Raw genomic sequence first — 144,179 nt, forward strand, 5'->3', positions numbered from 1 at the left:
TGTTTCCCTAACTAGTTAAGAGAGCTACTTTCCAATAAAATTCCGTCTACATGTTTTCCCTGATTTGTATGTTTCTTATATAAAACATTTTCCGATGTTCAAATGAGACTACAGTCATTTGTTTATAAATCTTTAAGACATTACAGCTGTGCTTACCAAGAGCTCGTCTTAGTTGGACTTTGCTAGACTTACATCAGTCTTTTGACACTGTAAAACGTAATATGACCTATATTCGCTTACAGCGCACACCTTTAGGAGTTCGCTAGTAACGCTTTCGAATCTTAAGCCATATTACAATCTACAATTTCTTGTGGTCAAACCACAAATACGTACAAATACTACATATCTTTAAAACCGTCCTGAATTGAACCTGTACATGCACCTAAACTCTATTAATATTTCGTCCCTATGCTGGTCAGTAGATTCAAACAGCTCAAGTATATAATAAGCGCCATTACACACTGGCCTCATGAATGATAAGTCATTAACCATCTAGAGGTGTTCAACATTATTAATTAAATCATGAGCAGTATAAGGTATGTTTTGCTTATATATTATAAGAATCACTAAAAGATCAGCAATTATTTTACGGGACTGTAGTCGAAGACAGAGTTAGTTTACTACGAACCTAGTTTTTGTGCATCGCATCATATACGTAGCTGCGAAAGTCTCACGCAAGAACCAACTATGATGACCAGGAATAGGCTGTTCCAAAGAGTAAATGTGAGAGTAGTATGACTAGACATGTCTACATAGTGTGACATAAAGTGGTTAAAACCACCAAATATGATTAAAGTTTTTTTTCGGATTCCGGAAATAGTTTGATTGCGTCGTAGCATAAAACTAGTCACCTATGAAGCTGAAATTGGATTTTAATGGCGCCAAGCTAAAAACTGCATTCGATAACTAATCTTTCACCAAATTAAACTTAAAATTTGCTTATAGCTCATTAAAATTTTTAATGAGCTATAAGCAAATAGCTTCTAACTAATGCGGATATTGCAGATATTTTTATATTCATGATACTTTTATATTACTATTTCCGGAATTCGAAAACGAATTAATATTTAGTAAGTAAGTAAATTATTTATTTCGGGTACAATTTTGCAACAATTCAAGGTGACATAATAGTAGTTTATACCCCGTATTTTAGATCACCAGCCCTTCACCTCCAGAAGATTTGGTCAGCATTTATAAATGTATGGAAACTATTGGAAACAATTATGCATAAAATAAAAAAGTTTTTTTTTATTATTTGGTGGTTTTAACTACTGTCACTACTTGTATCTATACGTAGACGTTTATCTACTCATTTGGAACAGTCTATTCCGACCACTGACGATGACATACACTTACGTAAGTCGCCGATAAACGTGTAACGCCGCTTGCATAAAACAAAGTCTTAAACTGGTATTGGCGTGGTAGCGAACTCTATCTTTGACCGTCCACAACCTGACAACAATGTCGGTAACCTTTCAAAAAGTGCCACAATATTGTCGACCTAGCAACACTTATTCAAGTCCGAACCAATCACAACTCTATGACTGTAGTCTTTAAGAATTACATACGCGTACACATCTAGACGATAATAAATACGAGAATACAATGCGCATGAGTGAGTACAAATCAGCGCAATTGATATCTGCATGTTCGCAGTAGGTCGCTTATTATCTATAATCATGATATTTGCGTCAAATTTATATTTATGGTCAAGCGCATTGTAGTTAAACTACGAACCTATTTAGGTAGTTAAAAATCGCCAGGGCATTATAGCACCTCAGTCATTGGAATACATAACACATCATTAAATTAATATACAAAAATTGAATTACGTCATGATAAGGTTTATTTCACATGACAATGAATAAATTAAGAACCAATGTCAAGAAATTATAGTAAACATTTTAGAAAAATAAATCTTGTGTGCTAATTATTGAACATACATCAAAAATCTCAGATGCATACTCGCATAGTATATAAAATTCGTTCATATCCACAGTTTTCATTTATGTAATAAATAAATGGATTTTTAGTGCCGATCGGCTTTTGTGTGGATGAATTACAAATATCATTTATCTTGAGATAGCTTCGTAGGTTCTGTAACTCTATAGCGTTCGTGATCAATTTAAAATTTGTTTTCTACTACTGCCCGTAAACAAATGACCACACAGCATCTTTACATTTACAACAATAAAACTTAAATAATACCATGAACTCTTATTACGATTCAGTTTAGGACCTAAAGTGAATCGTAGTGAGACAGCGCTACATGAAGTGTATATCACCATCCCGCTTTTTGTCGTTACGAACCTATACTAAACTGTAATAAGAGTTCATGGCAAGGCCCCAGAACCGGGCACTTGCTACTCAGAGTCACCGAGCGGCACAATTGAGAATCCTTGTGTTTAATGTCTGTATTTCATGTCCAAGCATAACAGCTCAATGATCACAATAGTGCATTGTGACATGTCAATGATCAATTATTCCAATACATCTGCGACACATCAGGCCCAACACTTCAACTTAATTTGGATCTCGTGCAGCGCAAAAGATAATTTTAATATTCGACACTTCATAACAAAAAAAAAACTATAATGCAGGGTTTCATCATTTTACATGGCACAATATTTAATTACAGCATGCAAAATTAAATACTGCTAAAGTTAATTACCGCATTATTTCTGCCCACTATTGTGAGTTATAATTGGACAGAGTATAACTAGAATCAGCGAAACGAGACCTACAACCCCCTGTAAGCGGTTGTTTTATATCCTATTTAGTTTCAGTTTCATTGCTAAGCAAAATCAGCGTATTTGATATTTTTCAAATGAAAAAAACTTTGGATGCAAATGCGTTAGTTATGACAAGGATTTGTGGTGAGAATGTGAAATTATTAAGCTGAATTTTGTCCCTATATTTAATTAATACACCACTAAGGTGTGAATATCACGCAGATAGCGATTATTAGCTATGATACTATAATGATATGAACGTATTTTTTCCCTAGATGGCTAGTTTAAGCAAAGATTTATTTTTCTAGAACCTTCTGATATGAAATATAAAGAAAAGACGATCATTAAGAAAAATTCATAATCAACATAGTAAACTAAAAATAAATAATGTCAGTAACATTCCTCTGGTGAGATAACAATCATTTGCGACGCAAACTTAGCTATTTACAATCACTTATATCTACTTATCACGCAATTGGTTATTTTACTTGACCACTTAATAGTGAATACTGAGCGTTTAAGCAAAAAAATACTTGGCAAAATGTGACGTAATCATGACTCGAGTCTTGTAATCTAGTATTGATAATAATTATAGTAAGAGTGATAATATATATACGTCCTATAAATCTACTATGTCTATTACACGAATAATCAATTACTATTGCGAGTACTGCGGAAAAATACGTCATCGAACATCCCTTTTTTGTTTTAATCAAAAAGTAGGAAGTGAAAACATTTTTTCATAGCACTTTTTTGTTTTTATAATGAACTGGAACTAACAGTTCTAATTAAGCAAATATCGTGCACGGTCTTCAAATCTTATATATTAAAAATAAGTATTTATTTTTAAACACTTTCCATTAACATTATAAATGAGAAAACTTGTCTAGGTAGATTAAGGTTTGTTATTAAAACACTTGAATCCACCGAAAAGTTAATTTAAATAGTATATAGCCTGGAATATACGAAGTCATAAGCATTAGCCAGTATATAATATAATATATATGTTAAATGGAAAAAGACAGACTCGGATTTCAGGATTTCATTGAGACTCCACTAAGGTTATATTGCAATTATTATTATGATATTTGTTATTCTTCTACAAACTAGTTGGAATGACAGTTGAGACTCAAAAGAGTGTCAGGTCAGTGGAACGGCAGCGATAGCATTTATTCATTCAATCACTTACGGTCGATGTTATCCTTGAAAGTGCTATGCATATCTTTAATTTGTATTTCTTATATGCCAAATAATGAGTGACTATGTCATCGACGTGGCACCGACTTGTCATTGAAGAATAGAATACCAAACATTGCAATAGCAGTTGAAAGTAGCAACTCAATGGTTGGCAACCAACTTTTTGCTGAATACCAATCGTTGAAAAAGCTGCCATTGACACTCTGTCGCCACGCAACTGAGATGATTTAAAATTAGCAAACTTGGTGCTCTGGAAACATCGAGTACATAACCAGAAATAGAGACGAATCCCTGTCATGCATGCCTGGCAACTCATCAGGCAAATGGGCCGTATATCACTATTAAATTTCAACTCTCGTTTGCACTGAAATTACAAATTAAAAAGCTGAAATAGTATAGCGCCAATAACTGACCTGTGTGTACGTCTCCGTATAGCCGTCTCTAGTCTCGCTCAAGTTAAACTGGTCAATTTGAAGTGAAATAATTGACGACACCCGTCAATTGTTTTGAATTTGGGCTGGCCAATCGGAGCGCAGTTGTCATAGTAATGATTTGGCAGAATAGTTTTCAAACAAATTAAATGACATTTCGTCTCTATTTCTGGTTATATACTCGATGTCTGGAAACAAACCTATTCATATATACATCGAAAAAAGATATATTTACAGAAAGTCGCACATGCAACGTATTTTCTTGTTATGATACGTCGTTTGTCAAGTTTCTACATAACGTTCACTGTTAAATAGTCAAGTAGTTCACTGCATGTAATGACTACCTATTTAATTAAATAACTCACTAACAGCTCACTGTCTGTTGACCACACTCGTTAAAGTCACTTTCTTCTCGATCTTTTGGCTTTGTGATGCTTGTGATATTATGTGAACTCATTGAATTGGGCTAAGGCCGTCTTTACTCTGCGAACAAAACACATGGTAAAAATTCTATTATCAAATGTATTATTAAAAAACAACAACAACAATTTATCACTTCCAAATCGATGAGCTGCAGGTTTATTTACACCTATGGTGGGATGATAATGGCAAAATAGTATTCATTCTACCCGTACTTTATCTGTCAATTATAATTCCCCAAACCATATAAGATAAGTCATTTAAAACAAAATGCGTCTGTTGTCATGGATTGGTAACAAAAAATACATTAAATATTAGTTGTTTCATTATTTTATTTACTCGTAGAAAAAGTGCAATCATTATATAATTAGGTCTTAAAATCTCGTACCTATTACTTAGGGCACCCGGCTAAGCCTCGTGGCCTAAACACGGTACTCCACTTTAAGAACCCTTATTATCCCTTTGAGTGCCAACGAACCAATATCGGCCCATAATAAATACCCCAGATTGCCACGTGCCCATATTGGGTTTTGAGGCCGTAAAATTTAAAATTTTTATTTTATTGAATTTTATTTCTATTTTTCTATTTTCGGCAAAAAAAATTATAGCTTTCCATATCTTTAGCAACAAAAAATAGCTTAAATCGTGATTTTAAATTCGGATGGATTCGCGGGTTATTTTCCCGCCATTTGTTCCTTCGTTTACAATTTTCCTTAGAGGATGGAAAAAATAAAGGAATTTCGGGGTTTCAAATTTCAGGGCGACAACTGAAAGGTTAATTACACAAAATAATAGTACAGACAAGAAAAAAATTGATGAGGTGTAGTAAATTCAGAACGCATCCGAAGACAAACTTTTTCTTTTAATTAAAGAAACTGATTTTTTATAGTTGAACTGTTTTTCATCTACCATTTTCCTCGCTATAGTAAGGTGAAAAGTTGTGTGTTTCGCTCGGCAACAAAGTTGTTTTGCGTCTCGTATCTTGAAACCCTCACTAGGCTCAGGATTCTATTTTTGAACCACAAGCGAAGCGAGTCTAAGGGTATGATCCTTAAGGGTATGACCCTTAGAATCCTTCGCCTGCTCAGCTTTCAATAGAAGCACTCGCGTCAAACAGCTTTTTGCAGCCTTGCATAACAAATAACTATATAAGTAACCTTATCATAATTTATATATTTACTTTATTGATGTGTAGTGTATTTATTTAAAACGCTTTCATTACAAGATATTCTTTCCTTGCCTTTCCAACTCTTAAATTTCTATCCTAAGCTTGCATGGAAGTCAGTTTCGCTCGTAAGCTACTAGCGTACGGCCGTGTCTTATCACCAATACTTATTAAATCGCGTAGTAAATTCCAGTGCTTCTCAAGTTTAAAAAAATGAATAGTTTTCAATGCATCGTTTGTACTGAGAAATTGATGGACGGAGCCCGGTGTACGGCATGCGGTGGTATGGTTCATTATCACTGTGGCGGGATCACGGAACTTGGATATTCAAGACTAGGCGAGAGGAGATCTTCGTGGCGTTGCCCTAAGTGTAAACAGGCCGGAAATCGCACTCCCTCCCCGAGTATCATACCAGCAAGTCGTCAACCTCCTTCTAATACTGACCAATCTACTACACCTGGTGGGGACTCTCTCATACTGAAGGAAATAGCACGATTAGCTGAAAAACTTGCGCCTCTTGAAGCTCTATCGCATGAGCTCAAGTCTCTAAGAGAGGAGATGAGCGGTATAAAGTCATCTGTGCTCGAGTTCACTAACACCATAAAGGAGTTGAACGCTAGGATCGGGGGGGTCGAGACACGATTGGCCAAAGTAGAGCAGTCAGCGGAGCAAATCCCTGATATTAAGCGGCGACTGGATGGGCTCGAGAATGACCTAGCTAGTAAGGAACAATGGTCTCGAATGAACAACGTAGAATTAAAAGGAGTAACCCAAACGAGAAATGAAAACTTAGTCCAATTGATTAGTATGTTGGGATCAAAAATTAACTATCCGGTGTCAAAAGACAAAATAAACTTTGTTACCCGAGTGCCCTCACGAGATCCGAACCAGGTTAAGCCTATCATAGTATGCTTTAATAACCGGTATGTGAAAGAAGATTTTATAGCTGCAGCCAGGATAATATCGAAAGAAACACATATTACACCTGCTGTTCTGGGGCTGCAGGGTAATCACAGGATCTTTGTAAACGATCACCTCACCACACATAACAAAATACTACTCTCAAACGCCAAAAGGGCTGCCAAAGAGAAGGGTTTCCGGTATGTTTGGGTGAAGCACGCCAAGATTTTCGTGCGCCGCGACGACCAATCTCCAATACTGACTATCAAGACCGAACGGGATTTATTGAAAGTTGTCTAACTGATAAGTTTTTAATTTTTAGGTTTTTTATAATATCACAACAAAACGACAGTTTGTGCATCGCTGGTCCAAAACGTGAGGATGTCGTTTTCCAATATCGACTGTGTCAATGCTTTAAAGTAAGTTTAGTCCATTGTTTGTTGCTTAATCACCGCTCGCTTAACAGCTTCACAAATCTATACGCTATTCCTCTACGCATTGAGCGCCTTTCTCCTTGCACGCACCAACTACGTAAATCACTGTTCATATTAATGGCTTTTTTCGCGCTATTGTATTGCATAGTTTTGCTTAACTCGATGGTAGAACGTGTTCTAGCACTGTGTCGAACTTGTTATTTTTGTGTGTATGTTTATTACTACCGCCGCATTGTTGACCAATTTATCAATTATATTATTTCATTGAATTCTATACATTTTAATCAATTAGTATTTACAATAACAATCATTAATGGCTAAACTTAATATATATTACCAAAATGCTCGTGGCCTGCGTACAAAAACTAATACATTCCTTAGGAATATTTGTATGCATAGGTATGACGTTGTACTTATAACTGAGACTTGGTTATTAGACGGTGTACATAACAGTGAGCTGTTTGACGACCGGTATCTGGTCTGGAGGCGTGACCGCAATTACGAGCAAACGTCGCAATCTCTGGGTGGTGGCGTACTCATCGCGGTGCGAAGAGACCTATCCGTGGTAGAAAACTGTCAGTGGCGCAGCTCTGCAGAGGATATTTGGGTGACGTTGACGTTAAAACATAATAGACCTACAGTTTCTTATAGAATACATTTGTGCACGGTATATATATGTAATGAAAAAGGTGGTAATTCATTGAAAACGCAGTTATTAAACTTTTCAAATAAAATATGTAACATTGTTGCGCATCAGCCGACTGATACCTACATTATAGCAGGAGACTTTAACTTGGCAGATAATATCACGTGGACGAAAGCTTGCGGTGAGTTGGAGCTTCGACCTTTAGATATTTCAAGTGACTACGTAAAGAACTTCATTGATACTATTGACACATGTAATTTTTCACAATATAATGGTGAGTATAACCTTAATAAGCGTATACTTGACCTAGTTTTCTCAAATAGCCCATTAAGTATTAATTCATGCCCCGATCCTTTAGTTCCAGAAGACAGTCACCATAAGTCACTAAATATTGTTGCAGAGTTTATTGAAATTCACACTATTATACAACAACCACAAGTGAAATTTTTATATCATCATGGTGATTACCAATCAATTTCATCTACTCTCAATAATATAAAATGGGATTCATACTTGAATGCACATTCTTTAGAAGAAGCAGTCAATCTCTTTTACTGTAAACTGTATGAGTGTCGAGACATGTATATACCTACTAAATTAATTAAAACTGGGTCTCATCCTCCTTGGTTTAATTCGGCCTTATTAAAAATTCTAAAAGAAAAATATAAATTTCACCGTAAATATAAAGTATATGGTAATATCTCGGATTATCACTCATTCACAGTGCTGCGTAGAAGAGCTATTGACTTTGAACAAAAATGTTTTGATAATTACTTGGATAAAATTCAGAAATCAATTGTTGACAACCCTAAACTATTTTGGTCATATGTGAAAAGTTTAAAATGCTCTAATTCCTATCCTGGTGTAATGAAGTATAATAACACTACTGCAGATTCAGGTGAAGCTATTTCCAATATGTTCGCAGACTTTTTCCATTCCACCTTTACAGCGCAAGATCCTTATCTAGGGTTACACAATCTACCTATCAGTGTAACTCATGGTGCCATTTCTATCAGTACAGTTGAGATTGTTCAATCTACAGTGCTTAAACTGCTAAAATCCCTTGATCTCTCTAAATCTGGTGGTCCTGATCACATTCCTCCTGTATTCATAGTAAAGTGTGCTGACAGCCTTGTAGTTCCGCTTTGTTTGCTTTACAAAAGATCTTTAAATGAAGGCATCGTTCCATCAATATGGAAATCTGCATTTATTACGCCTGTATATAAGAAGGGTGATAAATCACATATTGAAAATTATCGTCCGATCTCCAAGTTATGTCTTTTTGCAAAAATATTGGAAAGGCTGGTATTCAGTGATGTTTATGCGGTGTTGAATCGTACATTTAATGAACACCAACATGGCTTTTTAAGAAATAGGTCCACTGTCTCTAACTTAGTCATCGCCAATGAATTCATAACAAGAGGCATGGAGGGCCGTGCACAAGTTGATGCAGTTTACACTGACTACACTAAATGTTTTGACCGCATAGATCACAATGTGCTTCTGAACAAGTTGATGGTAGCAGGCATACATGGAGATTTATTGCGCTGGTTTGCTTCTTACGTAGCTAATAGGAGTCAGGCGGTCGTGTTGCGTGGCTTTATGTCAAGGTGGACATCAGTCCCGTCTGGTGTACCGCAGGGTTCTATCCTTGGACCTCTACTATTCATCATCTTCATCGACGACATTGGATCTTGTTTTATACACTCGAAGATCCTGCTCTTTGCTGATGACATGAAGGTGCTAAAAGTCATACGTGGGCAGACAGATGTTGACGATCTTCAGGCAGACTTAAGCAGATTTGAAGCCTACTGTACCATAAATAGGCTTGAACTTAATGTGTCCAAATGTTTTTACATGACATTCAGCCGTAAAACATCAACCATAGGCACTGGTTACAAATTACATGGCACCAACATATTGAGAGTCAGGGAAATGAGGGACTTGGGTGTACTCCATGACGACAAGCATATTGACTATGTAATAAGTAAGGCATCAAAGGCACTTGGATTCATTATTCGGACATCGGCGACGTTCAGTGATATCAAGTGCATTAAAATTCTTTATTGCTCTTTTGTACGGAGTCACCTTGAGTACGCTTCACAGGTCTGGAATCCATGCTATGAAAGCTATAAGTCTCGGTTGGAGGCAATTCAGCAGAGATTTTTACGTTATCTGGACTACAAAACTAAACAATTTTCATCAGGTTATGAGCATAGGTGTACTAGGTATCATTTTTTGCCGCTTCGTGTCCGTCGAGACATTAGTGACATCAGTTTACTGATGGGGATCGCCAACGGTAAGATTGATTGTCCGGAATTGTTGTCACACATAAACCTGCGCACAAACTTGTTACATTACAGATGTCGACCACCTCTGCAAGTGCCGTTTGCGAGCACTAATTATAGGCAAAATACGTACACGGTGCGTGCTTTGAGACTTTATAACAATGCGACAGTAAATCATTCTGAGTTTGATTTGTTTTGTTCAAGCATAGACACAGTCAGGCGTGAAATGACCAAACGTCACTTTGACACATCACGTGATTGGCGATGAATACACTGGTATGTTCGTTTAATTCTTAGACTCTTTTTCTTTTACCATCCTCTAAGGTTTAATTGTATATTAATAGTAATTTTTATTTTGTTTTTTTTTTTAAATGTATAACTTCGTTCTTTGTATTTTCCTGTAATCTCTTTTTGGCTTGCTAAGCACTGTATATTGTTTCATGTAGGTGGAAATTCGTAAATGGCATTGGATTACTCATATTTAAGTTTACTATAATTGTATTATTTGTCCGTGAATTTTCCTAAAATGTATAAATAAAATAAATAAAAAAATAAAAATAAGAAATGGCTACTTAGCAATAAGACTGCCTGTTATAAATTAGCTTACTCTGTGATTACTGTTCTGTGTTGTCATTGTAATTTTAATATGCCATAAAGAATATATCATTCATTCATTCATTCATTCGCCCATTCATTCAACTACTGTATATGAGAACAAGCAAAAGGCAAGCTGCAGCGGCGATAGGTACCGGTCGTGCAGGTGCGCGGCGCTCTGGCTGGCGCGCAGCAGCTTGAGCGCGCGCAGCACTCCCAGCTCGGCCAGACGCGCCTGTCGCGCCGCGAAGCCCGCCTCGCCGCGTCGCGACAGGTTGCCGCACACGAACAGGGCCGCCTCCTGCAGCTTGCTCTCGGGGTGCGCCTGGCATACACGACTCGTCTTCACTCTTAAGCCCCCATACACGGGACGAATTGTCTACACGGTCCGTCGTTTCAGAGTGATCGAAACGACGAATCGATCGTGTGTTTTTATGTCGACTACGAAATACGGGTAGACGATAGACCGAAACGAGAATTTTTTTGTATATATGGGAGTCTCTAGGCTCAGTTTACATTGCCGATTTTTGTAACGTTGAACTTTATGTTAATAGTAACTAGATACGAACCAAAAACAGGTCGCACGCCTTCCAAAGTTCATCATTTAAAGTTTATTATACTGTGCACAATTTCGTTACAAAAATTCGCGACCTTTCCGTTTCGCGGCAATGTAGATTGAGCCTTAGTCTGACAAGCCAAAAAGATCGCAAGCGCCGTCTTCAAACTAGGGCGAACTTAGTAGTCTTCATTCAACAACGCTTTACGCGTGTGATTCATTCGCGTAATTTTCATTAGACTTGTCCCGAGCTTTATGCTGGACCTAGATAGATTTACTGTTTATTATCTATACCATTGATTTACAATAGTGTATGAGATCAAAGGAACGCATTCCGTCGTAACTCAGAATTATAAAGGAAAAAAGTTATACGTGGAGCCAGCTGTGGAGCTAGGTATTTCTAGCAATACGTTCATGTAACCTAAAGTTGGTAAGTATCAAATCAAAATTACAAAAAATCTTTTTTCAGACAACTTTTCTAATTATTTCTTTTATAACATCAAGTGACGGGGCGAACAAATCGTGCGCCTGATGGTAAGCTACACGCCTGTCAATAAAGAGCCTAAACGGCAAAGTTCTTAGGGGCACTGCCACTGCGCCCGTCACCCTGAGACATAAGTTGAAAAGTCCGATGTGCCTGTAATTTCACCAGCACCCTTGCCCTGCAAAACCGAAACGCAGTAATGCTCACTTTACTGCTTGGCGGCAGATATAGGTAAGGTGGCAGTACTTCCCTTGAAGAACACTTTCACAAGGAGCTCTATGGAAGTAAATGCGCAGTTTTATTTTTCCATAAAAAAAAATTTTTGTTCCTCTACATTTTTTCATTAATATGAATAACTTTAATATTACTTAAAATGATTTAATGATAGACTTACCAAATAATCAACGAGCTTCCGCAGCACGTCTTCGTTAGCCATTATCATATCTTTGGCTTTCTCTCCGTCGCCAATGTTGCCCAATATACACAGCGCTTGCTCCTTAACTTCAGCCGGGTACGAGCCTTCGAGGACCACAATCACAGCCTGTGAATCAATGGAAACAAAGTCATTAGCTAAAAAGTAAAAAAGATTCAGAAAAAATGTTTGTAACCACTGGCTTTTGTACTAAAGTGTACCTCACTAGATTTTTCGTGCGCCTGGTGGTAAACGACACGCCTGTCTAAAGCAGTTACAGTGCCACTCAGAGCTTTAAATAGGAAAGATCTGAGAAGCACTGCACTGCGCTCGTCACCCTGAGAAATAAGGTGACAAGTCCCATGTGCCTGTAATTTCTCCAGCACGCCTACCCTTTAGAACTGAAACGCAGCAATGCTCGTATTACTGCTTGGCAGCAGAGATAGATAAAGTGGCAGTAATTTCCTGGACGAACTGTTCACAAGGAGTTCTACTGCTACGATTATCTTTCCTATGTGCACTTATTTTGCTGTGTGTCATTGTGTGGTAGACTTTTTAGTATACAGGCTATCTCACGACTATGGAACACGGAGGGAATATACTTTAAATATTGTAGATAGGATATTTGGCTTCACGGACACATAATTTTATTTTTAATAATAATACTGCATTCAAAAACTTTTATCTATACTTTAACCTAACATTGACTTTTCGTACCACATCGCGCTTAATGTAAGCTTATTGTATGTTAAAACTATGATGTTTTATTGGCAGCTTTGTGACTATTCATTCACCCAGTTCGTACTATGACGTGACTTTAACATTAAAGTAATATTGCTCTTATGTCAAATTTAGCAATCTTAAAATAGTTACATGTATGCAATGAAAACAATATTATTTTCAGTTTTATTGTCTTAATATTGATTTGTAATGATTAAAAGTTAAGTCGAACTTATTTATTTACATATATCTCTCCAATATTTTGTTTATTTTTTATTTAATAGCACATAATAAATAACTTTTCATTAAATAAAATTACGCGATGTTTATTACGTAAAATTATAACACTGCCATCTATATGCTCCTTGGAACAGTTGATACTAGACTACAGTTCCGAATTCACAACGTGACTATTAAGACTCAGCTTATTTTATTTATTTTTCTTCATGAAAATGCCGAGTAATTATTAAAAACAACGTAATTTTAATAGATTTCATTATTACATACTTTTCTTTTCTCAACAGTCAAAATTCTCTGAATGTAAATAACATTAAGTACTTAAACATTATACTACGACAAGACGATTCGCAAAATCAAAAAAGAAAGAGATGGCATTATATAGTTCCCATTGCGTTATCTCTTTCCTATAGTACGGAATAGACAATATTGGGAAATTATTCGTTCTTTCAGTCACTTTAGCAATAATACATTACTTGGTTGGTAGGTTCGTCATGGTACGAATATGAGTAATATTATAATAAGCTTACTTTAAGCTTTCATCGAATTAAAATTGTTTTTGGAAAGGTTATGGTAGGCCCCCAGGTTCCAGCACGATGTTTTCCTTCATCGAAAAGCTCAGAAATAATTTAAAAATTAAAATATCCTGTCTACAATATTTAAATTACTTTCCCTCCATGTCTCATAGCCATGAGACACTCTGTGTACTAAAATATCGAACACACAGAGTCTACCACTCTGAGGGTCGTATTCTAGAACTCTACTCAATGCTTAAGTCAGGACTTGAGTATGATTCAAAGCACTAGAAATCATACTCAAGTCCCTGCCATTAGGGTCGTATTTCCAGTGCTTGTGTTGCCAGTGCAATCCTGTCTTGAGCATTGAATAGAGTTCTAGAATACGACCTTGAGAGAAGAGTCTCCTGATAACGAAAGCCAAGTTTATTATTTCATTTTTTGTTTATAAAATAAGTTTTTCTACTCTTGTTCTAATCTGTCAATTATAATTTCACAAACCATATCACAAAAGCGCTCTTTTTAGTTCTGAATCTAAATTATATTGTCTATGGTACTGAACTGGTTTCAAAAAAAAGAATGTCGTATAATTAAAATATCAAATATGACGCCACTCAAACATTCTTCTGCGTCCTGATTGGTTAAATTGGTCTAAAGCCGGGTCATAAACCTTTATTAAAAAAAATTCGTTAAAATCTAAGCGGTACTTGGCCACTTATATTCTATCTCTTTGGTTTCTTATTTTGTAGCGTTTGTTTGGCTTTCATTTGAGTTTGTTGTCATGGATTGTTAACAAAATACACATTAAATATTGGTTGTGTTCCATTATTTTACTTACTCGTAGAAAAAGTATTATATATAATCATTACTACATCATTAGGTTTATAAAATCTCGTATTTATTACTTAAACACGGTACTCGACTTTAAGAACCATCACATGCAACGATTGCATAATACACTATTACGTATGCTGGAATAGACATCACCTGCATAACTTGCGAGGAATATTCCCCCATAATCGCATCAATATGCTGTCTGGTGGACAGCAGGTTCCGCAACAGCCCCAACGTCTTCATAATAACTCGAGTGTCACTGTCACCGAGAAGACGAAACATCTGCTCCGTGCCCAGGCAGTTTAGAATGCGTTGCTTTACTTTTTGCTCGGCCTACGAAGAAAAGTATAGTTATAAATTAATATACAATCTTTAATTCAAGTAAATATATACCTTAAAATTATTTCACTAAGGATTCATATTCAATATCATCTTTATGTCATAAGTAAGCCACTTACACTTGAAATTGGTAAATTAATTAAACACTCATTCGTAAGGTAGATTCCCTGAGAATCAAATTAATTGTTTACAACATACATTATTTGAAAAAGCCATAGGTAGAAAGGAGCTGAAAGAACTACACGGAGCATTCTTTTATGTTATCAAAGTATGCAAAAGCGGTGTACCTTTTGTATAAAGTTTGTGTTTCACGATAGTTTTAAACCCCGCATACAAACTTAAATATCAACAGGAAGCTTATTGCAAAAGGTTTTCTTTTATTAAATCGAGATTTATGAACCGTGCTTCCCATTACCCTGCTTGATATTTAAAAAGTGGGTATATTAGACAAATATTTTTTTATATTATTTTCATAAATACATAATTCTTCTCGATTCAACACTACTCAAACCCATAAGATTCAATTTACCTGCTGGTTAATAAAAAATATTAACAGCGTACAAAATTAAATTTCTATATCATCACTTCCTCACGATGTTTCTCTTCGATGTCAGGGTATATAAAGGTCATAGGGCTGTCCAAAGAAGAATGTGTTATGACCACAATAAACTATAATTTGTAGTATGATCGTCTATGCTAATTCACGTCTAAGGCGCCGCGCAAGCTTAAATTATGTCTTCGGTTGGATACAAGCAACTGGCAACTAGAAGCGATAATTTTATTTTCATACAATTGATATGTAATCGACACAGTCGCCGGTTGCCGCAGCCGCAATTTATATGAAAATAGAACATTCGCGTCTAGTTGCTGGTTCCTTAACAAGACACACGCTTGCGCGGCGTATAAAGGCCCGTTTACATGACTATGGTTCACTAGAGACAATCAAGACCAAGAAATCAAGAAATCGCTGTGCAAGATTCGAAAATATGTTTATTATCTTTCACAAAAGAAACCTATATCGACTGTGAACTGGCGACCGGTAATATCTCAATTTTGACAACTTTACAGGATGAAGATATTTTATATAGCATCTGGTTTATTAAATATAAATACGTAGTATACATACACACATGTGTAATAAAAATATTTAAAAACTACGTATTTTTATTTAATAAACCAGATGCTATATAAATGATGCAAACAATTTTTTTCGTCACCTGTAAATTTGTCAAAATTAAGATAGTACCAATTGCCAGTTCACAGTCGATATACCAAAGGACATGATATTGAATATAGTTTCATTTGTGAAAAACACCAGACGGTGTTCATACAAGAATTAACCTGTGTTATAGAGCACCAGACTCTCACCCTTCCACCTCTAAGCATACGTAAGAAAGGTAAGCATAAGACAAAAGCATGCACGGTATTTTGTCACAAAGCACATGCACTCACAAAAGCGTACATGATTCGCGCACGTTTTTAAGCGGGAAAGCACACAGCGTGCAGACGAGTCTTTATGAGATACTAACTTATACAGTTACACAATAATTCACAAGGAGACGCTGCTGCCTGTATCCTGAATTCTATCACAGGAGCTAAATCATAGTAGTTATACTTACTGTCAAATCGCTTCTAAGTGACAGCTACAATTTCAAAACACATCCTGATCAAGGCACCAACTTACAAGCCTTATAATTAAATAGCTAAAACGTGTCTATTATTATAAGAATAGTGTTTTCATTCATAATGTATGGTTTCTATGGCTTTTTTTGCATTGGTAGGGTAAACTAAATAATCATTGGCACTTGCAAGAGAGAGTCCCTGTTTGTATACAAGTAATTTGTATTTTTATTACATGGTTTTGTTAACGGGTATGAAAGGTAGTCAAACAAGGATTATGTTACTAATTAAAACAAGTAACAATACTTGACGATTGTATTCAATAAAATATTACCAATAATTAAAATAGATATATAGATTTTCAGAGCTCTAACGATTAAGTTGGGAATGACTAAAAAAAATGATAATATCATTTGATACAATTTAACCAACTATAATGTTAGGACAATCAAAGTTTATGTCAAGTAAAAAGGACCCTTATGAGTAAGTGATGATAAGTCATAAGAAGCGGCCAACCGCTAAGGTGAAAGGCAGCCTGTAGCAAACATCGCACACGAAACCAAATACTGTCGTTACTCAAAATTGTGGAATTGAGAAAACACGATTTGAAAATTTTAAAAAAATAATTAAACCAATATATAGCACTACTGTTACAATGATGTTGTAACTCAAAATATGTGAAATTCAAGATTATACCATTGCTGAATGTAAAATTTGATCCTCTACACGTGAATAAAACCGTCGTTAGATTATTGTAAGAAACAATTAAAAGACATCTACTAAACTCAACATGAGACAAACTTTTTGTGAGCTAGTTCTGGCCAAAGCAGTCACTAAAAATATGAAATTATATTATCTCTTTTATTTTTAAATATATTTGGCAAATAGGAAATTGTTGAGATGTCTGTAACAAACTTTAACCTACCATAAATTTTAATAATCTTGCACGGGAAGTGAGTAATTTGTTTGTCCGTTCTGAAAAAATACACTTTTGAGTAATACACTTTGGTATTAAAAGTGCCATATTATATACTCGTTTATAAATGGATAATTCAGTGTTATGTATAAATAAAAATAATCTCATCATTAGCTCCATAAGGTTTATTCAGAATTTTTTTAAAGTTGTATTTCCTTAATTCCACAATTTTAAGTTACGACAGTATTTGATTTCATGTGCGACATATTCTGTCTTTCCGGCTCAGTGTAAGCTCAAAAGTTCAAAAGAAACGGTGATTTAAACGCAATACTGTTAAAACTTTTGACATGTAATTAATAGAAATAGCGATTTAAACTGCACCATAAAGCCAAAAAGACATGACATGATGATATCAAATGTGATAGGGCAATTTGTCGTCATGCACGGTAAGCATGCTTGGCTTTATCGTACTAATAAATAGCAAAACAAATAATTACCAGAATATAACAAAAACTCTACTGATGATAATAAACAAGTGTAAGAAAAAAGTTTTAAAATCGTGAAAAATATTGTTCCTCGAGGTTTATGCCCTACTCAGCTTACTACACGATCTATAGAAAATACTTTCGACTTACCTGAAACGCCATGTTCATTAAAGCCCAAATACCGTTCAGTCTCAAAGCCGCTTCTGGCCTTTTCGTTAAATTGCATAGCATTTCTACTGCACCTGGAAGGCAAAACATCAAATAAAGAACAGAACATAATACCGTCTCGTAATCAGAGCCAAATAATAAAAAGAAATTCCATCTTTAAAATATCGGTCTCCGAAACCTTAGTGTAGGGCAGAGGTATAGAGGATCGGAAAAAATAACTCTTATAGCGTTTTAGAGTGCATAAAGTTAACAGAAAATGCGCGCAGGTACGCTGGAATTACCAATTTTTTTTCTTCAGTTACCGATTTCAATGTTTTTATTTAATGCACACACTCTTAGCCCCGCACCATGAAAACCCCGTATCGCGGTTGCCATGGACACACATATAGACAACCACAAATTACACTCAACTCACGAGAGAAATAAATGTAGGCCTTATAAATATTTCTCCCAGCCCGGGATTCGAACCTGGGACCTCTGGGTGGCAATCCAGCGTGGTAACCGTTCGGCCACGGAGGCAGTTATATGTTTAAAAAGATATGTTGTTATACGGTAAGTTTTACGGGTACATTGCAAATTCACCCTTGTATGCATCCATTCTGCGTAAAATTTTCGACTCATGATTGGCAATTAAACTGTATTAATTATAAAATGTATAAGCGCCATTTTAAACAAATATTATTTTTCTGACAACATGTTATTTAGATTACCTATAGTGATTCAAAGTATTCTCAAACCTTGGTCTAACATGGGTTCCTTAGCGGGCGAGAACTCAAGCAGCAAATTGCAGAGTGTCGACGACCCCACGGTCAATAATTCGGCGTCAGGTGAGTCGTTCAAAAGCTGCATTAGGGGACGCCATACTGCATGATCCTGAAAGTTAGTTATTCATTTTAATATACGAAGTTATCGATGAACCCAACATTTTCAATATCGTCCGCAAAATTTGAACACCTCGTAACTCCGGTTTTGAACGAGATCCCTTTTTTACTCTTCAACCGCAATATCGGGCAATTAAAGCTTACAATATAATTTGTACACCTTGTTTTAGTAATAAAATAAAGGTATAATCATAGGTTGTTTGCTATATAATTTTTTCTAGTAATTTTCTTCTTTGTGCCTACTCAAAAGTTCATATTAATGGACGTTGCAAGGTTTTTGAATTTAGCCGACGATATCTAAGTCAGAAACCAACAATAGAAAATAGTGTGAGATCGCAGACAGCTAGTGTGAGATGCGGCCTGTATAGACGCTGGCCCTCTCCTATGTCCACAAAACAAGGGCGCTCATGAGCCCAAATATCCTCACCTCAGAAAGTGCTACACATTTACCTACCAACAAATGGACATCGGGTGAAATACAAAAACCACTAAAAATATCTCCAAAGTTAACCTATACAAACGTAGTGCATCTAACGAAATATAAAAAACTAAAACATGTACTGCCTAATTTTGCTTGCAACAATTTAAGGGCCTAAAAACACCATATTCAGCTTCTACTGGAAACTTAACAAAATGCACCATATTTAGCTTCGACTGAAAAATACTTGAACATTAGAGTAACGGAGTAGCCTTTCTCGTAAATATTAATTAATTTTTAAATATATATTATTATGTCGAATTTTGTACAAATTCACTTAAAGATATAATAAAGAGTTGGGCAGATACATACATACAAATATTACTGCAAATGTGAAAATAAGCTTGTACTATAAGAAATGCACCGATATTACAACTAAACGTAAACTCAAATATCCGTAATTCCGAAAACCGATTTATAATAAAGCTAAATATTTCAATTATAATATTTCAAGTAATTTTGATGCAACAAAACAAAAGCTAATTTTGGCTTTGTGACAACACAAAGTCAAAATTTGTTTTTGTTTTGTAATATTCCTAAAAAAATACATTTGACATTATGAAAATTCGAGCTAACGTTATTTCGGGCAAATGTATTTTCTGATTTCTGATAGGTAATCCCAAGCAATAAAACGAGTACACGACGAGTACGAGACACTTTTTAGCACGAACTCGACGTTCATTTGTTAGTAGGTCAACGGTGCTACAGCTTATATTTTTTGCATTGATTTGATTTTGTGGATTGACTTCTTGCGTTTTGACTTTTCTACTTATTTAAGTATCCGATTTAGGGGGACTAACCATTTTGCCAAATCTTTAGTCGCGGTTTGTATGTGGACCGTCACCCTGAGACATAAGTTGACAGGTGCCTGTAATTTCACCAGCACCCTTACACTTCAAAATCGGAACGCAGTAATGTTCACATTACTGGTTGGCGGCTGAAATAGGTGTGGTGGTAGTACTTCCCTGAACGAACTCTTTCACAATTCTTTTTCACGCTCTACTGCTACTAACAACTTAATAAATTAACTTAGTAAATTTCACAACACTTGTAGATTTATTTGGTTGGTAGAACATAGTCTTTAGACGTACCTTAACAACATTGGCATTGTTATTTTCAAATGTTTTAATTAGTTGCCATAAGTATAATGCGTTAAAAACCACAAAGCGAAATAAGCAAAAATTGTGTGATACAGACTTTACTGTTATTTTACTTTATGTTGTTTTTCATTCTGAAGAACTCGTGTTATAATTACTCCGAAACCACAATTTCAATAAAAAAAATTGTATTTGATATTGATCGTTCATTAGAAAGGAATGAATTATGGAAAGGCAATAATAGAAATATCGTATATTGATTTATAAAATCATAATAGTATATGCGAAGTCGTGGTAGCCTAATGGTTTGACCTACTGCCTCTCAAGCAGCGGGTCGTGGGTTCGAATCCGGGCTTACACCTCTGAGTTTCTATGTGCGAAACTTAATTTTAAATTGACGATGAGCTTTCCTGTGAAGGAAAATATCGTGAAGAAGATTTGAAGAAGATTCAGAAGCGTCGGAAAACGTGTGAAGTCCCCAACCCGCATTGGGCCAGAGTGCCCGACTACGGCCTAAACCCTCGTCTGAAAGGAGACTCGTGCCCAGCAGTAGGACGTATAAATGGGTTGATGATGATCCGATATAATAGACTTAAATGCAAAAAATATATACCAAACCATTTTCAAAATGCAATATATACGGAAACATAGAGACGCATTATGCATTTCTTAAGTTACCCATAGAGGACGTAAGGCTTATTATATTATATATGCATATATTATACATATATGCATTTATAGCACATATAAAAGCTATTCAAATATCTCACAAGCCCCAAACACGAAACTCTTTGTGCGTCTATTTTACAAATGTAACTTAAGTCCCCAGAGGAACGAATATCAAACCTCTGGATTGGTCACACTGTGCATGGGTGAATTTTTTCAAAAAACACTGATTCACCTGTTCAAATCTAACATATATAACGAACCAACCCGATTTTAAGTAAAATGCAATAATTAGGACAATAATAATACAATGCAATAAATAAAAACGTCATTTCATTTGTCTATTTCTCTGGGACTTGAATAAATTAATTAAATTTAAAAACAACGTTTTACTAAGTTTTATATTAATTTTGAATTCAATGTTGCCCAAAATTAAAAATGAAAATGACATAAATCAGTGTAGAATATAATGGCTGTTAGTTTTAATAAAAACTTACAGAAATTACCTGAAACGTCGTCCTCAGCTGTTGCACCGACCGGGAGAGCGAATGAAGACAGCGTACTGCCGCCAACCGTACCTATTAAAATTAAATTCTATTAAAATTATACCATTTAATCTTGCATTACACTATTCCTGTATTATACATATAAGAACATTAATTTGGGTCTGTCCAAATTTTTTTTTTTTATAATATAAGGTGACGGGACTGTCCATAACAGTTGCAGTGCCACTCAAGAGCTTGGAATCACAAAGATTTGAGGGGCACTGCCACCGCGCCTGTCGCCTTAATTCATAAGGTGACAAGTCTCTTATGCCTGTAATTTCACCAGCACCCTTACCCTTCAAAACCGAAACACAGTAATGCTTACATTACTGCTGGGCGGCAGAAATAGTAAAGGTAAGAAAGTCTACTAATACTATTAGAGAAGCAATCTAATAGACAGGCGCACTAATGTCAATTTCGAAAACAATCTATATTTAATATTCAAATTCGTTTATTTACTTCAGACGAAATTGTCCATAATAATACACATTGTTATTACTAATTATACTTTTTTATTATAATACTTAAATATGGCGTTACATAATTTCAATTTAATTCAATAAAGTCCAAACAAATTAAAATTAAATTAAATTAGTTCACATTATTGATATTTGAATTTAAAAAATCCTAAAATTCTGGCTGACCATTGCAGTAAAGCAACACTTTAATAAACACATTGATGTCAATTACATTGATTGCGGTGCAGGGTTCCACTTTACCTAGGCATTTTTTTAAATTTAATTTACTCAGAGGAAATGAAACTATTGTTCCGGATTTAAATCGCGTATATTTGTTTTTTCAAACAGATCGACGTTTCGGGCCCTTTATGGGTCCCATGGTCACGGTTGACTGACGCGGTACAATCTTCAACCAGATAGGTACCAGTTATATAACCTATGTATAACAATCGCGAAAACCTAAGAACTCGATAATTTACTCAGAGTTTCTTTTTCGGGTAATTGTACAGATAATTGGTGTCTGGCACATTACTACTGTTAATTATAATTATAACAACCACACCTTTTTGGAACCTGGTCTCAAACTAGAAAATCCCCTGTACTAAGTACCCAGAACACCCAGACCAGAATCTATATTTGACAATCGACTCATTTACCAAAACGGTAAACATGCAATATCAAATGTTAACTTACGCCAGCCTCCGGGTTATTCATTCCATTGACAATGTGCACCATGAGTCCGTGCGTCTCTATGATGCGTTTCCGAATGTCCTCGTCGTTGGCGCCGAGAGATGCGAAGCACCTGAACGCTCCCTGCTTTGCGGCGGCCGAGGGACAGTTCACGATGTCCGCGAGGGAACTCATCAGATGGTTTGATATGGCTGCAAGCCTTTGCAATGATGTATCCACCTTTGAACATCAAATATTACATTTATACTGTGCATGAGTTGTCCCTATCTACTGACCCGAGAGATAGGGAGTTCCAGGGAGACTACGGGCTTCCCGGAAGATCAAGGTACACCCTGCGTGCTGGCCAAGCCCGCCGCCAGTGATACGCCTGCACGGGCGTCTTCGGCATCACGGGACCCGGAATCGGGTATAGTATCGCCGGGGTTTGTGGTTAGCTGCAGGGATGAATCCGGCAGCATGTAGCCGGGGTGTTCATCCCACGCGCGGCTATCGCGTCCTAGTAGCGGTTTAGACGAGGGCGTAAGGCGAAGGAGTTGGAACTAGACATTCTCCGGTCCCTCCAGTCGCGTAGATTTCTGGGAACTGGAGAGACGCTTCGGCGTCGAGAGGGAGCGTGCCTACAACTCCGCCACCAAAGAGGAGATTTGGTTGTAGACTTTAGAGTCAACGGGAAGTGAGCATGCCTACAGCTCCGGTACCTATCTGGAAAATAGAGAGGGTACTGTACGTGCACCCGAGGCGTCTCACCCGAAGCACTAAAGCCCCTGAAGAACCGACGAAAAGAAAATACATAAAAGTGCAGATATTTTTGAAAATAGAAGTGGCCCGATTGAATTTTGAATTAAGCGTTTTGTATCTATTTTCCTTGAAGAGGTAGTGCATAATCTCAGTATAGAGTACTAAAAAAACCGACCTCAAAAGTTCGTGGAATTACATCTGTTTGTCAGTTTTTTTTAAATCGGTTACCGGAAAGTGCGCAAACCAGTATTCATCCCCTAGTTCGCCACTATATGGAACTTGACACAGGAGATAATAAAAATCGGTTCTCACTACTCAAAATATATTGAGAGAAAAACGCCTTGAATTAGAAAATAGCAAAATCAACCATTAAAATAATTGCTCCTCATAATATTAGGCGCTATTTATAAAAATGAATCTTCATGCGTGAACAGCCACTCTTAGAGGTGGATAATTTTTTTCAAAATTAAATGGGACCACTATGGAGGTACCCTCTTTCCAACAAAAAAGAATCATGAAAATCGGTGCACAAATACCGGAGTTATTGCGTAACATACATACAAAAAAATACAGTCGAAATGAGAACCTCCTCCTTTTTTTGAAGTCGGTGTAGCAATCCTAATGAAAGAAAATTAATTAGGGTTGCCACAGATCGCCGCAGCTAGACGACGCGATATTATATTGTATTAAATTTTTTCAAAGTGCGCGCGACGCGGAGCTGCGGTGCTTGATGCATTCTTTTTCTTCTTTGTATAAAAAAAAATGTAACCTTATGTGGTAAAAGATAAAGTTTGTGTTACATTGCCCGTTTTAATGCATCACAGCGTTGCGTCTCGACTGGATGCGGCAATTTATGGCCACCCTACAGCCCGTAATTCTCAAATACTTCGCTCTTATGTGCTTTCAGCCCGATGAAACAAGCAAGAAAACACGCGACTCGTGCAACACGTTGTTTCCGTAAGCAAGAACAATGTTTTTTACACGAACATATTTGAAAATATGAACAAAGACGACGATATTTTCTTGTTATTCACTCGTTTTGTAAATTTCGAAGTTTGGCTTCTACTTCGTATTCAAACTAAAATTGTATTTTTTATGTTTATTCAAATTCGTACTCAAAATAAACTCACCTCGGCCAAGTAAGCGAGAGTTTCAGCAGCGGCGGATCTTATATCCTCTGGCATTTCTTTGGTACAAAGTCGCGCAAGACACGGCAAAGCTCCGAAGACCACCCTGCAAATCCTCATAATCATCAGTAACACGTCTCACTACATACAAAGTTATCCTCTAAGAAAGTTTGAGCTATAGTCCGCCACATCAGTTGGGGGTTTTCCACGTTTTTCAAGGATTGTAAACCTTCTTGGATTTGCGAGGTTTCATCACGAAAAAAAAGCAACGAATTTTAAATTTTAATGTAAAAATTTTTAATTTGATTTTAAAATTTTTTATGTTAATTCAATTTTAATTAAAAAAAATATATTTCAAATTTAAATTTAAAAATTTAGTGTTAACTTTACGTTAAAAAATTTTGTGTTAATTTTTATTTAAACATTTTCGTCTTTTAATTTTGATTTAGTAATTAAACAAAGTAAGGGAGATATTTTTAAATCCAACTTTAGTATTAAACTCACTCCGTTAGCATATACTGTGGCTTAGTGTTCCATATTACATAGTCAATTGTATTTTTATGACCTATTTAACAAATATGAATAACAGTATTGTCTCATAGATACTCCTACCTGTTCACCCGAGGAGAAAAGTTAGAATTCACCTATTATCGTCGGCGGGTAGCGCTCCAGCTCTGTGTATGAAGGTGAGGCAACGCGCCGCGCCCATGGCCACCGGCAACGGCTTGTCCCGCGACACCAGATATGTTAGCAACTCTGGTATCGTTTTGTCACCATGTCTACAAAATATAAATTAGTAATTAAAAGCTTCGTTTAGGAGAAATTGTTAAGAAGAAGAATGAATAAGTTATTGATAGGAAATGAAACTATTTTTCCAGATCGCGTATATTTGTTTTTCAAATGAACCGATGTTTCGGGCCCTTTACAGGTCCTATGGTCACGGTTGACTGAGGTGGTACAGTCATCAACCAGTTACGTCTAATATTAATGCAAACCACCCTATTTTCACTATAGTTACAAAAGTTATTAATTAAATACCTTATTTTTAATTTTACAAAGAAAACATTCCAATTTGCGCTAATTTATGTTTTACAAATTATTTTATTGAATGAATTTTTATTAAGTTCAATTTATTATTAATTAATAATAGAAATTAGAATAATTTAAAACATATTAATTAGTATTGCAGTCTGATGTCTGTTTGGGATTTTTCATCAGAGGAAATACTTGATCCCAAACTGGTGGTGCGGAGAAACCGTCTTCCCTGTTGAAATTAGGATTTTTTAAATTTCAATGGCCTCTCGCAGCTTCCTGGGGTTAATCTTATTAGCTTATTACAAAATTTTTTCTTTTCTTTTTTTTTGATTCTTTCTGATTTTTTTGATTCTTTTTGATTCTTTTTTTTGAGCGGTAGATGTCGCTCAACGTTAAGAAATTAAGGAACTGACAGTTGTAGATATCAGTCCGGTATACGGAAGAAAGTATTTATGTCTCTGTGGTCCGGTTACATAGTAATTAGTCATTACAGTTTCTTTTAATATGATTTTATTTCCACACTTAGATAGCCCGTTATAATTATAATTTGAAAAACCTAACGAATTTATTTTATTGAACTGTATAATTAAGACATTTGAAGACACTAACGAATTATTTTAAGCACGATTTTGCTATTGTTCTTTATGTATTAAGTGTACAGTCAAGAACACATCAAGCTACTTGGGACCGTTCGTATAGCCAGGAGTGCAGGGTTGAATTTAATCTTAAACGTAAGTTTATTTGTACAGAGTAGTTTTGAATTTATGTGTTAAGTGTACAGTCCAGAGCACATTAAGCTCGAAATTTTGGATTTCGTACAGTTTTTATTCATGCCAAGCTTAATGTACCTTGACCGTGTACGACTTGTAATGAATGTAAACAGATAAAACAAAGATTAAATCTACCTATAATTAAATATCATTATTACTAACCATGCCAAAAATCTGCTACGTTATAGCTATCATTTGGCACTTAGAGCCGATAAAGTATCAAATGTGATATCGAAGATTGCGAAATATCGTATTTTTATACAACACCTTTATTGGAAGCCAATGCTTCTTAATCATTCGTCGAAACAGGTCAATATGAATCATCATCATTACTTCATTTCAAGGATCTGATAAAGACTGTGAGAATCGGATACAAGCACCGGAAGTCTGATCGCACACATATGTGTTTTTTAAATCGGCTCAAATAGCGAATGAAATTATTTACAATCAGCCGTGAGCATGGGTCCTGTAAAAGGCCCGAAATATTGGTTTGTTTGAAAAAATTTAGATCTGGAAAAAATAGTTTCAATTCGAATGTGTAACCTGTTTTTCCAGAGGTGCGTTATGTAAAGTAAAACACACATCTTCAAGATCAAGACCGCAAAATGTTGCTGTGGGTAGAAACTATTAATACTCAATATATTTATTGCATTCATATTGGTACATGTCTTAAAATTAAATAAATGAGCCTTTTATTAGGGATAACAATCAGAGCAGAGGTAAACCGAGGTTTTAATTATTAATTAGATATGTTATTTATCAAATAAGCACAATTATGTCACTTGAAAGTTTAAATTTAATTAGATTACAATAGCATAACTTTATGGTATATAATTAAGACTTATTTATTATAATATTATTCTTTTTATTTGTCATCAAAGTATTCATTTAAATTGTAATAGCATTTATTAATAAGATGTAATTTTAATTTATTTACAAACAGTGAATACTTTTCCTCGTTTTTAACACTGACATCGAGGTGGGGACTTGAGCTGTGTGTGTGTAGCTGAGATCGTGGCAAAAGCAATCTATTGCGTGGTCTAAAAGTGTGGTTGGGGCAGGTCGTCAATGTTGTCGTGATGAATGTGCACCGACCCCACGGCGCCGACTCAACCGGCGAGAGGTAAACCCGGGGGGTTTTAGTGGGGTAGGCCCTCCAGTATAGTATAAAAGTCGGGGTGTTGTTTAATAAATTCACAAATTTCTAAAATATGTATAGAAAACAAAGTAAAAATTTTAAATTGTTTAAAGTGCGGTCTGCAGCTATCGGTACCCATCAAATTATCCCCATATTTTCTGGATTGTAAATATTTCTCATGCATGCACACTATTTCCCCAAAGGATAATTCCGTAAATTAGGTGGGAATGAGAGTACCTAAGCATAATAAGCGGCCATTGCAGTTATTAGGTCATTCGTTTTCTTTATCTCCCTCAGTGTGTACGTGAAACTGGACAACTTTTTCTTAATTTAATCTTAATTTCCAGTTCACATACGTGTCTATATTTAAACCCAGCAAAGTGAAGCTATGTACTGTTTCTACAGGAGTGTTATTATATGTATATACTAAGTGTAGCGGAATTTTTTGCGGTGAGTGAAATTGCATAATTTTTGTTTTATTTAAATTTATATCCAAGTAATGGGTCAGACATCCAGTTTATGACCTCAGTGAAAACTTGGTGAATTTTTGCATTCACGTTGTCGCCGGTACCACATGATGTTAAAAGTGAAACATCGTCGGCAAACATGACACAGTGTTCAGAAACAGATTTAGATTAGGAAAAGTATCCAATCACGGTGCCCTGCGATATTGAACTTGTCATGTAATGCTGGTCAGATCTAACTTTACGTATTGTACATGTACTGTAGTCAAAAAATTCTATGTCAACATACTGAACTCGCTTTTGAAAATAAAATTGCTTATGATATATGTTACGTTCATTATATACCCACATTAAGAATGTTTATGTTACATTGTATTTACTGTAATACCATATAAATTAATCAAATTTTGGCTTATAATATGTTATTTTTGTTTTAAGTGTAGTGCCATCCTATTGTTTTTTTCTGTACGACCCAATGGTAGACTGGTAGAGAATGTCTTAGCCATTAAGTCCGCCATTTGCATTATATTATACTCAGCAAAAGTTAATTATAATAATAATAATAACGCATACACTCATAGCCCCGCACTAGGGAAACCCTGTGTCGCGGGTGCCATGAACACACACATAGACAACCACTAATTACACCCAAACTCACGAGACAAATAAATGTAGGCCATACAAATATTTCTCCCAGCCCGGGAATCGAACCCAACACCTCTGCGTGGCAGTCCAGCACGGTAACCGTTCGACCACGACGGTAGTTTGAAGTTGCAACTTACTATAAAGGAATTGATTTATCCGCTAAGACATCGCTTTAAACTTGTATAACACATACATACAACAACATAACATAATATTTTAATAGATATAGGAAATGAAACTATTTTTCCGGATTTAAATCGCCAGCCAGTAGGGTGGTTTGCATCAATATTAGACATAACTGGTTGAAAACGACTGTACCACCTCAGTCAACCGTGACCATGGGACCTGTAAAGGGCCCGAAACGTCGGTTTATTTGAAAAAACAAATATACGCGATTTAAATCCGGAAAATAGTTTCATTTCCTATGTGTAACAATCGCGAAAACCTAAGAACTCGATATTTTAATAGATAGTTAAGTACACAATGTTTAGAACTTCTCAATTTATCGTATTAACACGTACATATGCGTGCACGTGCACGTACGATAATGTACGTGTTAATACGATAAATTGAGATTTTTAAATCTCACTCACTACCAGTCGGTTGCACCAAGTACCAAGTATCTCACTCACTACGTAACGTTAAGGGAATATTAACCTTATATCTAAACTACTATTAAGATAAACTTTCAGATTGCAGTAGAGAACTGATGAACGAGAAAATCATATTATAAAATTCAATTCAAATTAAATGTTCTGGTATAGGTGACTGGAGGTTTACATAAACCATAGATCTAAAATATGAACATTTTTATCGTAATTCAACCTTTCTTTAGCATTCCTCTAAATAGAAAATAATACATTACTTGCGGATAAGTAAACGCATCGTAAAAAAACACTTCTAAATAATTATAGACCGAATTAAATACACGCAGCTATAAATCCACTAAACATAAGTCACTTTTCCAAATTGCCACGTCAATAACGTTAGGTACTTTTTTTACAAAGAAATTAGTCTTTTAAAACTCTACCAGAGTTTAAATTTATGATGTATTTGCAGTCCCAGGGTCGATAGCTTCTTGACGGTCGCTGGTGTTTATGCGTATGTCCAGGTGTTAAGGGGTTGTCGCGCCGCCCACTCTGGTCTCTCACAGACAGATGAGATGCTAAGATGATTTTCCGTAAAGCTGATTTTCCGTATTGCCGTTGGACAACTGCTACGGTGATATCGCGCCAAAAGCGACCGTTCGCTAGCGCGGCGTAGTTGCAACAGGGCCCGTCAAAACGGAGAATATCCTACCCTCAAATCAGTGCTTTTTTTAGGGTAGGAATATAGAGAAATCTGACACTTCTATACCACGACGCGGAAACGATGCACACTTCTGGCGCCCGGGGTTCGGGCCAACACTAACAGCATCCTGAGCATGATAGCGAACAGGCTCGACCATCCGTACTCGAATCTTTGATTTTGATTCTATGATCCACTAACGTAAAAATAAGTAGTAGTGTAGTTTTTTTTATAATATCCAGGGACGGGACGAACAATTCGTGCGTCTGATGGTAAGCTACACGCCTGTCCATAAAAGTAACAGTGCCACTCGGAGCTTTAAATCACAAAGATCTGAGGGGCACTGCCACTGCGCCTGTAACCCTAAGACATAAGTTAACACGTCGCAAGTGCCTGTAATTCACCAGCATGAAATGTTTTAATCTTTTCTGTAGTTTTGTGTACATGAACCAACATTAGTATTAGGGGTTAAAGTATGAAATTGCCGTTTTATTGCAATAGGTTCTTTGAATTTTCATAGAATCTTCATGGTTTGAGGTTTTCGAATGAAACTTTTTTCAAATGGTTTCTGTGATTTTTTTTTCTTTTTTAATTTGAAACATTTGAATATCGACTTTCAATTGTTTTTGTTATTCAATTTAGACAAGAAAGATGGATACTGCGAAAATTTGAGTGATTTTTGAATACGAGTTCCGACGCGGAACTAACGCGGCAGAAACAGCCCGCAATATCAATGCTGCGTTTGGAGAGGGGTCTACTAATGAACGCACCGTGCGATTTTGGTTTAAACGCTTTCGTGATGGAAATTTCGACTTAAAGAACGAGTCACGAGGAAGACCGCCCACACAGGTGAATAACGATGAATTAAGATAGATAGTGGAAGCCGATCCTAGTCAAACTACCCAGGAATTAGCGGCATGGTTTAACGTTACCTTACCCACAATATTGACTCACTTGCGTCAAATCAATAAAATAAAAAAATACGAAAAATGGGTGCCTCATGATTTGACTGATTTGCAGAAAGAAACGCGTGTTGAAACTTGTGTTGCCTTGTTGAACCGGTACAGAAATGAAGGAATATTGGATCGAATTGTAACATGTGATGAAAAGTGGATTCTTTATGATAACCGGAAAAGAAAAATGCAATGGCTGACCCCAGGTCAAATGCCACAACAGTGTCCTAAAGCAAAACTTACCAATAAAAAGGTAATGGTAACTGTTTGGTGGTCTCAGCATGGTGTTATTCACTATAGTTTTCTCCGATCTGGTCAAGCAATAACGGCAGATGTCTATTGTGCCGAACTCCGAACCATGTTGACAAAACTAGCAGTAAAACAGCCCCGACTCATGAATCGATCTTCACCATTATTGCTCCACGACAACGCGAGACCTCACACAGCACGAGAAACCATTTTGACCCTTCAGGAACTGCAGTTAGAAACCATTCGTCATCCTCCGTATTCACCAGACCTTGCTCCAACGGACTACCATTTTTTTCGTGATTTGGACAATTATCTACGTGACAAGAAGTTTTCTTCCCAGGAGGCAGTACAAAATGCTTTCACACAGTTTGTGCAGTCTAGATCGTCGGAGTTCTATCGCAAAGGCATTAATAACCTTCCCATTAGATGGCAGCAATGTATAGATAATAATGGCAACTATATTGATTAAATAAATTTGTTAAAAATTTAAAAAATAAACAATTTAGATTTTCAGTACAAATCGGCAATTTCATACTTTAACCCCTATTATTTAAGTGTAACTACACCTACACTAAATAGGTCTATATTACCTTAATAAACGAAATGTTATAATTATTGTTTATTATATCAAGTTGACCATTTACATAATATCTAAATTAACTCTTTTTACTAATATGGTCATGTGTGATCTTTGAAGTAACGATGGTTAGTAACAATATTTGAAACAGTGAGAGGGTGGAAATTGCTGAAATCTTTAAATCTTACCTGGTATTTAAAGCAACCTGTGCCACATTAGCGTTTTCAAAGCACATAGCGGCAAGCAGGTCTAAAGCTGGTTGGGCCCTTTGCACCGGTGGCCCGCTGCCTCGTCCGGTTGAGATCAGGGCCGCTACAGCTGTGCATGCTCCTGCGGCACATAGCGCCTCTTGCTCGAGGGGGCCGCCACACCATATAGATAGTATCCTTACTACGCAAGACCGGGCTGTTGGTGAACCTTCACGGGCTATTTCTGTTTAAAAGGAACCATCAGTTAAGCGCACGCCCACTCTTTGTTGCAATACAGGTCCCATCATTGGGTGGCCAGTGACTATTCACGATTTCGCACGATCATCAAGAAATGTTGCCAATGACTGTTAAACAATAGTTGAATATGTATTTGGATTTAGATATAATGAGTACTATTTTTGGCAATGATAATGATAGATTTTCATCTTAATATACTAGACACAATATAAAAACTACTTCATACTTCTCAAGTTTATTATATATAATGGTATTGTCAGTGTACACATTGAAAAAAAATAAAAAAACAAATTTTAAACTGTAAGTGACAACGCAACGCATTTTTGCTCTTTGTAAATCTAATTTCTTAAGATAGTCAACTCATGCACTATTCCATATTATATATGATTATTAATGAAAATTATCAATGATCTTGGCATAACATGGTATTATTAGTGAATGTTGTATAAGATAACAATTATTATTATTATTATGTGTATAACTCCAAGATATCAAAGATATATAAGCCAAACTGATACTTACGTGTTAACCTACTAAGTAGTCTCATATCAGCTGGTAAAGACGAAATAGGTGCTGGCTGGTGCTGGAACACGCTACGTAGTGCGCATAGTCCTGCCTCTGCCAGTTTGGTGCCGATTGGCACAGATTTAAGGAGCTCCACGAGGGATGTGGCTGTGCCTTGCTCTACTAGTGATGCTACATTATCAGTTGTGCCTTTTGCTAGGGAACCTGGTTTTGGAAATAGGAAAAATTATTAATAAATATAAAAACAAATAAATAAATCATTTATTACATAAAATACACTTGGCTACAAATTCAAAGTCCGCCAAACTGCAGAGCAGTTTATTGGAGGAGACACACTCTCATCATAAGCAATAAACCTATTTATGCCTACCTTACCTATATACTATTACCAGCCCGTTGCATCAAGTACCAAGTACTATTACCTATATATGTCATAAAATGCACTCACATAGATATATCAGAATCAACAGTACAATAATAATAATAATCATTTATTTCGGAACTGGTCCATAATTTGTTAGTTAATTACAAAACGCTTAGGTCTAAGGGTTAGTTAATTGTACAGCGACACAAAAACAAAACAACATTTCTATTCTATACGACTGCATGTAGTCGCATCCAATGCGCGAGCATCGGCGAGTCCCAGCGTGCGGACAACGCGCTCAGGATGAGGTTGGGGCTGTCGCGCAGGCGGTGCAGCATCGAGGCGCACCTCTTGCGTATGATGGCTGCAAACCCGTCCGTGTGCGCCTCCGCGAACATACCCGAGGCGGTACAGAAGCGCGACAGCCCCAGCAACACCCGGAACGCGTTGTTGTATTGCATGCGCAGGCCGTTGTATGTCCCCCGCGTATAGTCGACCCACAGACTGCACGTGTAAAAAGATTGACAGTAGGCTTTAAAAAGCGTTATCTTTACTTGTTTTGTACGTCGTGCAAATCTGCGGGCCAACATATTGGCTCGAACAGCCAACGACCTGCGCTCCCTCTCGATGTCGACGTTGTCACAAAGGTCATCCGTGACCCAGTGACCCAAGTACTTAAACCTCGTAACCAAATTCAAACGAGCGCCATTAAGTGTTACATTAGGTACAATAGAGTAAGACTTAGTACTTGCCTTAAAGATCATCAGCTGGCTCTTCGTAACATTGTACTTGAGTCCGTGGGTCACAGCGTATGACTCACAAACTTGCAACATAGACATAAGTCCTCTAATCGAAGGGCTGAGCAGCACCATGTCGTCCGCGTAACTGATGTTATTAACACAAACTCCGTCAATATGACATCCGACATTAGTGCTGCTCAGCTCATCAATGAGTCTATTAATATGTAGGTTGAAAAGTTTGGGCGAGGTGAGCCCCCCCTGCCTCACCCCACATTCCAATCTATAACTGTCCGAAGTAGCACTTCCCCATCTGATACAGTTGCTTTGATTAGTATACCAATACCTAAACAAGGAGATTATTTCACGTGGCAAACTGGTCCCATTATACAATTTGTCCCATAAGACATCATATGACACTAGGTCAAAGGCCTTTGAGAGGTCCAAGTAGCATGCGTAAACTGGTGTCTTTCTCGCAGTGTAATACTGTACAATGCAATACAATGCCTAGTCTACTAGCTTTTTAAAAGTTAATTTAGATAAATTATTTTCATCAACATTCAGAACATTATATGTATATGACAAGTATTAAATAATTTGTAGTTCTTTGACGAAAGTAATTTATAGTTCTAGATACAACATTGTTGGCTTATTGCAAGAAGTCACCAACTGCCATGTATATTATAGACAATTAATGGCTTCTTGCAATAAGTCCACATTACATTCTTTATTGTTAACAGATGTAGTGGTGGTAGAGTCAACCGTGACCATGGGACCTGTAAAGGGCCCGAAACGTCGGTTTGTTTGAAAAAACAAATATACGCGATTTAAATCCGGAAAAATAGTTTCATTTCCTATGTGTAACAATCGCGAAAACCTAAGAACTCGAGATGTAGTGGTATAAGAATGTTCAGCACAATTCTTAAACTCATCCCTTCTGTATTCTTCCAAAGGTAATAATAGTTCAATTTTTTCTTGAACAGGCAATACATTACAAATTGAAAATAATTTCACATAGTTTTTTGTCACATTTTTCCTTTACATTTTTATCCACCAACAATTTTAGTTACCTTATTCATAGAGTCCTATGTGCTTGTAATAAGTTCGTTAATTATTGTTTGTGTAGCTTATTAACTGTGAAGAACTAAGAATAAAAGCTAAGAGAATGAATGAACTATAGCATTTTCTAGGCGTCATTGTCTTAACCTCCTCTGGCTGATGCTTACTCAGAGTCAGCAGATGAGGTAGCAAAAGCTGGATCGAAAAAGCCCTTTAAACCCTTTAGTGGGATTCCATATAGTCTGGCTAAGCTCATCTCAATCGGGACAAATATTTATATGCATCACATCATGTTAGATTTGGTTAGAAGCCTGTGATCTAGTTACCAGATACTAAAGAAAGGCTCAGGCTTTGAGTACAAGCTGACTAGGAATCTCATAGGACCCTGCGATTTGAATAAGCTATGTCTAACCTCGCTTTTTCTAACTGCCTTAATTAGATTTCATGTTGATAAGTGTGGTAATTGCTGGTCACAGTAATGAAGGACATGTGCAGGCGCTGAAATAGGTACCCTGATGATAATAATAATAACAATATGCACATGTTAGAGGGCAATATTGTCTTAATCCCCGGTGCGTCCTACAGACCTATACAGGTTTAGAACCACTAATGTCATATAGACCCATGGTACAGGGTGAGGGCGGTGATTGGAACATTATTTTTGCTAATTTTAGATTTTGTACGCTTGTAAAATTTATTTTAGCAAAAAGTTACTAAACTAATGAGTATTTTCCATGAATACACAAATATACATATACATATATACGTATATAATATTATGGTATTATTTCATAATATGATAGTGTAAGTTTTTAATCATGCATTTAAATTTTTAATTCTGGCACGCTACACACGCTCTCCCTCCCGGTTCAGTTCCGTTCTGCCTCAAAGGTTGTCAGGAAGAGATCGCTCTCAGCAATAAGGCAGCCTTTGCCCACATTAATTCTAATTCTAATTTCTAATTCATTTTTTGTGTGTGTGCAATAAAGTCTATCTATCTAATGAGAATTTTGTTTTCCTTCTTTCAAGGGCAGACATATTACGAGACGTATTAAGGAAGCAGAGGCATCTTTTCTACTCTAAGGCATTCTGTTGAACATAGTTTATTCAAATCACAATGTCCCACAGATCCCTTAGTCAGCATTACCAGTACATAACTCCTTCCCATTGTCTGAGGTTCTCCACAATTTTTAATGCTGTAAACATTTATGTTTTGTTACCTTAGAAACTCTGGTGTAGTGAAATACATGGACTTTGGCCTAGCGTATTTTGTGTGATTTGCTGTCATGTTCATTGGAACATAGTATTTATTTTAATAATACCAATGCTCACATTATTGCTTGGCAGCAGGAATAATAGGTAAGGTGGTACTTCTATTTACTTACATACAATTTATGAGTAAATGTAAAAGAGTTTATGCTGATTATCAAAACTACAGTTTTCTGCACTAAAATAGTAATAATGCACACACTCAATATAAACCCTCACTAGGGAAACCCTGTGTCGTGGGTGCCATGGACACACACATACACAACCACAAATTACACCCAAACTCACAAGAGAAATAAATGTAGGCCATAAAAATATTTCTACTGGCCCGGGTACCGAGCCTGGGACATTCTCAAATGCCACGCGGCAATCGAGAAGATTTAGCTGCGAGAAGATTTCACTAAATATAACTTTGATCACTTCATATCATATTGTATTAATATCAAATAATTATTATTATTTTCTGGACAAAAGTCTGTTTTCATTTTATTGTTGTTGTCTACCCAACTACTTTTTGATTACTTTCATTAAACCCATAAACCCAAAGACTTGGCAATCAAGGGAAATGTAATAAAAAGACTCGAGTAAAATTAATGTCTTACCAATAGTTATAGTAGCTTCCAGTCTGATATTAGGATCGAGCGTGTCGTCGGACATCAACTGCAATAGTCGCGGCACAATGCCTTGTTCTATCACGGAGGTCTTCTGTCGATTACTACCGATTACTGAGTTCTTTAACGTTATCAGTGCTTCCACTACCTTCGCCGTATCCGACGAATACAACTCGTCTACGTAGGACCGTGAACTCTCTATATCCTAACACGAAAAACGACAAAATCATTACCACTAAAACTTTGTAGGTTATCTCCTATGTATGCTCCACAACATTCCTTGTTTTATATCACTATTGGGTCTTCATCAACTCACCATAAATATTGTTAACTGCTGCATGATTTATTTATAAGTTTTACGCAGTATTAATGATAAAAATATAGTAAGGAATCCTCTTCGAGGCCGATTTTTGCTGTCAAAGCATCACCTGTCACTTACTATTATAGTGATGCACGCAGTCGATCAATTCAAGTGAAAAACCGAAAAAATGTTGTATTTATTGGTGAAGACCATAGACTACTCGCTATCGATAGTCCTATCGCACTCACACTTAGAATAAAATTGATAAAGCTATCCTGCTGTCAATCAAACCAAGAAGTGTGCGAGTGACATATTTTTCAACAAACTAGTTTCGGGGTATCTGAATTTCAATTTCTTATATTTGTTGTTGTGATTTGTAATATTGAAATTGGGAACATTTACACGAGTTCCGTGTTTGGTATGTCATTATTTTGATATTCTAATAAACCGTAAGACTATGGCGGATTCCGGAGTCGATACAAGTAATGAAAGCAGCGATAACCCACTGTTCGAGCAGTGCGTGCTTGAGTTCAATCCTCCTGCTATTCCGATAAATGAGAACGGTCAGGCCATGCCCATTGACTTTCTCGAAGAACCTCACGATCATGTGGGAAAAATAAAATGTGCAACAAAGGCGAGACACTGTCGACTGAAGTATCGCTACCGCGGTGTGCTTTGCGCGTCTAGATTTAATCAAAAGTTGCGGTTAGCCGCTTCCACGAATAACACAGAGCTTGTACAGAGACTACTGATGGCGGGTGCTGATCCAAACTCATCAGATGAACATAAACGAAGCCCCTTGCACTTGGCAGCATGCCGTGGCTATGTGGATGTGGTGAGGACTCTCCTCAGACATGGTGCCAATCCAAACATAAAGGATACCCTTGGCAACACTCCACTGCATCTTGCTGCATGTACAAACCATATTCCTGTGGTCATTGAACTTTTAGATGCAGGCACTGACGTCAGTTCACATGACAAAAATGGACGTAACCCCATACAGTTGGCACAGAGTAAATTGAAACTGATTCAGATGCGCCCGAGTGGAGCTGGTCACTTTGAAGAAACGAAGCAGCTGATAACAGAAATATGCTTAGTTGTGGAAATGATGTTGAAGTACATGAAAATACAAAAAGCTGATGCGGGAGAATTGGAGTCCGTCCGCAAAAGGTTAGAAGGCATCAGTACTCGTGAGCAAGTTGACTCAGAAGTACAAAACTTGCTTGATAGTCTCGACTCACTAAAATTAAGATAACTTATTTTTCACATGGAAAATATTTTGAAGACTGTTTATTAAAGAAACTGCCTATGTATAAGAGCTCACAGTTTATAAAAGTATGTAGTGGAATCATTTGTGGTATGCATTTTTCTAAACTTACACTAATTTCTCTGCTCTTATCGGCAACTGTTTCACCATTTTATTATGACACCCTAAAGTTATGCTTGAATAGACTAACTTGTTGCAATAATCTAATAAGTGCAATTAGCATATGGCTGAATACAAGACCACTTCTGTCACCCTAGCTTTTCCAGGTCTAGTTGCAAAAAACTGCCAAAGATCTGACGACAATTTAATATACAAGCCACTCCGCTGTATGTTCATGCTTTGGAATTTCAAAAGTTTTTGAGTAATTATCTCTCTAGCCCTCAAACAGAATATAAATCGTGGCTGGATGTTACTTTAATTTACTATTAGTTGAAATTGAAATGCACAACTCTTTTTACCCATCATGTTATTTTTAAGTTAATAAATTTTGTACTACAATATCTAAAACAATGTTAGGTTAGGGCATGTGCATCTGACAATTGGTGTTTACTATAATTTAAAATTGACAAATCTTTTACTTATTTTTCTTTTAATAAGCATCTCAGATTTGTTTCCCTCTTAGAATTAAGGATAGTTAAATATTTTCTACCATCATTTTAATTGATTTGTAAATCAACACTGACTTTCCATCTATATTGCTTAAATTAGTTTTTTTTTTCAATTTAATCATCTGATAATATTACATAAGATATACCTATACACAAATTAAAAGTAATAATTTACTTTACATTACAATTAATATTATATGTAACTATTTTAGTTAGTTTTTAAATAAATTTAAGTATTATATTTATAATATACCTGTAAATAAACTTTTTTGATTATTAAAAACACTTTTATTTTCATAATAAGACATCCAAAAGAATTTGTACAATAATTTTATTGACAACAGTTTCATAAACTTGACACTTGAATAACTTTTTATTACAAATTAATTTAGATTTAAAATGTATTTAGACATTATTTTTTTATTCTAACTATATGTTTAAAACAGCCGAATTGGCATTACAACCAGGAATGCAAAACTCATCTATTCATGGTTTGATAGAGCAAACCAACTACAATGTTGTGCAAAGAACATGCTAACTTTGCTTCCAATATCGTAATAAATTGTGTGTGTAAAGTAGAAGAATTACAAAAGAGGATTAAAACGTATTCAAAACTTATATTGTTATACTTAATAGCACTAAAATTGGATTTTAATTTTATCATACATAGAATGTAGGTATAATTTCAAATATAATATGATATAAATTGATATTTTGTACAAGTTTATGCTGTACTTATAGGGGTTTTAATATATTACTTTTATTCAACATTTTGGACTTGCATAAAACAATATGGCAGAATTTAATATTATCACAGAAAGATTTAAATTAATAGTTAACATTACCTTAATACTGTAAACTACATTACTTATTAAGTAGTACTATGTAATTCCATGGATAGCCCCAATACCCACTTAAATTATTACATGTTTATTGCAGTCTCACACCAAAATACTAAGCATAAAAATTACTAGTAAAAATTGCATTAGGCAAGTGAATGTTCCATTTATACATAATAAATAATAGCCACATGAGGAACGCGAGCTAACGTTGCGTAAACATAGCAAATTAACTGCAATATTTCACATAACATACCATTACAAACCATAAGAATATAACATTTTTTTCATTTTTCTAGTGGTAGTTTCGTGTTGGGACAACAAGTCTTTTGTTTAGGATGTTAAATAGATAAGTATTTGTATTTGATATTCGATCAAAACTATTAAAAACAGACCAAAGGTGCGTTACTGTAGAGCCGAAGAATTCAAGGAAGAAACGTCAGGACAAGTGAAAGAAATAATCAAATTACCAAAACCGAAAATTACAGTTGAAGGACTTTTAGAATCAACCACCAATCATTTATTACTGTACAAACGATCTTTTGAGCAATATTATCGTAATATTATTCAATTCCTTGACGCAATAGCAGAGGTATGTTTAATCAAATTTAGAGTGCAGCAATCAAATTTTGGCACTTGCTTTTCAGATGTCTGAAAGTTTTGACTAGTAACTACTAAACATACATAAATTTTAGCAAGTAAAAGCTATCTTTATTATTTGCATTTATCACACATTTTAAACAATACGTAAATAAAACCATTATATAAAAAAAACCAGATTAAAATATATAAAACTAAATCACAATATTCTTGGAATGGAATGATTAATAACTTCCGTTTCTATTTTCATGTAAATTTTGGCTAATCTCTCCTTTCTGGCACAACCAACACATATTTCGTTATTGCACTTCTGTCGGCTCAGTTAAGTATCAGGTAACTTAATCAGTCGTTGGAAAACAAACTAATCCTTTCTTAAATTAAGACACAATGTTATTTCGTATCGGGCACTAAAACATTAACTAGGTTAGGGAATATTTCCCCTTGAATAGGCCCGTATTCTACCTGTTCACCATCCACTGTAATGTGCCCATTAGAACCTTCTGGGACTATTCTAAATGCACTCACGGGGATCATTTTCACATATTCGTTATTGGCTTCAGCGTGCAACCCTTCACTGATGCCCAAAAAAAAGGAAAACAATTGAGATCTCGATATTCCCGCTTTGATTATAAGCATCCAAATGATACCGTCTGAGAGCTGTGATCTAGGGGCGAACAAAAAGTCCTCTCCAATGTAAGCCTGATATGCAATATGGACCATAACAAACTCTCCTTCTTCGTGTTCCCAATGCGAGGGTAACTGTGACATGAGTGAGGGTAAATGCGGAGCCGGACCATGCATGCACGCGTGAACCGGGGACCGCATCTCGGAGCCAGCGCTAGTTACGCTGTGGTACTCGGACCCTCGTGTACTGTAAAATGCGCTTCGTCGCGAATTAACTGAGTACCACGAATCGACCCTCTGATGATGTTTACTGTTCGCTGCACTAGTAAATATTTCCGAAGGATCGTCACAGTCAATAAACGCTTCCGCATCGGGGGAGTCGAGTGCGCCGTCATGGCTTACGCTGTGGCTCAGAGTGTACGCTTGTTTTGGCTTGGGAAGATTGCTCACATCCTTAATTTTCACGTAACTCACTACACCTTTGTATTTCCGTAGGCCGACTAACCTTGCCACCGCCCAAAGGGCGAATCTCTGTCCACCAATGGCTCGTAACCTCTCGCTCTCAATATCAATGTCCGATAGTAGACCCCAACCGACTGATAAAAACGAAAACATAATCTGAAAAGAAGAAACAACAAATTGTCAAAAAGAGAAAATATTATTCAACTTATAATGATAAATTGATTAAAATTGTTTTGCAAAAATAACTGGGCATGTTTATATGCCAGCTTATCTAATTAAGTGGATTTGACGCAGTTCATAAAGAGCATTAACAAAAACAATACTATTATTTTTTGTGCTTAGAACATAATGAAGCAATTTAACGAGTATGTTACAGCACTATTCTCATTTTTTTTAAATCTGAGGTAAGTATCAATTCACAACGTGTATCAGTCGTGCTCAGTTTAATTACTTAATTTTACTTGACGTCATGTATTAAAATTATACATCTTATGTCGACATAAGGATGCATCGGTATCATAGTTAACGAGAAGCAAATAAACTTTTCATCATAAACAGGTTGTTATTGTAACAGTATTAGATACTTTGTAATCTGATTTACGTAAGAGAGTTGAATGAAACGCACGTCGCGTAATGATGCCCAACACAATACATGATAAGTGAATCGCTATATAATGCAATCAACAAGTTCCGCGAACCTTGTTTGTAGAGATGGGAAAAGCTGCTTATTTTTTAAACGTTTAAACGTTATGCTTTTTTAAACGCTTTTTAGTTTGAAGCTAACAAAATCGTTTAGAAAACGTTTAAGCGCATAGACTTTTACCTTAAAAAAGCTTGCAACGTTGTGTTGATAGCGAAAAGCAAAAGTAGACCACTAAAGGTTTTATGATAAGTAAGTTTTTTTTGTGAAAAACAAGTTATATTTTTATTTATGACTTAACATTTTTATATTAACATTTTGTTAATTGGCGTTTAAAAGCATTCAAAAGCATAAGTTGTTTAACTTTGTAGTTGTTACCCGTTGAAACGAAAAAAAACTGCTTATTTTTTTAACGTTAAAACTTACGTTTAAAAAGCGTACTTGTAAAACCGCTTTTCACACGCTTTTTAGTTTAACGCTTAAAAAGTCGTTTAGAAAAAAGCGCAACCAACGCTTACGCTTAAAATGAAAAGCGTGCTTATGCGCTCATTTCAAAAAGCAGACTTTTTAAGTGCTTTTCGTTTAAATGCAAACCTCTACTTGTTTGTACGGTCCCAGACAATTGCTCAGTGTTACCATTATCTTTATTGTAGCTTGAGCTTAAAATTAGGTGTTTTGCTTAATTTCAACATTTTTCATTTCCTCTGCTATTTATTTCTCTATATGCATATATGAAAGCAAAGAGTACAAAATTTAAAACAATTGATCAGAATATAACTAAACATTACAGTGTGTTAAGATAAAATAAAGGTTTTCAATACTAGAACTAGGTACAACATGAAAAGGCTGCGTTTCACCTTTATAATATGGCTATACTAATCGTCGGTGATTGTAGCTGCCAGCTGGCCAGCCGACATCATATATTTTTTTATCATTTTCATAAAAACAAAAGGGCATCTCCCTACGTACTTAGGATACGAGTAATTAACCTCAACTCAATCAAGATCCTCGTACACTGGTCAGCTGTGAATGCTAGGTGGGATGGAACGAATACCTATGCTAGTATTTTTCCTACGGTAATGGCTCATGGTACATGTCTTAGAATAATAATAACGTCAACGCAAGCCAATATTTGATTTATGTATTATTGCAACTGTTTTGTGTTTGTAATACGCGTATACATCGTCCCTGACCAACTACCGTAACTGATATTATGCAAATTTTTAAGAGCAAACTATTTTCGTTAGAATATCGTTTTGTCGTGAAGTTATATTCACATATACTTTTGTATTGTACTAAGTGTTGTTTGTATAATACTAAGTGACGGGACGAACAAGTCGTGCACCTGGTGGTACGACACGCCTGTCCATAATAGTTGCAGTACCACTCAAACCTTTAAATCACAATGATTTGAGGGTCACTGCTACTGCGAACGACACCCTGTCAACTTATGTCTCAGGAGACTTAAATTGACAAGTCCAATGTGCCTGAAATTTCACCAGCACCATTACCCTTCGAAACCTTTTTTTTTATAATAGCAAGTGGCGGGACGAAAAACTCGTGCGCTTAGTGGTAAGCGACACACCTATGCCATAACAGTTGCAGTGCCGTTCAGAGCTTTAAATCGCAAAGACCTTATGGACACTGCCAGTGCGTCCGTGACCCTGAGACGCAAGTTGACAAGTTCCATATGCCTGTAATTTCACCAGTATCCTTACTCTTCTAAACCGGAAAGCAGTAATGCTGAAATTACTGTTTGGCGGCAGAAATATGACAAATGTGAAATGTCTGTATACCATAAATTAATTATATCCGTTGAGCGTTATATCAACCAAACACATGTCATTTATTGTTAAAGCTTACGAACCGCACCTCCTAATAATATAGTCCAGCGAGGTTGTTAGTATTTTTTCAATAACCCTATACAAAAAAGAACGTCTTAATGTCACGACTAAAACGTCTGATACGACATTTAATGACGGACGACAGGTGCCACACAATCTCAAAATCCTGAAATTTAGGAGACCAGCTAGACTTTAAACAACTATAATTTCTTATCAACGACAATTGCAATGGTTTTCCATTCGATTACCTATTTTAATTAATTACTTACGCTTGGAAAACTTGGATAAAAACGTAACAAAACAAATGTAATAAAAGTATTTTTGTGAAACATAAATACAAAAAATAAGGAATAGAAATAGCATGATAATTTATGAAATTACTTCTTGGGCAAGAGAATACACTTAAGGACGAAAATTACTGCAATCAAATGATAACGGTTATTATACTTCAAAGGCTATGTTATTAAAACATGTACTCACCTTAGATTTAGTCTCTATTCTGACGACATCAATTGGTGTCGATTTCCCCCTACATAGTGCCATGGTTAATCCAGTCAGGTTTTGTGGGATATATGGTTCACTGAAACAAAAAAACCACTAACATTGGAAGTTGGAAAAGAATACAATAGCAGTCTATGTTTTTATTGACCTCATAGCCTCTTTTTTCACATAGCTTCTAGATTTGATTAATCACAGGTCAAGTTCATTATTAATTCTCGGTAGTTTAGTATTTTCTATCACTTTATCGAGTCCGATAAGTCGATATCGAAATCAATCTATTGCACAAATTAAGTTTTAAATTAAATTACGATTTCACATAATAATACATTCTACGTTGTTTCACAGCATGACAAATACCATTGAAATTAAAAACAAGTATAACTAATAACTTATCAGGTAAACCAAGGCTAACTGATTCGTTTAGCTGCGTTTCCTACGAATAATGCTCATGAGTTGAATGATTTATTTCTTCAATCTTACCGCAATAAAAATACAGAACCTGAAGCGCGTGTTGTTCGCTGTTAGCTTGTTTCGTTCATTTGTATAATTAGCCAGCGAGTTCTCATTGCTATATCGACCTTACCGTCCGTATAAATGCTAAAAACGAAGTCTTTCAACGAGTTGCAAAACAAATATTTGTAATAACTATAACCATTCTTCATTTCTATACAAACATAATAGTTGTACATATATTCAAGTTATAAGTACATAGGTAATTTAATACATTATGTTTTCAAGAGACTGAAACGAAGTTTGACACTTTTGAACGTTCTTAGAGCGGTTACACAAGGCGACTTTTAGCAGCGAAGCAAACGCGCTTTCTTGAAACGCGCAATTGCATCGCTACACTTGCGATTTATAGGCGAGTGCATGGACGCAATCGCCTATAAATCCCAAGTTTAGCAATGCAATCGCGCGTTTGTATCGATGCAGTCGCGCGTTTGCATCGCTGCTTAAAATCTCGCGCGTGTGTAAAGAAGATAAACGATTAGCGACTGCATCGCTACTGCATCGCGTTTGGATCGCTGCTAAACGTCGCCATGTGTAACCGCTCTTACAGTAAGCACACTTGAATTTAAATCATAGGCGTCAAACTTGACGTCCTGTTAACCCTGTACGTAAGTAAACAAAAACTTGTTTTAATAGGTGACAGAATTATCTTGCTAAGTACCTATGATGAGTACAGCTCATTTGATTGAATGTTTTAGAAGTCAGATTTCAAACATAAATAATAATAATAAAACCGAAGCAGATATCGAAGTTAGAATTTTAAATGTATGTACCAAACCACATTTTGTTCTTTTATGTGCAAAATAACTGTAATAAGTACTTTATCAAAGAAAATCTGAACACGACAAATGTTATTATTGGAGCAATAAACTTAATGCACATTTGTTCAACAGGTTGTTGTAAGCAAAATGCTGTTTTGTGTCTTCGAACAAATAAGAAATATAAAAAACGTGCACGTCATATTGACGCGCGTGCCGTAGAAATCCGAGAACAAAAAGCAGTTTGGAAAAACCGACAATTAATAATTTGCAAGATACGGTCTTATACTCCCTTAAAAGGACTGTTACTTATATTTTTCTATTTTCCATCTGAACTTTATTAACCGACTTTAAGAAAAGGAGGAGGTTCTCAATTAGTCTGTATGTTTTTTTTTTTTGTATGTACGTTACGCGATAACTCCGCCGTTTGTGACCCAATTTTGATGATTCTTTTTTTGTTCCATTGTGGTTCCATTTAAATTTCAAGGAAATATTTTACCTCTAAGGGTGGCAAACTAGGGGATGAATAACTTTTGAGGTTGGTTTTTTTAACCGGAGGTAAGGTTATTCAACTATAATTTGTGAGGGGCTGAGTATGATCATGAAGACATGATGTTTCTAGTTTTCTATTCTCATTATCTATTAAATTATTTTATTAACACTGAAGTAAAGTTTTAATGTAAGTACCTATATAAAACAAAATTTTAAGAAACGGCAAGTAATAAAGAAAGACAATCAACTTCTTTTAGTCGGGGACAACTACCTTTAAACTTTTTTATGAGTAATGTTGTTTATTGATCGTAGTCTATAAAATTCACGAATATGGTAGCAATGCCGGAAGTGTGGCTTCGCGAACAGTTTACGTAACGTAAACACAGTACACAAATGGAGTATCGATTTTTAGCGAAAGTGTCCATTATATCCATTTTCTACGGCTTTCATTTACCTTCTTGACATCAGCCAATGACTAGATATTACGATGTTTTTATTTCTAATGCTTTTTATTTAGAATACAATAGAAGACATTTATTTCACATTGTCACAGACATTTTTTATGACAATATTAAGTTTCATATTACAATGTGCTCCGTGAATATGTATAGAAAAGTAAAATGACAATGGGTAAATCAAATGAAATTCAAAAATATAAATACAATGTGACAAAAAATAATTCAACTATGAGTAAGTATATTTAAAATCAAAGGATTTCGCACATGTATTCTTGGTACTTTTACGTAGAGAAGGTTTGTCGGGAGCGTAAGATTAATTTTTCTGCATCTTCAGTTATGTCAATTCTGTAATTTTTTTAAATGAGTGGGTACGTTGCTTGTTATACGAGTGACTATGTCGTACCAATAATGCTCTGATTTTTTTAAGGCAAGTTCGTTTCGGAGCGAAACACATTTATTTAAAGAGTCTATACCACCTATAATGGCTTTGGTTGATTCTGCATAGCATTGAAAGAGTTGAATCAATCACACTGGAAAAAAATAAGTACCTAGTAAAATTGAGGATGTACACAGATTACTATACGGTGTGAAAATAAAATTCCTAAAAATTTTCACGATACAAAAAAACACAAACTTACCTCGAAATTGTACAAGAAAATCCGCTGTATTCAATAGCTACTTTACATATACCAATGTTTTTTATATCAACTGAACTAAAAAGAACACGTATAGGTACTATACGATAATACATTTTTCAAATTGCTTTAACTTCGTTTGTAAAAAAAATAAATTTTGAAATAAAGCGGGTGTTCCTGCCCTCACGAGGCAAGCAAAATGAACCGTATTAGTTCGGAAAAAAATTTAATTCAAGCTGAGGTAGTATAGACTCTTAAGCCTTTCTGCGTTGCGTAGCCGTTGCCCGTGTGACGACTAGAAGTAATGTTTTTACACATATTTAATAACTTCAAACATGTAGTCGAGCAGTGTCTTTAGTTGACGTAAAATTATCTACAACTCTGCCTCGTACAGTATAGGAGTCTGCGGCGCGCTTCGGCACAAAAACCTTGTTGCGAGTCGTTCCAGTTACATCACAGCATTATCCCTTATGAGATAAAGGAATTAGCGACGTATCAGCCTTAATACACAGATAACAATGGCGTTTACTTATGTACCATGAGTACTGTGTTTCATGTTCCTATCGAATACATCATATCGCCTGGTTGCGCTCTGTTATGGTCGCAAAAATACCTTTTGTATTTATCGCTACGCTTGTGAGTATAGTGTTGATTATTTGTTAGTAGCACTTGCTCTTTCCATAGGCTTAATACCTATCAGTGGCTAGGTTGCTAGTTTCGCGATGACTCATTCATAATACTGACCGATATTATTGATTAAATATTTTTACAACATTGGGGACGCTAGTAGTGGGCATGTAAATATCTTTTTAAGACTTATCTCTAAAATGGAAAACACTTGGATTTTGGGCGAACACAAATTATCTTATAAACACAGCGTTAATTCATATAACTAAAATATCTGGTACCATAAGCCAATACGTCGATAGACCATATCGTAGAAAACTAGGGTTTACGTTGTGAGGAGGATGTTACGGCACGCGTAACTGGCAATATGAAATCAGAGGAATAGGGTCATGTGAGTGTTGATTTAACCAACTAATCGCTTTTGTGACATCACTATGTAAAGGTAATTTAGACACTAATGTAAATATCGATTATTGCGACAAAATACACCCCCGCTGTAATTGAGTTATACCTAGTTTCGTCATACGTAATTTTTCGAGAAGAAGATAAAAGTGTGGTGTCAAATAGGCTAAACATAATAATTATGTTTTTAGTTAACATTTTAATTAGCTACATTATATCTTTTTTGGATGCTATATTACTTTAATCATATTTAACCAAGAGCATGTAAAAATGCGTAACTTAGTTTTCACTCTTAAGGCGATGGTACACCTTTATTGGTAATATTTGTTTTAAACCGGTATAGATTATTCCCATAGCCCACATAGATCATTCACTGCGTTTAATAAGAATTTTTTGTGGGTGTTAATCTTCTATGAATGTACGAGACGTCGATTGCAGACGCAACGCGGCTTGATTAAATTAGAAGAACGTTTAAAGCGCGTTTGAATCAATTCAATTTACTGATTTAATTAGTTAGTTTGTCCGTCGACTACGGCGTGCGTTTTACCGTTTTTAAATAGGAAAATGTACCTATATTTAAAAGTGTCAAATGGCAAAATCGGGAAGCGGACAACATTTCAAAGAATATTAAACTTTAACCATAATTGATTTATACAGCCAAGAAAAATACTATTTTAAGTCAATAAATATTTTGAAGTATCTAAAATTATGTTTAAACGTGCTTAAAAATAAATTGCCGCGCAAACGACACTACTTATCAACTCAGAAAGCGTGACGTAATTGGTAGGTAAACAACAATAATATTGGGATATTATTTGATCCTCAAAGAAATTATTATTATTGATCTATTGTAAATGTGTACTTTTTTAAATAAACGATATTTTTAATGTTGATATATATATATATTAATTGTTCCAACTATATTAGTTAATCTACGGATGAATTATAAATGAACTGCATTCAATGTAACATTATTATTAAATTTAAGCATACTAAATTAATACCTAGGGTCGTATTCTAGAACTCTACCCAATGCTCAAGTTAGGACTTGAGTATGATTCAAAGCACTAGAAATCACACTCAAGTCCTTGCCATTAGGGTCGTATTTCCAGTGCTTGAAATCATACTCAAGTCTGCTCAAATCCTGACTTGAGCATTGAGTACAGTTCTGGAATACGACCCTTAGTATTCAAAAATAATATTTGACCCTCTTTTTTTTATCATTGGTCTTTTCTTTTAACGATTGATGACATTTATAACCCGTATATATTTTGATATTGATCTCCTAATAAACCTTGGCTGCTCGGTTGTGTCCTCCATTCAGTAGGTTAGGTTAGATTAGTACATGAAAAAGCACGCACGAGTCGCGCGACCGAGTGACGCGCGCGTACCGCGGCAGCGGCCGGCAATATAATATTAGTATACAAATATAATCAACATTTACTTAGTTTAAAAATAAGTATCTAAATATACATTGTCTTTTTGTAACATTTTTCAATTTGGCTTAGTTTTGCCCATCATAAAACTGTCAAAGTTAATTTATACAAATCAAATATTAGTATTATTTATTTAGTATTAGTAGAAAGCTGAGGGAACATAATATGTCCATTGAATATGCAGAATTATTAGAACACTGCCTAACATCAGGCTATCTATTGTGGAATAATGAATTCTACCTACAAATTGACGGTATAACGATGTGCTCCCCAATATCTCCCGTTATTGCCGATATTTTCATGGAAGACTTCGAGGAGCGAGTTTACCCATGGCCCCAGCTAGGCCGAAGATTTTCAAATGGTACGTTGATGATGTGTGAAACCACCAACAGTCGAGCGAAGACCTGCCATCTTACCTTACGTGAGAGGTGTTACAGACAAGATCGGAAGAGTCCTCAGGCGTGCATCTATCAAGACCTATTTCAAGTCCGTGAGGAAAATTTCTCAGTTCCTGAGACCCGTGAAATGTAACATGCCCTTATAGGATGCAGGAGTTTACAAGCTTGACTGTGAGTGCGGTCTCTCTTATATTGGACAAACAAAGCGAAGTATTTGTACCCGCGTCAAAGAACATATAGCTGATGTCAAACACCGTCGCGTAAACAAGTCTGCAGTCTGCGAGCATCTCATGGATAAACCTACACATTCAATGAAGTTTGACAAACCCCAGGTCCTTGCAAAAGAAGTGCGTCTGAAATCTATCCAGGATGCTGCGAGAGGCCATTGAAATTAAAAAACATCCTAATTTCAACAGGGAAGATGGTTTCTCCGTACCACCAGTTTGGGATCCAGTATTTCCTCTAATGAAAAATCCCAAACAGACATAAGACTGCAGTACTAATTAATATGTTTTAGTTTATTCTAATTTCTATTAATAATTAATAATAAATTGAACTTAATAAAAATTCATTCAATAAAATAATTTGTACAACTTAATGTAGCGTAAATTGGAATGTTTTCTTTGTAAAATTAAAAATAAGTGTTGGAAAACAACTATGTATAACAATCGCGAAAACCTAAGAACTCGATATAAGGTATTTAATTAATAACTATTGTAACTATAGTGAAAAAATAGGGTGGTTTGCATCAATATTAGACATAACTGGTTGAAGACTGTACCACCTCAGTCAACCGTGTCTCCATGGGACCTGTAAAGGGCCCGAAACGTCGGTTTGTTTGAAAAAACAAATATACGCGATTTAAATCCGGAAAAATAGTTTCATTTCCTATGTGTATCAATCGCGAAAACCTAAGAACTCGATAAATCAAACATTTTGCGTTGCTCAGAACCATTGACCTATCAGAACAGATTAAAATATCCACCGATTTAATTTATTTTATGTCAAAGAGGATCATTAAAAAAGATGATCGTTTAAGATTTTTTGCCTACTGCTTTTGCAAATTTAAAATTATCATTGAAGTATATGCCAATAATATTATTTATGCACCTTATCACTTGCGGGACTTTTACATATCGATTGACTACTGTTTTCAGTACAATTTTACTTAATACACGAACAGGGAGGAATGTGACGTTTCTTTGCTTACTTACATATCACGTGGTGAGTGAGTGATTTTAATTTATATATTATACTGATTTAAAATCACTAATCAATTATTTCACAAAATTAGTTATACATATATTCTTATTGTCCGATTGCCTATCGTTGTAACTAATTAGCTAGATATATATATCTCACTCAGGCAGAGACAACGGCTTTGTAATTTCATCTAGGAAGCCTCAAACGGTAATTATTTAATTAATTTATTTAATTTATTTAATTTATTTAACTTGTTAAATAAGCCTCTTAGACACCGACTGAGCTCTCGACTCTCGACTACAATTTGTGAACTTGATGTCTAATATTAATTAAGAGATTGCTCAAAGTAACTCGGTTCGATATTTCTCTCCAAGTAGTTCGTATATCTGTCCTGTTTTTAACCGACTTCAAAAAAGGAGGAGGTTCTCAATTCTTCTGTAGGCTCTTTTTTTCTTTTTTTTGTATGTATGTTACGCGATAACTCCGGTATTTGTGAACCGATTTTCATGATTCTTGTTTTGTTGGAAAGGGGGTATTTCCATAGTGGTCCCATTTCATTTTGAAGAAAATCATCCACCTCAAAGGGTGGCTGTTTACGCATGAAGATTCATTTTTATAAATAGCGCCTAACTTTAATTTAGGAGCAATTACTTTTAGCAATTATTTAGTTGATTTTGCTATTTCTCTAATTCAAGGTGTTTTTCTCTTGAAATACTTTGAGTAGTGTCGTAGTGAGAACCTATTTTTATTATCTCCAGTATCAAGTCCTGTATAGTGGCGAACAAGGGGATATTTCAATGAAACTTAGCAAATAGACGTAATTCCACGTACTTTTGAGGTCGGTTTTTTTAGTAGGTACTCTGTACTGAGATTATGTTGAATAAATAATATAAAATAAAAGTCATGTCAATCGGTCGCTCCGTTTCGAAATGAAAGTAGACACAAACAAACAAATAAAAAGGCAACAGACACAGCTTCGCATTTTAATAGTTATTAGTATTCCTAGATAGGAGATTTTCGTAGATAATAGACCGCTGGCAATCATGTTTTAACAAGTTTTTATTAAATAACCCGATTTGTGCATTCCTGTATCAATCGGCTGGTTCATACAATACTTGTTCTTACTTGTAGGGTCGTATTCCAAAACTGTACTCAATGCTCAAGTCAGGATTTGAGCAGACTTGAGTATGATTTCAAGCACTCGAAATACAACCCCAATGGCAGGGACTTGAGTATGATTTCGAGTGCTTTAAACCATACTCAAACCCTGACTTGAGCATTGAGTAGAGTTCTAGAATACGACCCGTAGAGCACGATTGAGCATCGAATGAGATAAACGAGTTAATGCATGTTTGTCTTATACCTGTCGGTGCGCGCTGCTTATGCATGCACTCTGTGATAGAGTACTTGGAAACTGAAAATACAGAATTGCACAACAAGCTCATTACATCAAAAAATGATATAGCTTACATGACAGACCTGTATAAATTGTTCAACGACATGAATCTCCAACTGCAAGGCGATGAACTAAATTTAATTAAAACAAAAAATGTCGTTGCTGCTTTCGCAGCCAAACTGCTACTGCACAAAAAGAATGTGGGCAGACGTGAGTTTCACAATTTTCCAAATTTCTCAGTATCCTGCAGTAACGACGACTTGTTTGCCTACTGCCAACATTTGGAAAACCTCCACATTGACTTCACCGAACGATACCAGGACATTTTGAACTTGGAAATACCAGACTGGGTGTTGGATCCGTTTTCAAATGTCAACACAGCAATATCACCTCAGCTGGGAGATGAACTTATAGAATTGACAACGAACGAGGAAATAAAAATCAAGAATTTTGGCTACAAAAACCGATCCCGCAATTGTACCCTGGATTGTGGTCAATCGTTCAACGATTCTTGATAGCATTCCCATCATCATATTTGTGTGAACGTCATTTTAGTGCTATGATAACGCTGTTTACTAAAAAGAGAAATCGTTTGCATGTTACCGAACGTGGTGTCTTGCGGCTGTTCTTGAGTAAATTGGAACCTGATACCAACAAACTTATTAAACAGCATCAGGTTCATCCTTCACATTAGCTTTTATATTAGAATCGATTATGTTTGTTTTATTTTGAATAAAAGATACTCTGTCTGAATACTATAAAGTTGTGTTTCAATAATCATTCTCATTGGCAGGTGTAGCCTCTAAGAGTTAACTTGAGACCTGAGCGCCGTTGTGTACTACCTACTGCGCTCAGGTCTCAAGTTAACTCTTGCGGGTTACAGTAAGTCTCGTTTAGAATGAATGTTTAATCTCCGCTAAGATAGCTAATAATAATTAATTTGTTTTGAAGTTATAGTGGTTTTTAAGTAGGTGAAAAAATGGGGGCGCTAAAAATAATTTATTCTCAAAGTGGGCAGAAGACAAAATAAGTTTGGGAACCCCTGCTCTATCCTGACACAACTTTCGAGCCTAAATTCGAAACATAATTATGTTGCTTATGAAATTGCAATAGTATATTCTATTACACCAAATTGAAACAATTTATTGGCCGAGTTGATGTTTACATTTCCTTATGTGTGCTGTAAAATCAACACGCAACTGATCCACAGCTAACTATACTAACTATAGACAATGTACATTTGCCATCTAAAGTACGTACACATACGTACCATTATATGTATACTCGATGATACGTACATAAACATTCCAAGTCAACAATGAACAGAACCGCATTTATCAATGGTCTCTAGTTTACAACAGTACGAGCATATTATAAAATATAACAAATATCATCTGTGGAAATGTAAAAAATGTAAAGTGCCATACAGGGAATCAAACAAAGGTAAAGTTTTAAGTCTCAAAACATTAAGTCAATGTCTCAAAGCGACTTAGAAGATGAAGCGAGACCAAACATAGATTTTTGACGTTAAAAAATACGAATTCAACTTTTTTTATTGATAATAAAAACAGAAGATACCGGTAGTGAACTATGGGGTCCGAAACACGATTGACTACTTTGCGCAAATAAAAAAAATTGCAAATTTTCGCAAAATTTTCATTTTTTCACCTATGGAAATATCAGTTTTATTAGGTTGTTATTAGATTAGAGACATTTTAATGAAATTTCCGCTCCCGTGTTCCGTTATAAATACACCAGTGGACTATGAGCTTCCATTCATTTTCGCTTTAAACAAAACACAACACGAGAAGAGTCGAATTGCAAAGGAATGGAAACTTGTAGGCAGTGGCGGATTTGCCCAGCAGGCCCGGGTCTAGGGCGGCCAGATTTCAGGGGCGGTCAATCGTGACAAAAAATTTATTAGTGATAACAAGAAATAACTCAAAGTACCTAAATAATCTGAACGCTCACACACATTATGGCGGGCCGTACTCCACCGCATCGTACAACAATAATCTTCTTAAATCACTTTCGTACATTTTATGTATAAAATATACACATGTCTACCAGTACATGATGAGTGCTGAGAAAGCTGGTACTGACTACATGGCTTGGGGCCTAGGGCGGTCAAGACTGTCAAAAAAAGTCAAAATCCACCACTGCCTTTAGGGCTACCACGAAAGGGCGCAACTTGCGCGAGAGCGATATAAATCGCGATATTTCTTTGTATATAAGTATCTCCGCTTTATGTCGCTCTCGCGTAAGTCACCTTCCGTCGTGCCAGCCCTACTGGACAGATTGATACAGAAAAATGTAAATCCTAATCAATGCGAAACTGAATCATTACCTTTCCACTGATGTGTTATTAATTATTATATGCCTACCATTGGTATTATTTTCTTATATTGAAAGGTTATTCATGCATTGATATCACTGCTAACATGAAATTGTACCGTTAAACGATTGTACTCTGTTAATCGATTAGCACGAGTTTCACTGTGTAAGAAAAATGAGGTGGTCTGTTTTAATATTAGACATAACTGGTTGATGACCTTACGGTCTCAGTCAGCCGTGACCAATCGTGAAAACCTTGTGAAAACCTAAAAAATATCTATACCATACTATGGATTTGTTTGTTTATTTCAGAGCCGTTAAATTCTCGCTTCGTGTTATGAAAACTATATTTAGTAATTAACCACGAATATCATACAATTTGAATTGTTTTGTTGTTATCACAAGACTTATCTATTCTAATAGCAAAAAGGAGACTAAATAGTATCGAGTAGGATTCCACTCATCCATCAAACATTTAATTCGTATAAATCATAGGCCAAAGTCCTAGGAATTGTCAAAATGATATGCATAAGTAATAGTTGTCGACATGAATTAACGGCTGTGGTTGACGTTTTCATTGTTGTTTATAAGGCTACTTAAACATAATTTAGTTGCCGATGTTATTACTCATTGTTAGTGCTCAAGACAAAAATGTTGTTTTTATAATATCAAGTAACAGGACGAATAAGTCATTCGCCTAGTGGTAAGTGACGAACTCTTTCACAAGAACCTGCACAGCTAATTAATGTCATCATCATTCAAAGCCCGACTTCACCCACTGCTGGGTATTGGCCTCCAGTAGTTTGTGCCATCCACCACGATCCTGTGCTAATCTCACCCATCTACTGCCCGCAACTTTGACAATGTCGTCCACCCATCTCAGTACAGGACGTCTCACGTTTCTATATCCATTTCTTAGCCACCATTCGGTTATCGCCTTACTCCACTAATTAAACGTAGGACTATGTAAATATTATTATGAGATATCAATACAATTCTAAACGTCAAAATCGCCACTACAAAATCTCGACCATGGCAGAAACGTAGCCTGTTTGTCAGTTTTCTATCGGACACATTTCGAGGAGTGTGCGCAGGAACTTTTCAATTTGGTTCCACCCTCACCGTTCCTACTTCAGTCGACTAGAAGGTCCGGAACACTCCATCTAAGGTCGTTAATATACCACCAATTCGCACTAAGCGCTTTCTGATGCGTGCGGCAAGAGAATGGAATACCCTACCGGCTACTCTATCTATGTTTCCCGAAACGTACAATTTGGGGCTATTCAAGGCTAGAGTGAATAGGCATTTTTTAGGCAAACGCGTTCCATTGTCGGTCACATCGTCGCTTAACATCAGGTGAGATTGTGGCCAAGGGTTTGTTTATTACATATTAAAAATTAATATAAACCATTAAAAACCGTTTTTCATCATGTGGATGTCTACGTAGAAACAGTCGACGTGGAACACAATATAAGTAGCACAGGTTTAAATCTTATAACAGCACAGCAGGACTGTGTCTGTTCTTTGAACTTATTTATGTAGTACCGAGATGACATTGAAAAGATCATGGCCCATAATCTGACTCAGTTAATGGTTGTTTGCGTACAAAAACCACAGTTTAGTTTTAAATTATGCAGTTATAAACTACTTTTGAATTTATGTAAAAAAATATTGAAAATCTACGGAATTAACATGTAACAGGGCAAAAAAATTTTATATCAAATACATTTTTAATTATGTGAAAACCCTAATTAGGCTTCAGACGTCAGTTAGCAGTCAAACTTCCTGTAAAAATATCATCATTCTCGTAAGTACGCGAACCCTGCGCTGTCTCAGTTATAGTATAGGAATAAGACCGAAATCGTTCAGTAGGTGATAAACAATAAAATATACAAAACATACAAATATTTTCACTAACATACATTTTGTATATACAAATATTTTTTTATTCCATAATTCCCTGTGTCCACAGTAAAGCGACGCATATCATTGTAAAGTACACATATTTTTCTATAAATCTAGCCATTTTAGAAGCAGTAGAGTTCCTTATGAAAGAGTTCATCCAGGGAAGTACTACTCCCTTACCCATTTCTGCCCCAAGCGGTAACGTGAACATTACTGCGTTCCAGTATTGAAGGGTAAGGGTACTGGTCAAATTACAGGCACATGAGATTTTTCAATTTATGTCTCATCACTAGTATCATATAAAAAAAGTCATTTGTGTAGCCGCGCCGCGGGTATGGTTTCAATACTTTGATGGGCCATGATGTTTGGTAAATTGGTTACAAGATAAATAAGAAATAACATGTTGTTATTTAGTCTTAAATCAGTATTGATAGGACCAATTTGGGCAACAAACTTTCTAAATTATTTCTAATTTGGATATTTCGTTGCTCTGGTACTCATTGTACGGGAAATTCCCTAGTTTGAGACCAAGTAATTGATGTGGTTGTATACTCTTAGTCAACGATTTAAATATAATTTTCTAAATAGGACTTTAATTGTTCCTTTACGACATCCGTAATCCGGTTAATAAAAGGTTACAGCTAATAATAATTACACATACATATGCGATATGCTCAGATAATCAGCATTCTTATCAGTTCAATTAAAAAAACTGTCATGTAGAGCAATTACACAGAATGAAAGAGTTATTAAGAAATCATTTGTATATTATTTGTGTCGAAATCCATAGGACAAAAAAGGCAACGCAAAGGAAAATTCGAAATGCAAATCGTGCTTCTACTGGAGTTGTCTTTTCATGAACAACAACCGCCAAGATGCTGGCTTCTGTGATCCTTATGGAAACGCTGCAGACACAATATGTGTAAATGAGGGTCCAAGGATACTAATCCACCTAATATGACTGCAATGCGCGGTGCTTCAACGCAGTCTACGCAGCACTTGCTGGTATGCCCCTCGTGCCCAAAAAAACACACGCGGAAAGACCTCAATGCAGCCACAGGTAGTGTAATCAAGGTGGCAACATAATACCTACAAAATTTTCGATAATTTTACTTTGATAATGGTTATTAAAGGTAGAAATCCACGTGGTATTCAACTTATTCACATCAATAAATTTACACTTAATAACGCATCAATCGGGTATTATGAAATGTGAGGATAGATAGTCCGAAGAACTTTATACAAGCACGGTGACGTGAAAGTGGACAATCTTTTTCTTTGTTGTTGACGCAATTTTTCACAGAAGTAAACTGTAAACAAATCAATTGATGCTTTGTGGTTGAAAAATGAGTCATGTAAATCGCAACAATTTCTACATAAATCTGGTTGAAAATTAGAAATTATGCTTTTCAACTAAAACAATACTTGAATAGCGCAATGAATTGAAATGCTAGAAAAATATACTCTATTCGAGTTACGATTCGGTCAAATGCATTATGAGCATAAAAATTATGAATTATGAGCATTATTTCCACAAGCCAGGTCAGAATCCGACACAAAGAACGGTTCTGTTTCCTTGATTTAGTTGTAGTCATTATTATTATCATTGATATTTATAGATATTATAATAACACAATATGATGTAGACCATACGATCTATTTAAAAAGGTTCTATGTAGTTTCGAAACGGTTATAGGTCGAAATCAAACTATTTTTAATACCATTTTTGGAAATTACCAAAAATATTCGACCTCTCAATATCTCTCGTACATTTTAGTCTAACGTTTGTATAGTATGAGACACTGACATATTTTATTGCAGCGTAATTGACTCTATAAGGTATTTAGGTTATCATCATTAAGTCGGCTTAATTGAGCTATTTAATTAATGTAAATTATTGCCCAAGACATTATATAAAATTTCAATTAATTGAAATTATATTGTTTACAAAAACATCTAAAACAATGATAAAGTTAAATGATGATAAATAAAAAAAAGATTAAGTACAAAATTTGTTGGCGATACTTTTGCAACGACTGGCAAAAGCCTCACTTCCTCGCCGCCGTCGACGACCTCCGACCTACATCGTAAAGTGGTAATATTATGATAGTATGTTAGAAATGCTGGTAGACCTACTGGAAAGTTGGTGAAGCATTAGATACTATTCTAGTCAGTTATAATCTTATAAAACCTAAATTTTAACTGTTTGTGTAGATGACATGATTCAATATTACTAATCTCGTTAGCAGGCATAATGAAAACGCCTTGAGTGTAAAGGCTTGTTAGTTCATTAAGATAAAAACTGGTTGTGTGACTATCTCTCCTTTCCTGTACTTTATTACCTATATCTCGACTGCAAACTCAATGTCAGGTTGTATTGTATAAAACATTTTCCAATCCTTGGAGTATCCACAACATACGCAACTATACTTGAAATATCTATTTGCTTTAGGTAAAAAGAAATAGATAAAATTTCCTTCTTATTCTTCAGTGCCTGGTACGTTTCAAATGCAGCTACAATATATTCACCTTCAAGTAGGTATAAAGAATCTTGTCAGAATCGCACAGGACAAGGGAGGGAGTCACCACACTTATTAACGTGGAATCGGTTTGAATCGATCAGCAAAAGCTTATGTTCATTTAATAAGAGTGAAAAAGACATAGTGCATTTCGCGTCGGCGACCCGAGCCGAAGCGATTGCCCGAAACGTCATTCTCACTTTTATTGCATGAACATGAAGACTTGTATGATGTGGCTTAATGAGATTCTGTGTCGAGAAAGTAATATAGAATCCCTCGGATAAAAAAATAATTAAAAAATAACTATATAGTTTTCTTCAAACGTCAAACGTGTCATGATTCTTTTTTTGTTGGAAAGACCTCCACAGTGGTTCCATTTAATTTTGAAGAAAATCGTTCACCTCTAAGGGTGGCTGTTCACGCATGAAGATTCATTTTTATAAATAGCGCCTAAATTTCATTACAAGGAGCAATTATTTTAATGGTTGATTTCCTATTCTCCAATTCAAGGTGTTTTCCTCCCTCAAGATACTTTGAGTAGCGAGAACCGATTTTTATTATCTCCTGTGTCAAGTCCCATATAGTGGCGAACTAGGGCATGAATCCGGGTTTGCGCACTTTCCGGTAACCGATTTCAATAAAAGTTAGTAATTATATGTAATTCCACGTACTTTTGAGGTCGGTTTTTTAGTACTCTGTACTGAGATTATGTCTCATATGGTCTCACGGTTCATTGACAGTGAGAATCGAGATGTAAATTATTGGCATGACTTCTATTATTGTGTTAATGTCATAACTCATAACTGTCATAACCAAAGTACTGCCTTTTCACAAAACATATTTTGTTAGAAAAATAAAACAGAATTATAGTTTACGATATGGTCGTAGTGAATCGCAGCAGTCGCTAAGACCAAACACTCACTCCTTTTAATTTTTTGTCATCCAACCATCATAGGTTTAGATGACCATGACCTCATACGCATGGTAGAGTGGGAGAAACCCCTTCATATGGCTCACCACTTTTGGACAAGTGGATCAAGGAGGCACTACCTGTCATTCAAAGGCGACCTCCTGGAACTCCCCAAATACCTCAGAATGTAGGAGATTTGGTAATCATCGCCGATGATACGATACCTAGAAGTGTGTGGCCCGAGGGTAGAGTATTCCAACTCTATCCTGGTAGAGACCGATCCGGTCAGGGTCGCTGACGTGGCGACTCGCGGCAGCACCCTACGTCGGCCTCTAAAGAAATTAATTAAGATGCATCTATATGCATTTTTTGTCATAACAATAGTATAATATAATATGTAAATAAAGTAAATAGTACGGAGCCTATACTCCGTAGGATCTGAGGATCCAATCACCGTATAGGTGGTCCCATCCTTTTCTCCGTCCGGATGATTTAGCGAATCTTTTTTGTATATTTATTTTATATATCGAGTTCTTAGGTTTTCACGATTATTACACATAGGAAATGAAACTATTTTTCCGGATTTAAATCGCGTATATTTGTTTTTTCAAACAAACCGACGTTCGGGCCCTTTACAGGTCCCATGGTCACGGTTGACTGAAAAATCGAAAATGAACGTCGGTTTGTTTGAAAAAACAAATATACGCGATTTAAATCCGGAAAAATAGTTTCATTTCCTATTTATTTTATATATTTTATATAGTCTTTTTAAGTTTCATTTTATATTCAAATTCTTAATTTAAATGTAGTTATTTTTGGCGCCAATACTTAGTATTGTCACCATTGTTTCTGTTTTGATTGATAGCTGTGCGTTGTCGTGAAAATAAACAGTAAGTACGTTTCCTTTGGTCTTGCTCACCCCTCAATAGCACCCACCTGAACCCCATTGATACAGTCCGCTACAGTGGTCATGTAGATATTAAAAAAAACTTTTTATAATTCGTAAGGGCGCGTTCCCACTATGTCGTGACGACAGATTGTCGTGCAGTTTACAGTGTCGTGGCTTGTATGTTTAAATGAAGTTGTTCACATATAGCACGACACGATTAACTGTCGTTCACGATTTTTTATCGTTACAAAAACAAACTGTCGTCACAGTGGGAACAGCTAGAACGACAGTCGTCGGACGATAAAAACGTGACGACAGATTGTCGCAGCTCCTATTGTCGTCACGTTTTATTTATTGCTGTCCGCAGGTATTCTGCTCCCTGCCCTCCCCACTCGTACCCCGCGCCCTCAGCTCGCTTTGCGTTAGCGTTGGGTCGTAGCCAGAGATGGGCAAGCGCCCTGATTTTAACCCGGCGCTGTGTTAACGCCAGGATTAAATCCGATTAAAACCCGAAATCTAGGGCAAAAACTAGTTACGTCTAAATATTTGTTGTGAATTGTGTTTTGTTCAAATTTAATTATACATTGTGTTTTCTTTTGTGATGTGCTCTGTAAGTCGTGTTAATAGACTATTAAATGTGGAAATTGTCATTCTTGAATAGTCCCAAAATTTTCTATCGTCACTTTTCAGTTCATCAATAAACTTTAATTTAAAAAAATATATATTAAAATTTCGTCTTCATCCATTTCGAGCGAACACACACTACCGGCTTCCAAAAGAACATACAAGCGATTGCAGTGCATCAAACGATTCTGTCGTGGAAACGACAAGGAGGCTGTCGTGAAACGATAAATTGTCGTCACGATCTAGTGTGAACAGCTAGTCACGACAGTCGTTCAACGATAAAAAATCGTCCACGACAGATAGTCGTAATATGGGAACAGGCTAGACACGACAGTCGTCCAACGATAATAAAACGTGCCGACATAGTGGGAACGCGCCCTTACAAGTATCCATTATGTGGAAAATTTTACAAAATACCTCTATATTATCATTAAAATTGTTGTCTTAACAGATAACCTACCTACCGGAAGGGGTACTTTGCATTTACGTTGTCACAATTAAAAAAGCAAGATTTTAAAAGACATCTATACATATAAAATGTTGATATTATCAACTACTTGCTTAAAAAGTTAAAACTTAAGCAAGCATACAGGTCAAGGAAATACAAATAATAACCAAAAAGTAAGTTACACTTACTTGTAATGATGGCAAATCGATCTGGCTAGGCCATTACCAGAGCCACAGGGTAATATGGCAAGAGGGATCTCCTGAAAAGCCTGCTGCCAATCCAGCCTCTCAAACATGCCATTGACTACCTCGAAAAGGACTCCATCGCCTCCAATAGCAACTATTGCACGCCAATTGTAAATATTCCTCGTCCGGACAAATTCCCGCGCAAATTCAGCGTACTTCGTTACATGAAGGTCGTAAGGAACCTCACCCTCCTGCAGCATAGACGAGACCTTTGACTGAAACATTTCCCTCGCTTTTCCCGGCCCCGATTTAGGGTTCAATAGTAACAACAGCCTCTTATCGTTTGAAGGCGGCATGTGCGTTATCGGTTGGCCCGTTATCAAACACTTTATCGTCGCCCGCCACTTTTGAGCCTCCTTGTTGTTATCCTCATATTTATCGAAGGACCTGAACCGCAATGTTATTGTTGTCCGCTCTCTTTTCAAGGTGCGTCGACTCCGTTTCAAAATATAAGCATAAATGTATAGGTACGCACTTATATCGTTCTCGTCCAAGTCCCCGCTGTTTTCTTCCACAACTTTGAGCTGGGGCTGGCCCACAAGTGAGCTGCATACACAGGAGCCAGCTCCTGGACGACGTTTTTTGCTTCGCATGCACTTGCTACCGATGATATCGCGCAATACGATTGTTTGTTCCTTTGCCTTTCCGTCCGTTTCTTTTGTTAAAGATAAGCCTTTCGATGTTAATCTGACTCGAAACACCGAATTCTTTTTCGAAAGTATATAAAACGTTTCTTCGAGATATACTTGGTCTTTCGAATCGGCATTTCGAAGGTCAACTCCGTTTGACACGTCCACCCCCAACTCTGGATCCGCCATGACTGATTTTTTTTTTCACACACTGGTTAGTTAAAAAATGTTGCTACTTACCGTTTCGTGATAAGGATTCCATGATATTATTACTTATTTCCCTTTAACCGTTGTCTATGGTTTTGCGATCATGTGGTGCCAATTATTTAGAAAACTTTAAAAAATTCTTTCGTTTTAGGAAAGACAAAATAATAGTACGGTAATGTAGTTTTTTCAGTTGTAAAATAAAAAGAAATTTACCGAAACCGACACAGTTTCTCCGGAACCGCACCTTTACGGTAATAAAAAAAGTCATCGAATTAAATTTTAAATTTTATTTTATTTTATAGAATTGCATTGTAAATATTTTTTAAATTGTATTTATTACCATTTTTTTATTTATAAAAACAAGTAAAATGAAATCGTACTGCATGGTCAAAAGCACATCAAGCTCACTTATTTACTCTGACGCTTACCGAAACACTCCAAAATATCAAACTAGATTTGCTGTTGACTGTAGTTTACTATACATGCCTGCAATACAACAGATTAAATATTTTAATCGTTTGAATTATAATTTGTTAAGTGTAAATGCTTGGCGTAAATACTAAAGACTTCTATAGTCAGTTCATTAAAAAATATTACCTCATAGACCATAGACGGCGTACCATAGTACACTATTATGCATTTTTTTTTTCCATTCTAGTGGTTTGTGGGTTTGAGACATGGGGAATAGCGTTACATTTCTATCGCCGTGACTGTCGTTCCGGTTCCAAAAAATCACAGTGATAAATCATCGTGATTTTGTCACGACTGTTACTTCCGTGACCTTGTCACGCCTATAACTTACATCACGATATACGGTTTTAACCAGCGGCTTCTTTCTAATACTTATAGCCGTTTTTTATACAATGATTTAAGTTTTTACTCCCTTTGTAATAAGTTTCAATTCCATTCAAAAAGTTGATTTTGTATTTAATGTAATTTTGTTTGTTACTTATTTAATGCGAATCTTTGGATTGTTAAAAATAGCAATAAAGTGTAATGTAATTATACTCCTAGTAGAATACACAAAGTAGATTATACATATATACAGGGTGTAACAGAAAGGTGTGGTCATATTTGAAGGTCGGATTCAGTTAATGGTATGAAACTAGTTAGCAAAGTTGTTTTAGTACACACTACGTTATTTATGGAAATTTCGCCATGAACAGTTGCGATCAGCTGATGTCATTTAACGAAAATAAATAGTCACATCACATCTCTATTGAGTATCATAATACAACCAAATTACGTAACTTGAAAAAATTGTGAAATTCAGGCGTGTTATTGTAAATGATAAAGTACTTAATGCCATATTCTTATTACTATGTTATAATTTACTAAATTTATTATTATTTTATTAATGTAATATGCGTGTGAACATTTAACGAAAAATAAATATTATCGATTACTTTGCCAAAATACACTACTTCATAATAAAACTATTATTTAAAACTTAGTACATAATAACGTAATATGATTTCGTTAACTTCATATCTTCAAACATACAAAATACACAAATTTCCATTTAATATCCATTAATAAAACTAATGTCCTCTAAAAAACACATATTTAAAGTTATCTCTTTTCTTTTTACCATATCATATGTAATAATACGCATTCATCTATTGTATTTTAATGAATGAAATTTGTCTCTGTCTATCCGCCGGTACTGTTCTAACGCATGGCAGCTAGTGAATCAGTCGGTATGTTTCTTCTAACGCATGACGCAATATGACGCAATCATCCGACTAATACTTCGCACCCTTACAATGAAAGTGACCCAAATCAAAAAATTTAAAAATGAGTTTATACCGTAAAACCATCTTAAAAAAATATTTTGTTACATTAGTCACACTGTGGTGAAGATGAAATTGTGCAATTAAAGCTCGAATAGCAGTGATTCATAAAGGTCCCTTTCATTTTGTTCTTTCAGTTTAAAAATTCTACTCCCGCGTCGAGATATTAACGCCGCATTTATTGTTGAATCTGCATTTGCAAAGACAACACGCTGCCAGTGACGGATTAGCATTTGAGCCATTTTCGTTCCGAAAATCATATTCAAAAATCACTAGTAGCAGTAGAGCTCCTTGTGAGTTCGTCCAGGGTAGTACTGCCACTTTACCGTGTTACAGTTTTGAAGGGTAAGGGTGCTGGTGAAATTACAGGCACATGGGACTTGTCAACTATGTCTCAGAGAGATGGACGCCGTAACAGTAACCTTCGAGCGGCAGTGCTACTGTTATGGACATGCGTGATGCTTTCCACCGGGTACACGACTTGTTCGACCCGTCGCTTAATATTTAAAAAAAAAAATATTTTTTTATTAACTTACTTTTTAAAGGGACTGACTTTTTTGTTTCGTGGACTTTCTTCTTTTTTAATTGTGAAACAGGGATCACAAAACAATATCAAGGGTTATGACATCTTGCTTAGCTGATGAACATTAAAAAGACTTAATTCTTAATACGTTAAATGATAACAAAAAATCGTTAAAAAAAGACCTATTGGCGACTAGTTTTTGTAAATTATGTTTTTAAATTGTTCAACATTAAAATGATCAGAAACAATTTTCAGTTGTAAAGTTCCATTTTTCCTCATTATTTTCAAAGACTAATAAGGCCATCACCTTTAGTACTTCAAGAGTAATAAATAAAATAATATGAAAATGTCACAACTTGAATCTTATTTTGCGTATTCCCAAAAAGTTGAAATTTTGTATTGGGACACTTTCATCGTAAAGGTGCAACCTGAAGGTCGGCAAACGTCAAGAAATTAGTTTTGATCGTTGACCACGAATTAATTATTATAATTTTCATCACTTGCTTGGAAATGAAAATATCGTGAGAAAACTTGCATTTCGGAGATAATTGCCGAAATCTTCAAAGATGCGAAAATGTCAAGTCTCCAACTAGTACTTACTATGCAAGTGTAGTGGACTAAACCTTGTGCAAAAAATAGTACTTTACTAACTTACATACGTCTATTGCTGAGCACATGTTTCTAACAACAGGTTTACGCTTAATTTGACTTATCTACACACGACAACTTTCTGTGTATGGGTTTATTACATGGTGAAATTAAAAATAATTAACATCGTTGAACCTATTAAGGCTCTTACTTCCTAATAATATCTACTCATCTAAAGAAACATTTTAGAATAGTTTAAATTAGCAATAGTGTAAAACCATAAAAAAATCTTACCTAAATAAACAAAGTATCAAGATTAGTCGCCTTGCGTACGCGATACGTAATCGTAGCGAAGTTGCAAGCCTTTGGCGGCAACTTTAGCGGCAAAAATATCACCTTTGATTTTCGCCGCCAGCATTTGATTTTATACATCGTGATGTGGAGTAGTGGTTAATGTTAGACTCGTTTCGGAGGTCGTGGATTCGATTCTCATAGTTGACTGGCTCTATGGTGTAGTTGTTAGAGCGTTAGGTTTTCTTTTTGGATGTCGTAGATTTGATTCCCATAGTCGACTGCCTCCATAGTCTAGTGGTTAGAGCGTTAGGCTTTCTTTTCGGAAGTCATGGATTTGATTCCCATAGTCGACTGCCTCTATGGTGTAGTGGTTAGAGTGTTAGGCTTTCGTTTCGGAGGTCGTGGATTTGATTCCTATAGTCGACTGCCTCCATGGTGTAGTGGTTAGTGTGTTAGGCTTTCGTTTCGAACGTCGTGGGTTTCCGATGGGTGACTGCCTCCTTAGTGCAGTATATCCGTAATCACCCAGTCAGTTCTTGCGTTGTGTGGAAGTGGTACGGGTGATGGTCAGAGTTATGTTTACAAACAAAAGCGTATGCAGTGCAACGTTGAAGGTCGTAGATACGTAGGATATAGGTATTCGTTTAATGTGTATGTAATGATGTAATTTGTATCATGAGAAGGGTCTTATTTTAAAAGGATGGTAATAATTTTAATTTCACCCTGTAGGTACATTATGAAAACGTTACCCTATATTCCAAAATTTGCGTTTCAGTCGGCGTCCTTTGATGTGCCGCCGCTGAGGCAGAGGCACTATTTTTTTATTTTTTGTAACAGTCTGTAATTGCCGTTTGCGTTGTGAGGACTAAATAGGTGTCATCGTTTTGTTTGTGTCTCGTTTTTGTGTTTATTTAAACTATGTCACGCTTAAGCAATAGTGATTACAATGAGATGATGTTGTGCGTAGGCGCAGCCGATGGGAGCTTGCGCCAGCCTCGCCAAATTTATTGGGCAAAGTTTATTGATGGCGTCCCAGAAAATCGACGTCGACCATTTCCTAAACTGGAATGCTTCAGGAAGATGGTTATGAGACTTCATAATAGTGGATCGTTCCGTGGTTCCAGTTCTGAAGGCCGGCCGAGTTCACGAGACCCAGAATTCGAGGCAGATGTTTTGGAACATTTTCTCGGCAATCCAAAGACAAGTACTCGTCGTGCTGCAGCAGCCTTTGGTGGTGTGAACCATATGAGTGTGTGGCGTGTGCTACGGGATGATGGCCAGCACCCATACCATTTTCAAAGAACGCAGGAGCTGTTACAAGCGGACTATGATCCACGTTCCGTTACGTTTACGACCGCGACCAGATTGGGAGGTCTCCCGACTTCGCTTCGTCGGTACTGTGGACAGACGAGGCGTCATTTACGCGTGCGGGCATTATCAATATGCATAATGAACATTTTTGGACTCATTTGAATCCCCGCGTATCAAGGGAATCAAATTTTTAACACCAGTGGCGGATTAACGTGTGGGCTGGTATAATAGGTTGTGCCGTCATCGGTCCAGTGTTTTTGCCGGCAAGTCTGAACGGGGCCAATTATTTAAGATTCCTAACAGAAGACTTGGATGACGTTCGAGTCTCACGATGGACCACCCGCACATTTTGCTCGAAATGTACGTTCCCATCTGAACGACCGTTTCCCGCAGTGGATTGGACGGGGAGGTCCTGCACCCTGGCCAGCGCGGTCCCCAGACTTGACACCGCTCGATTTTTTTTATGGGATCATATAAAAAATATTGTTTATGCGGAGTCCTGTGAAAGCGCAGAAGAAATGAGGCAGCGGATCGAAATGGCATTTAGTCAAATCACTCGGCAGATGCTTCAAAGAGTAGAGCAGTCTCTGTACCGACACACGGACATATGCATATTGCATGGAGGTCGGCATTTTGAACCTTACCTGTAAATGTGTGAAATGTGCCAGCAGTGCGTGCAGTGATTGTGCTTATTATTCAAAATTATCGTAAACAAGTCAATATTTCGTACATTGTACAACAGTGAATTACAATTCGTAGGAAATTCATTAAAACGTGTATGAATTGAACAGTAGGTAAGTACCAATTAAAAAAGTATCCACCATTGTAAAATTGTCGTAAATAAATGTATTAATACTAAACTATGTAGAATGTGTATACGATGAAGGCGTGCGTAACTACGGGCTTAATAAGTAAATAAATATTCTTTAAATTGTATGTAAATAAATACGTACGCGTACCTAGGTATGGCATAAAATAATATTGTTAGAAATGATTCGATTTTTCTAGGTATTTAAAGATTTTGTTACTTAATATTAACGTATTATCAACATATTCAAATCATGTTTTTACAATGGCATTTCAATTGTAGTCAGCTGTTCGCCCCGCTTGCGGCCGCCCAGGTTTCATGAATGAATTTGTGAAGTCGTAGTAACGTAACTAGCAATAGAGTTGTGACGCAGTGGTTGTTTCGGACAATCACTATTTATACAATCATAATTAAACTTATATCAACATTAAAAGTCACTTATTTTTATTTGATATTTTGCACACAGGGTCTAAATCAAGTGTACATTTGGGTCCTTTAATATGACCACACCTTTCTGTTACACCCGGTACATATAAAATACCAACTCTTCCTATAATAAAACAAATATACAAAAATATTTTACTTTGTTCATAAATAGGTTTATAATTACTGCTGCAGATTTTTTTCATCCGCCCTTTCTAGTAGTACCTACGACCCTTCTGAGTGAGCAAAGAAAGTCATCCTATTTCATTCACTCCCATCGCCGAAATGGCCCGATTTGAAGAGAACTACAATGAGTGGCGCGCTCAGTCACCACGGAACGGAGATCGCGCATTGTATCAAATACGTATGTCGTGACGGGGATAGCTATTGGAACGGAGGACCTATGTGATTTTGGTACGTCGTTCCTTCGGAACGAGACACAGTGATACTGTTTGGCGGCGGACCATCGTGATTTTTTCATCGTGACGTTATTTATCACCCACCTCTAGTGGGTTTGTGGTTCTTTCTAATTTGTGCCTGTATGTATGACATTTATTCTAAGTTTTAATTTATTTTAACCCCAACAACAAAATCTCAAACTGTAAAAAATCAGTCATTATCTATTATCATTCCTTCAAAATAAGTGGACAGTTTTATAGTTCGTTTCTTTCTATAAGAATTCCTTCCTAATCCTTATAATCCTCAACATGTTTTACAAGACATTAGAACTTTACAGCGGGATCGGAGGCATGCACTGTGCTTGGAATGGTAATATTTTTATATAAACACAATTCTATTTTTGAAATGAAATAAATAAACTTTTAATCTGCCTTTTTTCAGAATCAAAGTTACCTGGTGAAATAGTAGCAGCCGTTGATATAAACACAGTTGCTAACAAAGTATACGCACACAACTTTCCTCAAACGAACCTTCTAAATCGAAATATCCAATCACTAAGTGCTAGAGAAATAAATAAATTAAATGTAAACACTATTTTAATGTCACCGCCATGCCAACCGTTTACAAGAAATGGCAAGTACTTGGATGAAAATGACTCTAGAACTAATTCATTCCAATACCTGATAAGTATTTTAAAGAAATTAGAATGTATTGAATATATTCTTATGGAAAATGTTAAAGGATTTGAATGTTCCTCTGTAAGAGATATATTTATTGATAAACTAAAAGAATGCAAGTTTAATTATCAAGAGTTTCTACTGAGTCCGTCCACTGTTGGTGTCCCTAACTCCAGGCTTAGATACTATTGTATTGCCAGAAGAAACTCAACTTGGAATTTTAAAACAAAAGATGGTATTGTAAGTATCTTTCGTAATTTGATCTAATAGTGGGTCCCACTTCCAGGCAAAGGCCTCTTGACACAGACTATAGTTAAGTACATAAAAAATAAAAATTGGTATAAATTCATTAAAAAATGTAGTGGTAAAAAACCAAGGACATAACTAATCATTGCAATTAAAAATAATTATATTTATAATTAATTTATATTCGTATAATTAATAATTGCAAAATAAAAAAAAAGTGTAAATCTTTGAGTACCTAGAGCTTTACTTATAAAATAAAAGCTTTAATTTGCACTACACAAAATTACTTTTGTAAATAATTATGGTATGGTGTGAAGGGCTATTTTCGCAACACTAAAAATATACTAAATAAACTAACATGTATTCTTTGAATTTCAGATGGACACTCTTTCTACCAATTATGGTGAACCATATTCTATAGAAACAATTCTAGAGAATTGTCAAACAGACAAGTTTCTTGTACCTGATAAACATTTGAAGCGTGGAAATATATTCGACATTTGTTACAGAAACTCGCGACGTTCTTGTTGTTTTACAAAAGCCTATTCGAATTATGTTGAAGGTACTGGATCTGTATTTACTGAAGCCAGCCCAGAAATAGTTAAAATATGTTATGAAAAAGCAAATACATTTAAAGTAGGTAGCGCAGAATTTGTTGATTGTTTAAGAGATTTAAAGTTGCGGTTCTTTACACCAAACGAAGTGTTGTCTTTAATGTCGTTTCCAAAATATTATACTTTTCCTAAGAATACTTCTAATAAACAGTGTTATAGATTGTTAGGTAACAGTGTTAACGTTACAATTATATGTGAATTATTAAAATTATTGTTTGATTAATAAATAATGCTTATTTATATCTTCATTATTTACCTTGCGGACTGTGTTGATTCTACAAGTTGGTCCAGCAGGATTTTCAAGAACTTATATTCCCAATGATTTTAGTTTTAACAAGTGAGAGTAAGAAATTTATGGACTCATGTCGTCATTTTGATGTCGAGGTGTCCAGATCCGTCCTCCACTTGGGCAAAGCATGAGGTACTTTTAGGTCTTGCTTCAACTGTCAGTAATGATAAAATAGGAACTCAGGATGAATTATTACACATTGCAAATTTGAATAAAGGATTAGTTACAACTACAATATTTTAAATATCGTTACATATTATCAGTATTTAATAATCAACTTATTAAATAGCAAAATTGAATGAATATTATGGACTACGTACGACTATTTAATTATTAGAAATGACGTGATCAAAGTTCCGGAAGGAACAACTTGCGACTTCTAGCGACGTAATTGACAACCATGAAGTTAAATCAGCAAGTAATAATGATAAATTAAACCCACGAAGAAAAAACAATGGAAGTGCCTGCCTCGATTACTTTGATTATTATCAGGGAGTCTAATCCCCGTTCTCCGTTCGAAACAATTACTGTCAATTATGTTATACTCGACTAAATGAAAAGACCGTGTAAAGCACGAATCTCCATTCCCATCTTGCGTCTAAGTATTGTTTTTACTAGGAGTAGACCCCCAGAACCGCAATCGCCAAAACTCACTTATTCATAATTTGATACAGTATAAAATCTAGATAATGATTCGTAGTCGCTCGTGGTCGTAGGTCGTAGTTTCAAACTGTTAATATAATTTAAATTCGTTCAGTGGGACGGCCCCTTACTAGATGGACGGATGACCTGGTAACCGATGGATGCACGTGCGTCCGGTCGGCTGGTTTGGAAATCTTTGGGGGAGGCCTATGTTCAGCAGTGGACGTCTTTCGGCTGACATGATGATGATGATATAATTTAAGCTAGTCTACGCTAACGCTATGGTGAAAGTCGTTGAAAAACCAAATACAAAGATACGACAAGCACATAGATAAATTCGTGAGGTCCGCTGGTTCGTTCCGTGGCCTAGTTGGCATAGCGTCTGGCACGGTTTGCTAGAAGAAGTCGTCGGTTCGAATCCGGCCGGCTCGAAGGATTTTTTTCTAAGTGTTCGATCTTTGTATTAATAATTATAACAAACTAGTTGAGTAATTTTACATAAAAAATAATTGAATATCAATTCAACAAAAAATTTGAATACAGTGAATCTCTAGCCGGGGATGGTAGCTGTAAAGGTATCTAATTGGGTGATGAAATACTTTCATAGATGGCGCTACGCCTAAAAAATTGTTGATAAACCAAATTCGTGAGGTCAGCTAGTTCGTTCCGTAGCTTAGTTGGTATAACTTCTGTCATGGTTTGCTAGAAGACGTTGGTTCGAACTCGGCCGAATCGAAGGAAATTTTTTTAAGTGTTCGATCTTTGTATTTATAATTATAACAAACTAGTGGAGTAATTATATGTATAATAATTATTTAGTAAATATCAATTCAACAAAAAAATTAAATAATTTAAACAGTTGACATATCGCATATCATTGAAAGTGTAATCCTATCAATACATATTATTGCAAGTTATGACGGTTTAATTTTTAACCGACTTAAGAAAAAGGAGGAGGTTCTCAATTCGCCTGTATTTTTTTTTGTATGTAGGTAGGTTACGCGATAACACAACAAATATTAATTGTGAACCGATGTTGATTTTTCTTTTTTTTTTTGGAAAGAGGGTACCTCAGTATTGGTCCCATTTAAATTTGAAGGATATATTCCACCTCTAGGGTGGCAAACTAGGGGACGAATCGGGGTTAGCCCACTTTCTTGTCTAACTTATGGTGTCATTTTGTGGGGTAATAGTGCTCATGCCAGCAACCTCTTTACTCTGCAGAAGAAATACATGACAGTAAACATAACGGAAACAGATACTTGAAGACCATATTTTGGAGTTTAAACGTTTTAACTTCGTATTCAATATATTATGTCTTGAAATTTGTAAGTTTGTAAGAAAATACAGGCACTTATTTGAACAAGAAAGTGATAATCCTTATGTTGCTGATTAGTTCTTTTACAAATTTAGATATTGTTAGCTCAGGTGCACACAATATGGCAATAAAAGTTTATAGCAAAATACCTCTTAGAATAATAAGAAACATTGAAAATAAATTACGTGTTCGCAAAAACTCTGAAAAGTTACTTGCTGTCGAACTGTTTCTATGACTTAAAGGAGTATTTTGATAGTAAAAGTCATTGACTTATTTATTTGTAAGTCAATGGTAAAAGTACACGATATTATGTGTATCTATTTGTATTATTAATATTAGTATAGAAATATAAGTTAATTGCATTGCCCTTTACAGAGTTTATGTTGGAATGTAATAATAATAGCTTTAGGGCGTTTTGTACAACAAAAATCAATAAATGGTATATACTATGACTATAATTGACGCGACCATAGCGTACAAAGCGAAAATGTAATGGCGGACCGAGATCAAGTTTACGGAATTCCGCGTACTGCAGTGGTCTCGAAAGTCAAAATGGGTCGTTTTCAGATAACCTCAAAAAATGTGTCCCAATCAATAACTTTTATATTATTATATGCATACTAAGCATTATTTATTTAATATGATTGCTTGTTTACTTGGTCTATGTTACATATAAAAATACTACTTTACTACGCCACAGTAATAAATGAAATTTAAAAAGTGGTTAATTTCTCATTCATGAGAGCCGGTTCCACGTCTCCCTAATTTTAAGAAAAGAAGAAATAAAATTATACACTTGTGGAAAGCGCAATATTTTCCATCGAAAATAAGCTAATAAATTTCACATCGAATACATACCGTAATTTTCCAATTTATTATAAACAAATATGTTTTCTTGGGAATACAAAAGGTGTTTAAATTTTTCTTATCATTAGTGTTAATTCAACTAAAAGCCTCCTAATAACAAAAGTTCATACCGCATCACCTTTACCCTTCGTACACGTGAGAAAGGGCTCCTGTCGGATTGCAGTGTACACAGTGAAGTAACCTGTGCATCTCCGTTTTAGCAAAAAATCGACTTAAATACCAATTTCAGCGCAGCAGCAGTGACTAAATCGTTCTTATTTATGTAAAGCAATCTATCTAAATAAGAATTAAGTAATAATCTTATAAACTTTATTGTACATCAAATAGACAAAGAACTAAATAAAAACTAAAAATGTATCCAAATATCATTCTTGTCGCTCTCATTCTTGACTACTTTGATGCTGATAGTTGCTTTAAGCCAAAACATTTACTTTAAATATAACAATTAGAGGGTGATAGATAATGGTGGTGATGACCGTGGTGATGATGGTGTTGGTGATGACGATGGTGGTGATTATGTTGATGATGGTGATGATGATGATAATAATAGCACACACACTCAATATAGCCCCGCACTAGGGAAACCCTGTGTCGCGGGTGCCGTGGACACAAATAGACAACCACGAATTACACCCAAACTCACGAGAGAAATGAATGTAGGAATCGAACCTGGGACCTCTGCGTGGCAGTCCGGCATGGTAACCGTTCGGCCACAGAGGCAGGTGATGAGTAGATGATGATTGTGATGATGATATGAATGGTAATGGTGCTGATGATAATGATGATTATGATAATGATATATTGATGTACAATAAAGTTTATATGATATTATCAAAATACTTATTTAGATTTATTTATTTATTACATTATAGATGGGCTTACACGGATGAGAAGGATTTTGATACAAGAAGTGACATTAAAATATTTGTTACATGTTAAATGTTCTTTTGTCAACGTCAAAATGTGTGTTGTAATAATAATTTCTCATGACTGTGCCTCTCTTTTATGTTTATGAGAAAATCATTCGTGTTCCTGCAATCTCATTCGTATGACCTAAAATATCGTTTTTTGTTGTATTTTACTTCACAATAATGATTGACATTGTTTGAACTTATTTGGCACGTTAAAACAAAAAACAGGGTTTTACAAAAATCACTCAAAACGTGCCATTGAAATTCGGAAAGTGAAATTCATCCAAATGCGAAATCGATAAGGTTGCTACGTAAAATCTGTACATTTGAAACTAAAATCAATAAATTAAAAAAATCCAAAAAATAACATATTTCTATATTATAAAGTAAGAATGGTATTTAACTCAGTAATGATATCATATATATGATATTAAAACTATTCACAGTTAGACGGGCTTACCTATCATTTTCATTGAGAGAACACCAAACCTAACAACCAACCACTTCAATCAAATTTAAAAATAAATGAGAGAAGAAATCCGAATTCTTATTTATATAGACTACAAATTTGCTCAGGGAATCCCCTACAATGGTAAGTTTTTGGACACAAGAGTATTCCCCAAATAAATCGTTTAGGTTATACATCGATCGACGTTTGAACAGTAGGGAATCCCTGTAAAAGATAAAAAACTAGGGGTATCGACTGGGATTGCTGAAAATCGGAAGAAATTACTTACTTTAAAAAAAAAACCGTAGAAAAATCGTTCCATTTCGGTAATTTTTTTTTTATGAAATCCATCTCATCCATCTCCATCTCACCTGATGGAAAGTGACGATGACGTCAACGATGGAGCATGCACACCTAAATAATGACTATTCACTCTCGCCTTGAAAAGACCCAAGTTATAACGTTCAGGGAACAAGTCTGCAGGCAGGGAATTCCACTCCATAGCCGTTCGCCATATAAATGTGGATGTGTAACGCTTCGTGCGAATCTTTGGAATATCCGCAACATAGGGGTGGAACCCAAGCCTACGCCAAGTCCCCCGGTGATGGAAAGGGGAAAGCAGAATTAAATCGTGTAATTCCATCACACACTCTCCGTGATATATCCAGTAAAATATCGATAAGCAGGCAATACACTACTACTCTACGGCGGTGTTCAAGGCTCTGCAGCTTCGCCTCCACTAATTCTGAGTCACCTATAAGCCTCTTGGCACGGTTGTCAGTTGAATCCAAAGTGGCCAGTTGATATGTAGCAGAGCCATCGCAAAGGTAGCAGCAGTAGGTACTCCATGCACGATCGGACTTGTGCTTGGTACAGCTGAAGCAACTGTCCCGGTGTAAAGTAACGTCTCACCCTGGAAAGGATCTCAAGCTTCTTTGCTGCGTTTTTGGCCATGGATTCAATGTTTCTGCCGAAGTTCAAATTGGACGACAGGTCCATTCCAAGAAGCTGGAGACAGTCGGCTATCGGTATGGATATAACGCCTGCGTTTTGGTAGCATTAAATTTGACAAGATAGGCTAACCATGGACTGTCGACAAGACAGGATTTCCTCTCCACTGACCCTTGCATTGGTCAAGTACCTATCTACAACTGTGCTGTCATCAGCATACGCGAAGGTACCTGGAATTAACATATCATTGATATGCAGCAGAAAGAGAGTTGCAGACAGTACGGAACCCTGAGGAACTCAACTCAGAAATGGCATCTATCGCCATATGTTCGGAAGAGTAGCCTTCTAAGACCACTTGATACGAACGTTCGCTCAAGAAATCCGAGATCCAATTGCAAAGGTCAGTGGGAAGTCCATAAGAGGGAAGCTTACTTAAAAGGCTTGCGTGCCAGACCCCGTCAAAGGCTTTAGAAATGTCCAAAGACACTGCAAGTGCTTCGCCTTGTTTTTCTATAGCCTCGCTCCATATGTGACAGGCATACACAAGATCCCCAGTAGATCGCCCTCGTCGGAATCCGTACTGGCGATCACTGTTGAGGAGGTCGTTGTCTTCAAGGTACGATAGGAGACGGTTGTTGAGTACACGTTCCATAGTCTTGTACAGTATGGAAGTGACTGAGATAGGTCTATAGTTGACAGGGTCAACTTTACTTCCCTTTTTTGGCACAGGTTGCACGTTTGCAAGCTTCGGTCGGACAAGCGCCAAATCGGTAGAAATACCGAAAAATCGGCAGGTTCGAGCACTGGCGATGGCGTACTGACTGTTGGCACACGACCGTGTATTTATAATTATGTGAGCAAACCAATGTTACTAAAATTATGAACTTGAGTACAGCAGTTTGATCATTACATAAATCGACAGTGATAATTAATTTAATATTTAAATTATAATAATATGTTGGCTTTTTATTTAACCAGGATGTATGTGGTCTGGCTTTGGAAAGAACTTGTGGCACATATTAATTGAAATTTTATTTTATATTAAGTATATAAATCTAAATTAAAATATTAAAAAAAATGTTGTGTACGTTCAACAAAATTATTCTAAACAATGCCCATTTTGTATGAATTAATTCCGAGAAGTGGATACGATATATTTTTACATTAGAAGTGGGGGTAAAAGTACTCACAAAACCTAATCTGTTCACTCGTATTAAGCAGTGCATAATAAAAACTCTAGACCGCTAGCTGCTAGCTGGACCTACTAGTGGAACTAAGCAGTGCAAGTGGAGTCAACAGTCTAAGGGTCGTATTCCAGAACTGTACTCAATGCTCAAGTCAGGATTTGAGCAGACTTGAGTATGATTTCAAGCATTGGAAATACGACCCTAATGGCAAGGACTTGAGTATGATTTCTAGTGCTTTGAATCATATTCAAGTCTTGACTTGAGCGTTGAGTATAGTTCAGAATACGACCCCTAAACTGATATCCACTAACTAAAACGCGTCTAAGTGACAAATGGTCAAATAACCGTTTTAAATAGCAAAAAATAAAGCGCAAAATTGTCATTTAAAAACAGTTAAAATTAGTTAACGTGTTTGACTTATCAAACTTAAATAAATATAATCAAACAATTTCAATATTCCAAAACTGGGTTATGATATTTTGTGATATCTTAAAAAAAAATTTGTCACTTAGCCGGGCAGCAGTAAAGCTTTACGAGCATTCAAAAGCCTCAACTTTAGTTGCCTCATGTTATAACAGCCATAAATAGAGTAAATTACAAAAGCTAGAGGAATATTTTATTATTTCTATCAATAATTACGACACAAAAAGCATGCCTACTTGTTAAAACATATAATTACATGACGATTACGGGAAATTGGAAAATCAAACTACATACTAAATATTTTAAGTTTATTATACTTAATTTTTGCATGTCACATTTCAATTGATAGACCCATTGCTCAGCACTTGCCTAGCTCTTATCCGTGCCTTACGATTAAGGATTCTCATGCGCAACATGACTGCAAGGGACGAAATAGAGCCAATCACGAAAGACCATATTGTGAATTTCCAGTAAGCTCGCTCTTCTAGATACGGCACTCTGTGACAACTGAAAAAAGTAATAATTTGCTTAAAATAAAAATTAAGATAATTAAGACGAATACAAGAAGAGAAAAAACGTGTGTGGACAGCAGCGACCATAATTGAGTATTTGAAATTTAGTCAGGTAAAAAGTTAGGAAAAAAATTTATTCGCCGCCCGTCTCAAAATTGCAAACGTTACAAAGTGGATTAATTTCCAACGACGAAATAAACTGTTCGCGAGACCATTTTTCGATCTGGAGAACTACAGCTCCAAGCTTAGCACATTTGATTACGGACAGAGAAAGTTGCTAAGTAAATTACGACTTCTTACGTCTAGTCTATTTTATAATATTATGGTCACGCTCACGCTAGAATAAAGCGCGCAGAGAAAAATGTAAAACTAGCCATATGACTCGAGGGTTATGCCTCAGAGAAAATGTACTTTAGGTACGTCATTTCCTTACGGATCTGTGTTTAAAAAACATTTACTACATAGCCTAATATTGGTTGCTAAATGCATATATATGTGTCTAAAATAAGGAAATTATTGAAACTCACCTTTTAGTTATAGTTTCGCCATTTTTACACTTTAATACTTCCTTGTAGCTTGTCTCCATACAGACTCCTATGCTCATGCTTTTGATTTCAAAGTCTAGAAAAGAAAATACCACTGATAAAACATACTAAATACAAGTAATTTATTACATTGATTGAAAAAAGTTAGTTGTCTAACAAACAATAACTACAAAGAACATTAAAATTTCACTTGCAATAAATATATTAATTAACAATTATAATGTATTTCAATCAAAAACATCACTTTAAGCTAACACTAGGCTACCACAGGGCGGAGTCCTTGTACATTAATGTTTTATCTTAGAATAATAACGCATAGAATGATAGTTTCATATCAAACGAACTGTCACAAGTGAGGCAAAAATCAAATTCATGTAGGCTAGTTTTAGTAGTAGGTTAATTTTCAATAATCCAAATTTCGACAATCCTAACCCAAAATTTAAAAATTCAATATTTCTGGTCTCTTGTGTTTGTCGCAGATTTTTTATGGTAGCACTTATTACTGTAATTAACAAATCCGCGTTAAAAAACATGCAAATATGTACAGTCTTCAGAAAACAATGGATATTTATTATCATATTTTTTTAATTTTTTGACTTATTGGCGCTTTTAGTAGTTTTCTATCATAACATGAAATATTTAATGAAAAGTCATTTGCAGGAAAGGAGATAATCTGATTTTATGGTCTCTGTGGGATTTCTCGATTTTTTAGATTTCTCTAAGACTATGATAGATCTTGGTACTTGGTGCAACGGGCTGGTATCCGCAACTCGACGACAAAGCGCCTATTTTGCGTGTGGTGGGTGCAGGGTCCTACTCGTGCCACCCAAGCTCCTCCAGGAATCTCAGCAGCTATGATAGATATAGCCAGGAGAGTTTAATTTAGAGCTTTGTTTGAGTATTATCTTTTTAAAAAAACACATAACGAGGATTTCTGCAACTAAGGCAAAATAACACACTGCCGGGCACAAGCACGTATATCTATCTCGCTCGCACCTTTAGATTATTTTACAATTATCTCTTTCTATATAAGGTGCATTGGCTGGGGTTGAAAACTGTTAAAAGCTTTATAACGTTTACTTTCCTTCAATTTTATACTTGACTTCGTAAGTTCGTCAAAACACGGTACCCGATACAAAAGCGCATTCCATGTCAGCAAGATACTTGTAGGTACAATATGTATCCAATTTTCCGACCTTTAATCAAGGGTCATGTACGGCTCACCCCAGAAATACACAAGCACTCAAGTTTCACGCCCAAATTGAGGGTAAAAAATATTTACTATTAAATACTTGCTAAGTTTTGTTCAAATTTAACGATATTATTATAAAATGCTTCTATTTACTAAAATTACCTAAAAACATCACAAATCACGGCTATTTGGAAGTTGTATTCTACTGTTTTAAATCAGATCAGATCTACAAGTTTTTGGAATGCCAATGTCCGAAAAATGGCCTCTGTAATATGTTGTGCCACTTTAGAATTGAAGGGTAGGGTCACTTCCGCTGTATCACCAGTCCCCTCGAAGAAAATAAAATTAAGAAGTGAGTAAAGTAAGATATAAATATATAATATTGCGCTTTACAGACAGGATAAATGTTCAGTGACAACTGGAGTTGTCACTGAAAATTTGAAAATTAAATATTTCTGAACTCCTCTGTTTGTTGCTTCTGGTTTTTTTTGTGGTAGTACTTATTACTATAATTAACATATCCGCATTGAAAAAAAATACTAATATGTAGAAATTCTTCTGAGAAAATAACGAAATATAGAAAAAAATTTATTTTGGTCTAGGAAAGCTTGAAATTTTTTTTTGGATTTATTGGTGCTTTTAGTAGTTTTCTATCATAACATGAAATATTTAAAGAAAAACCGTCACAGGAAAGGAAATAATCTGATTTTATTGTTTTTATGGATTTTTCTTGATTTTCTAAGTTTCTCTAAAACTATGATAGATACAGCGTGGAGAGTTTTATTACGAACTTTGTTTGAATATTATCTTTCTAAAACTCATAAAATGAGGATGTCCGCAAGTAAGGTAATAACATTGTGTTATGAAATAAATATGCAACGTTAGTAAGAGATATAAAATATGTAATATATGAGGTGTAGCCATTTTTATGTCCCCCTACCCTACTTCCAATACAACTGCATATTTTATATTAAAAGGAAAATTGTTTAAGGGTAACCTTGATTTGTTTTTTGGCTCTCCTGTAAAATTTTGTCTAAAGAACCTACTAGGTTTTGCTCTGGAAGAGAGAGAGAGGACTGTTGGGACCCCAAAGACATAGGGTAGCGACTCCGCAAAATGCAATTAAGTAATTGGAGCCAAAAGCCTTTTATTTTCTTTTATATTCTGGAATGTTGTTCTCAAAAATAAATACACAGTAAACATATATCATGTTTGCAGTATTACTACACATATAATACATATGCACTCATATGTACTCATTGCCGTATTCGTTCCATAGCACTGGAGGTGATATTCAAACTAAAGTGTATGGCCTAATGTGCTGTTGACTGTAAAAGTTACTAAAGTAATATGTACAGTCAACAGCACAAACACGATGCAAGGCCTTAAAATTAAAGTTTTAAGGTCTAAAGATCTTGGGATGTGGTACATCAAGCAGCATTACAAATATATGCTGTAAAAACTATAATTCCACAGTTGTGACACAGTCAAATTGCTCTTTTACAATCAAGTAAGACAATTATTTTCGTGTGACTATGCACTTTTACGCATTACGGGTTTATACAATTGTTAATTAGTTTGGTACCTGAGCAAGGGTGGCATTCACTGATGATTGTGTAAGGCACATGTATCCCACAGTCGTGTTCATTATGGAACGTCTTGTTTTTCATTCGCTGGCTGCTGGATAGTGTATCTGCTAAATGTGATTCTAGTATCAACACTACTATCGTCAAACTGCAATGTAAAAGTAAAAAACAATGGATGGGTGGTAGCCATATATGGTGCTTTTAATAATAATTAAAAAATTATACATATTCCTACTTACACTCCCAAACACACTGTCCCGAATAGCATACATTGTTTCGAACATGTCTCAAACATTGTGGAATCATCAATATTGCACAAATAAGTACACCAATTAACTACGACATTAATTGTAACTATTTCGACCTACATGAGTATCGGACGAAATTTATATTTGTTACAGAATTTATTTCTAAATTACAATATAACTGTTCAATGGAACGATGAAGTTAAGGAAATATTATTATGATTTTCGCATTCTATTCCATTTCTATTTCCTTAGTTCCGCATTTTGTTCCAATAGTTACATATTGTTTTGACAGCTAAATTGACAGTGACACTTGGCTGATAATAATTTTTTTTATTTTGTATTAACCCTTAAACTCAGCATGCGTATGTTTTCATACGCACAATGCTCTACTACCGTAGGCTCAGCATGCGTATGAATTCATACGCATACACTACCAATTTGAAAAGATTTTTTTGGTGTAGCCAAATCCTTGTAAGTATTGATGGTTTGTACGTGAAAACAAAGCTGATGGTGTGCTCTTTCATTTGGTGTATAATACTCGTGACCTTTTGTTTGTGGTATCGAGTTATATCAGTTTGAAAATTCCCGGCGAACGAAGTGCTCGCGCGCGTTGTATGAGTTTATCAAATAAGTGTTTTCAAGTGAAAAGTGAGTGAATTTTGTTCCGATTGCTAATAGAAAATATGCATTGGACTTTTACGTAAGTAATGCTATCATAACATGAATTGTGAGTGCAGTAATACGTAAGTATTTTCACTTTCAAAGTTATCGGTACGACTTTTTCTGTGTTTCAAATACTTTATAATGTGTTATTTGACTAAAAGAAACATTTGGTTGTATATAATATGTAATAATAATACAAGTGCAACATCCTTTTATAGGATTCTGCCTATATTTCTGATCGAAAGCGAATAAATTTCGTAAATTTCTGCTTTTATTTGACATGTTGCAAAAATATGACCGCCATTTTTATACGCCATATTCGCAATAGTGCTTCCATGTCGATATAGGTGACATCGATAAGACAATCTGTGAACGAAAAGTGTAAAATATTGTTACTTTCATTTTTCCTTTTTTGTTCTAAGATTCGATAACCAAGTATCTAACAAGGTAGGTATAATTGTTAAAAAATAATAAGTGCCGCTACAATATGGATAAAATATTCCGTACCGTTACTTTATAGTAAATAATTGTAAAAATGTTTATTGTACATAATTTATATAGTAGTAAATTGTGGTCTCTGCCTACCCGAGGAAGGTACGATTTTGTGTATGTATTTAATTTATACAGTACTGCTAATATGTTTTTTAGATGTGGAACCCCGGAAACGAAAGCGTGCCCAATGATTTCATTGATATCCTCAACGATGAGGAGTCTGAGTCAGATGAAGAGATCGTTGAGGAGGAAATTGAACAGGAGGGCGACCTAGCAGCGCAAATCGACCAACTGAACGTGAGTAACAGATAATATTATACTCAAACATATGTTCGTAGGTAATGTTTATATGCATAAATAAATATTAGACAATATCACATACGTTGCTCTGATCCCAAAGTAAGTAGCTAAAATAAGTTGTGTTATGGAAATCGGAAACAACGAAGTTACCACTGACACCCAGACCCAAGACAATATGGAAAAGTTAGTCTTTCTACGTTGACCCGGCCGGGAATCAAACGCGGGACCTCCGCATCCGCAGCCCAAATTATAAACATTCATTCACATTCCTATCCAGTGTGGCCGCCCGTGTTCCCGTCATGAAATGCTCAGTTACTTCAAAGCTTATCTTAATGTGCCAATAGACGGTCCAGTGGGAATCAGAGTTGTTTAGTTAGTGCAAATTCTTTAGCAAAGTACTTCAGAAAAACAAAGAGTGACTCTGTCCTGCCTTGCTACCTGCTCTGCCAGACGCGACCCTTTTTTTGGAGTGTTGTTTGTTTCACTACAAAGTGGGGGTGAAACAAAGAAGGGTCACATTTACTTTTGCTATGATTTATGCCACTTACGTTAACAAAACTGATTTCAAAGAATTTCGTTATGAGCATAAGTGGTTGAGTTAACCATAACAAGAGGTGTAGGCGATAATGTTGTATAGGGTAGGATAAAAAATATATGTACATGCGTCTCACATTGTAAATTGCATTTTTTTTTTAATGTAAATGTAGGTCGTAGTTACGATATTTTTGAAATATTGTGCTAGTAATAACAATTTTGTTTCATTGCAGCTATTATCTGGAAGTAATATTTTCGTGGTGCAGAGCGACGGAACTCTGGCTCCTATGGCGAGGCCAGAACCCATATCAGACGTTGTGTAAGTATTATTATGCTCTAATTAGGTACAAAACTATCACAATATTTGTATACAGATGTTCTTATTCTATAGTATCTTTCTTTTCTTTACAGAGCCAGCGATACCGACGAGGAAGAGGAGCAAGCCGACGAGTTAGTTTCATGGGCTAGTAGCAGAGTTTTTTCGATAATCATTATACTGCCCATAACGCATCGACCATAATATATCGATAATATATCGATTTATCGATATATTATCGTAAGACAGTTTATGTACGAGAGTGATAACATTATATGACCTTACCACTCGTGATAAAAAAGAAATAATTTGTTTATATGATTATGATTATGATATATTGCATCTGGTTTGGTGTTGGTGGTGCAGGAGTTCATTATTTTATAATAAGTTGTCAAAAAAAACTTCGATATTGTATCGTAAGACCTTTTATGTACCCATTCGTCTCTTTTTTTCACTTTTAGTATTTAGTAGCATGGTTCATCATTTGTACGTGATTTATCGATACCTCAATCGGCATCGGTACATCACTATTTCACTCAACTTTTTCATACAAATAAGTGACGGTTTTGATTATGATTTTCTTTTATATTTTGTTTGAATGACGTCTAAAATGAGTGTAACAGAGAAAAATACAGTTATTCTGTTACAATATACGTTGTTTTATTTCACCTGGAAAATCTTTCTAGTAAGAGTATAAGACAAAAGAAAAACGAGATGCAAATGGGGTATCCCTATCTCATAAAGCGTTGCTTGTTATTATCTGTTGAATATTTCTATAATTCAATGTATGTTTCAATGAAATAAGTATATTTTCTTCAAATGAAACTAATTTATTTTCCAATTTGGTTGAAGATCAACAATTACTTGATAATACAAATTTACATTCGCTATCCGACAGTCAGAAAATGGCCGCTTAGTTCTAAGGCATTTAGCTCTGTTATCTTTATTGAAAGACATAAAACCACTTATGTAGGATTTTTAGCTATACATTCAACATTACAAATTGTATAACTTATTTGATCGAAGTTGCCTAATATTTTCAAAAATGATTTATTTACAACCAACACCTACTATTTTTCCTTGTGTGTAAGTTTGTCGAGTAATTATAATGGTATGAGGTGATAAATCCCTTTGAATTACTTACCACAAAAATACAACATTATCGCAGAATACTTTTTTTTTTATTTCAAGTAAAACCGTTTGATAGTTTTTGAATTATCGCAACTTTTGTAAATGTCGGCAAATATTTACTATCGTTGCCATGACAGCGTGCGAGCTTACGGGTGTAAAGTATGACACATGTCAAAAGAGTATAAGGGTTAATGGCTTTGCCTTCGCATTTAGCCAATGAAAGGGTTGGGATAGCAGAATTACAGATTATGGAAGAGGTACGAAATTTGGATGGAAAAGGATATAAGTTGGGTAGGTGGGTAGCTATTATAAATCGGCATACATGTTAAAGCTTGCTATTATTATTTTCGATAAATGAGGCCAGTATATTATAAATATTTGTGTTGCATAAATATAGTAAACTTGTTATGGAGGTGGGGCATTGATTGCCAAGAGTAAAGATATGACAGTATCGTGGTCAATAATAATAATGATAATCTTAATCTGATAATCTTTATAGTTGTTTGGATTTTCACGTCATAGGGTGTTGTCGACAGACGCAGAATAGAACCTGACGTTTCATTTAAAAAAATCTAATTCTTATGTTATTTATTCATTAAGCATTGGCTATAGATCCATCAGCTTAAAAGGTAACAAATAATTACTAAAAATAACTATGATGACCCCTGAGACATCATTCATAAAAATCTACAAAATATAACCTTGTAATTAATAACGTGCACTAATAATTTATCTACTTCATAAATTATATGTATAAGTGAATAGCTTCCTTTTAAATGAATAGCTTTTGTTTAAGTAATAAATTAAGTTAAAGTAAAAATAACACCAAATCAATATTGGTCACGCTTAATGTATAAATAGCTGAACTTGTTTCATTTGAATCATCCTCGACTCATTATTCATCCAATTATTGAGCACAAGTTCATTTAAATTGTCAATTTTTGTAAGTTCATGCATACGTACATTATATTTAGAACCATGTTTACGAAAAATACAAAGAGATGTATTTTAAAGTTTTTAATTTTAATTCAATATAGATAATCAAATCTAGCTATTCTTGTTAAAATGTATATGAATAAAAATTCGAAATAAAAATAAAGAAAGTAATAACGCAATTAGTAATCATTAGAACGCCATAACATTCACAATTCAGTCATTTTTTATCAAAATTGACAAAATTTTATCGATAAAATTATGGACAACAACTACATAACTATTTAAAAACTGATCCTTCTTTCTTCACCTTCATAATTATGTTTCCAAATTTCATCTTTATGCTTTTATTTTTTTCCATCCTCTAAGTCTGTATCTCCGTTTTAAAAACAAATCCTATTATTATATTATCTTAGAGGATGGAAAAAATAATAAAAGATGTATATATATATATATATATATATATATATATATATATATATCATATACATATATATATAATATATATATATATATATATATATATACTAAATCTATAGTGTACATACATAATATCCATTAAAATAAATCTATGATAATATCAAAATACTTGTAGTGGCTAAAATACTAACCACAAAAGCCAAAAAAGGAAAAAAAAATACGCACTATGTTCGGATACAAAAAAATATATTTATTCTGTATCTATGATTCTAATCAATACTCGCATCCACACTAGTAGGAAACGCGTTCCATAAACTTCAAAAGCTGAAGTGAAGAATGAAGGATTGAAGTAGTAGCAAAAATGAGACAGTGCTATTCCAGTGAGATGTCCCCTGTCCCCTCCATGTCCGAAGCATAGACAAATTATTTCTTTTTTAATTCTCTTTGCTATGCAATGGACGAAGCGCCATGTTTGCTGAAAACACGGAAAAGAAAGCGGCATTCTTTTATAAATAAGTTTAGTAGAAGTTCGTGGTAGAGAACATTTCCTTTGGATAAAAGTTATGTGAGTTGATATTGGCTTTTTCTTACCATTTTGACGACTTTAAAAAGTTACCTCAATGGCTTTGCCAAATGAAATTTCAAGATCTTTTCGCCTCTACGTGACCCATGTTGATGGCGAGGGTCATTTTCTGAAGATCAGTGGACAGCTAGATCAGCCATCATGTTTAATGATAGAAAGTTTATTCAAGACAGCGAACGAAAACTTGGAAAAAGGGATCGGTGCTGTCCATCCGGCAGCTATTCACGAAGGCATTATTTGTGCCGCCAAATACAAAGACGGCGTTTACTACAGAGCCAAGATCATAAACACGGCTAATCTCGCCACTGGCCAAGTTGGAGTGCACTTTATCGACTTTGGGAACAAAGACATCATTTCATTGAGCACTATCAGATTCCTGGACAACTATGACCCGTTGTTCCTGCAGCTGCGGGGCCAAGCCTCCGACTACTATTTGTCTCGAGTTATGCACCCTTCAGGCAGATGGGAAGAACCACTTCTGCTGAAACTACAAAGCCAGCTTTGTTATTCTGAGTACCCTGCAACTATTGAGGCTACCACTCGAACTTTGCCTGTAATTTCCATTCAGTTCAAAGGTACTGATCTCTCGTCACATCTTGTGGCAAACAGATTTTTCATTGCAATACCTCTAGCAAAACAGGAGGTTTTACTGATGCAGTTATCTGGGGAGAATCAACAGGTTTCAAATTGGCAGCCTAATTATGGAAGTGAGTCGTCTTATTTAGAACATGTACCATTTTTGATCAACCAGAATTTTCCATCTAATCCTGCATCAGCTATGCGTTTACAACAGAATGTCTCATTGCCATTTAATGGAAGTGTGCCTCCACCTTCCTTGATCAGCCAAAGGCTGCTAGTCAACAAAGCATCCAGAAATCCAGTGAATCTCAAACCTAGTCGTCAGCCTCAACAAGTGCCCCCAGCCCATCCTGCACAATTACCAGGCACACCACCTCCTTTAACTCCAGTAAGTGTAAATAAGCCACCTTCTCCTAAAAAATCAACTACTTACAAGAGCAGACTTTTAGAAGTGGGTTCCCAACACAAAGTCTTTGTCTCATTTGCTGAAGAAGGACCTGAATTATTTGCTGTTCAGCTGGTGACTGATGCCAAGAAGCTTCAAGATATGATGGATGATATAAACAGAAGACCACATAGTAGTCTTGCTGAGCCTCCAATGATAGGGACAGTGTGCCTTGGAAGAATGTCGGGAGACAGGATAATTTGCAGAGCCATAGTAATGAACCTGTCTGGATCACAATGCAAACTGTTCTTTGTGGACTTTGGGGACACAGAAATGGTTTCGTACTATGACATTTTTGATATCCCTGAAGAATTTGTAAAACCAAATGTTTTTGCCATGAGATTCTGTCTGTCTGGAGTGAAGAAACTGGAGAAGGGTCCTCATTTGAATGAGGCGTTTAAGCAACTTGTGAATGGAAAAGTTCTAACCCTGAGGGTGGTGGCACCAGAGGGGCCTCCACTAATACAATATGGAGAGTTGTACATGGACAACAAGAATGTGTTAGATCTGCTTCTTGCAAATATGAAAGACAAACTGCAGTTTAAGTGGTTGGAGATGCTGCCACTGGGAAGCAAGAAGTCAGTCTTGGTTTCTTACGTAGACAGTTGTGTGAATTTTTTTGTCCAATTGTCTGAGAACATAGACAAATTGAATGCTGTGATGGAGGCAGTGAAGGCACACTGTGAGAGTAGCTCATCTCCTGGTGAATTACCAATGGGTGCGGCATGCTGTGCGCGGTTCCCTGATGACACCAACTGGTACCGCGCACGAGTCATAGACACTAGACGGAATAAAATAATTGTTGCCTATGTTGACTATGGCAATGAACAAGAAGTTGATGTGTCAGATTTGAGGACTATTACACCAGAATTGATGAGACTGCCTGCTCAAGCCTTGAAATGTGCCTTAAAAGTAAGTGTATCTACTATTTTTTTTATTAATAAGAAAGTTAATATACATAGGTCTTTACATATTGTTTTTGTTATATCAGGGATATGAAAGCAAACCAGTAGAAAGTAAGACCTCTAATCAGCTAGAAATGCTTGCTCTGGAGAAAACCTTGATGGCTAATATTGTTGGTGTATTATCCAATGACACAATGTTGGTATCCTTGGTGGACGACACAGTCAATCCCCCTCTTGATGTGGCCAGGAGAATGACTCAACTCTCACAACCTAGAAGCAACATTGAGGTAATTAGAAGTCTAATTTTTATCTTTGATTTTTATTTAGATCTCAAAATTCAAACAGCAAAATATTCAATGAAGGTAGAAAATATATTAAATAGAATTGTAATTTTGAAAAAATGGATTAAGAATAAAAAGACTTATTCATGGCTAACAACACATAAATAAACACTTTTATAGTTAACAAGAAAGTAAAAATTAAAAGTAGGTAGGGAATAAAACTAAAAACTTAACATGAAAAGTAAACAATACATAAATAAATTACTTTGAACAATGTGCTGCTACTCACACTGCTGTCATACTGGACATGGACGCTGATCCGCCGACACTTCCTCATATGTTCCATTGTCGACCAAGTCCAAGGAAACATATCTGTAAATGAGAGTTAAAGAACCTTAAGTACCAAACAGTTTTTTTTTACTACTAATGATGATAAAAATTAATGCTTTTACGATTCCGTTATTGTTACTATTCTAAAGCAATGTTTGTAAAAACATTTAAGTTCTAAAATGTGGACTTCATTTCTTTTACCCCACACCTACTGAAATATGGGTCCATCTACAATGGGAATAAGTACCTGAAGTATTTGAATTTGTGAAAGTACTTCATTAGATTTACAAAGAAACGTATTATAGATATATAAAGCACATAATAAACTTAAGGAAGATTGAATTGCTGCTAATTACGAATAAAAATTGTGTTCAGTAATTGTGATCTGAACTCAGTCTTAGAAAACAATTTGTAACTGTTCTGAAGGCACTATATTTTGTAATAAGAGGATCGAGTTTCTACAACACAGACCCTGTTTGCTAATCCATACTTAACTGCAATATAGTACAATAGTAATTACTGCATGTTTGACTCATGTTGCCTATTAAATTTTGTGTCTCTTTACCATATTCAATTGGTGTTTGACTTTAATACTAGCCTAATATCACGAAAATCCAGAATCGCTGTAACACACCAATACAGGGGGCAATAATACGCTTCAACAATATTGTGGAATACAAAAGAATTCGTGATGCTAAACACCTTCAGACAGAAAAAAAAAATGTTGCTATCGACACTGCCTGTATAGAGTGTGTTTTTTGAAATGGGACCCTATTGCGAAATCCGTAACTATAGGACATACAAATAAACTGTCTTAGGAACCGTTAACTCTTTTTTGTGATAACAATTGTGGTGTAGTAAATTTTTTGGTCAAGTGTGAATTGTCGATAAAAATTAATAAAATTGATTATTATTTTTTTAGTGTTGATCAACCTGAGTTGATGAAACTGATTTCATGTATGGATCATTTCATTGTATTGCATATTTGAAGAAAAAAAAAATCAGCTTGCTGTCCTGCTTTTTTCTGCAATGAATGATTTCCTTTTTAACTCCCTACGCAAAAAGACAGGTGTTTTGAAGCATTTGTCTGTGTATTTGTATGTCTGTCTGTGGCATTTTGAAAACGGGAGTTTTTAAAAATTTTATTTAATATGGAATTCTTAGGTTTTCGCACTTGTTACACATAGGAATTGAAACTATGTTTCCAGATTTAAATCATTTTAAAATTGATTTTTTCAAACAAACCAATGTTTTGGGCCTTCATAGGTCCCATGGTCAATGTTGACTTTTTTCCTTTTTATTTACTATTAAATTTAATTAAGTTTTATATGTTACTGAATATGTAAAAAAATCTAAATTAAAATAAATAATTAGGCTACATTTTTATTGATTGGATAGTAAAAGTTACCCAACAAATGCTGAAGACAGGCACTGGGAGAAATTGCCAATTATTTATGAGACCAATCATCTATATCTTTTACATCTAGATAAAACATATACAATGTGTAAATGGAACATAAAAGGTGGTATCTGAGCAACACGCGATTGTATTCATTCGCGTGCATTATTTTTTGTTATTGCTGAATGATGCATCTATAAATTTTATATGCACACTTAAAAACTTTCATTTGATAATACAATTTGTTCAGCCGGCACCAATAGTAGTTGAACAAAATCTTAAATGGCAAAATAACTTGAGTTTAAACTTGATAATTTGAAATGTCTACATTTCAATATATTTAATTTTGGGTTAGTGACGGAATTAAGTTTGATACTTGATTATCTGAAGCATTTAATTTTGATTATTGTACTCTTGACTCTTTACGTGTCAGAATTATTCGCATGATACACGATTAGGTTATCTTTGTTACGAAAAGGCGAACTAATCTATGATTTTGAAAATGTCACCAAAAAAACCTGCCGTTACAAGTTGATTAAATTAAATTTGATTATGCGTATCTATTACTAGACTAGCTGTGTCTTTGTAACTGTAGAATTCTTATTTACTGGTTATAATGCGCGAAAAAAATTTTGCTTTTGCGAGAAACATTGCATTAAAATTTTTACAAATTTTTCATCGGGGAGTGGACATTTTGTTTCGCAATTTTAAATTTAATTATTCTGCTTAAGTTTTTGTTTATGATTGAGCACAACCATCAGCTTAAATACGGTCGAATCTTTTTATTACGTCTCCATCGCAACTTTTTGCTGTAGAGTTTTCCGTCTACGATGGCATACAAGCACATTTTGCCCGCCTCGTCCAATCATAGCATTAACGTCGTGTTAAAATCTGTTCATATCACGGATTTGTGTATTAAACTGGACCGCGCACTACGTTAATAAAACGAGCCGAGTGAGAGGCTTCAAAGTAGTAATGCATCTGTTTCTAATAGGGTGTTTATTCTTGTTTCAGCCAGCCATATTGTTTGTAACTTTTTAATTTTTCCAGTAAATGTGGCCGAAATGGTGGGAATACAAAATAGTATATTTATTTGATATGCTACTTCATAATAGAAGGTTTTATTGTTGATATTTTTTTTGTATTATCACAGTAAAAGCATATTACCTTTAACCTAATATTATTTAAGCAAAACTTTGAAAAGATAATGGACTAGACACTACCTAAGATGATTTTATTTAGCGTTGCCAACTTGTTAGCCAAGGACAGACCACTACTTCGAGCTATCTCACGTGGCTCTGTTTTTTACTTTTACTTAAATTAAACTTTAACATAACCCAATAAGGTGTAAATTTGTAATATTGGTATATCGAAGAACGCGATCCAGTTTATGAAATATATAAATCCGTGGTTCATATATGGTTTTTATTTTTATAAGTATCTTTATTTCAGAAAACAGAATCCACAAATGTGTTACATACATTTTTACTTTTTTTTTAAACTATTTACTTTAAACTATTCTAAATTTTAGCTTCATTAGAAAACACTATATTGATAAAATCTAAACAAATTAATGAAAATACTACCTAATCAAACAATTATATACAAAATCTTCGCGGCACTACATGTGGGCTCTGACAAAACCGATTGAAACCACCCAACATTGAGTGTACCAAAACCGACTCAGGGACTAAGTATGTTAGTAAAAATAACATTAAAGTTTTGGTGCTTTTCAGCAAAAATGAGGATTTAAAAAATTTAATACTGTTCATTTCTCTGTTAGCCAAAAGCAACGACCCCAGTGCGCAAAGAAGCGCCAGAGTCGTTCAGCTCACCAGAAGGCAGTGAGGATAGCCGCAAAAAGAGTTTCCGACGGGAGAAGAGCTTCAAAGACGATCGCCGGCCACCGCGTGATGGCGCTGATGATTTTGGGCAGAGAGGAAGTAGTTTCCGAAGCAGGTCAGTTAAATAACCTGTTGTCATATTTCAGGTTTACTGAATTTCTTGTATGTACATGGAGAACGTAAATGGTTTTTTTTATAATATTAAGTCACGGGACAGAGACAAGTCGTGCGCCTAATTGTAAGCTACACGCCTGTCCATAATAGTTGCAATGCCCCTCAGACCTTTAAATCGCAAAGATCTGAGGGGTACTGCCACTGGGCCCGTCGCCTTGAGACATAAGTTGACAAGTCTCATGTGCCTGTAATTTCTCCAGCACCCTTACCCTTCAAAACTGGAACACAGTAATGCTGACATTACTGCTTGGCGGCAGAAATAAGTAAGGTGGCAGTTCTACCCTGGACGAACTCTTTCACGAGGAGCTCTACTGCTACTTAATTCGATGAAAATGAAATGTGACAGTTGTGGAATAACATAAAAAGACATTATATTTATCAACAAACAACTAAAATTACTTAGTCTTAATCTGTACATGCTGTTTTTCGGTAATGGTTTGACAAGATCAATTTTGCCCACTTTCTAGTGGCTTATTTTGCTGTAATTGCTTACAGCGAGTACAGTTATTCATCTAACATATCCACCACGCCCTCATCACTGTACCCCTTGTAATGTCTTTATAAAATAGCGGTCTCTCTCAAAAAACCAGCAGCGTCTCTCTAAAAAAAAATAGCGGCCTCTCTCAAAAACATGTAATTCATCACGAAGATGATAAAAAGTTATTGAGGCGTACCTGACACGCAAAGCCGACGGATCGTATACCGGGCCGATGTTGTTTACTTATTGTTTTAACCAAAAGACAGTTTGGTATCTTATTAACTATAAAATTTAGCACAATATTGGATACATCTATGCATTTAAAGAATAGTGGTTCTAGCTATGTAATAAGACTAATGATCTAATCTCGTTTGAACCACTATTCTTTAAAATCAACAAAAAAGAAATGCTGCAATTGTAAGTTAAATTCGTGCAGTTAACGCCTGTCGAGAAATCGAATTAATTGAAAATTGCCCTGATTTTTTTATCTATTGTACTGGTACTTGGTGTCACGGGCCAGTGTCCGCAACTTGACGTCAAGGCGCCTATTTTTTTTGTATTATTGCCAGGAATATACGCTGAGTATATTTACCTAAACTTCAAGTACGATACATAGAATGGGTAGTACCTCCCTCTGAAATATCAGAATAATGAAAAATAAAAGGCATAAAATTGAAAACAAAATGCTGCCGTCCACTAACTAAAACGTGGTTTAGTGACAAATGGTCAAATATCCGTTCTATATAGCAAAACATAGAGCAAAAAATTATCTTTTAAAAACAGTTAAAACTAGTTAATGTGTTCGACTTATCGGAACGATCTATAGCTGAAATATCATTAAACATTTTCAATTGTCTAAAACTGTGTTATGGTTTTTTGTGACATCTCAAAAAATATTTTTACTCTTAGCCGCGTTTTTGTCAGCGGATGGCAGAATAGTTCTGCCCTTGGAAGAAAGAAAAGCACAAGTAACATTTTTTTTTAAATTGAGTGGCATATATATTCGGTATCGGGCAGAATTAATTTTTACTTACAATTAGGAAACTTCTAAATTCACTACTGTGTAGTAACTAGTTACACAGGAAAAATGTAGAACAAAATAGACTAATCTTAAGATTCCAGGGTGAGGTATTATCAACTCTATAGTGTTTAGGAAGTTTATCTTGCCTATTCAGCTCGCTGATTATTACAATATGCGTACACAAGGTATTTATTCAATTGTATATACATATATAATATAACATACCTATCAGTGGCGAGGCGTGAAAATTTTCTTTGGTAAAGCCGAAGCTTTAACTTTATGAAGACACAAAAAACCCTTTTTTTATTTTTTATTTATTGTATTTATTACATTTAAAAGTATTAAAAAACAAAACATTCCAGTATAACATAAACTTAACTAAGTTTTTCTGTATACCGCTCATTCGTCGTACAAAAATATTTCTATGTGTAGTGTGCGCGTTCGTACTCCTTCGTGTTGACATTTCGTGGTGTGCGTGAGTTCGGTAATATAGGGTGTCAATAAACTTAAAATTTTGTACATCCTGCTGTTGAACACGGATATAATATACTAATTGTAGTATAATATAATATAATACAATAAAAAAATAAGTGTAATAAAAACTTTTTCGTAAGTATTATATGGAGTTAGTATGCATAATATTGTTAATTAAAGTTGAATAGTATAATATTTATTGCATATTAATATAATTACTTTTAATATACATTATCATTATTATATATATTATTACGTATTTTTTTCTAAAAAGTACTTTTTTAATCTAGGTTTGATATTTTTATAATTTAATGATACTTTTATTTCTTCAGGAATTTCGTTGATTAAACAAGGTATTATATGTTTTAAACTATTTTTACCATAATTATTTCGATAAGGCGGTATCTTCAATTTATTATTATAGACATTTCGCGTCTTTATTTCACCACTGTAGGTAGTTTGTAAACTTTTATCAAAAAAGTGTTCAACTAGTAGCATGTATTTTAATTTTTCATGTATAGGGAGTAATTTACAGTGATGGAACAGATCGCGGTAATCGTCCTTGTATTTCAATTTAATTTTAGCGGGTACTATAGTTTTTAATATTCTTCATTGCATATCGGAAATTTTATCGAGGTGACTTTTGCAAGTTCGGCCGTAGCTGGTAAGACCATATCCGATGATCGATTCCCCGAGTGATATGTACAGGTTGCGCAAAGTAGGGTAAGGTACTTTATTTTTTATTATTGTAAATTTCGCAAGAATAGATTTTAATTTATTACAAACCGTATCTATGTGTTCTGTCCATTTCATGCGATTATCTACTACAAGTCCTAGATAAATTTGACTATACACTAGTGCTATACAAGGGCATGTGCATGATCGTCAAGTTTTGTTTAATGAGTGTAGACACTTGTGTTCATGTGCAATGAGTTTAAGTTCTATACTTGTTTTCCGATTTTGTGATGAACTCACATACACAAGCTTAGTCTTATTGGCATTAAACACCAAACCAGAGTCATGTGACCATTCCATTAAGCTAGTGAAATCTGTTTGTAAATTTTTAAGAGCTTCATCAAGATCATTGTGAGCAGATACAAGGCACGTGTCACCAGCGAATTGATATATTTCACATTTCCTTATCACATTAGTGACGTTATTAACATATGTCAAATATTGCAAGGGTCCAAGAACTGAACCCTGTGCCGTGGCATAGTTGGCCCACATTCTGTCACTCAAAGTTTCGCCTACTTTTACACAGTAGGAGCGTTGTCTAAGATAATCTTTGCACCAACCAAGCAGAGAGCCTCTCACACCGCAGTCATCCAGTCTCTCAATGAGCACATCATGTCTAATTGTATCAAATGCTTTACTGTAGTCTATAAATACAACTAGTACTTGTTTTTTGTCATTAAGTTTGTCATTAAACTTACTTTAACAAAAATTTCTTTTCCCGTTAAAAAGGCGCCTTGACGACACTTAAATGCAACACTTATTAGCAGTTCACTTCATTTCACATGTTAACTTATTCTGCACATAAAATAACTATAGTTTTTAAGGTAATTTACTACATTTTATGCAGCCAGTTTCAATACGAAAGTTTGTTAGTAAACAAACCACAGACAAACAAACTTATGAATGCTAAGTGTTGCTATTTTAATTACCTACTAATTACCTTGTACATACATTCTTTACGTAGCCCTATTAGAAAGAAACACCCAAATAGATATAGATACACATGTAACACTATTTATCGTTAAGATTTACAAAATGGAAATTAACCATATTTTGTATAAATTTGCCATTATATTAATATAACGAAATTAATATTATTATATTAATTTTGTTATATTATTTTAAGAAAATTTTACATCTGGCAACGATTCTGAGATTAAAACAAATTAAACAATAGTTTGTTGGAATAAGGTGTAAATTTACGTGGACGCTATTTGACTAGAAGCCGATTAATTTCGGCTTCTCGGCCGCCATTTCTTTAGATGTTTTATAGCGGATTTTTGCTAATATGTGCGTGTGTTTTGATGGAAGCGCGTAAATTTCATGAATGAAATAGAACTCGTAGGTCCACCGGATTACCTCGCGCTGATTGGTTGAGATGCATCGGGACAAGTTATTACCTAAGCGTTTAATAGTGAATATTTTGGATATGTTTTTAAAGTGGTGGGGTATGCGCGCTGTTCAGTACAATTTTTTGGTAATACACGGAACTTTTAGGCAAGCCGGTGGGAATCGTGTTATGTGGCCGCCTCGCCACTGATACCTATACAATGTAAACTGGTCTACGGCAAGTATTCTATAAGTATTCGTCTCTGACACGCCCCCTACAAGATAAATGACGCAATAAAAAAAAATTTTAAGTTATAAATAGTAAACTTGCAGGCAATATATCTTGTATTCAAATCATAGAACCTGATTTGCTAAACCTTCCAAGTGATTGATGTGGCAAAAACTTAAGGTGGCTGCACATGGTGTATGATTACCAGAGACATCTCGCGCAGCGCCGTATCACACGCCAGTAGTGACTCGGGTGTGAGTCGCGAGTTCGACTCTGGTTTGAGCTGCTATGCTTCCCGCGGCGCCTTTAGGCCTTTTTTTTTAAACCAAGTAACGAGACGAATAAGTCGTACGCCTGGTAGTACGCGACACTCCTGTTATTAACAGTTGCAGTGCCGCCCAGAGCTTTAAATCTTAAAGATCTGAAGGGCACTGCCACTGCGCCCATTACCCTGACACAAGTTCAAAAGTCCCATGTGCCTGTAATTTCACCAGCACTTTTACCGTTCAAAACCGAAACGCAGTAATGCTCACATTACTTCTTGGCGGCAGAAATTGGTAAGGTAAGGTACTTCCCTGGTCGAACTCTTTCACAAGGGGCTCAACTGCAACTCATGTTATCGTCACATGGCGGATCCGACCCAGCCCTTAAAAGCGAGTCCGCGCCGGCTACACTCTTCCCACGGCACGTTGGTACGGTGCGAAACACAAAACCACGCAACGTGAGAAGCCACCTATCCAGAGGTACATAGGCCTATTTGAAGTGAATAAACGAATTTGAATGTGATACATTATTATTGTATTATTTTAAACACGAACAAAATACAGGTCACAGTGTCGATTTGTTCTTTTTATCGCATCGATGGCATACTCCATAATGCTTACCATCGTGGTGAAAGAATTTGCCAATCGGCGTTAGGTACTCACCGATTGTTGCCCAGGATGCGTCAGACACACAAGAAAGAATATGATATGTCGTGCGGAGAGGCTCCTTTCGTACACCAGAGAGTCGTTAGTTTTTTTACAAAAGCTAGTAATTGTAATTCTACGCCAATAAATTTCACTCTGAATTCAAATATTTGTATTCACACGTGGACGATTACGAATTACGAACTCCTGCTCAGTAGTCAAGAGGTATGTAATTTTTCTGAGTTTTACGCTCACCGCACCTTTAAAAAATGATAACGCACACACTCAACATTGCCCCGGGAAACTACTAGGGAAACCCTGTGTCGCTAGTGCCATGGACACACACATAGACAACCACAAATTACACCCAAACTCCACGAGAGAAACAAATGTAGGCCATACGATTATTTCTCCCGGCCCGGGTATCGAACCTGGAACCTCTGCGTGGCGGTCCAGCATAGAACCGTTCGGCCACGCAGGCAGATAAAAATATAACGAAAGATATGATTTTTTCAAATAAAGCGGAAAATTTTTATATGAATGCGGCATTGAGTATTTTCTGGTTATATACTCGATGGAATGAGGTAATTAAATATTAAGTTTTTTTTTGTCGAATATTTAATTAAATAATTGATAACCGTCTTTCTCACTTAACAATAGTCCAACTTATGTCAAAAAACGAAACCGGGATTTTTAAAGTATTGCTTTAAAAATCCCGGTTGCACAGACTATGCTCATTTAATATACTCGTGTACAGCTCGGACACTTTTTAGTGCGGACCCGACATACATTTATCGGTATGTTATTATTATATGTTAATGTATATACCGCTAAATTTGAGTGCGATATTTTCATTATAATGTTCACTGATCATAGGAATAATATTGCCTGGATCCGAATCACTTCATTTAATTTTATGTACATTTTTATGTACATAAAAATAAGAGCTTAGAGGAATTTTTTAGACGATGACAACTAAGCTATAACATTTTTTTAACTAAAAAAACTTTTGCCTTTGTCGAAGTTAAAAGGAGAATAGCCAATACCTTTTAAAATTTTTTAATATTACTTACATATGTACCATCACGCGTACCTTTCACTGAGGTAGGCAGATACTAGCGACCACCACCTTCTACGCGCCTAACATGCCTCTTTGAATTCCTAATTTGATTTTTTTCATTAAATTGAAATAGCCCCCTATGTTTCCATTTCCGTCATGCATTACTAAAAGAGAGTTGCTTTATTGATACCGTTACTTGTTACCATATTTTAATATGGTGAAAGAATTATCGCCATAGAGCTGTTCGCTGTTATTGCATTCATACGCGTGATTTTTATTCCTCTAATGCGTTTATTGAACATTAAATATTTTGGTGAGAAAGTTGACTGTGTTCTAACTAGTGGAGACAATTTTCGGATCAAAATTGTTAGGAGCAAGGCTTGATTCCTGAGATACTAGTTTAAAGGCTGAAATCTCATATTTTTGTACTACCTTGAAATGTATTGTACCTAATAGTGTGACCCTGTTTTGTACTTCGCACATGAAACCAAACACTGTCATAACTCAAAATTGTGATATTGAGAAAACACAATATGAAAATTCAATAAAAGAAATACTGAATGGATCTTATTGACAATAATGTCATTATTTTTATTTATACATAATACTTAATTATCCATTTATAAACGAATATGTGTATTGCGTTCCATTTAGTTTTTTTTTCCACAATTTTGAGTTACGACAGTATTTCGTTTTGTGTGCGACATGTACGAAACAAATACATTTTATTATTATTACACACGAGCCTCAAATATTTCGTGCTCTTAAAATACACTGTCAATCATAGATTAAGAATGAGATTCCAAACGATATCACGCTCACTAAATCCAATGCTCAATTTTTTTGTTCGCACAAAAAGCATAATAATAGTGCTGCTCTGAGTCATGGTTGCTCTGGCCTTCATGGGGTCTTTGAACTCAATCTGACGAGAAAATTACACTTTTAACTGTGATTTAGAACTGTAACATGCATAGACATCGAAGGTATTAGTTATAAATCATTATTATAATAAGAAGTATATTGAACTAGCGTTACAAAAGGAATGTGTATTGAAGTGTTGTGTATGTGTTGACAGAGAAAATAAGGAACCTTTCGAGCGATCGGGGCCAGGTCGGCATAGCGACAAGTTTGCCGGCAGACCCGACCCACGATCTGATAGAGGCGAAAGGTAGTTACAGAAATATTTATTTTGTGTTGTAATCTAGATATCGTCTGTTTAAAGGTACAACTATATAAGTGACATTTTAAACAAAAAGTCTTTAATTTGTATGTATTTAATAAGTGAAATTTAATAACAAAAAAGCTATAAACTTAATAACAGTTTTATCAGCAGAAAGATGGTGATTTTCTAACAATATGTTCATAATTTGAAGATTTTTTGTGGAAAATGTCACTTCTGTGGTTTTATCTTTAATTAAGCAGACGATATTAAGAATTATGAAAGTCGGTAGCAAGAGTCAGTAATTACCACTGCAAGTGTTATTGGGTAATCTTCAGGTTAGTTTTCTCTATCTAATTTCGGTGGCGATTTTTATTATATAAGTATTCGAGTATATTATCATAAAATTTTAAATAATATTTCACGATACTACACTCGAATATTATGTAATACTTCGTGATAATGTTTAAAATTTTTTTTAATAAATTTAATTAATAAAAATTGCCACCAACATTATGTAGAGAAAACTAACCTCAAAATTACCCATTTAATTGTCATAGATTGTTTCATGCAATACAAGAAGTTTACTACTATTAGTTTACTATTATTTGTGAACCGATTTTGATGATTCTTTTTTTTGTAGGAAACAGGGCAACTCCGTATTAGTCCCATTTAAATTTGAAGAAAATATTCCACCTCTAAAAATTGTAAACTAGAGTATGAATCTGGGTTTTTACACTTTCTGGTAACCGATTTCAATCAAACTTGGCAAATAGATGGCATTCCACGAACTTTTGAGTTTGTGGTTTTTCATAAAAAAAGTCATGATTATAACTAGACGTGAAAATTCATTTTAATGGCGATTAACAATTTTTCTGCTTGAAAATTTACCCAACTATTAACTAGCTATTGATAGCTCATTTTTTATAAAAAAAAAATAGACATTGTCGCCCTTTCTTCCCCGAAATATCGATGTACCTACTATGTCAATAAAACTTTGCAGAGCGCTGGTTAAAAATGTCGGTCATGCAATGTTACTCATTGTCCAATTTAGTAGGGACCCTACAGAATAGGTTTTTTTAATAATAATAATAATTGTACAGCAAACACGGATTGTATCATTCTATTATATTCATTAGGCGTGGAGGACCAAAACCAAGAGAGAACCCTCCTGGAGCGCCAGCAGTGGCCGCCTGCGATGATGAATGGGAAGAGTCCACTGTCTCACAACCCCCACCAAGGTCAAACTTCAGAGACAATCGGGACAATAACCGGGACAACAATAGGTACATAGAACTTCCATTACACTTAATTCTTGAACAGGTACTAATAATGCAGTAGGTATTTGTATATGAAATAAAAAAAAAATCGCATTCTCTAGGAAGTATGGCATAAGTGAATTTACGTCAAAAATATTCATTGCTCCATTGCATACAGAAAAATATAACTTTCATCCTCCTCAATTCTTGTAACTCTGTCGCCATATTAATCGATAGAGTTACAAGAATTTAAGAGGATGTAGGTTATATTTTTCATTATTAGGTTATTTTTCTGTATCCAATGGAGCAATGAACATTTTTGACGAAACTTCACTTATGCCATTCTTCCATGAGGAATGTGAATTGATTGTGAAATTATGCCCATATCATAACTAACGTATTCGACATTTTTAGCGAAATTGCGTTTATAACATCTTATTATCTGGAATCTGCGTTATGTGATCTTCAACCCACCCTAAAGGGTTTTTATATCTTATTTAGTTTCAGTTTTATTATTAAGCAGCGTAATTGACATTTTTCAAACAAAATATAAAAATAAAGTTTTTTTTGTTGAGCAAATATGTCGGCAAGTTACGAAAATGCGTTAGTTATGACAAGGAAGCTCTTTAAAAAGAAGTTTGAATTCCTTTAAAACGAGTCATTTTTTTGGCAACAAACCTTTGTTTCTCCATATCTTATGGAATTATCCAATACTCTAATTTCGTCGTCCCAACAATCTAGCGTTTAAAATCTTCCAAAATAACGTCCAGCGTTATTGGCCTTAAACGTAGAGAAGCTAAAAAATGACAATAACCAATGGTTTAACAGAAGAAAACCTAGAGAACATCAAGGCACTCGCCCTAACTGGAAAGGCAAAGACTCGAGCGGAGTCGGCAAGCGTCTAAAGCAGGCGGCCGAGGCCGCTTCCTTGGACACACAGAACATTCACAAGGGCTACTCTATCCAGGATCGATTGAAACGGTACCGTGGTGGTGTTTCGGCTTAGCTAGATGGACCTTATTAATGCTTTTATTTTATCATGATCATCAACCTATTATAAATCCCACTGCTGACCCGTTTAGCTCTTGCAGGTAGTCTTGAACTTGAAATAAATATTGTAAATGATAAATGTGTGCAATTGTTTATTAACAAAGAGCAACCCCTACAGTTTCTTGCACATACTTCTCGGGAGAATCATCCTTACGAATGAACAGTAGAGTTTAATCACACAAACAAGTGTAAAATAAATAATCAATGCTTACCAATTCGGGTCTCAGTGAGACCAATAGAATAGAATTCATTTATTACAACGCCAGAACCATTGACTTACAATTATATGGACGTCGGGTCCGCGCTAAAAAGTGTCCGCACTTGTAAGGCGCTAAAATCGTATACAGAGCGCCAAACTCCGCTTTGGTCTTCATTTGTTCGACTGTCAGCGCGATACTGCGATGACATTACAATTTAAATTTCGAATAGGTTGACTTGGGACATTTTTTTCGTGGTTTTTGTATTAGACCCGTCGTCCATTTATTTGTAATTCAATGGCCAGAACACAAAAATATATAGAAAGTAATAAAAAAAAAACAATGCAAAACAAAATAAAATAAAAAATGCACCAAACATATCAAATTTTAAACAGTCAAATAATTTTTGTGTGCGGCTGTGGCGTATGTAAAAGGATCCACTCAACTAATGTCACAGCCGAGTAAAAACTGTGATGCTGATTTTCAGTGGACCCTTAAAATATAGAAAATTACTTTTGGAATTTCATTGCTCTGGTATTCATAGTACAGGGAATTCCCTAGTTTGTTCATCACGATGTTTTACCTTCTCTTTCTTCTTCTCAATCTTTGGCGACAGAGATTCAAACCGCCAACTTCTCAATTCAAATTCAATTCAATTCAAAATTCATTTATTCACTAGATAATAATTTTACAATGTCCGATGTTGGGGCTACTTGTAAGTAAAATTTACTTGTGTTAGAAGCCCAATTAAGAAGCAACCGTTTTCTCTTTCGGCTACGACCCCTCTTTTATTTTGACTACACTGTGATGCTATTTGTTAGTATTTGTGATTTATTTCTTGTAACATGTATTCATCTATTTTATCTATTACGATTACGCCATGTAGATGTCGAAAATAGTTTTATCTGTTGATGACATATTTGAATTGACAAGTTTTATCTGTATCGTATGTTATAAATATGTCGTCCTCTTTAGCATGAATTGACCTAACTTACAATTTTGGTGGGAAAAAGTTTTTACATATTTCGATTCAGGATTTCATGTTTATAAATAATTTATTTTCGTCCATTTTGTAAGTTATAGAGATTAATGTGAAAATGAGGCGATATGTGACCCCATGAAGAGCAGTCGACGGTTCGAATCTTTGTGGCGGCATGTACCTATGACTTGAAATTTGTGAGTTACGTACATTCGTGAATATTTCGTAGTTTACCTCTGAAGGAAAACATTGTGATGAAATCCTTGGAAGACATGCGAGATTTCCAACCGCTCCTTGAATGAGACCCCTGCCCAGCAGTGGGAGGTATAACGGGTCGATTATGATAGTAACGTTCAGTCACGATACCTAACATATAATTTACAAAAGTTGTAATATTGTAAATTACATTTTTGCTCATGTTAATAAAAATATAAAATTAAACAATTATAGCATACCTAAATTACAAGTTAGCAACTAGGTTATCAATATAACACGCGAGCAACAATTACTATGTACTCGTACATGATAATTAAGCATTAATAGTCGAATCAGCGATGCACTGGTTTCCTCGCCCTATTTGCTTTTCACGCTTAGTTTGCTGCACTACATAATATATCGACTGTTCTCTATACAATGCGAGCTCTTTTTCTCGTGTTTTTTATTACATACGTTCCCGATGCACGGTTTCAAGGATTTTTTTATGTTGATATTTCCATTTCAGCGCTGGATGATTCACACTTTCGCTCACTTGATTGGTCCGTTTTTTTTGGTTGTTTGGCTCGTCTTCATTTGTTTGCTTGGTGTGGCGTGTTTTGTTTCTTCTGAATTAAACATCATTTTAGGCATTTTTTCACTGATCGATACCTAACAACAAAAAAGGTGTGAGGCGGTTTTCGATAGACCGGAAATGCTCCAAATATTTATTTATTTAGTATATATACCATGTAGTCATAAAATCGTAAGCTATTCGTTTGCGTATTATTTACATCTAAGATTCCGCATAATGTCAGTTTCTGCTAAAACAGAATAATTTATTGACATTAAAGAACCGTAAAAAGATAGAAAAAAACCTTGTTGATGAGAGGACTGATTGGATATAACTATATTTTCGGATCTAAGTCACGTATATTTGTTTTTTCAAACCAAGTAACGTTTCGGGCTCTTTACAGATCCCATGGTCTCTCATGGTGACTGACTGAGTCAGAATAGATCCGAAAAAAAAAATGATTTCATTTTCAATGCAACAATCGCGTATACCTAAGAACTCTAGGGGACTGATGATTTGATAAAACATGCCACAATAGCTAAGTCTAGCTGCTTCCTGCCACACATAAGATTCATTTAAATAAGTGATTAGAACTCAGGATTGTGTATAGCTGTGACAACATTAAACCGAATCGATAATCGATAAAATCGGCACGATAAATCAGTATCGGTCAGTGAAGGAACACACTATAATATATCAGTCAATTTCTGTATTCACTGATTTGTTATAAATAACATACTGTCTTGCACAAACTCATATCATATTGTTGTTAAAAGTTTCTTATAATACTTACATATTTTCTATATCAATTCATTGTATATTTTTCCATCATTTAGTATTTTAGTACCTCGTGTTATATAGGACTTTTACAATTTACAGCGACAACAAATCCAATCAGCCCAGTGATGGCGAATATAAGCGGAATGACGAATGGGGCAACAGGAGCGGTCGTCCAGACCGCAGAGACAACCGCGGCGACAGGCGGGACAACTGGGGAGACAAAGAGAATTTCCAGAAGCGAGAATTTCGGGACAATAACCGGGAACGAGGAGACAGGACAAAAAGCAACTTCACCCCTAGAGAACGGGCTGAACGATCTTTCGGGTCGGACAGTGATAAGAAATCGGAGACAAACTTCCGCTCTCAAGAAGGTGGTGGCAGCGCCGGACGCGCCCCGCCATACAAAAGCCGAAGCAAGTTCACACAAGTTCAGTATAAAGAACTATCGGACCCTGTTCCATTGGAATCAGAATTCCAGGAACCAACAATCGAAAACGGGGCACAACACGAGGTTTCCGTTACCTGGATAATATCTCCAGAAAGTTTCTACACGCAAATCTTATCGTTACAACAGAAATTCGTCGACATGATGCATATAATACCAGAACTCTACAAAGGAGTCAAGTCATATACTGGAATAGTGCCCGTTGGTGCTTCTGTGCTAGCGCGATACCCTGCTGATGGAGTTTTGTACAGAGCTACAGTGGTATCAGTGCAGCCGTTTTCCAAATTCATCGTTCGATACGTGGATTTCGGCAATAAGCAACTGGTGGATGCCAAAGATATATGGCAATTGGATAGGCAGCTTATGGATTTGCCGAAAATGGCTGTCCATTGTTCTTTACTTGGAGTGGCGCCTAAAGATGGCGAGTGGAAAGCCAGCCCTGATGTGGATCTTTGTTTCAACGCTCCGCGGTATCAGTGCGTGTTCCAAGAGTACGTCGAGTCTCATTGGAAGGTCTCACTGTGGAATAATGGCGTCAACGTCGCTGACACGTTGATTGAGAAACAGCTCGCTGTCATGTCTGAGCATCAGTCGTCTGTAGCGTTGAAAGGTTGCTGTTTTTACATTATTGCTTTTTTATTTTCAATCCGATTGGTAGCACTAAAAACTCATTGTTCCAGATGAGGCGATCGACCTAACAATCATAGTGGGCCAACAGATTCTCTGCAAAGTGACCCACGTCGAATCCTATGAGAAATTCTATGTACAACTTGATTTGGACAAAGCGGAGTTGGTCGAAAAGGCCATTGCTAGCTTTGATACATCTAAGGTAAGTAAACTTCTATACTAAACGTAAACTAGGATGATCCCCGTGACATTTCATTTGACGTTTATCATAGGGATAAGGTAAAGGTTAATGTATTTGATTTTCGAAGAAAGTTTGTCTCATATAGTTTTATTTTTCTGACGCATTCTGAATGATATATAGACTAGTGAAGTGTTTTGTATTATATTGAAGGCATAAAACACTCCACTATAATTCCAATGCAATTTTAAGGGATCATTTATCGTATCAAAAAGTCGTAACATTGATATGTTAATTCATTACCTACGATTAAAATTCATACTTTGAGAATGAATACCCGCACTATACACTTAATTACATTTTCGAAACCTGTTTATCGATATAGCTCTTGGTACTTGGCAACTCGATATACTTCATCTCTAGCAAATGCAGTGTAATGAAGTAACCTTTGCACATTGTCGCAAAAAAATTATTTTAAATTATAGTCCATTTCAATAGGAATGATTCCGGTGACGTTTGAAATTTGAAGTTTCAGAGATGTAGTGATGTAAAATCGCATGGAAAAAAATCGATATAAATATCTTATCGAGATAATTTGTAACGAAGAGAGAATCGATTTACAGAAAATAATTTAAGAACAAGTAATGACAAAGTAATGGTGTATATATCTGTGGATAAATTTTTCGTTTTACACATTAAGTACTTAGGGTAATTTATGTTGTGTCTATCCCTAAAAACTACACAACCAAACAAAAAGTCAACAATAAAGCATAAAATCAACACAAACGAAACGGAATTTGAAAAATTACTCCAAAAAGATCACGCAAAGTTAAAAAACAACATAAAACCCTCTAACAAGGTATGTTAATGCCTCTTATTGACGCGAGTGATACAAAAGCCGATTCGATTTATCGATTCTATGGTGTAAGTCTCTATGGACAAATAATCCGTTTTACGCATGAAGCAGTTGGGGTAACTTATATTTGTTATTTCATTTTCTATCTACATAATATACCACAAATTTGACTTAAAAGTACATCTACAACAAATATTGTTTGATTTTGGTACATTATAACAAATTTGATATTTATTTTTGTAACCTGGTTAACAGATTAGTTATAAATCGTATTGCGTGCAACGTAAAAATTAAAATAAATAAATAAATAAATAAAATTGTTTATTCAGTAACATAATGTACAGAGAAAACTAAAGACTACTTATGCGATTTAATGTAAAAATAACACAAGTACCTGAACTAGGAAATTCCTGTATTTCAGGTAAAAAGTACTACTAATTATAAACGTGGATACTATTAATATTATAAATACTTTTTAGGAGAATCTTATGAAATAAAATTAAACAGTTAAACAATAAATTGCCAATCAAAAAAATGTACACTTAAACAAGACAACATTTATTTTACGATAATAAATAAATTCTCTGTATCCTCATATTAGAAGTGTCACAGAACTCATCCCTATTGAAATGTACTATAATTTAAAAAAAAGGAAATGTTTTTCCGCTCATTTCTTACAAATAAATATTGATTTGGCGTTAATTTTACTTTAGTATATTTACTTAAACAAAGGCTATTCATTTCCTTTTAAATGGCTTACAAAAATAGTTTATGGAGTACGTAAATTAGTGCACGTTGTTACAAGGTTACATTGTGTAGATTTTTATGAACTGTCACAGAGATCATTCTAGATTGTTTTAGTCTACGTAAGATGAAATGTGGTCTGGCGGTGGCAGGCGCCAATCACAATGTTTTTAAAAGTATGTAATAATGATAAACGAAACTGTTACATAGTCAAGAAATATTAGCTATTCATGTTAGTGACTTCTATCAAATTTACGATCCTCAGCGCAATTCTTCCATTTTAGAACGAAATTCATCTCTATTTTTCTACATTATCTCATCCGTTTCAATATGCTACTATCAACGATTAGCAAAAAAAAATGTGTTTGATGAACTAAGAATGCTACTTTCCGAATTCACAGTTAACACCTTTAGCGCCAGAGAGTCTGATGGAAGGCGTGCACTGCACAGTGAAGCACGAAGACAAGATATACCGCGCCATCTTGGAAGACGTATCTGACACGCAGAATGTACGTGCTGTACTTCCAGATTACGGCTTTACAATTACTACGCCTGTCGCTAATGTTAGTAACTTCATTAATGTTATTTCTATAATATATTTATTTCACAATGTGATAATTCACATGTAATGGTCATAATGAATAATTTGAAGTACAAAACGGTAAATAAAATTTTCGTGTGTTTAAGAATAATTTTATTCTAAAATGAATAAGTATACATTATAAATAGTAGTAAGTCATTAATATTTGAAAACAGACATACTTACATTAATAATCATATTTCAGCTAATGATCCTGCCAACGGAGTTAAGCGTGTACTATTACCAATCACTGGAATGTTCTTTAAACAACTACACCGCAGAATCTAACACGCTGATGACGCTCGAAAAAATGAAACAATGTCTCTTGAATAACAAATTCATTATCTACATAAATTATGTTGAAGGAATAAGGTAATTTTTATAAAATATTTTATAACAAAATATAAAAAAGAATTATCTAAAAGTATTAATACAAAGATCGAACAGTCAGAAAAAATTCCTTAAATCCAGCCGGATTCGAACCGACGTCTTCTAGCGTACCGTGACAGACGCTATACCAACTAAGCCACGGAACGACCCAGCGGACCTCATGAATTTTTCTTTGTGCTTGTTGTCGTCTCTTTGTATTTGGTTTTCCAACGACTTTTTAGTCGATGTAGATGGCGATCTATGAGAAATCTATGAAAGTTTTATCACCGATGTCGCTATTCACTGTATTTTAAATTTTTGTTGAAATGATATTTAATTACTTTTAGTGAAATTACTCCACTATAGTCCATCTGTTTAGGTACTTAAATAAATGTAAACAATCTTGAGATGTCTATTTAATGAAATATACATTTATAAAATGATTTTCCCTTACCTTCAAATACAAAATACAAATACTTAGCTTCATATGAAATTGCATGCCTATTTTTATACCTATTGATTTGTAAAGCATGTGTTTCAATAAAAAGATGTATCAAGATTGTTTACATTTAGTTAAGTACCTAAACAAATGGACTATAGTTTGTTATGAGTATTAATACAAAGATCGAACACTCAGAAAAAATTCGTTCGATCCGGCCGGATTCGGACCGACGTCTTCTAGCATACCGTGCCAGACGTTATAACAACTAAGACACGGAACGAAACTTTGTGAAGGTATCTAACTGGGTGTTAAAACTTTCATCGATTTCTCATAGATGGCGCTACGACTAAAAGTCGTTGAAAAACCAAATACATGACACGACAATAAGCACATAAAAAAATTCGTGAGTTCTGCTGGTTCGTTCCGTGGCTTAGTTGGTATAGCGTTTGGCACGCTATGCTAGAAGACGTCGGTTCGAATCCGGCCGGATCGAAGGAATTTTTTCTGACTGTTCGATCTTTGTATTAATACTTATAACAAACTAGTGGAGTAATTTTACTAAAAATAATTGAATATCAATTCAATAAAAATTTAAAAGAATTATCTACATTTGCTCTCGTATTGTCTACATTACTGTACACGCCAACCTGTACTTGTCCCCCTGGCGTGAAGGAAAGGGGTGTTAAGGTCATCCATTAACCACTACTCCCATAGGGTTAATTCACATGTCATTCACTTCACCGTCAAAGCAAGCGATAGTTGGTAATGTAAATAACCTAATTATTTCAGCTTGATGTCAACCCTTTACGACGTCGCAACAGGAAAAAAGATAGCTATATTCGAACCGGACGAAGGCGCGTACGATGAAGTTGTCCCGCTGTGCACTCGCGCTGTCTTCAATTACAACTTCGGAATGGCGTACATCTCACACTCTGAGGACCTAAACGAGATTTACTTGCAAAAGTCTACTGATAGCGACAGACTTGCTCAACTTTTAGAGAGCTTGTTCCAATTCTATGAAGAAGGTATGAAACCTAAAACAGGAATTGACTCGTATTTTGTGATGTCAAATTAATCCTATAGTCTAATACGGGTATTTCAATTCGCAGGTACTCCAGAAGCCATGTCTACTTTCGAAGTAGACGCACTATGTGCAGCCAAATCATCAGACGGCAACTGGTACCGAGCTACTATTCTCAGTGTAGAAGAAAGTGAGGTCAAAGTGCAGTTCTCAGATTATGGTAACTCTGAAAGCGTCGCCAAAGACTCTGTGAAACAACTTGACCTCACGTTTTATGAAACGTGCTCCCTGGCGCTCGTTGCCGGACTGGGCCTTGTAGCTTTGCAGGATAATACACTGACGAAACTCATGGAATGGACTACGGATAAAGAAGTCCAGGTGACACTTGCTTTAGGCTCTGACGGGTGGCTCGCCAGCTTGCACTTAGATGGCGTTGATCTTGCCATGAAGCTGGTCAACGAAAAGTTAGCCACGCCTCAGGTAGGCTCCAACGAAGACCAAAAGGTTGAAGCTTCTGTTGAAGAACCACTTTCCTTACCACCAGGATCGACTCAAGTTTATATCAGCCACATTGATACACCAGGCCACTTCTGGCTACAAATGGCTGATAAAGTTGACACAATCGAAGAAATTCAAGCAGAATTACAAGCCAACGCTGGCAACTACCCAGATATTGAAAATCGTGATATGGGCACATTGTGTATCGCTAAATACCTTGCTGATGACCAGTGGTACCGTGCTGTAATACTGGACTCAGACTCTGATATCACTACCGTTCGCTTTACAGATTACGGCAACACAGATGTCTTGGATAATCAGCCCGGTTTAATTAAGACAATACCTAACCATTTGAAAGAAATTGAAAGCTACGCATTGAAGTCGAGCGTCAATGCTGTTCCGACAGGCACAGGCGAATGGTCCGAATCTGCTTCGGAATATTTCACTCAACTCGTCGGCGACTTATCATTGCCTGTTGATGCTTTGATAGTTCTGAAAGATGTCACGACTTACGTAGATATTTTTGTAAATGGTCAGAATATCACAGACAAATTGGTATCAGAAGGACATGCTACGAAAACAGAAGAAACTGAATGTGGGGATTTGCCGTCCTGCTTTGCTAGTCATATTAACTCGCCATCTGAATTTTGGATCCAATTAGAATCAGCGGCGCCTGAACTACAAGCGATGGAAAGTGCCATGGTTGACGCAGAAAACTTCCCCGAACTTACAGAAAAAGAGGAGGGTGTAATATGCGCAGCAAAATACCCAGAAGATGGCGCCTGGTATAGAGCGCAAGTTATAGTAGACGGATCCGAAGGCACAGAAGTCTTATTCATGGACTACGGTAACGCATCCATCGCGAATGAGTTACGAAGCCTTCCAAGTGAGCTCAAAATGAAACCTGCTTTATCCAGAAAATGTGCCTTACAAAAACCACGCGACGTCAAATCTTGGTCGCGCAAATCTGAAATCAAATTTAACGAATTGGCAGCTGAAGGTGCAACTATTTTTAATGTTCAGTTCATTGCGTCTGGCGACATCTCCATTGTGGAGTTACATCTTGATGGCAAATCTGTAACTGAGGAATTGGTGTGCCTTTGTGAAGACCATCCATCTACCGAAAGACCAACACCTGTTGGTCAAGACTTACTCAGCAGCGGGAAAATCTGTTACGTGAATTCTGTCGATGAATTTTACGTGCAACTTGACGACAATGTGGCTGATGTAGATAAGATCATAGACAGGCTAAGCGGCGCAGCAGATTTTGAATCTGCAATGGAACTGAAAGTTGGGTCACTGTGTGCCGCGTTTTGGGAGGACGACGAACAATGGTATAGATCGAAAATATTAGAATTTTGTGATGTCGGCTATCATGTTTTATTCATTGATTATGGTAATAAAGCTAAAGCCCAGGAATTTAGACAACTCCCTGAAGACCTAATCGCCATAGAACCAGCAGCTAAGTGCTGCCGCTTTGCAGGCTTGGAGGACAACACTGTCAAAGAGAGTGCCAAAGCGAAACTAGATGATTTGGCTGCTGATTCTTCCTCTACATTCCAAATAGAATTTTTAGATAGTACTAAAGAACCAGCACTTGTTAAATTATACTTAAACGGGAAAGATGTTGTGTCAATTATAACCTCAGATGAAACATCTGAGCAAGTCGCAAATGAATCTGGTGAGCCTATTTCAGATTCCACTGTTCAGCAACTAATTACTGAGCAAGTTGAGAAACTAATTACTGAACAAGTTACAAAAACAGACGTTGATTCTACCCCACCAACTGAACCGGAAACCATTGAAGCTAATGTCGAGGTCGAAAAATCTTCTGATATTACAGAGGCTCCCATCTCTGTTGACACGAACAGTGCCACTGAAGAAGCGTGCAATTTAGTCAGTGGAGACCATGAACCAAAATCATCTGTCCTTGAGACATCTATTGAAAAAGCAGAAGTTACTGCTACCCCCTCTGAGAAAGACACTGAAAACGAAGAACCCGACCATTATGAAAGTGCTAATGAAGAACTGAATACATCACAACCGGAACTCAATGAAAGTGTGGAGAGCAGTAACACTGTCATTGAAAACAAGTCGTTTGATAGTAAAGCTGATAATTCTAGTGACGACATTTTAGAAGATGCAAAAGATGAGACACCAATTTCACCGGATAAAAATCTATCATCGGAAACTCTCGAAAATTCTCACGATACCATAAAAACCCCAGATCGAGATGATTCTAAAGATTCTTTTAACACCGACACAGGTTACACAAGCGATCATGATAAAATGTCGCCAATGAAAGACGAGGATTCAACGGTGAAAGATTTAGAAACACCTAAAAAAGAACTAGTATCGGACCAGACAGTCACAGAAAAGGTAGAAGAAGAAATCGCTGTAAGAGTCAACTCACCTGAAAAAGATGTAAATAAATCCGCAATTGAATCAGTGAAAGAGTGAATAAAATGTGATTTTCCTTATTTTGTATTATAAAAATCGCATTGGACTTTATTGCAAAGCAATACCTTTTGTGATGATACTTATACTTCTTTATTTGCCGTTAATATTAACTTTTGTTTAATCTTATCTTTTAAATATGTTTTAGCGTGTTTAGAGAAATCATTTGACTGAATACGTAGTATTATAAATTGTGATATTGGAGGTGGTTTCTCTTTTCACTATGAAGCATTTGTGACGTTTTACACTTTTATATTAAGTTAGTCTTGTGTTTAATGTGAGTTAAGTTTTGTGCGCGATAATCTAAATTAAGAGTGAAACCATGTCCCGTGCTACAAATTTCAAGACAATGCAGTTTAGAATCAAAAGATAGTGTCACATTTTTTCCATATCCAGTTAATTGCCAAACAGTGTGTATGTTGTATTTCAGTGTCGTCCTAACGAATACTTAATTTATTTTGTTAATTTTTTTGTTTTAGGTAGGATTTTTATTTGTTATTCTAAAACAAATAACATATTTTACCTTCTACGTAACAATGAACAATATTAAAGAAAACTCAAGAAAAAAATCACTTCAGAATGAAAATAGTACATAAGCTATGGGAATATTTCAGACAAATGGGCTCTTTCTTTCCCTTATTCACATGTTACAGTTAGTCACTATGTTACACGACCGATTATTTTTTCCACACAAATTAGTTATGTTTGTGAAATGTTTATTTTGTTTTTAGAAATATAAAGTTCTGTATAATATATAAGGAATTTCATTTACTTTTTTTAGTTCAAAAATAGGTGAAGTATTCAAATGAGACAATCAATCTTACTAAAATAGTTTATTAATTGCAAAATAATTACAAAAATAAATGTTCTTAGAAAACATCTATACAATGTTATGGACGCGAAATCATCAACAAATATGAAGATTGTTATCAAATTCATTATGTACATTTTTTATGCACAGCATTCTATTGTAACAGCGAGGGATCCTCTTCGAATTTCTTTTTTTACTTTAAGACTGCTATCAATTACAAGGTTCAGGGAAAAGTTACGAAAGTTATTCGTCACTTTTCATACAGCAAGGTCACTTTGAAAGATGGACACGCCAGGCGTGTCAATATAAATATTCACAAAGAATGTTGATACTGGTCACGATAAAACATTAAAGTCACGGAAACAAAGTTTACAAAATAGGGCATAAATTTCTATAAAGTGTTTGTTTGTTGTTCCATCATATAAGCATCATGCCCTCACGTCAATCCAGAATCTCATAGCAAATGGAGAAATTGATCTTGACATCGGGAAATTAAAAACTATTGCCAGACTACCAAATCAATTGCCTGGTCTCAAATTATGGCATACCCTGTAATGTTAATACCAGTACAACAAAATTCCCTGCGAGGCTTTACCGAGTACACCCGGATCAGAAACAATTTTCCCAACTCGATCCTACCGATAATCGAACGGAGCCTCCTTATCCAGGGTCCACTGCACACCGTCGCGTCGCGTCAAGTTATTATATAATTACAAGAAAATATTCAAACTGACACATCAAATATAGATTACCATATGAAATCGATATTTTCTTTCTATTTTTGTGCCGTGATTCTGATTGACCTGTACTATGCAGGACTATAATGAAGGTTGAATGAAAATATCTGCATCTTAACAAAGTGGTAAGGATTCTTTTAAAAGTATCATATCTTTACAAGGGTTAAAAGTCACACCATATAAAAAATTAATTACGCCAGCCTACTGGTCATACATTATAATTAAAACTATTCTTATTTTATAAGACCAACAATACCAATGTCTTTGAGATCCTCCCTTTTCTCCAAAACTAAACCTTTTTCGTTAGCCAAATGTAACACCGATAATAAGGCTAAAGGCACACTGAGAGACTCACGCATATTACTTGAAAGTTTATTCGGTAAACGTGAATAAACGTTGAAGAATGTTGTTGGCGTAATGTCTTCTTTTTCGCCTTCGGGTGTATTTTCTATAAGCATTTTCCATGTGTAGTGTTTTAATTGCTTCATGTCTACCTTTTTCGCACGCATCGCGTAAGGTATAAAGATTTTAGCAATCTGAAACAAATAATACACGTGTTTACTTGGAATTTTCGTCAATATTCGTGTTGTCGATTGGAGAAATTAAATTTCATATTCAGGAGTATGCCGAACATGAAAGCGAGGCTTTGTTGCGTAACTTTTATTTTCTTTAATATGGATAAGTAATCAGAACTAAACGCCCTTGGGCGCTGGCTGTCAAAAATTCATGGCTACGTAAGTCTCGTTCATTGTACAGTTCAAAGTTTTAAACTCATGTAAACAAAATTTAATGTTACCTTCGTTGGAGGTTCGATCATGTCCCCGATTTCCTCTGGCTCGGCTGCTTTAATTTGATCATGCAGCTCTCCTGCAGCAGTAGCGTCTTCGTTGCCCCATTCGTCTACGTCCTGTAGTGTTACAATACAATACAATCTTCATAGCACATAAAATACAGAAACACACTGAGCTTATTGCTATATAATTATCTCTTCCATGTTACGCGAAGGTAACATGAAGGTAAAATATGTGCAGTTATTTCACAGGATAACTTTAAATGGAAACAGTAAACCCAAAACGCTACACGAGTATATGTATAACACAAAAGCACTATATACCCACACTTTTGTTGCTACAGCACACATTTGATGTTTCTTTATTAATGGGTTGTGTGTGTGTGTGTGTGTGTGTGTGTGTGTGTGTGTGAGCGCGCGTGCGTGCGTTCGTGCGTGTGTGTACTCGTGCAAGTATGTGCGTGATTGTGTATGTGTGCGTGTACGATTAAATTCACGCTCTATGTATATTATTTATTAATAACAAAAATTTCGATGTAAAGTTTAGAATAAGTACTTATTTCAATCGAACGTAATAATGACTTACTGCAGCGTTGTTAACGCAATACGATGCATCATTCTCGTTATTGTAATCGTAGTCGCGTATCTCCTCAACGGCGAGCGGTTCAGGCGCGGCGGGAAGTTCGGGTTTGCTTTGCTCCAAGTCGCGTTTGCGTAGCATCAGCACGTTGCGTCGGAGGAACAGCTTACGGAAATGTGACTCGTCCAGACCCCTGTTACAAAAGTTTCAGGACAGTATAGTGCCGTAGTCGTGTTCTGTACAAATTAGTGAAATAGATGGGGTAACTGTAAACACGAGTAATTAAAAAATATTCAATTACCCTCACCATATGACAATGTCGCCCACGGATATGGAGCGATTTAAATAATTTCGGCGTTCATTGGCGTTAAACGATGCGAAAAACAGAGCGAGAAAAAAGCATTCCGTCTTACCTATTACATTATACACTACACTATTATAATTAGACTCTGTCATATTGTTTTATTAAAACGAGATATTGTAATAGTTGGATGTGTGTTTTTATACTAGCTTAATTCTATTATTTGTATGATAAGCAATATTATTTGTTGGAAAAACAGCATTTATTATTAATATACTCATAGTCCCTCAGATCTCATTTAAGTGAATTGTAAATTCTTATGAGATTAAACTTTATTAAATGTCGAAGGTAGTTTGATATAAGCTCAATTTAAATTGGAAGCGAACTTTTACATAGCAGTATGAACTTTATGTCCAATGTGTAACGTACAAACTGTAGTCTATCTTTTTTTGAAGATGGAGTAAAATGACGGTTCATTGCGCAAAAGTGTTACCCGCTTGCGAGCAGGTAGTGATTGCAGTCGATAAACATTTTAACAACTAGTCGATAGTCACATAGCATGATAGTCACGTTTATGCAATAAGTAGCTGAAATTGCTTCATTTCAACCATCATCGCCCCATTATTGGTCCAACGGCAAAGGTTCATTTGAATTGTTAATTTTTGTAAATTCATACATACATGCACTACATTTCGAATTATGTATATTAAAAATACAAAGAGGGGATATATTTATAAAGCTTTTCATTTAAATTTAATATAGATAATCAAATTCGCTTGTCGTTATTAAAATGTATATAAGTAGAAATTGATTTCGATGCTAGTAGGTTAACTGCCAAGGACCATTTATACGGGGCCAATCGACGAGGCATTCCATTAAGCCAATCCATTATGGAGTGTCTCCAGACTAGTGATAAAGACAATCCACTAAATTAGAACGATTTCAAATTTTTCCGCCCAATACCTTCCCTCGCCACACGTGCATTGAATTGGCTCATATAATGGCTTTGTGTGTACGTGCATTCTGAGCCAGTTCACTAGTTTGCCTTGACGTTTAGTAAAGAAACATAGCAATACTGGCTGTAATGTTGATGGACGTTGCGAATTTCGAACTAGACGAGTTTAATGGTTTGGCTTTGTGGAATGTTCGTCAATTGGCCCCGTGTAAACGGGTCATTAGAATAATAAAGACAATATTAGTAGTAATCATTAGAACGTTGTAACATTCAGACAGACTAAAGATACGATACGGTAGCTGCGAAAATTCCAGAGACGCGATCTGTTTAATGCCCGCCTTCCACTGTGAGCGGAGCGGGCTCCGTACGGACTCCATTTGATTCACAACGGTAAACTTTATAGAAGTGCTTCCAACGCAAACGAATGAGCGGAGTGGGTTGAGCGACTTGAATGAGTTACGAAAGAGCTCGCAGAGTTGAGCGAGGTTCCATGATTCGCAACGGTAAATTTCCTAGAAGTGCTTCCATTACGGCGAGTTAAGATAGGTCCGCTGTGTCATTGTGCGCCGCACTAGTTTTGAAAGGACTCCGCAATGGCAATACATAGGGACTTAACGTGCTTAGAAGGAAAGCAATTTGTGATATTTTAACATTAGAACTTTCCTACATTATTCCCCCTTTTTTCCCTACATTATTAATTAGAGAGGATGCAGAAAATGGGATGATATTAAATTCATAGCGTTTACTATGTCTTAAAACATTAAAAGTGATTTTATTTACACAAAACAAAAACTGAAACTGATTTTTACCACCGGCCAGCTCACTCCGGTAAGCCCGCTCGCTATGGAAGGCAAAGAACTCGCTCATCTAACCCATTTAATTTCCCCCTTGGCTCACTCTGCTTAGCCCGTTGGCAATGGAAGGCGAATACCTATATTCAGTGAAACCCTTTCGTAGTGGAAGGCGGGCATAAATGGGTTGTAGATGATCTAGTTTGTACGTTACTCAGTTGACATTAAGTTCATTATGCTATGGTTACTAAAATTCGCGGCACTGTAAATTGGGCCTTAAGGTCTCACCTATCAATAGGCGTCTTAAAGTTCGCCTCATTCCACGTATGTCCAGTAGCCAACGTTTTCCGACTGATCATGATCTTGGCGGGTTGCGCAGGTTCGTAATCGCCACTAGGCTCTGCGCAGGAGTCAAACGCCATCCCAGCGTTCAGAAAGTCAAGTTGTCGCTTCGTGCGTGGTGGTTTCTTATTCGTGCCGTCTTCTGTTAGGCGGCCTGCTGTTGATTGGGTGCGTTCGGACATTTTTGATGCTGGGAATAAAAATAATGATTTGATATTCAATATAAGTTTGATGGTTTTAATTAATATTGTAATAATAATGTCCTAGACAACCAATTCAGTTACATGGACTCAAACCCGGTAATCCCCTGTATTATGAGCGTCATGACAAAATCATCTTCAGAGGCACTACCCAGTACACTCCGAGCAGAACCTATTTTAAAAAGCACATTCCCGTAATTGGTCCTACCGGGAATCGAATCCGGAACTTCTTCAACTACTGATTACAATGCAAATCATTGAACCACTGAAGTCTTCCATTAAACAAACAACAATTAAATAATTATAACTTTTTTATAAAAAAAACTGACCTCAAAAGTTCGTTAAATTACAACTATTTGCCAAGTTTTATTGAAATCGGTCACCGGAAAGTGCGCGAAACTGAATTCATCCCCTAGTTTGCCACCCTTTGAGGTGAAATATTTTCTTCAAATTTAAATGGAACCACTTCTAAGGTACCCTCTTTCCAACAAAAAAAAGAAAGAAAATTCATTGACCTACCAATAAATGGACGTCGGGTTCGCACTAAAAAGTGTCCGCACCTATAAGGCGTTAAAATCGCACACAGATCGTCAATCGCGCAACAGTCTTAGTTTGTTCGACTGACAGCGCGGTTGTCAATCATGCAGTACCATATAATGCCAAGGCCAAGTTTATGAAGAGGGAGTGGTACGGTTGTCCTTGGTCTGGACTAGTCTATGACGATATGGTTCAAGCCAAACGTATTTTTAAAGGCAGGCTTCACTTAAGCCTGCTTCACTTAAGTGTCAAAATGACCAAGACCAAATTAAAATGGATAAACTTGCGTCACATCACTCTAAGTCTGATTTCCGTAATTTCTGGAAGTCAGCCAACAAATTAAGCGGACCTAAAGGCCTCCCCGTGAACGTTGGCGATGTGACTGATGAGCGGGGAATTGCAAATCTTTTCAGACAGCATTTTACTGTTAAGTCACCTCTGGGGCTCTCTCGATCCGTGTTCGGCGCGGAGTCCGGTCGTGGATCGGTGCCAACCTTAATTAAAGCAAGTGACGTCCGTGTTGCTTTACTTTCAATAAAGAAATGAAAATCACCGGGACACGACGGTCTCAGCGTTGAGCACTTAATTTACGCAGGCTTCCATGTACCCAGGATCCTTGCATTGCTGTTTAATTTGTGTTTGGGACATTCATATTTGTCATTCGACTTAATGAGAACGATTGTGGTACCAATAGCTAAGAACAGGACAGGTGACATGTCCGACAGGTCTAACTATAGGCCAATCTCTCTTGCTACTATAATGTCCAAGATATTTGACAGTGTGCTCAATTCACACTTAGAAAAACATTTGCAAGTGCACGAATCGCAGTTTGGTTTTCAGACAGGCTTATCCACTGAAACTGCTATTGTGACATTGAAGCATGCTGTCGGATACTATACTAATAAAAAGACATCAGTATACGCGTGTTTCTTGGACCTGTCCAATGCCTTTGATTTGGTCTCCTACGACATCCTGTGGTATAAACTAAGTGCCACGGGTATGCCTGTGGAGCTAACGAACGTTTTTAGTTGTTGGTACCGGAATCAAACGAACGTTGTAAGGTGGGCGGACAAATTTTCGGAGCCGTATAACTTGGAATGTGGGGTTAGGCAGGGTGGACTAACATCTCCTAGATTATTCAATTTGTACGTCAATGCACTGATAGGTGAACTCAGCAGCACGCATGTGGGCTGCTTTGTTGACGAATTTGTTTAAACAACATTAGCTATGCCGATGATATGGTGCTGCTGGCGCCATCGATCAGTGCATTGAGAAAACTAATTGGAGTATGTGAGTCATATGCAACATCCCATGGCTTGTTATATAATGTTAAAAAGTCGGAGTTTAGAATCTTTGGAGCCGCCGTAGGAAGAGTCCTATGCGTGCACTTCCTGTATTACTTAATGATTCTCCGTTAAAAAGGGTTAGCCACTTTAAATACTTGGGACACTATGTTACCGATGACCTCAAGGATGACCTGAATATACAGCGCGAACGGAGAGCACTCTCGTTGAGAGCAAACATGCTTGCCCGCAGGTTCGCCAGATGTACGGCTGCAGTTAAGATAACATTGTTTAAAGCTTACTGCACACCAAAGTACGCTAGCGCTCTGTGGAGGAGCTACACTCAATGCTCTCGGAATGCTCTGTGCGTGCAATACAACAACGCCTTCAAGACGCTGTTGGGGCTGACACGTTTCTGCAGTGCCTCAGCCTTGTTCACTGACGTGCGCGTAGATAGTTTTACGGCTGTTGTACGTAAAAAGTCGGCGTCGCTACTGAAGAGAATACGTGACAGCCCCAATAGCCTCCTGAAGACAGTTCCTGACAGGAATGAGTGCCCAATTATGCGGCACTTAATAATAATACAAAGTCCCTGGCAAAATATAAGTACTAATATAGTTTCAAGTCTGTACCTACTAACATTTGATTGGATCTCAGTTGTCTCAATAAATAAATTTTATTATTATTGTATTTATTTTAAACTGTATAATAATAATATTAAATAACTTTAATATTAAAACTAATAATAATAATTAAAACTAATATTAAAATATTATTATTATTATATGATAATAATAACTTGTAAAAATTACTGCAGTAAAGTGTAAAAACATAATTTTGCATCATATTTTCACTAAACAAATATATTGTGTTATCATAGTTCTCATTTAAGTGTTATTTTGTACATATTTGCATTTTGTATTTAATTTACATACATGAATCGTAAATATAAATTACAACAGCACACAAAATAATCAAATAGCTAACTGTCCTTTTTCTACACATTGCATGCGCAAAAGATGCAAAGAGATCCATTACGTCAATTTGAAGAAGCTTATATAAACTTCTTAGTCATTTTCAATTGTTCGAACCCCAAGCGATTGATATATTTAGAACAAAGAAACCATAGAGTCTCTTTGATTTTAATCTAATTTTTAAATTGATTTTTTATTAAACGTCATACCTATCAGAAGTCAGAAAATACATTTGCTCGAAATAACGTTAGCTCGAATTTTAACAATGTCAAATGTATTTTTAGGTTGATTACAAAACAAAAGCTAATTTTGTCTTTGTGAAAAGCATCAAAATTACTCGAAAGCGTAACGGTTTTATTATAAATCGGTTTTCGGAATTACGGATATTTGAGTTTACGTTTAGTTGGAATATCGGTGCATTTCTTATAGTACACGCTTATTTTCATATTTATAGTAATATTTGTATGTATGTATCAGCCTAACTCTTTATTATTTCTTTAAGTGAATTTGTGCAAAATTCGACATAATAATATATATAAAAATTAATTAATATTTACGATAAAGGCTACTCCATTACTCTTGTGTTCAAGTAATTTTCAGTCGAAGCCAGGCCATTATAGCTTAAAATATAATTTGTAGATCCGCTTTTAGGTATAAAATAAATTTGTTTTTTGTTGTTGTCATATAATTATTTCTAGTAATTCTGTTTTTTGTGTCTACTCAAACGTTCACATTAAAGGCAGTTATGCGGTTTACGAATTTAGCCGACGACAGTATGTGATATGATGTGTTCCTAAAGCCAACCGTACCCAGCAGGCCTAGCATGAGCCCGAAGACAAAACTTATCTCTTCTTCGAACTGTCAATTTTCCCTCGAAAATGACGTCACTGCGAGTTATGACTACAGACGCCAGAATAAGCGCCATGAGTTAATGTCGCGCATACAAATGTCAAATGAAGACAATTTCCCTCCAACCATAGCACGACAGCTAAATTTTGTATACTTTTCACAGATTGTCGTAGTGAAATATCTCTACTACGTTTGGGGCAGAAGACAGAAAGTATGAGCAGAGAAAACTTTGTCTACGGTAGAGAGTTTCTCTTCCTGTTACGTCGTGCTCGGAGGTGAGACATAATCGGTAGAGAAGAGAGAGATATCGACGCGCTTAAGTTTTGTCCATTTCCCTTCATGCTAAGCCTGCAGGACGTTCTCATCTAGCGCCTAGAGTAGGGATGCACGAGTTTTTGCTGCGAATCGATTTCTGGGTCGTAATGGATCATATGACTCTAAATCGATCCACGGATCGGATCGTACGCTCTTCAATCGATCTTACAAAAATTGTTTCAAAATTTGTAATAATTTAATTACACACCTTTATTACATGATTTCATTGCCATAATATGAAAATACTTTTTTTTGCTTTTCACAGATACCAATCCATTACATCTAACTAAACTATTCAATAATAATATCATATAATTTAATGTCCAAGGCATGGGCCTTTTCTGGTTACCTATCAGAATTCCGAAATGACATTTTTCAGAAAATTTTTCGTTTGTTCGAATTTTCATAAACGTCGAAAGTAATTTTGAGAGTAAAATGTTTTTTCTTTTAAACCTAACTTAACCGAACCTAATCATGTTTTTGCGATAAACATCCAACATTTTCTGAAAGAACAACAGTTTCGTTATAGTTCGGTTTTCGGTGTAATGAAAATTCGAATAAACGTTATTTCGGAGAAAATAAATTCGAGTTTGTGATAGGTTACCTTCTTTTTTTCATCTTCCGTTTCTGTACTTGACGAAATCTTTAATACGACTTTAGTATAAATTATGAATACGATCTAGACGACTCGAATCGCCTTAATATTGAATCGATTCGCTTAAAAATAGCAATCAAATGAATCGATTAAAAGAATCGCTTAGATTGTATTCAAATGAATCGATCTTCATAAATGCATTCCTAGCTTAGAGTGCTAAGTGTTTACGAAGTCATCGTATGGTATAATACACAGGTTGCAGAAAACAAAACTCACCTCTATTGTTTTTCAAGCGCCAATGCGAGGGGCCAGCCCAGGCGGCCACGATGGCGCCGCAGTAGGAGTACTCGAGTCTCGTGTCTTGCGCCCCCGCCGGGCGCATGTCTGTCAGCCGTGCTACGGGTGCCGGCGGAAGACGGGCCACGCACGCCGCTACGGCCACGTCCGCTTCTTCATCGCTCTCGATACCGCCTAGGGGCTCGTCCTCTACGTTGTCGTATAAAATACATTTTATTAATATTTTTGTTTTCATAATATCAAGTGACGCTGACGGGACGAACAAGTCGTGCGCCTGATGGTAAGCGACACGCCTGTCCATAGTTGCAGTGCCACTAATAACACAGCAGTGGCGAGGCGTCCATAGAACTCGATTCCCATTGACTGGCCTAAAATTTCCCACGTATCATCAAGTATCATAAATATTTTAAAATAATTTACTACATTTTGTGCTTAATTTTACATGTAGAATAATTAATCAGTGAAATAAATTGTACTAGTATCTTGTGTGCCAATAAGTTAGTTAAGGCAAGTTCTTTGTTTTGCTCTGGCTTTACTAGACAATTTTCACACCTCGCTACTGTAAGACAGACATAAGTTGACAAGTAACATGTGCCTATAATTCACCAGCACCCTTACTTACCCTTCAAAACCGGAACACAGTAATGCTGAGATTACTGCTTGGCGGTAGAAATAGGTAAGGTGGCAGTACTACCCTAGGCGAACTCTTTCACAAGGAGCTCTATTGCTACTAGATTATATAATTAATCATAACGGGCCATTTAGATGGAGAGAGTTTATCGCACGCTTCGTGGCGAGAAATAATACACTATTGTCGCAAGCAATAATCGTCATTAAGATTATGGTAGCATAATGTTTACATACATGCAAGAACTAAAATCTCATCTACGATTATGTCATACGAGATTCGCAAGTAACTTATCGCCTACAGCGACTGTTTATATGGCGAAATACATGGTGAGATTTTTGCTTACGAGTTCTCCGATTGTATAAACACATTCTCGTATGACATTTTTTCAAGTTCACATTAGTATCGTACAAATCAGTCGAGTGCGAGATTGGCCAAGCGATTTCGGTCATTGATTATGTTTACACGGCGACATTCGATAATCAACGGCGTGGCAATTATCGCCCACATGGAATTGCGATTTTCGATTCTGTTGAGACAGAAAAAGTTTCTTGTGAATTTGTGATTCGCCATTCTGAGGAATGTCTCTCTATGTAAATAGATGGGAATTTAGAGCGCTTACGCACTACGTCCGATTCGTATCTGGGGGTCTACTCTCGATCTCCGTCCGAAACAATTACTGCCAAATAAGCAATACTTGACCAAATGAAAAGACGCGTGATGCGAATGAAGCTTCATACTTGATACTTGTCTTTTAATTTTGTCGAATATTACTTATTTGAAAGTAACTGTTTCGGACGGCTGTCGGACGGAGATCGAGAGTAGACCCCCAGTTCCAAGTCCGAGGAAAGAAGTCCAAAATGTCACAGGGATCATTTTATCTTTAGATGTAGGTACAAGCGACATTCGAAGTGTGTCCGAGTGTTCTATTTGTATAGTCTCCAATTCGGGACGAATAAGAAGCGGATGCAGTGCGACAAGGTAATTAAGTGTTTTAAGGCCCGTGTACACGGTAACGCTGCACCGTGTGTAAACACGCGCAACCCATGTACATGTGTGGATATATTTGTACATGTACTTGCTCGTGGCCGTTTCCTCTTATTGATGACGATCAATAAGATAGGAACCATTCATGGGGCCTTATTAACACAATGAAATGAAAATAAGAATAAATACAGAAGAAGTGCTTAGTTTGCGTGATACGTGTGCCAACAGCTCGCGGAGTACTGCAAACTTCGAGCTCAGTTCGCCATTTTCGCTTTGTACGTTATGGTCGTGTCAATTATCTCGCGCAAAACATCGAAAATTGTGGAAAAGTACCTTATTTTAATCATTTTTTTGTGCAAGAAACGAAAGTAAACCTTATTCCGCTGCAATATACTCGCTTCTTTTTTGGAGAACTTAGTAAACACCTCGAATTTTTTTTGAAGAATCTCGAATTTTTGACGGCCTCTGTGGTCGAGTGGCTTGCACACCGGTTTTCATGGTGTCGCCATCTCTGAGGTCCCGGGTTCAATCCCCGGCCGAGTAAATGTAGAAAACAACTTTTCTATATTGTCACGGGTCTGGGCGTTTGTGGTATTGTCGTTGTTTCCGATTTCCATAAGACAAGTGCTTTAGCTACTTAGTTTGGGATCAGAGCAACGCATGTGATGTCTAATATTGCAGTTTGCTTTGAATTCATTGTTCGAAAATGCAGAAAGTAGGACCACAAAGTCATTGCTTGAGAAATTTGTAACGAATGGATGGAACGATGAAACTATTCATGAGGTCTTATTAACACAAAGAAATGAAAATGAATTCTAGTCGGTCGTTTATAATCTAACGGCGTGTTTACACAGAGTCGTCTTTCGCCAGGCTACTTCGCTTGCCGAAGGCGGTGCAATCAACTAGTTTACATTGAGTCAACTCCGCGCGCATCGTGCTGGAATGCGACCGCCGTCATATTGAAACTTGTTTGATCGAATGCGGCTTGCCGAAGGCGACCGAGTCGACAATGATTACACATAATCGACTTGACTGACTTCGGCAGGGTCAGATGTCTCAGTGTTTACACTGAGTAACCAGCGTAGGCAACCTGTCGACCTAGTGTAAACGAGCCATAACCGATACATTTCAAAGCTTAATCAAATCTTATATGACTATATTTAAACAGAAGTTCACATTGGTTATGCTTAGAAACCAAATTTCAACCACTCGAAAAAGACCCCTCACCGAACAGATCGTTATGCTCCTCATCCTGTGGAATAGGTTCGACCTCAGCGTTGACGTCGAACGCGAGCGCTTGCTGCGACAGGTTTAGTCTATTTTCTTCAACCCAGTTGTTCACACGGGCATCTCTGTATAAATAACACAAAGCCTTTAATAAATCCGTCCACCCCAGCGCTTATGCGGCCTTATGCGACCACCTGGTACTAGATGTAGAAGATGATACTGGTTTTGCGTGCTCATAGATATAAATTTAGAGATTCATCTATATGCCTATTTTTACAATAATATTATGTATATATATTATGTATATTCTTTTGCTGATGCATTTCTCCACTATGTGACTTTCTATTATTTCAATGCCATTACAACAAGGAGCTCTACTGCTTCGAAATGCTACGACAGATCCGAATAGAGGCTAAACGCGAGTACGATGCGTGGGAATGTTGAAGGATTCCTTGTCATGCCATCCCGCCAATGCCGCAGGAACTTAGAGGTGATCTGGGATTTATAATAGCTTTATGATGGTAATAATATAATTAAAATACTGTAGTAGTAAGAATTGAGTTTAATACATACGTGTCCTCAGTCTCTGGATCCCAGTTGCTAATAGAGAAGCCAGTAAACGGTTCACATATCTGGTCGGTATCATTGAAAACTGGCAACAACTTGGTAGCCAATGCAATGCGATCAGTTAGCTCTATGTCTTCTGGTATATTTTCCTTTATAGACTCTAAGAATTGGTTGTCAGTTCTAAAAAAAAAATTGGTAGAAGTTTTAAATTACAACATAACTTTTCTAGAGGAAATGCCTTAATATTACAGAAAAAGGTTCCTTAATTTTGGTTGTAATTAAGTTCAAGTTTTAAAATAGGACGTAAACATTTTAAAACAGTCGTTTATACTAAAAACATACTGCCCTGAACAATCTATGAAATGTCGCTTACACCTTTTCTAAATAACACATACATTGTAGTAAAAAGTCGAGGTCCGTAGTATCTGTCTACTTCAGAAAGAGGCAGGCGTGACAGTACGTGTGTGTATTATTACAGTTAGATATCTTCTGTTCACTGCTTTCTAGCATTTCAAAAATGTTAATTTTTTTCTGTTTTTTAAATTCTCGATTAAGTAAAGGATTTTTGAAATTATTTTGCTTCGAGAATACAACCTTAATATAAGTCCCAAAGTTTTGTCATGTACGGGCAGAGTGGCGTTGAAAGCTCTATTCGACGACGTCACGTCCCCCGTAGTGGCGGCAAGCCGTTCAAAAAACGGATCTAAAAATAAAAACCAGATTCATAAAAGGAAACAAACACTTTCAAGCAACAATGAAACATATATTTTTACAAGTAATTTTTGCACTACAAGGTATGATCCATAAGTTACAGTACGTAAATTATATATTCTTCAGATTGTTCTTAGAACACACAAGAATATAGGCTTTAATGCAGCTTTTCTTCAGAAAAGAAGAAAACACAATGTTGGCTCCATACATATACATGACCATCTGCTTAAGAAGCGGTAGGACAATCCATTAGGCTACCACGACATTCTAGTAATAATAATGTGACATACAGACCTAAGCAATCGTTAACATCAAACTCTCCATTCAAAGTATCAGGGTTGTTGGCAATAGCTCCCCTGGAGCGCTTTTTCTTCTTTTTAAGCGGCGCAGCCGCATGCTCCCCGTCCACCGCACCTTCTTCTTGCATCGCCCCGTCGTCGTCTTTCTTGCCTCGTTTAGTCTACGAGGGAAAATTATGGATAGAGATTGCAAATACTGGAACATTGAAGAACATTGTAAAAGTGTAAAAAATGTATAAATAAATGAAGTTCCATGCTACTGTTCCAACATTGTGGGTGTTTCCTGTTCGGGATACCTAATTCTATTCTTAGCACCTACTATTTGTATGCCTATATCTGCTACTTGGTACTGCTTATCACAATGTTCAGTCTTGCTATAACTTCTAACACAAAGTTCTATCCTAGGTACCACTAGATTTAGCGCACAGTGTTTCCTTCGCACTTCTTTATCATTAGGACACAGTGAGTGTTGTAAATGATTCTAGGTCTAAACTTAAACCATTATTTTAACATATTGTAGGAAATAAGGTCAGATGACTCTATTTTGAATATATGTATTATATCTAAATACCTATGGGTTCATAATAACATTGTGGATTTGTCTAATATAGCTTTGAGAAGCCATATTCATACGAAAATTATTTCACATTTGTAGCATCTCCTGACTGAAAATTACCTGGGCTGCCTTACTCAATCCCCCAGCCATCTTCAAGACATCAAAATGCACAGCGTCAACCCTGAAGGAGTAAATTCTGGCAGAAGCATCAACAACAGTTGAAGCAGTCTGTAGGTTCTCCATTCGCGCGTCATGACGGCGCAGCATTGAAGACATGAAATCTATTAGCTGAAGGTTCCATGCGTTGTCTTTGTTTATTTTCTGTAAGGTAAATTGTAGGTAAATTTAAGTAATAAATAAAAAAGAAAATTCTTTAAATTGACCTCTAACCTTAACATATTTCAGTTCATACTAACTTTATATTGCCAGTTAATTGATTAAGATAGATTGCGATAGACAAGTGACTGAAGTAACTTTACATATTTTACAAGGAAGTCGATAATGCTTGTATGTGATTTCTCATATATTATGCCTTTAATTAATGCAATTTAAAAAGAAATATGTGAAAAGGATTTGTTATGCGTGAACCTGAAGTAATATTTTATTCAGTATTTTATGTCATAGTATGTTACTCTTTTAACACAAAAGTACAAACATTTTCAGCAAAGAGCTTCAGACATCCTTGAAAATGTTCTTTCTGTGGTGAGGAAGACATGGTCTCCCTGGGCCGTTTTGGTGATGAAAGGTTTGGTGTAGACGTCGCGACTGCTCGCTCTGAGGCCAGTAGGGATGATCGTTCAGCATCATCATCATTGCGGTCCTGAAAACAATAATAGAAATACGATTTTGTAATATTATAATTTGGAGTAATGCATGTCTCAAGTTGATATAGATACAATACACGATTGTATCTACATGTCATGACAACTACTTCAATAAACATTGACAATTAAGATATCCAATTCATTTTTTCACCTTATCCCTTTTCCAAATTTCGTTATTATTATGATATTATAAGTTTGCCCATGTTAAAAACCACTAAAACACCATGTACGTCCTAAGAAAATTAAGAAAAAATCTCACTATTTATAATTATGTCAAAATATGAATTAATAAAGCAAAGTGAAAAATCACTTAAAACAAAATTTTGTGGCTTAAGATGGCAGGCTTAAATATTAATTATAAATAGCATTATTTATGTATAACAATTTAGTTTTTATTTTAGTTAGGGTTAGGTTAGTTAACTATAATTAAAGATGACAAATGCATGAATTACACCAACTCATAACTACTTCACTAACACATTAATATGTTTAAGCTTAAGCTAAGTTTTTCCAATCAAATAAAGGTAAATTACCTCGTCCTTAGAACTGGGTACTCGTACTTGGGGAATTAAAGACCGTCTCCGAATTGAACTGGAACTACTACTCCCGCCTACACTTTGCCGAGGCAAAGGCGTAGATGTTATAGGATTTTCCACCATCATTAGGCGTCAATCGTATACATTAATGTATTCAACACATCAACCTTATTATTATTTCTCGCCGGTAAACATTCTTTCACTCAGAAAATAGCAATTATTTTCGTATTTTCTCTCCAAAAATTAAAACTCAACGGACGACAGTTGACAGTTGTAGTCATCGACAAAGGAAAACTTTTTTAAGCGCGTCCCACTGAATAGTTGTTATATGCTCTAAGGAATAGTTAAACAACACATTCGTTTTTTGTCAAGCATTATTATGTCTTCACTGAAGACTTCGTTTTTATATTATTTTATTAAGTATGAGAAAAAATTTAAATCTCTGTCAGTCGTTTATTTGCCACTCGGGACATTACGGTCAATTTACATTGATACAGTGACTGACACCTGTAGCAAGTGCATATCCACTTGTGACTTTTGTTTACATTGGTAGCGTTTGGCACTATCGCCGAAGACATGCCAGCGAGCCATGACATGGGCCTATTTATTGTTTATACTTCTTCAGAGTATCGTTCTGTCTTTCTAGTTATTCAGTAATTTAATATATTCGTATGTAACAAAGAGTAACAATAATAATAATAATAATAGTGACCAAAGAGTAATAATTTCAAAAATGTTTCGTTCAACATTGTTTCTTGAATGGTTAGGACAACGTAGTGATTAGATCCTCTTTGGGTTAGGATGCGAAATTATTGCTAACTGTTTAATATTCATTCTGCTATATAAATATTGTTGACCCGATCATTTATATTTTTTTACTATACACAAGTATGTTGATTTGTTTAAATTTTATAATACAAAAATTAATCGATCTCTAAACTGCCCACCATTATTCTTTTCTCTTTACTTTCTAATCCGGGGTAGTTTGATGGCAATTTTTTAATTCGGGCTCGCATAGTTTTTTTTAATTTAAATGTATGAATACACTTTTCAAGTTAAGTGTTGATTTTTTGTATTTCTTTCTACCACTTTCCCAATTTCAAAAACATAAACATCATTGCGGTATTTTAACATTCGGCATGCATTAAAATTTCGTCCTTACTTCATTTTAGTATTAGTTTGTCAAAAATGGCCAAAAAAGACAGTACACCAATACTATAGGCCGTTAGAGAGAGATTTGGCATCATCGACTGAATGTTATAGTTCACCAGTGTCTCTGTGATATGAAAACTTGACAACGACACCATTTCCTCCAGACCGCCACGCTAGCGCTGTATTCTTTGCCAATACTGGCATACTTGTGTGGTTGGCGCAAGTAACTATAACATTATAAAGAAGCTATTATTGAAGTGAATATAGGCGTGAACTTGAACTACTTCTACCACTTCTTGTTTATGATAAAATTGGATTGATAACACTATAGACCCATTGACTTACGTTAGACCCATAACTTGTAGCGCCAACTGTTGCTCTACTTATGTTACGATAAGAAATACATGAACAATGAAATTACAATATTGATAATAGTGAAAATGGCATAATTTTCATAGTCCGGTATAGTATTACAATATTTAATGCTTGTTTGTGCTAATATTATTACATTGTAATAGATACACGTATTTCAAATGAGCATTAGACTTCACACCTCTTTAGCTTGCCTTTTTAACAACGAAGATGCAACGAAGTAGTATTTGACAAAATATTTAGTCTGAAATTTCATTATCTTAATTTTAGTTGTGCGATGTTTCAATAGATGGCGCTTCGGGGTTAGGAAAACAGTAGTTGTCTATGGAGCTATTTCTCCTTGGCACAGCTGTTTGTAAACGCGCCGCTTGTGGCTAATTTCTGTACGAACTTTCCGTCAGTCATTTTGTTTGGTGGCTGAATTTTTGCGGTCGACAATATCGTTAAAAATCTTTGTCATCAGGAGTTAATTTTTAAAGTGACACTATGAGTTCTGGCATGCCTGAGTTGGGCTCCAAAATAAGCCTAATATCGAAAGCTGACATCCGTTATGAAGGCAGACTTTTCACCGTCGATCCTCAGGAATGTACCATCGCTTTGGCTAGCGGTAAGTTGACAAATGCATAAGTACTACTACTGTTATCATATTTTACGCCTCTGTCGAGCCCCTAATTAATCGCCCTATCCTTGTAGTTCTACCCTGTAACGGTAATTTCACAGAAACGCCGCCGACCTCTCTAGAAGGCTTTGGTCTTGTTTCCCTCTCATTTACAAACCGATCTTTGTTTATTGTTTGTGAAAGCGACCGTAATCTTTGCGTTACTGCGCATTTTCCCGGCAATTTGAGGCGAAGTGAACATCTTATTAGACGTGGCACATTGTTTTGTATCTACCCTCAATGTAAAGATGTTGGACGCGGTTAGGTGACCGCGGTCTCACTTTGATGACGTTGATAACGTTTATTCTCTCATAAATAAGTACAGCCCAACGCGTTTGGTTGTAAAATATACCTATCTTGTAGTAAAATGTAGCAGGAAATTATGTAAAGGTGTTAAATGTTATTTCGTTTTTCAGTGCGATCTTTCGGTACTGAGGATCGCGAAACACAGTATCCAGTAGCTCCGCAAACGCAGGTGTACGACTATATATTGTTTCGTGGGTCTGACATCAAGGACATTCGGGTATTGAACAATGTCCCGTCTCTGCCGAACGACCCCGCGATCATGCAGATGTCGGTGCCGCCGACGCTGGGTGGAGGCACAGCGCCGGCCCAGTTTGGAGGGCAGTACAACCACCCGGTGGTGGGCCAAACGCAATACCAACAATACCACCCGATGGCTGGCTTCCCAGGTGGCGTGCACCCAACACTCAATAAGACCAGTGAGTTGCAAATGGTGGAGCTGGCCCAACAGCCCCAGCCAGCAAATGCTCCTATCGGTTCAGGAGTGGTACACCATGTCAACCAAGTGAAAGACCAAGGTTTTTTCAATTAGTTTTTTTTGCTTAGCTTCTTACTTGCTTTGCGATTTTAAATGTTACAATTAGATATTGTTCTAAAAAGTCTAATTTTTACTTGATTCCGGTGATGGTATTCTGTATCTTCATTTAATAAGTGTCTGATTGTAATATTTTGCTTTATTTTATTTCATATATCCCCTTTGTATATTTATATATTTCTTTTCCACATAATACAGGAATTATAAATTTAAATGACTACTAACACTACAGGCTAATGATACATTTTATATGTTTTAAATATTCTTTACATAGTTGTATTTTAAATATTGTATTTATTTTTAAATATCTTCTGACTTAAGGATAATGTAAAACTACTTAACGTCAGTGAGTGAAGAATGGAGAATTGCACTAACACAACTATTAACAGAAAAAAGAAATCGCAATATGCTTAGTTATTTTTGAGTTCCTTGGTCTGTTGCTTGACGAGCAATATCTAAAATGACACACACATACACAGACATAACATAAACATTTTCACAGAACATAAATGTAAACAAATTTTTTGGGACTTTTATATGTGCTTGCTTTTTATGATTTTGTGTAGTTTCTTTTTATCATTTAGAAATCATACACCTTGGGGCTTAGCATTGTATTTCATTCATATTAAAGGAACATTAAAACAAAAATTATAATAAGCTTCTGAAGCGTAGTCAATTTCCACACAGAATTAAAAGAAAACAGTAATTTTCATGAATTATATTGTGTTGTAGGTTCAATGTTAGATCTTATTGGAGGTGGGTCGCAACAGAACGCGTCGAGATCGGGTACCCCGGCTGTCGGCCATAGGAAGAGCCCTACAGCGGACCAAGGCACCCAGGTGAATTGCATTTTTTGGTTGATGCTAATATCTGAAAATTTTTTTGTCACGTTGTGTGCGATATTTTAATATCCTCTTGATGATGTAATGTAAATGATCCTTTCCTCACCCTTTTTACATAACATTAATTGAAATATCTAACATGCATCCACATCTAATTATTGTGATAACTACACTGTATTGGAAGTGTGTGCAACAAACCACTTTGCAATGGATGCACAGTACCAACACTAGTTTTGTTAAGGACTGTGGCATGAGCAGTCCCATATTCTACATCGTGCGTGAATCAAGCAGGTGGGTTCGGTCGCGAGTGGGTCAGGGCAGCAACGCGACAGCCGGCGAGGCAGCGCGGGCGCAGGCGCGGCCGGCGCCGGCGGCAAGCCGCGCAACCGCACCAACTCGCGCAACCGCCAACGCTACCCCAGTGGCGGGCCGGCACAGGCGCCGCAGCACCCGCACCCTCAGCACCAACCGCAGCACCCGCATCAGCAACAGCACCCGCAGCAACAGCACCATCAGCAGCAGCACCATCAGCCGCAGCACCATCAGCAGCAGCACCATCAGCAACAGCACCATCAGCAGCAGCAGCAACATCACCAGCAGCAGCACCATCAACCTGGTAAGTGCTTTATTTTATGGATTAATATCTATTCTGCAGTACAACTATTACGTACTCAGACTTTATAGTAATACTTTTATATTATACAACTTTTTTATGTTGTCCATTCATGTATGAACTTCTCACAAACATCTAAATTATTGGAATATTTGAAAGGAACTGTACATAGTCTATTGTGCCATATTGACTGCATTCCAAGAACTGTTGTGATCTCCTTTGTAGTATTCTTTTTGTCTACCCTCACAGTCTGTCACGCAACGTAAGTTGCTGGCTACTGGTGCCCGTTGTGATTTGCAAGTAGTGTGAGCACGTCCGCACCTGACGCTTAGACTCGGCAGGGCAATTCGGGCGCGGTGGCTGGCGGGGCCGTGGACGCGGACGCGGACGCGGCTTCGTGCCTCGCGGAAGCAAGAACACGCTCAAGTTCGACAATGACTACGATTTCGAGCAAGCTAATACCGAATTCGAGGAGCTGCGTAGCCAACTTGCGAAGACCAAGATCTCTGATGGCGAGAAGGTTGAGGTAATTCATTATTTTTCTTTCTTTTTGCTTGTACCTGCTACTCCGTCCATATACCCTGTGAAAGAAAGAAAGAAACATTTATTTGGCTATAAATGTTTCTTTCTTTCTTTTCCTTTTTTTCTGTGTATAGTTGATTTCATTTTTTTAAAGTTAAATAATCCCTGACAAATTGTAACCTACAATGTCACAACATATCGTCGCTTCACAAACAACACGGCACAAACAATTTGAAGTCATTTTAAAGGAGAGTGACTGCACTAATATTATTGCATATAAGATTTTCTAATGTATTATTGGTAATAAGTGCTCTATTTATGAATGACATATAATTGTATATGAATTAGTTGCATTTTCGTTTTATTTGAACTTGAGTAACATTCAAAAGTTATATCGTCACTTTTCCACTTTGTCTGATAAGCGACGATATACAAATGCACTTGAAGGCGTGAAACTTCTGCTACCCTCTTTTTGCGTCAGGGTTTAATAATTATTTTCGGTCGCGCTGACCAAAGTTTTTATGCACGAAATTAAACTCAAACAAGAACTATTTCAACAATGTTGCTTCAAGCTATTCCTTCTAAATAACTTCACTGTTTTTTCGAATAAATAATTATACGATTGCGGGTGTGCAAAACCAAAAGAAAATAACTCCTATTGAGAATTTAAATTGTTAATTTATATGTGCAGGGCGAAGTAGACAAGAAAGACGACTCTGGCAATGAGACGGGTGCCGGAGAGGCGGAGCTCGAGGAGGACGGTTTCTCAGGGTATGACAAGAACAAGAGCTTCTTTGACAACATCTCGTGCGAGGCTGTTGAGAGGTAAGCTAATATACCATAGCAATGATTAGGGAAAGAATATATATTACAATAATAACCGTGCAAATAGTTGCAGGCAGATTTGATTGTCCAATTCTAAAGTACTGATTTGGGCAAATCAATTAACCTATTATAAGTGACAATGTTACTAACAATTTATATGAGTCTAAGCCTGAAATAAAGAATTCTATTCTAATACACAATAAAAAATTTTTTAGAGCATTACAAATAAAGTTATGTGTGGAAAATTCATAAATCATTGAGTACTCGTCCAGGCTCCATTGGAACAACTCGTTTGGTCCAGGAAGATGCAGGAAACCTTAAAAATCTCGTGGATTTCGCCAGGTCGAAAGGGCGGTCGCAGCGGACGGACTGGCGGACGGAGCGCAAGCTGAACTCGGAGACGTTCGGCGTGGCCATGGCACGGCGCGGTGCGTGGCGTGGACGCCCCAACTGGCGCCACAACCTCCACAACCCCCACAACCCCCACTCCCAACACCAGCCGTGAGTCTACCTCTTTTGCTGCTATGAAGAGAGGAACTGGTCTTTTCAAATCATTTAAATATGTTTCAAACAGGTTCGAATCTTTGTTCGTTTCGACTTTTTTTACTTATCATCGTTTCCATCCATTATACATCCCACTGAGGTGCACGGGCCTCCTGAGGTCAGGGTTTGTGCTGTAGTGCCCCTTCATGGCCCAATGATTTTCACGTTTTCCAAATGTTGTCAACCTTCTTCAATATGCAGGTTTAATCAGTAAAAATTCACAAATGTATGTAATTTAGAAGTTAAACTCATAGATCGTCGACCTTTCAATTCATGAGCAACCATTCTCCTACAGGGCTGCCACTGCTCTATTATAATAAATAAGATTGATTAATTTCTCGGAGATATGTTGGATGTTGTAACCGCAAATGTGGGTTCTTTAAACTTCGGAAATACTTAGACCTTGCCTTTTAAGTTTTCTTTTATAATATCAAGTGACGGGACGAACAAGTCGTACGCATAAGGCGACAAGCGACATGCCTGCCCATAACAGTTGCAATGCCACTCAAAGCTTTAAATCGCAAAGATCTGATGGTCACTGCCACCGCGCCAGTCACCCCGAGACACAAGCTGACAAGTCCCATGTGCCTATAATTTCACCAGCACCCTTAACTCTTCAGACCTGGAACTTGCATTACTGCTTGGCGGTAAAAATAGGTAAGAGGGCGTACCGCAACCTCTTAAAACAGTATTACTTGAACCTTACATTGACATTTCGTACCATGACGAGCGTAAAGTAAGCTTATTCTAATGTTAGAACTATGTTGTTTTATTGGCAGCTTTGTGGCTATTCATTCACTCAGGTCATACTATGACGTGACTTTAATAGTAAAATAATTGTTTTTCTTATGTCAAATTTAGCAATCTGAGGGTCGTATTCTAGAACTCTACTCAATGCTCAAGTCAGGACTTGAGCAGAGTTGAGTATGATTTCAAGCACTGGAAATACGACCATAATGGCAAGGACTTGAGTATGATTTTCAGTGCTCACTGCAATACTCTTGTTCTGACTTGAGTATTGAGTAGAGTTCTAGAATACAACACTTAGGGTCGTATTCTAGATATGTTCAAGTGAGGATTGCACTGGAAACAAGCACTGGAAATACGACCCTAATGGCAGGGACTTGAGTATGATTTCCAGTGCTTGAAATCATACTCAGATCCTGACTTGAGCATTGAGTAGAGTTCTGGAATACGACTCTTAAAATAGTTACACAGACATAATGGAAACAATATTATTTTCGAATTGATTGCCTAAAGGTTGATTTGTAATGTTTAAAAGTTAAGTTGAACTTATTTATTTACATATATCTCTTAAATATTTTGTTTATTTTCTTAAAAATACGCGATGTTTATTTCGTAAAATTATGACAGCGCCATCGATATGCGCCGGCGACACTAACAGTTGACACTAGACTATAATTCCGAATTCACAACGTGACAAGACCCAGCTTGTTTTATTTATATTTCATCATGAAAATGCGGAAAAGTAATTGAAAACAACGGAATTTTAATAGATTTCATTATTACATACTTTCGTTTTTATGGCAGTTAAATTCTCTGAATTTAAATCATATTAAGTACTTTAACATTATATGATAGGACGATTCGGAACATCAAACAAGGAAGAGACGGCATTACACAGTTTATATAGCGTTATTTCTTTCCTATTTTTAGTAAGGAATAGACAATATTGTTTATCATCATTCGTTCTTTCAGTCACTTTAGCAATAATACATTACTTGGTTGGTAGGTTCGTCATGGTACGAATATGAGTAATATTATAATAAGCTTACTATAAGCTTACATTGAAATAAGATTGTTTTTTGAAAGGTTATGGTAGGCCCCAACCCAAGGTGGCAGTACATCTCTGGACGAAATCTTTCACAAGGTGCTCTATTGCTACTTAAGTACAGGATTGACAGAATAGGCCAAATATTGTGTGTGTCCGAGTGCAGTGTTGGAACTGAAAGGCAGTATGAACTACTTCCCCAGCTGGCGAGGGATGCGCGGGGGAGGGCGCGGACGCGCGGGGCCGCAGCCGCTGCAGCAGCCTAGGCACTCGCAGCCGCGGGCGCAGCCGCAGCCCAACATGCCGCAGCACTCGCAGTCGCAGCCCGCCACTGCTACTGGTAACTACACGTCATAGTTTTCAGTCCTGTACCACCAGACGTGCCAATTACAAACCCTCTTCCGACCTTCAGGCCAGATACGTCTTGGTGTAAGCAAAGCAACATAAAGACACGCATCCAATAACCATACGTCACTGTTACACCAGTGACTTCGACTACTTTCATTTGCACCATGGTATTCTAGTGACTCAAAGGGACGCATTATAACTAATTTTAGATCCAACTGATTGAAACTAAAATAAGTTGCATATCGTCGGGGATAGTGCAAACGCTTAACTAGCATTGATTATGAGTTTCCATTTCGGTAATTTAGTGGCCAAATCAAATGCGCGCAAATGTCTCTTGACAACCAAATTAGCGTGATTTACGGGAATCTATTATGTCCGTAGTCCGTAGACAACATAATATAATGCTTGCTGTGCAAAAACGAAAGTCGTACCTATAAAAAGTAATAACGTTAAATCCTTCTGTGAAATTTGGATTAGTGCAGATATGCGCTTCTTACCAATACTACATACGCCGATTTGCGCTATTCCTGACGATATTAAAACTGAAACTCCCATTGCTAATTGAGACTGAAAATATTTTCGTTTGACTCTTATGAACTTAACTAAATGATTTGTATAATCATATTTTAGAACATGAAATTCTAAAGCAAACTGTGAAAGGTAACTTTTTCTGTCAGTTAAGTTACATTAGTTGCAAGTTTCATCCATTTATGTTAGAGGACGGTGTGACGAAACATGACCTAATGAACTTGAATAAATGTTCGTCCTATGCATATTGAAAGTCTAATTTAGCTATTTGTTTGATTGCAGCGAAGTAGGAGGAGCTGTAACACGGAGACCATGTTGAATCTTAACTTATTATCGCGAGGACTAATCACAAATGGAAAAGTAACGGAAAAGTGTTGGTGATTAAAGTGTTAAATGTAATCGTTTTTAAAGTAAAGTCTGCGGGAAGTATCATTGTGGCGAGTCGAAAAGTTGATGGACATAGTTTTGGTGTGATAGTGTTGTATCCAATATAATGGAAGGAGTAAGTTGGAAATTCCCGTAAGTACGCGACAGAACAAAATGTCTTCGTCCAGCCCTCACATTAGTGTAAAGTAAGTATAGTTAGTGAGCGGTGCAATCGCTAATTGGGCAGTGCATTGGCATCTAAATTGTACGTCACAAGTCGACCGAAATACGATATTAGGCTAAATTATGTGATTCCAGATGTCAATGCCACTATAAGGTGAGAACTAAATGCCTCCACTTGTAAATTATACTGAGGCTATGTAGTAAGATGTCCTGCATAGTATAATTGAGTCTTTATTTATGTCATGCCCAATGAATTATAATATATTTTCCTAAAGCTTCTCACCTGTACATGCAGTTTGTGCCTATTAAAGATGTAACGGAGGTTAGACTAATGCGAACATGTTATTTTGTCATTGCACTTCCATTTTTTTTATTAACACTGCAATGACAAGAAATAGTTTTATATCACAGCAGTCCTACTAGGTGTTAGTACATAACACAGAATTATATGCGGGCTTGTACACATTGTTCGAGTAAATGTTTAAGTAAAATCTGCTGGCCAGATAGTTATCGAATATTCTATGTAATCACTGGGTTAAAGAAATGTACTCGAAATTGTTGTGGCCCTAGATAAAAGTAATATTGAATGACTTGAGGTGTTTTATTGACTGTCGTTTTATTGTTAGAATAGTGCATAGTGAATATGAATGTGATAGTAGGACTGCTGGAGATCTTAAGGCAGTGCCACTGACTGCATTATGTAGATGATAACTGAAATTCGTATGTATTTTGAATAAATAAGCGTCAGTGGGCACCGTCATTTGATCTAGAGAACTTATCAAAAAAGTTCCAAGTGTTTTATCAATCGAAAAATTTTAGTATATTATTCTATGTTCTAGAAAAGGACTTCTTTAAGTTTCTCTTCTCAAATTGCAATCATATGTTGTGAAAATAAAAATAGTTTTTTAAAGCCCTTGAGTCCTTTCCATGAGAAAATTTTTGAAAAAATTGAACTTTTGACAAGACAATTATACCTATATTATTTGTAAAAATCTGTCACTCAAAAACTGTACCTGGTGATTGTATTAATATGGAAAAATATACATTTACTTACAAATCTTCCAAAGGTTAGTTTAATTTTATCATGTACTCCACTGTTCAAAAATTATAAACATTTCAATAATGAATACAAATAACCTTTTCATTATTATTTATTGCAAAGTAAACAGGCTTGTACATACTGTACTCAGCTATTAGCATTTAGAATTATATTACATAACAAATTCATACAAAAATTTATATAAAAAATACAAAACAAAGCATTAAAGATATCATTAATATAATTATAAATTCGTAGAGTACATAATCAAAACATAAAAATGTAATCATATGACATTACAAACAACAAAATGTTTGACATTTGTAACTTCATTTTTGAAAGCATTTCAATCCAAAGTGCTTATAAAATACGTAAGTAATTTGTATACACGGTATTATTAATTACGGGATTAAAAATACGTAGGTTCACAATACATAGCTTATGGATCTAGTGATTTATACATTTTTTTCTCATAAAATATTTCCTTATAAAATATAAATACGCTCCCTTATACGAGGTCTATTACTACGAAGAACAAAATATTTACACAACCACGTCATATTTTTGGGCATTACTTACCTATATAACCATTGGGGATAAATTCAAGCATAAATTTGTTAAATTATCTCCATAGTGTTGGATCTGAAGCCTTTCCACGATGTTGACATATCAACTGTAACTGGCAACCGGTACTATCTCAATGTTGACAACTTTACAGGTGAAGAAAAAAAGCATTTATATAGCATCTGGTTTAATAAATAAAAATAGGTAGTGTACATACATACATGTGTAATAAAAATATTTAAAAACTAAGTGTTTTTATTTAATAAACCAGATCCTATAGAAATGACGCAAACAATTTTTTTCTTCACCTGTAAAGTTGTCAAAATTGAGATAGTACCGATTGCCAGTTCACAATCGATATCACTTACAGTCTCTATACATGACGAAACTTCATGTTAGTAACTTGTACTTAAGTAGATACATAGGCATTATGAGTAGTATGTGTTGGTAACTCCGCGTTGTAGGTGAAGAGAAACCAGTTGCCAGGTCGATTTTGAAGTTAACCGCGCCACTCTCTTGGCGGCTGTCCGTTTTCCACGATCCAAACGGAGCCACTAGGACCTTTTGCGAGAATATCAATTAACGCTCGTCCGACGTGTTCGGCTCTGAAAATAAAGGGAAGCATTTGTAACGATTACGCGAAGCGTCAATTTAGCCTCGCTGCGCGAGAAGGCGCGCGGCTTGTTTTTTGCCTGGTATCTAGTTTGTACATTACACAATTAACATAATGTTCATTTTGCTATGTACAATTTCGTAACAAGAATTCGCTTCCATTCCATTCCGCCGCAATGTAAATTGAGCCTTAATGTCTACTGTTAGATGGTACAAGTCTTTGCAAAAAAGGACAACTTGCCACAATTGCTACAGCAGAAAGCGCGTTGTCAGTTGCAAGTTTTATTAGCTAAGGCGCTACTATTGATCTCATAGTCATGACTACGGAGGAATCTTTAAATTTGGTTGAGTATTACTTATTTGACAATAATTGTTTCGGATTGATGTCGGACGGTATGGTGAGACCATAGACAGACGAGAACAGGAGTAGATTCCCTTAGACGAAATTTCTAAGTACGTCCCTGTCACATCCTAAATAGTGACATCTAGCGTGGGATTGTTAAACTACGAAGTAATAACGTTATTAACCAGTAGTTTTTGCTATTTACCAATACGTACGTGGAAAATATAGGAGCGGACGGGACCTAACATCCCCTTACCCTGTGTAGTGTCACGCATTGTTTCATAGGAAAATCTCATTACAACTCCTCTCTGAATTTGCTCTGTGGTTACGACATACACATTTTAGGGTAGTAATAAAAGCTCCGAAAAGAAAATTAAAAATGAGCTTATTCAAAATATGAATATTACTGCGTTATTTACTAAGCTACCGAGAACGGAATTATTGAGCGACAAGAATCAAATTAATCGTAACCAATAATTATACCTGTATAATAGCTGTACACTGGAAAAGGTGTGCACGAATGGACCCTCCCCGAACGACGTACCTTTCCTGTACGTCTGTAGGGCGCACCCTGGGCTACAATCATCGGCAATTATATTGCGCAAATTGGCAAATTCTTGTATGTACCACGATAGCTAGCATTAGAATATATGCCTAATGTATGCCATCGATACGATTAAGAAGATTGAAAAGCATTTTTATAGATGAATACCTATGTTCTTTCGGTAACTTAATATTTCTTTCGGAAGTTTAGTATATTGTCCGAAAATACAGTTTTTTTTTCGTAGAATCGTAATTTCGACAAGTCCTTGATGGCTTGCAAAATGTTGTGGGTATAATTTGTGTTTAATTTTCAGTAACTCATTTTAACGTAGCTTAGTATTACAGTTAGCCACATATGGCTGCATTTTCATTTGTTTTTCGGAACCTTTATGATTTCTCCCAAATTTTGTCTGTGCCTTTAAAAGA

General features: G+C 36.0%; 10 protein-coding genes across 19 annotated transcripts in view; 5 read left to right on the top strand and 5 right to left on the bottom strand.

Annotated features, from left to right (window-relative positions):
- Window positions 1-4,615: 4,615 nt before the first annotated feature.
- Window positions 4,616-37,308, bottom strand: LOC113227899 (armadillo repeat-containing protein 8-like). Of its 2 annotated transcripts, none has more exons than XM_026460987.1 (14): window positions 37,219-37,308; window positions 36,894-37,107; window positions 32,860-33,066; window positions 32,080-32,323; window positions 25,418-25,552; window positions 24,777-24,879; window positions 22,912-23,127; window positions 21,722-21,793; window positions 18,831-18,966; window positions 18,076-18,167; window positions 14,719-14,898; window positions 12,242-12,388; window positions 10,963-11,132; window positions 4,616-4,843 (listed from the first exon to the last, which is right to left on the bottom strand). In XM_026460987.1, exons 1-14 carry the CDS (start codon window positions 37,240-37,242, stop codon window positions 4,804-4,806), a joined length of 1,980 nt encoding a protein of 659 aa, XP_026316772.1. In that variant the 5' UTR covers window positions 37,243-37,308; the 3' UTR covers window positions 4,616-4,803. The 2 variants fall into 2 exon arrangements, with proteins under 2 accessions (XP_026316772.1, XP_026316771.1); XM_026460986.1 differs by having other exon boundaries at window positions 21,713-21,793.
- Window positions 37,309-37,587: 279 nt separating this feature from the next.
- LOC113227945 (ankyrin repeat domain-containing protein 54-like) lies at window positions 37,588-39,226 on the top strand. The gene has a single exon (XM_026461056.1). The coding sequence runs from the start codon at window positions 37,661-37,663 to the stop codon at window positions 38,456-38,458; it is 798 nt and encodes a 265-aa protein (XP_026316841.1). The 5' UTR covers window positions 37,588-37,660; the 3' UTR covers window positions 38,459-39,226.
- Window positions 39,227-39,435: 209 nt separating this feature from the next.
- On the bottom strand, window positions 39,436-63,595 carry LOC113227867 (sphingosine kinase 1-like). Its single transcript, XM_026460941.1, has 3 exons — window positions 62,721-63,595; window positions 44,568-44,667; window positions 39,436-41,759 (listed from the first exon to the last, which is right to left on the bottom strand). Exons 1-3 carry the CDS (start codon window positions 63,593-63,595, stop codon window positions 40,908-40,910), a joined length of 1,827 nt encoding a protein of 608 aa, XP_026316726.1. The 3' UTR covers window positions 39,436-40,907.
- A 6,248-nt stretch (window positions 63,596-69,843) lies between these two features.
- Window positions 69,844-71,521, top strand: LOC113227981 (tRNA (cytosine-5-)-methyltransferase). The gene is made up of 3 exons (XM_026461094.1): window positions 69,844-70,121; window positions 70,194-70,669; window positions 71,054-71,521. The coding sequence occupies exons 1-3, from the start codon at window positions 70,061-70,063 to the stop codon at window positions 71,510-71,512; spliced, it is 996 nt and encodes a 331-aa protein (XP_026316879.1). The 5' UTR covers window positions 69,844-70,060; the 3' UTR covers window positions 71,513-71,521.
- Window positions 71,522-78,630: 7,109 nt separating this feature from the next.
- On the bottom strand, window positions 78,631-82,636 carry LOC113227998 (protein JTB). Its single transcript, XM_026461113.1, has 4 exons — window positions 82,400-82,636; window positions 82,160-82,308; window positions 79,365-79,458; window positions 78,631-78,832 (listed from the first exon to the last, which is right to left on the bottom strand). Exons 1-4 carry the CDS (start codon window positions 82,453-82,455, stop codon window positions 78,664-78,666), a joined length of 468 nt encoding a protein of 155 aa, XP_026316898.1. The 5' UTR covers window positions 82,456-82,636; the 3' UTR covers window positions 78,631-78,663.
- A 596-nt stretch (window positions 82,637-83,232) lies between these two features.
- LOC113228015 lies at window positions 83,233-85,139 on the top strand. The gene is made up of 3 exons (XM_026461143.1): window positions 83,233-83,860; window positions 84,631-84,716; window positions 84,809-85,139. The coding sequence occupies exons 1-3, from the start codon at window positions 83,720-83,722 to the stop codon at window positions 84,915-84,917; spliced, it is 336 nt and encodes a 111-aa protein (XP_026316928.1). The 5' UTR covers window positions 83,233-83,719; the 3' UTR covers window positions 84,918-85,139.
- A 2,526-nt stretch (window positions 85,140-87,665) lies between these two features.
- LOC113228028 (maternal protein tudor-like) lies at window positions 87,666-115,067 on the top strand. Of its 3 annotated transcripts, none has more exons than XM_026461166.1 (12): window positions 87,666-89,716; window positions 89,796-89,996; window positions 93,503-93,678; window positions 101,047-101,139; window positions 102,270-102,416; window positions 103,218-103,370; window positions 106,261-107,216; window positions 107,287-107,435; window positions 109,413-109,574; window positions 109,797-109,963; window positions 111,192-111,427; window positions 111,512-115,067. In XM_026461166.1, the coding sequence occupies exons 1-12, from the start codon at window positions 87,818-87,820 to the stop codon at window positions 114,379-114,381; spliced, it is 7,209 nt and encodes a 2,402-aa protein (XP_026316951.1). In that variant the 5' UTR covers window positions 87,666-87,817; the 3' UTR covers window positions 114,382-115,067. The 3 variants fall into 3 exon arrangements, with proteins under 3 accessions (XP_026316951.1, XP_026316952.1, XP_026316953.1); XM_026461168.1 differs by having other exon boundaries at window positions 88,276-88,404; window positions 89,826-89,996; window positions 111,512-115,063; XM_026461167.1 differs by lacking the exon at window positions 103,218-103,370.
- Window positions 115,068-115,286: 219 nt separating this feature from the next.
- Window positions 115,287-131,319, bottom strand: LOC113227895 (condensin complex subunit 2). Its single transcript, XM_026460980.1, has 12 exons — window positions 131,068-131,319; window positions 130,366-130,530; window positions 129,831-130,031; window positions 129,150-129,315; window positions 128,739-128,847; window positions 128,151-128,324; window positions 127,578-127,702; window positions 124,715-124,924; window positions 119,632-119,875; window positions 117,303-117,489; window positions 116,723-116,833; window positions 115,287-116,462 (listed from the first exon to the last, which is right to left on the bottom strand). Exons 1-12 carry the CDS (start codon window positions 131,194-131,196, stop codon window positions 116,160-116,162), a joined length of 2,124 nt encoding a protein of 707 aa, XP_026316765.1. The 5' UTR covers window positions 131,197-131,319; the 3' UTR covers window positions 115,287-116,159.
- Window positions 131,320-132,946: 1,627 nt separating this feature from the next.
- On the top strand, window positions 132,947-140,469 carry LOC113228017 (protein LSM14 homolog B-B-like). Of its 7 annotated transcripts, none has more exons than XM_026461150.1 (9): window positions 132,953-133,201; window positions 133,669-134,073; window positions 134,823-134,929; window positions 135,221-135,548; window positions 135,878-136,071; window positions 136,759-136,892; window positions 137,235-137,393; window positions 139,431-139,567; window positions 140,386-140,469. In XM_026461150.1, the coding sequence occupies exons 1-9, from the start codon at window positions 133,081-133,083 to the stop codon at window positions 140,391-140,393; spliced, it is 1,593 nt and encodes a 530-aa protein (XP_026316935.1). In that variant the 5' UTR covers window positions 132,953-133,080; the 3' UTR covers window positions 140,394-140,469. The 7 variants fall into 7 exon arrangements, 6 of the variants coding, with proteins under 6 accessions (XP_026316935.1, XP_026316931.1, XP_026316933.1 ...); XM_026461146.1 differs by having other exon boundaries at window positions 132,963-133,201; window positions 139,413-139,567; XM_026461148.1 differs by having other exon boundaries at window positions 132,963-133,201; window positions 135,224-135,548; window positions 139,413-139,567.
- Window positions 140,470-142,534: 2,065 nt separating this feature from the next.
- Window positions 142,535-144,179, bottom strand: part of LOC113228080 (15-hydroxyprostaglandin dehydrogenase [NAD(+)]-like) — a 10,260-nt gene continuing 8,615 nt past the window's right edge. Inside the window, exon 5 of the mRNA XM_026461221.1 lies at window positions 142,535-142,860. Coding sequence (XP_026317006.1) covers window positions 142,755-142,860 — 106 coding nt within the window. The 3' untranslated portion in view covers window positions 142,535-142,754. The remainder of the gene's footprint in view (window positions 142,861-144,179) is intronic.

The sequence above is a fragment of the Hyposmocoma kahamanoa genome, unplaced genomic scaffold (genome assembly GCF_003589595.1).
Source record: "Hyposmocoma kahamanoa isolate Upper Pololo Valley unplaced genomic scaffold, ASM358959v1 220, whole genome shotgun sequence".
Lineage (NCBI taxonomy): Eukaryota > Metazoa > Arthropoda > Insecta > Lepidoptera > Cosmopterigidae > Hyposmocoma > Hyposmocoma kahamanoa.

Bases quoted from the DNA above. Each gene is read 5' to 3' on its own strand.
- LOC113227899 (XM_026460986.1), bottom strand. From the start codon at position 37,242: ATGCAGCAGTTAACAATATTTATG. The intron at 25,553-32,079 runs GTAAGATTTAAA...TATATTTTGTAG, and splicing joins CAGGTTGCTTTAAATACCAG to ACATGGTGACAAAACGATAC. The intron at 18,168-18,830 runs GTTTGAGAATAC...TTTGCCTTCCAG, and splicing joins GGAACCCATGTTAGACCAAG to GTGCAGTAGAAATGCTATGC.
- LOC113227945 (XM_026461056.1), top strand. From the start codon at position 37,661: ATGGCGGATTCCGGAGTCGATACAAGTAATGAAAGCAGCGATAACCCA.
- LOC113227867 (XM_026460941.1), bottom strand. From the start codon at position 63,595: ATGGCGGATCCAGAGTTGGGGGTGGACGTGTCAAACGGAGTTGACCTT. The intron at 44,668-62,720 runs GTAAGTGTAACT...TTTTTGTTTCAG, and splicing joins TCGATTTGCCATCATTACAA to TGAACCATATATCCCACAAA. The intron at 41,760-44,567 runs GTGAGTACATGT...TCTTCTTTTCAG, and splicing joins GAATAGAGACTAAATCTAAG to ATTATGTTTTCGTTTTTATC.
- LOC113227981 (XM_026461094.1), top strand. From the start codon at position 70,061: ATGTTTTACAAGACATTAGAACTTTACAGCGGGATCGGAGGCATGCAC. The intron at 70,122-70,193 runs GTAATATTTTTA...GCCTTTTTTCAG, and splicing joins CATGCACTGTGCTTGGAATG to AATCAAAGTTACCTGGTGAA. The intron at 70,670-71,053 runs GTAAGTATCTTT...TTTGAATTTCAG, and splicing joins TTAAAACAAAAGATGGTATT to ATGGACACTCTTTCTACCAA.
- LOC113227998 (XM_026461113.1), bottom strand. From the start codon at position 82,455: ATGTTTGAGACATGTTCGAAACAATGTATGCTATTCGGGACAGTGTGT. The intron at 82,309-82,399 runs GTAAGTAGGAAT...TTTACATTGCAG, and splicing joins GGGACAGTGTGTTTGGGAGT to TTTGACGATAGTAGTGTTGA. The intron at 79,459-82,159 runs GTACCAAACTAA...TTTCTTTTCTAG, and splicing joins TGAATGCCACCCTTGCTCAG to ACTTTGAAATCAAAAGCATG.
- LOC113228015 (XM_026461143.1), top strand. From the start codon at position 83,720: ATGTGGAACCCCGGAAACGAAAGCGTGCCCAATGATTTCATTGATATC. The intron at 83,861-84,630 runs GTGAGTAACAGA...GTTTCATTGCAG, and splicing joins CGCAAATCGACCAACTGAAC to CTATTATCTGGAAGTAATAT. The intron at 84,717-84,808 runs GTAAGTATTATT...TTTTCTTTACAG, and splicing joins GAACCCATATCAGACGTTGT to AGCCAGCGATACCGACGAGG.
- LOC113228028 (XM_026461166.1), top strand. From the start codon at position 87,818: ATGGCTTTGCCAAATGAAATTTCAAGATCTTTTCGCCTCTACGTGACC. The intron at 89,717-89,795 runs GTAAGTGTATCT...TTGTTATATCAG, and splicing joins CCTTGAAATGTGCCTTAAAA to GGATATGAAAGCAAACCAGT. The intron at 89,997-93,502 runs GTAATTAGAAGT...TTTCTCTGTTAG, and splicing joins AACCTAGAAGCAACATTGAG to CCAAAAGCAACGACCCCAGT.
- LOC113227895 (XM_026460980.1), bottom strand. From the start codon at position 131,196: ATGATGGTGGAAAATCCTATAACATCTACGCCTTTGCCTCGGCAAAGT. The intron at 130,531-131,067 runs GTAATTTACCTT...TATTGTTTTCAG, and splicing joins TACCCAGTTCTAAGGACGAG to GACCGCAATGATGATGATGC. The intron at 130,032-130,365 runs GTTTGTACTTTT...TTTACCTTACAG, and splicing joins TGAAGCTCTTTGCTGAAAAT to AAAATAAACAAAGACAACGC.
- LOC113228017 (XM_026461146.1), top strand. From the start codon at position 133,081: ATGAGTTCTGGCATGCCTGAGTTGGGCTCCAAAATAAGCCTAATATCG. The intron at 134,930-135,220 runs GTGAATTGCATT...GCGTGAATCAAG, and splicing joins CAGCGGACCAAGGCACCCAG to CAGGTGGGTTCGGTCGCGAG. The intron at 136,072-136,758 runs GTAATTCATTAT...TTATATGTGCAG, and splicing joins CTGATGGCGAGAAGGTTGAG to GGCGAAGTAGACAAGAAAGA.